The 144,179-nt window shown below is 45.4% G+C and overlaps 3 protein-coding genes across 11 annotated transcripts; 1 reads left to right on the forward strand and 2 right to left on the reverse strand.

Moving 5' to 3' along the window:
* Positions 1-40,371: 40,371 nt before the first annotated feature.
* LOC121573788 (glycerol-3-phosphate acyltransferase 4-like) lies at positions 40,372-52,925 on the reverse strand. Of its 2 annotated transcripts, none has more exons than XM_045222720.1 (13): positions 52,798-52,925; positions 51,299-51,776; positions 45,950-46,019; positions 45,541-45,835; positions 45,229-45,303; positions 45,029-45,118; positions 43,111-43,204; positions 42,791-42,906; positions 42,314-42,369; positions 42,067-42,152; positions 41,832-41,960; positions 41,562-41,641; positions 40,372-41,396 (listed from the first exon to the last, which is right to left on the reverse strand). In XM_045222720.1, the coding sequence occupies exons 2-13, from the start codon at positions 51,461-51,463 to the stop codon at positions 40,931-40,933; spliced, it is 1,722 nt and encodes a 573-aa protein (XP_045078655.1). In that variant the 5' UTR covers positions 51,464-51,776; positions 52,798-52,925; the 3' UTR covers positions 40,372-40,930. The 2 variants fall into 2 exon arrangements, with proteins under 2 accessions (XP_045078655.1, XP_045078656.1); XM_045222721.1 differs by lacking the exon at positions 52,798-52,925 and adding an exon at positions 52,121-52,542.
* A 2,118-nt stretch (positions 52,926-55,043) lies between these two features.
* On the reverse strand, positions 55,044-100,668 carry LOC121573789 (calcium-binding protein 1). Of its 8 annotated transcripts, none has more exons than XM_041886073.2 (9): positions 99,606-100,667; positions 62,336-62,500; positions 60,549-60,554; positions 59,787-59,817; positions 58,901-59,044; positions 58,245-58,354; positions 57,869-57,943; positions 57,661-57,733; positions 55,044-55,983 (listed from the first exon to the last, which is right to left on the reverse strand). In XM_041886073.2, exons 1-9 carry the CDS (start codon positions 100,290-100,292, stop codon positions 55,958-55,960), a joined length of 1,317 nt encoding a protein of 438 aa, XP_041742007.1. In that variant the 5' UTR covers positions 100,293-100,667; the 3' UTR covers positions 55,044-55,957. The 8 variants fall into 8 exon arrangements, with proteins under 8 accessions (XP_041742007.1, XP_041742014.1, XP_041742012.1 ...); XM_041886080.2 differs by lacking the exon at positions 99,606-100,667 and adding an exon at positions 67,185-67,231; XM_041886078.2 differs by lacking the exon at positions 99,606-100,667 and adding an exon at positions 66,593-67,040.
* Positions 100,669-121,488: 20,820 nt separating this feature from the next.
* Positions 121,489-130,698, forward strand: LOC121574384 (glutathione hydrolase 5 proenzyme). Its single transcript, XM_041887003.2, has 12 exons — positions 121,489-121,758; positions 125,141-125,268; positions 125,384-125,479; positions 126,165-126,360; positions 127,478-127,638; positions 127,850-127,996; positions 128,212-128,342; positions 128,430-128,614; positions 128,827-128,918; positions 129,075-129,181; positions 129,374-129,484; positions 129,730-130,698. The coding sequence occupies exons 1-12, from the start codon at positions 121,577-121,579 to the stop codon at positions 129,874-129,876; spliced, it is 1,683 nt and encodes a 560-aa protein (XP_041742937.1). The 5' UTR covers positions 121,489-121,576; the 3' UTR covers positions 129,877-130,698.
* The last annotated feature ends 13,481 nt before the right edge of the window (positions 130,699-144,179 follow it).

Below are 144,179 nucleotides of genomic sequence, written 5' to 3' on the forward strand. Positions count from 1 at the left end.
GTTAATATTATTTGCTGGTCTGTGGTGTGTAATGAGGAGCAACCAGACACTGCTCTTGACACATTTATGAAATTGCTTATTCCAGTTACTAATAAGCATGCACCCATTAAGAAAATGACTGTAACAACTGTTAAATCCCCTTGGATTGATGAGAAATTTAAAAAGTGTATGGTTGAGAGGGATGAGGCAAAAGGAATGGCAAATAAGTCTGGCTGCACAACCGATTGGCAAACATACTGCAAATTGAGAAATCATGTGACTAAACTGAATAAAAAGAAGAAGAAACTATACTATGACACAAAGATAAATGATATATATAATGACAGCACCTTAAATGACATTTTGGGCAAAAAGGCAAACTCAGCTCCATCATTAATTGAATCAGATGGCTCATTCATCACAAAACACACTGATATTGCCAACTTCTTTAATGATATTTTCATTAGCAAGATTAGCAAACTTAGGCATGACATGCCAGCAACAAACGCAGAGACTACACAACCAAGTATAACTGACCAAATTATGAAAGACAGGCATTGTAATTTTGAATTCCGTAAAGTGAGTGTGGTAGAGGTGAAAAAATTATTGTTGTCTATCAACAATGACAACTTTAATGGAAAATTACTGAGGATAATAAAGGGCGATATTGCCACTCCTATTTGCCATATCTTCAATCTAAGCCTACTAGAAAGTGTGTGCATCAGGCCTGGAGGGAGCAAAAGTCATTCCACTACCCAAGAATAGTAATGCCCCCTTTACTGGCTCAAATAGCCGACCAATCAGCCTGTTACCAACCCTTAGTAAACTTTTGTAAAAAATTGTGTTTGACCAGATACAATGCTATTTTACAGTAAACAAATTGACAACAGACTTTCAGCACGCTTATAGGGAAGGACATTCAACACGCACAGCACTTATACAAATGACTGATGATTGGCTAAGAGAAATTGATTGTGGGAGCTGTCTTGTTAGACTTCAGTGCAGCTTTTGGCATTATCAATCATAATTTTCTGCTGGAAAAACGTATGTGTTATGGCTTTACACCCCCCTGCTATATTGTGGATAAAGAGTTACCTGTCAGAATACAGAGGGTGTTCTTTAATGGAAGCCTTTCCAACATAATCCAGGTAGAATCAGGAATTCCCCAGGCCAGATGTCTAGGCGCCTTACCTTTTCAATCTTTGAGTAAAGCCAGTGTGTCTATGTATGCGGATGACAACACTGTACACATAAGCTACTACAGCGACTGAAATGACTGCAACACTTAACAAAGAGCTGCAGTTAGATTCAGAATGGGTGGCAAGGAATAAATTAGTCCTAAATATTTCAAAAACTAAAATCTTTGTATTTGGGAAACCCTAAAACCTAAACCTCAACTAAATATTGTAATGAATAATGTGGAAATTGAGCAAGTTGAGGTGACTAAACTGCTTGGAGTAACCCTGGACTGTAAACTGTCATGGTCAAAACATGTTGATACAACAGTAACTAAGATGGGGAGAAGTCTGTCTATAATAAAGCGCTGCTCTGCCTTCTAAACAACGCTATCCTATAGGCCCTAGTTTTGTCGCACCTGGACTACTGTTCAGTCGTGTGGTCAGGTATCACAAAGAGGGACCTAGGAAAATTACAATTGGTTCAGAACAGGACAGCACGGCTGGCCCTTAAATGTACACGGAGAGCTAACATTAATAATATGCATGTCAATCTCTCATGGCTCAAAGAGGAGGAGAGATTGATTTCATCACTACTTGTTTTTGTAAGAAGTGTTGACAAGCTGAATGCCCCAAGCTTTCTGTTTAAACTACTAGCACACAGCTCAGATATCCATGCATACTCCACAAGACATGCCACAAGAGGTCTCTTCACAGTCCCCAAGTCCAGAACAGACTATGGGAGGTGCACAGTACTACATAGAGCCATGACTACATGGAACTCTATTCCACATCAAGTAACTGATGCAAGCAGTAAAATTAGATTTAAAAAACAGATACAAACACACCTTCTGGAACAGTGGGGACTGTGAAGAGACACACACACACAGGTACAGACACACGTATACGCACACACACTCTAGCATGCGCACTATACACACATGTACTTTGTAATATTGTTGTATGGTGGTATTATACATTTTGTATTGTAGATATGTAGTGGTGTAATAATGTTATATGATGTACTGTTTTATCTGTTATCTTTAAGTGCCTTAATACGTTTGGACCCCAGATAGAGTAATGGCGATCCCTAATGAATACAAATACATGGGCTCAGTATGCCCGAAGGTAATGTGGCTCCTTAGGTATCTGAACATCGTTTTGGTGGGCTATAGATCATTGTTTCCCAATGGGCACAAACTGGTGTATTGTGACGTGGAATCTACATGGAAAATACATTGGATTTGAAAAAAGTCATTAAGGTAAACTGTTGTTTTGAGGATGAAATTTCAACCACAGGATTATGTCATCATGTTAACCAAATTTCAACATAGACAAACCTTGTATAAAATATGTTGCATTTGTACCTTTAAAAAAACATCAGATCGTCATATATATTTTTAAACAAATAGGCTGGGAAGCACCTCCTAACACATCCATGACCACATTTTAAGGTTACTGTATCTATAAATGTCTTCTTATGTAATCATATAAAGCGTGCATGTTCAAGATAGCATGCATAGGTCGTCTGAGGTCTGTGGATCGTTGCTGTCATAATTACTGTAATAATCTGTGCAGAATATCGAACGGCATTGATCACTTGCACTATGCACTTTAATTTCAACTGAAATCCAGGTAATTTTGTTCTGCTATTAGATGAAACACAGTGATAACACATTCATATTTTGTATAAATAAACAAAATATCAGACATTGTATTCCTATTTGAACTTAGCTGTGCCTTTAAATGGTTGAAAGCGCAGTGATAGACATTTGTGTGACAACTAAACCAAAAATCTGAAGTTTTTCCATTGGAATTTGATTGTGTGTTTAGATGGTTGAAAGCGTAGTGGTAACACAATGGACATTCAACTAACTTTTGGCTGTCTTTTTGAGTGGGTGAATATAGGTTGTAATCTTATTGTCTCAACCAAATATTAACCAATTATCCAAGTTGAAATGACGTGGTGTGCGTTGTGAGTGGATCTCTATGTATTTAAAGGGACGCTGTTGTTATTGATATGTGACTTGGGTCTCTGCTCTCTACCCAGCATTGATGTTGTCTGATATGTTTGAAATGATCTTTCCAGCTAAAATAAAATATTATAAAAAAATAAAAAAACATTAAAAAAGATATTGAACCTTGAGAAAACCTTTCAACAAAATAAGTATCGTTCTTCAAATGAAAGACCCAAGCTGGTTTATACACTGACACAGCCAGGTGAAAGTACTGTACAATGCAACAACACTTACACAGAGTCATTAATTAATGTTATACAATGGGTGGGTCTAATCCTGGATGCTGATTGATTAAAACCACATTCCAGCCGGTGTCTATCCACAAGTTACCTCCGGCTAAAACTATGACGTTTACTCTGTTCCATCTCACTGCGCAATCCACTGTCTCATCAGCCCAGCCAGACAATTTATAAACTTGATCTCTACTGTAAAAAGCATCTAGACATTATCTCCCATTTCTTTTGAGTAGCAATTGGTTTTCAAAAGCAGAGATTTGTATACACCTTGCTGTCTGTCTTTCTGACATTTGCAACATTGTTTCAGTATTGAAATTCGATCTCCAGCTGTCCCATAGTAATGAACGTGTAGGGGTCAGGAGTCGGGATGAGACAGACAGGCAGGCAGCTTTTCTCAGCTAGTCAAAATCATGAATCAGCATAATTTTTTTGGCTATATATACAAAGAAATGTCAATAGAAAACTGGTCAAACGAAACGAAGTGCAGCTAGTTTGCGATTTTTCCAGCTTCAGTTTGAAGTGATTGTGTTAGATGTGTTGTTGGCTAACTCCTCTAAACAGTGTCCGGACGAGAGAGCACATATTCTATTCCAGGTAAAATCGCGCATCATTAGCTCATTGTTATGGATGTTTCCAAATAAATGTCACTACAAAACAGCTTAAACAAATGCAAACGCAGCTACTTTGTTGTTATTCTGGCTGCACTGTTTGATGTAACTGTAAATTAGCCGTAGTTGGCTAGCTAGCAAGCAAGGGATAAGAACATTGCCAGCCAGTATGGCAACAGAACATTTAGAACGAACAACTGGGTCACGTTCATAGATACAGAACAAAAAGAATTAACGACTGGGTTGCATATCTGGCAACCGAACCGATAGAACGAACGACCAGCTGGCTTGGGTAGCAGCCCTAGATTTGTGTCGGGACTATATTTTGTGGAATAATTAAATAGTATGAATAAGTTTATCAAAATAACGTTTTTAATGAAAATATGTAAATCATTATTTGAATATGTTGGTAACCCATTGCATAAAAGTGATAATGCCCTCGAAGCCGGTGTTTGGAGGATATATTGGCATGGTTTGCCTAACAACACCCATGCCAATATATCCTCCAAACACCGGCTTCTCTGGAATTATCACTTAAATAGTAAAACGTCCGCTCAGCGTGACTGTCTGACGCAAACAACAACAGTGCCAATAGATACATCCATAAAACATCAGATTACTTTAGTGATATGAAATCATAAGTACTGATTTCCTGTATACTGAGACGGCTTTCTTTTTTTTTGTTCACCTTTATTTAACCAGGTAAGCCAGTTGAGAACAAGTTCAAGTAATGTGTCTAGGTGGGTGGGCGTGTCTGCTTGTCTGCGCACATGGACATGGTTTCAGTATGCCCGATGGTAACGTGTCTCTTACAGTGGGGAAAAAAAGTATTTAGTCAGCCACCAATTGTGCAAGTTCTCCCACTTAAAAAGATGAGAGAGGCCTGTAATTTTCATCATAGGTACACGTCAACTATGACAGACAAAATTAGAAAATAAAATCCAGGAAATCACATTGTAGGATTTTTTATGAATTTATTTGCAAATTATGGTGGAAAATAAGTATTTGGTCAATAACAAAAGTTTCTCAATACTTTGTTATATACCCTTGGTTGGCAATGACACAGGTCAAACGTTTTCTGTAAGTCTTCACAAGGTTTTCACACACTGTTGCTGGTATTTTGGCCCATTCCTCCATGCAGATCTCCTCTAGAGCAGTGATGTTTTGGGGCTGTCGCTGGGCAACACGGACTTTCAACTCCCTCCAAAGATTTTCTATGGGGTTGAGATCTGGAGACTGGCTAGGCCACTCCAGGACCTTGAAATGCTTCTTACGAAGCCACTCCTTCGTTGCCCGGGCGGTGTGTTTCGGATCATTGTCATGCTGAAAGACCCAGCCACGTTTCATCTTCAATGCCCTTGCTGATGGAAGGAGGTTTTCACTCAAAATCTCACGATACATGGCCCCATTCATTCTTTCCTTTACACGGATCAGTCGTCCTGGTCCCTTTGCAGAAAAACAGCCCCAAAGCATGATGTTTCCACCCCCAAAAAGTTCTATTTTGGTTTCATCTGACCATATGACATTCTCCCAATCCTCTTCTGGATCATCCAAATGCACTCTAGCAAACTTCAGACGGGCCTGGACATGTACTGGCTTAAGCAGGGGGACACGTCTGGCACTGCAGGATTTGAGTCCCTGGCGGCGTAGTGTGTTACTGATGGTAGGCTTTGTTACTTTGGTCCCAGCTCTCTGCAGGTCATTCACTAGGTCCCCCAGTGTGGTTCTGGGATTTTTGCTCACCGTTCTTGTGATCATTTTGACCCCACGGGGTGAGATCTTGCGTGGAGCCCCAGATCGAGGGAGATTATCAGTGGTCTTGTATGTCTTCCATTTCCTAATAATTGCTCCCGCAGTTGATTTCTTCAAACCAAGCTGCTTACCTATTGAAGATTCAGTCTTCCCAGCCTGGTGCAGGTCTACAATTTTGTTTCTGGTGTCCTTTGACAGCTCTTTGGTCTTGGCCATAGTGGAGTTTGGAGTGTGACTGTTTGAGGTTGTGGACAGGTGTCTTATATACTGATAACAAGTTCAAACAGGTGCCATTAATACAGGTAACGAGTGGAGGACAGAGGAGCCTCTTAAAGAAGAAGTTACAGGTCTGTGAGAGCCAGAAATATTGCTTGTTTGTAGGTGACCAAATACTTATTTTCCACCATAATTTGCAAATAAATTCATTACAAATCCTACAATGTGATTTTCTGGAGAAAAAAAATCTCAATTTGTCTGTCATAGTTGACGTGTACGTATGATGAAAATTACAGGCCTCTCTCATCTTTTTAAGTGGGAGAACTTGCACAATTGGTGCCTGACTAAATACTTTTTTTCCCCACTGTAGGTATCTGAACATCGTTTTGGTATAGATATATATAATTGTTTGTGGGTGGATCTCTATGTATTTGAAGGGACGCTGTTGTTATGAATACTGTATGTGACTTGGGTCTCTGCGTATAGGTCCAGGCGATGCTGTTGATTCATTGATTGTGAAGGGCGGTTTACAGAGTAGGATAGTTAGCCTACAATTATAGTTCATTTGTATTTGATTTTGAATCCTAACATTTTTTATCAAGCATTTTTTTATATTTTCATAGTTAATAAGCTGAAAATGTACCTTAAACTACAGATTATCTCACCACTGTGCGTTTCCATCTTCTCCTCTCTCTCTCCTTCATTCCTTTCTCAAGTGCACAGAGAGAGGGGCTGTCAACAGTTTAATTAAATATGTTTCGTTGTGAAAACGCACAGTAATGAATATAACTACTGTTCCCTGAAGGAGGGAATGAGGTATAACATACTATGGGGAGTCAACAACCAATCATATTCACCTGAAGCAAACTGAAACCACGGCCAACGGGCCAATGGATGCTGAGCCCGCCCTCGGAAGCCCCGCCTTCATAATACCGGGGCTTCCATCCATTTCCTCAATTCAGTACTGCTCTTCAGGGAGCCCAAATCCCCTGACGGCGTGGGGCCAGAATAGGTTATACCTCGTTCCCTCCTTCAGGGAACAGTGGTTATATTCATAACTGTACGTTTGTTTCAGTTGGTCACTCGGTATAACATACTATGGGGACATAAAATCACGCCACAAGCCGGCTCAGAGGGTACCAAACTAGGAGGCCCACGGCAGCCCATGCACACAGGTTCCACCGGCTCCAAAAAGGCCATGAGCATGGCAGTCTTGTAGGAAAGGACCTTCAGGTCCAGAGACTCCAATGGTTAAAACGGATGCTCACACAGAGCATCCAGGACCAAAGCCAGGTCCAAAGTCGGTGCCATAGGCTTAGACATTTGTCTGAGCCGACGCATGCCTTTCAGGAACCACACCACCAGAGGATGAGACCCCAGGGTAGAGCCGTCAATCCCTACATGACACTCCGAGATGGCTGCCATATCCAGTGCCTTTAGAAAGTATTCATACCACTTGACCTATTCTACATTTTGTTGTGTTACAGCCTGAATTCAAAATGGATTAAATATTTATTTTTTTCTCACCCATCTACACACAATGCCCCATAATGACAAAGTGAAAACAAGTTTAGAAATTTTTGCTAATTTATTGAAAATGAAATAAATAAATATCTCATTTACATAAGTATTCACACCCCTGAGTCAATACATATTAGAATCACCTTTGGCAGTGCTTACAGCTGTGAGTGTTTAAGTGATTTGCAGACCTGGATTGTACAATATTTGCACCTTATTATTTTTTAAATTCCTCAAGCTCTGTCAAGTTGGTTGTTGATCATTGCTAGACAGATTTTCAAGCCAATTTAAGTCAAAACTGTAACTAGGCCACTCAGGAACATTCAATGTCGTCTTGGCAAGCAACTCCAGTGTATATTTGGTGTTTTAGATTATTGTCCTGCTGAAAGGTGAATTTGTCTCCCAGCGTCAGTTGGAAAGTAGACTGAACCAGGCTTTCGTCTAGGATTTTGCCTGTGGTTAGCTCTATTTCTGGAAATCAAATTAACATAATAAAAAAATCCCCATCAAAATCCATCTGTTTAACAACTCACATAATAAGTTGCATGGACTCACTCTGTGTGCAATAATAGTGTTTAACATTATTTTTGAAAGACTACCTCATCTCTGTACCCCACACATACAATTATAAATAATAATAATAATAATAATAATATGCCATTTAGCAGACGCTTTTATCCAAAGCGACTTACAGTCATGCGTGCATACATTTTTTGTGTATGGGTGGTCCCGGGGATCGAACCCACTACCTTAGCGTTACAAGCGCCGTGCTCTACCAGCTGAGCTACAGAGGACCACCTCTGTATCTGTAAGGTCCCTCAGTCGAGCAGTGAATTTCAAACACAGATTCAACCACAAAGAGCAGGGAGGTTTCTCAATGCCTCGCAAAGAAGGGCACCTATTGGTAGATGAAAAAAAAAAGATAGATAGAGATTGACTATCCCTTTGAGCATGATGAGGTTATTTCGTTACACTTTGGATGGTGCGTCAATACACCCAGTCACTACAAAGATACACTCGTCATTCCTAACTCAGATGACGGAGAGAAAGGAAACCACTCAGGGATTTCACCATGAGGCCAATGGTGACTTTAAAACAGTTAGTTTAAGCAACTTTTTACTCCAAAACGTATTTTGCCTTCCCATAACAAAGGGGTTGAATTTTTATTGACTTAAGACATTTCAGCTTTTCATTTTTAAATAGTACAACAACAAAAAAAAACTATTTGAAATTATGGGGTATTGTGTGTAGGCCAGTGACACAACATCTTAATTTAATCCATTTTAAATTCAGTCTGTAACACAACAAAATGTGGAAAAAGTAAAGGGGTGTGAATACTTTCTGAAGGCACTGTATATTTATATTCCAGACTCTGACATCGCTCGTTCAAGAGCTAGAAACTCTTTCGCTGCACCTGCGATAACATCTGCAAAATATGTGTAAGGACCAATCAAATTTGATTTGACACACTTTCACACTCACCATATACTCTGCTGCTACTGCTCCACATACACTGCTGCTAAAGCTCAGTCTATTATCTATCCTGTTGCCTAGTCACTTTACCCCTACCTATATGTACATACTGTAGCTACCTCAATTACCTTGAACTCCTGCACATTTTATTCGTTATTCATTGTGTATTTATTCAACACGTCACTATTCCTATTTTCATTTTAACTTTATCTCTGCAATGTTGGAAAAGAACCCATAAGTAAGCATTTCACTGTTAGTCTACACCTGTTGTTTACGAAGCATGTGACAAATACAATTTGATTTGAAACCCACAAAAAATGAAATAAATATTTGTAATAAAACTTTGGTCTGAAAGCGGGGCCTTGCGAGTGGCTTGGCGATCTAAGGCACTGCATCGCAGTGCTTGAGGCGTCACTACAGACCCGGGTTTGATCCCAGGCTGTGTTACAGCCTGCCGTGTCCGGGAGACCCATGAGGCGGCGCACAATTGGCCCAGCGTCGTCCGGGTTAAGGGTGGGTTTGGCCGGCCGGGATTTCCTTGTCCCATCGTGCTCTAGCGACTCCTTGTGGCGGGCCGGGCACCTGCAAGCTGACTTCGGTCGCCAGCTGGAAGGTGTTTCCTCTGACACATTGGTGCGGCTGGCTTCCGGGTTAAGCGAGCAGTGTGTCAAGAAGCAGTGCGGCTTGGCAGGGTCGTGTTTCGGAGGATTGATGTTGCAGCGATGGGACAAGACTGTTGCTACCAATTGGGGAGAAAAAGGGGTAAAACAAAAATAATATTTGGTCTGAAAGCTAACTGAATCATTCATTAATTACTCTGTGTAAGTGTTAATGCCTTCTACAGTACAGTACCTTCACCTGGCTGTGTGTTATGTTCAGTGTGTGGCCAGCTTAGCTCTTTCATCTGAAGACTGGTCCTTATTTTGTTAAAAGGTTTACTGCAGGTTCAAGATCTGTTTTAATGTTTATTTTAGTAGGAAAGATATTACAGTTCAAACATATCAGACAACAACAATGCTGGCTAGAGAGCAGAGACCCAAGTCACATATTAATAAAAACAATGTCACTTCAAATACATAGAGATCCACTCACAACCACCTGGGCACACCACGTCATTTCAACTTGGATAATTGGATAATATTTGGTTGAGACAATGAGATTACAACCTATGTTCAACCACTCAAAATGACAGCAAAAATTCCAATGGAAAAATAATGTCTGATTTTTTGTTTAGTTGTCAAACAAATGTCTATCACTGCGCTTTCAACCATTTAAAGGCACAGCTAAGTTCAAATGAAAATACAATGTCAGATATTTTGTTTATTTGTTATCACTGTGCTTCATCTAATAGCAGAACCAAATGACCTGGATTTGTGCTTCATCTAATAGCAGAACCAAATGACCTGGATTGCAGTTGAGATTAAAGTACATAGTGCAAGTGATCAATGCCATTGGAGATTCTGCACAGATTATTAGAGAAATTATTATAGCAATTCTCCACAGACCAGTAACGACCTATGCATGCTATCTTGAACATGCACGCTTTATATGATTACATAAGAAGACATTTATAGTTACAGTAACCTCAAAATGTGGCTATGGGTGTGTTATTCGTTTTAAGGTTGAATGTTACATTAGTTTTCAAGTTAACCTTAACTTTAGGCTATTTACTGTATTACAAAACTAATATTAAATTGTGTTTGGTTGACAATGCAACCAAATATCAACATGTAAAGGAGATGTATGTACTACTTGGATAGTTAGGTCTGAGCCACTGACTTCATCCCCATTCTTTTATTTTTGGTTGAGTTGGAGACGTGAATCCAACATATAATGTGTTAACTGGTCGAGTTAATAGGCTATTTATTATATTTCTAAAGTGATATTGAATTGTGTTTGGTTGTCAACGCAACCAAATATCAACATTTGAAGGCGATGCATCCATCACTTAGTCTGACTTTAATTCCAGTTCTTCTACAAATTAATAATTGATATGTTGGATTGATATGTATGTCATGGTCATGTACCTATGGATACTGGAAAAGATGGAGACCCACACACTGTCGGAAAAATTGAATAAACTACAAAACTGAGGCTTGAATGCAAAATAAAGATGTTAATTCATGCCTCAGTTTTGGATTTATTCCTTTATTTCTCCATCACTTCCAGTATTCTTATTTTGACTTCTGCGCACCTGGAACAGACACTATTCAGTAGTAAGGACCTTAGAAGAGCGCAGATGGCCTCTTTTCATTCAGATACCTAAGGAACCCCGTTACCCTCGGGCATACTGAGCCCATGTCCGTGAGCACGGACAAGCATACACACGTCCACCCAACTAGACACATATCCGGCCCCACGCACACACCTCCACGTACACGCATATCCCAATGCATCCATATGACGCTGGAAAAGAATGTCAGGGTCCAAGACGTGCCACCGGGCAAGCCCTCCCAGCTGCCCAGCCCATGCCACAAATATATTTTGTTTTGGATACATAGTGACCACCCACTGGGGACAAACTGGTTGAATCAACATATTGTGACGTGGAATCTACGTGGAAAATACATTGGATTTGAAGAAAGTCATCAACTGTTGTTTTGAGGGTGAAATTTCAACCACAGGATTATGTCATCATGGTAAATGGTAATCAATTTTCAACATAGACAAACCGTATATAAAACATGTTGAATTTATACCTTCAAAAAAATGTCAGATCTTCAACATTACAGTTGAAGTCGGAAGTTTACATACACTTAGGTTGGAGTCATTAAAACTCGTTTTTCAACCACTCCACAAATGTCTTATTAACAAACTATAGTTTTGGCAAATCTACTTTGTGCATGACACAAGTAATTTTTCCAACAATTGTTTACAGACAGATTATTTCACTTATAATTCACAATTCCAGTGGGTCAGAAGTTTACATACACTAAATTGTCTGTGCCTTTAAACAGCTTGGAAAATTCCAGAAAATGATGTTATGGCTTTAGAAGCTTCTGATAGGCTAATTGACATAATTTGAGTCAATTGGAGGTGTACCTGTGGATGTATTTCAAGGCCTACCTTCAAACTCAGTGCCTCTTTGCTTGACATCATGGGAAAATCAAAAGAAATCAGCCAAGACCTCAGAAAAAGAATTGTAGATCTCCACAAGTCTGGTTCATCATTGGGAGCAATTTCCAAACACCTGAAGGTACCACGTTCATCTGTACAAACAATAGAACGCAAGTATAAACACCATGGGACCACGCAGCCGTCATACCCCTCAGGAAGGAGACGCGTTCTGTCTCCTAGAGATGAACGTACTTTGGTGCGAAAAGTGAAAATCAATCCCAGAACAACAGCAAAGGACCTTGTGAAGATGCTGGAGGAAACATGTACAAAAGTATCTATATCCACAGTAAAATGATTCCTATATCGATATAACCTGAAAGGCCGCTCAGCAAGGAAGAAGCCACTGCTCCAAAACTGCCATAAAAAAGCCAGACTACGGTTTGCAACTGCACATTGGGACGAAGATCATACTTTTTGGAGAAATGTCCTCTGGTCTGATGAAACAAAAATATAACTGTTTGGCCATAATGACCATCGTTATGTTTGGAGGAAAAATGGGGGGAGCTTGCAAGCCGAAGAACACAATCCCAACCGTGAAGAACAGGGGTGGCAGCATCATACTGTGGGGGTGCTTTGCTGCAGGAGGGACTGGTTCACTTCACAAAATAGATGGCATCATGAGGAAGGAAAATTATGTGGATATATTGAAGCAACATCTCAAGACATCAGTCAGGCAGTTAAAGCTTGGTCACAAATGGGTCTTCAAAATGGACAATGACCCCAAGCATACTTCCAAAGTTGTGGCAAAATGGCTTAAGTACAAGAAAGTCAAGGTATTGGAGTGGCCATCACAAAGCCCTGACCTCAATCTTATAGAAAATATGTGGGCAGAACTGAAAAAGCATGTGCGAGCAAGGAGGCCTACAAACCTGACTCAGTTACACCAGCTCTGTCAGGAGGAATGGACCAAAATTCACCCAACTTATTGTGGGAAGCTTGTGGAAGGCTACCTGAAATGTTTGACCCAAGTTAAACAATTTAAAGGCAATGCTACCAAATACTAATTGAGTGTATGTAAACTTCTGACCCACTGGGAATGTGATTAAAGAAATAAAAGCTGAAATAAATCATTAATTTGTTCTCCCATCAAGGATTTTAACCAAGCCCAGCCGTTCTTAGCTTTTATATTTGTCACTGATTACTACCAATGTGCTACCATAACAGTGATTATTAAGTGACCTCTAAATAACAAAATATATTCACTGTTGCTATCAAAGTCCAATGGGTAGGTTTAACAGAGCTAATTAAATGTAACCATACTTTATAAGTCATACAGTGCCTTGCAAAAGTATTCATCCCCCTTGGTGTTTTTCCTATTTTGTTGCATTACAACCTGAAATTTTAATTGATTTTTATTTGGATTTCATGTAATGGACATACACAAAATAGTCCAAATTGGTGAAGTGAAATGAAAAAGATAACTTGTTTCAAAAAATTCTAAAAAATGTATATAGCATTTGCGAAGTCATCAACATCTATTGTTTCAATTCCCATGGTTCAACTAAAAATAGACTACATTTAGACCTAGGGTTTCAAGGTTTGGTTGATTTCAAATGTAATTTTCATGTTGATCATTAATATGTTGGATTCACATCTCCATCTCAACCAAAAATCAAAGTAAAAAATAGGACTGAATCAAATCAAACTTTATTTAAAGTGCATTTAAAGTTTGATTCGATTCGATTTAGTACTCTGAAAGTCATCTGATGTTTTATGGATATAACTATTGGCACTGTTGTTGTTTTTGTCAGACAGTCATGCTGAGTAAATTTGAAACCGAAAGGGATGTTTGACTATAATTCATTAACAACTGTGTTGATGCCTTCTACAGGACAGTACCTTCAAATCAAACTTCATTTAAAGTGCATTTAAAGTTTGATTCGATTCGATTTACTCCTATTCTTTAACTTAGATTTTTGGTTAATATAGAGACATGAATCCAACATATAAATTATTAATTTGTAGACAAACTGGATATTGAATTGTGTTTGCTTGTCAACACAACCAATTATCAACAGTTGAAGGAGCTGTATCTTCTGCTTGGCTAGTTCCATCTATGCCACTAACTTAGTCTGGCTTTAATTCCAGTTTGTTTACAAATTAATGATTGATATGTTGGATTCATGTCTCCATCTCAACCAAATATCTAAGTTAAAGAATAGGACTAAATCATATAACACTTGAAATGCACCTTAGATAAAGTTTGATTGGATTTAGTCCTATTCTTTAACTTTGATTTTTGGTTGAGATGGAGATGTGAATGCAACATATCAATTATTCATCCAAACACAAATCAACATCACTTTTGCAATACAGCAAATAGCCTATTAACCTGTAGACAAGTTTACAAATGATATGTTGGATTCACATCTCCAACTAAACCAAAAATACAAGTTAAAGAACAGCATTAAGCCAGTGTCTCAGATGAAACTATACAAGTATTAGATATCCTTTAAATGTTGATATTTGGTTTCGTTGTCAACCAAACACAATTCAATACTCTTTTTGTAATACAGTAAATAGCCCAAAATTAAGGATATCTTACAAACTAATGCAAAAGTATTTATTCAACCTTAAAATGAGTAACACATCCATGGTCACATTTTGAGGTTAGCCTACTGTAACTATCAATGTCTTCTTATGTATTCATAGAAAGTGTGCATGTTCAAGATAGTATGCAAAGGTTGCAGGTCTGTGGAGCTCTTCACATCTTGAATCTTGAATAGCTTTGATCATTTGCACTTTGTACTTTTAAGGTGATGTCAACTGCAATCCAGGTCATTTGGTTGTGCTATTAGATGCAGCACAGTGATAACACATTAAGTTGTTGTATAAATACAAAATATCTGCCATTGTATTCCCATTTGAACTTTGTTGTGCTTTTAAAATGGTTGAAAGCATAATGATAACACATTTGGAATTCAACAATCTTCTGACTGTCTTTTTGAGTGGGTGAATAAAGGTTGAAATCTCAACCACGTCTCAACCAAATATTACCCACATTTCCACGTTAAAATGATGTGGTGTGCGTGCCCGAGCCGCCGGCACGTCCCGACCCCGAGCCAGTATAGCCAGTAACACTCACCCCAACGCTCTATTCCTTCCCACCTCTTTTTTTGTAAAAAATAAATAAAAAATGTATAGTTTCCCAAGGGGCCATGCAACAAACCAATTTCCATAGGTTCTGTAACCATTTCTGAGGATAAAATGAGTGTACGTGTGACAGACTAAATTATGTTGGGCCAATTAGCAAACATATTTACTTGAACTGAAGCCGTTTCAACTTACAGGAAATCAGTACTGATGATTTATTATCACTAAAGTCAGCTGATGTTTTATGTCTCTATCTACAATCATAAAAAACTGACACATTCTTCAGTAAAAAGGTCCCCTAACAACCCTCTGAAATGCCCTAGAGGCACCAATTCCTCCAATTTTAAAGTGTATTGCAGATCATTCCACACATAAAGTGCAAGGAAATTAAAGGCTGATCTACCTAACTCGCGGAGTCAACAAACACTGAGAAGGGGTTGATTAACTTGTCACTTTAAATCTTAACAGTAATGTTAGGTACTTCGGAAATATGTGGAGCAGGGCTTTGTAAACAAGAAGAGTGCAGTGATGTGATCGATGTGACTTCAAAGAGGTCCAGTCAACCTTTTGGTAAAGAATACAGTGATGAGTAATAAAACTGTCTCCTGCGATAAAACGAAGAGTGCTATGAAAATAAAGCCATGATTTGATTTTTGTAATGATCATAATATAATTGAAGAGCTAATTCAATTATATTGCCAGTACAAGTAATTACTGAGTTAGTTTAATCTCATATTCCACTCTTCGATCAGGAAGCGCGGTGGTCGGGAGAGGTTGTGTTTTCTCTAGCAGGAGGTAAGCTTGGCTTCTTATATGATGTTGAGTAAAGCTTAAACCATGTATTTAGATTGTAGGTAGGTATTGTAGTCAGGTATTATAGGTAGTTTACTTAGGTAGTTATTGTAGGTTATTGTAGGTAATTATTGTAGGTAAGTATTGTATTCGGCGGACCCCGGCGAAGCACGAGTGCTAGCTAACCCACTACTTGGACCAACAAAGCTAGCTAGCTAGCGGGTAGCTACTGGTAACTTTTAGCAACTGTGGTTAGTTGTTTCCAATGTTATTTCACGCTTAAGAGTACCTGTAATTGAGCCAGCTAGCTACCTACCATTCAGCTGTTTTTCTAACCTCATTATCCGAGGCATTAACGTTAGGTGGTTGGTAGCTGCTGTACTTAATTACAGCTACTGATTGCAGTCCGCCACCCAGTTAGCTGGCGTTGGGTAAGTTTGGCTTTATACATAGCTTGGGCTTTGTCGAGTAAGGCTTAAACTATGTATTTAGATTGTAGTTAGGTATTATAGGTAGGCATCGTGGGCTGTATATTATTAGGTATTATAGGTAGGCATCGTGGGCTGTTGTGGGTAGTTGTTGTATGTAGTTATTGTAGGTTACTTTTGTATTCGGCGGTGCCGGGTGTAGCACGAAGCTAGCTAGCTAACTCACCTCCTGGACTAGCTGGCTAGTAGCTATTAGCAACGGTAGCAACTAAATACAATATCTTTTTAGCCAGCTACATTCGTTCGCAGCGACGCCGCTTTTTCAAACAAAGTCAACACAGCAGCCATTGCTAGCTAGCCAACACTACCAGCTGGCTGTACTGTGGTAGCTAAATACAATATCTTTGTGCTAGCTAGCCAACGTTTAATCATTGCTGCGTTATGAAAGAACTAGACACGGACACGAATTATCTGTTTAGTGTGTTAACACACTATTGGTAGTTTGTTGTAACCAAGTATTGGTGCTAAACTGTGTGTTATTGGATGCTAGCATGCTAGTTAGCTATGGCGTCATAGTTAGCTAGCTGAATAAAGTAAGTTGAGTCTAGTCCTTGAAACATTGAACCGCTGTAGTTTACAACAATTCTAATTTCTAAAGTGGAAGTTGGGAGAGTTTTATTCGGGTGGTTCAGTGAAACAATTATAGTTTCTGAGGTGGAAGTTGGGAGAGTTATATTTTTTTGGTGAGGGAGGCCTTGCTCTCTCCTTTCCCAGATGTTTAGTTCATTTCATTCCGATCTCCTCTGCATTATTGTAGCCATCTGCTACAGCCTGTCAACTATGCCTCTGCCTATCCCTGTTCTCTCCTCTCTGCACAGGCTACACAAACGCCTCACACCGCGTGGCTGCTGCCTCTCTAACCTGGTGGTCCCTGCACGCACCACACACCTGGAGTTCCAGGTCTCAGGCAGCCTCTGGAACTGCCGTTCTGCTGCCAACAATGCTGACTTCATCCCAGCCTATGCTACCCTCCAGTCCCTTGACTTCCTGGCGCTGACGGAAACATGGATTACCACTGAAAACACTGCTACTCCTACTGCTCTCTCCTCGTCTGACCATGTGTTCTCGCATACCCCGAGAGCATCTGGTCAGAGGGGTGGTGGCACAGGAATCCTCATCTCTCCCAAGTGGTCATTCTCAATTTTTCCCCTAACCCATCTGTCTATCTCCTCATTTGAATTCCACGCTGTCACAGTCACTAGCCCATTTAAGCTTAATATCCTTGTCATCTATCGCCCTCCAGGTTCCCTTGGAGAGTTCATCAATGAGCTTGACGCCTTGATAAGTTCCTTTCCTGAGGATGGCTCACCCTTCACAGTTTTGGGGGATTTCAACCTCCCTACGTCTACATTTGACTCATTTCTCTCTGCCTCCTTCTTTCCACTCCTCTCCTCTTTTGACCTCACCCTCTCACCGTCCACCCCCTACTCACAAGGCAGGCAATACGCTTGACTTCATCTTTACTAGATGTTGCTCTTCTACTAATCTCACTGCAACTCCCCTCCATGTCTCCGACCACTACTTTGTATCCTTTTCTCTCTCGCTCTCCTCCAACACTACTCACTCTGCCCCTACACAGATGGTAACGCGCCGCCGCAACCTTCGCCTCTCTCTCTCCCACTACTCTCTCCTCTTCCATCCTATCATCTCTTCCCTCTGCTCAATCCTTCTCCCTCCAATCTCCTGATTCTGCCTCCTCAACCCTCCTCTCCTCCCTTTCTGCATCCTTTGACTCCCTGTGTCCCCTATCCTCCCGGCCGGCTCGGTCCTCCCCTCCAGCTCCGTGGCTTGACGACTCATTGCGAGCTCACAGAACAGAGCTCCGGGCAGCTGAGCGGAAATGGAAGAAAACTAAACTCCCTGCCGACCTGGCATCTTTTCCTCCCTCCTCTCTACATTTTCTTCATCTGTTTCTGCTGCTAAGGCCACTTTCTACCACTCTAAATTCCAAGCATCTGCCTCTAACCCTAGGAAGCTCTTTGCCACATTCTCCTCACTGCTGAATCCTCCCCCCACCCACCCCCTCCTCCCTCTCTGTGGATGACTTCGTCAACCACTTTGAAAAAGAAGGTTGACGACATCCGATCCTCGTTTGTTAAGTCTAATGACACTGCTGGTCCTGCTCACACTGCCCTACCCTATGCTTTGACTTCTTTCTCCCCTCTCTCTCCAGATAAAATCTTGCGACTAGTGACTGCAGGCCGCCCAACAACCTGCAACCAGACCATCTCCGGTGACCTTCTCCCCTACCTCACCTCGCTGATCAACTCATCCTTGACCGCTGGCTATGTCCCTTCCGTCTTCAAGAGAGCGAGAGTTGCACCCCTTCTCAAAAAACCAACACTCGATCCCACTGATGTCAACAACTACAGACCAGTATCCCTTCTTTCTTTTCTTTCCAAAACTATTGAGCGTGCCGTCTTTAGCCAACTCTCTTGCTATCTCTCTCAGAATGACCTTCTTGATCCAAACCAGTCAGGTTTCAGGACTGGTCATTCAACTGAGACTGCTCTTCTCTGTGTCACGGAGGCTCTCCGCACTGCTAAAGCTAACTCTCTCTCCTCTGCTCTTGTCCTTCTAGACCTGTCTGCTGCCTTTGATACTGTGAACCATCAGATCCTCCTCTCCACCCTCTCCGAGCTGGGCATCTCCGGCGCGGCTCACTCCTGGATTGCGTCCTACCTGACCGGTCGCTCCTACCAAGTGGCGTGGCGAGAAGCTGTCTCCGCACCACGTGCTCTCACCACTGGTGTCCCCCAGGGCTCAGTTCTAGGCCCTCTCCTTTTCTCCCTATACACCAAGTCACTTGGCTCTGTCAGATCCTCACATGGCCTCTCCTATCATTGCTACGCTGACGATACACAACTAATCTTCTCCTTTCCCCCTTCTGATAACCAGGTGGCGAATCGCATCTCTGCATGTCTGGCAGACATATCAGTATGGATGACGGATCACCACCTCAAGCTGAACCCTGGCAAGACGGAGCTGCTCTTCCTCCCGGGGAAGGACTGCCCGTTCCATGATCTCGCCATCACGGTTGACAACTCCGTTGTGTCCTCTTCCCAGAGTGCGAAGAGCCTTGGCGTGACCCTGGACAACACCCTGTCATTCTCCGCTAACATCAAGGCGGTGACCCGATCCTGCAGGTTCATGCTCTACAACATTCGGAGAGTACGACCCTGTCTTACACAGGAAGCGGCACAGGTCCTAATCCAGGCACTTGTCATCTCCCGTCTGGATTACTGCAACTCGCTGTTGGCTGGGCTCCCTGCCTGTGCCATTAAACCCCTACAACTCATCCAGAATGCCGCAGCCCGTCTGGTGTTCAACCTTCCCAAGTTCTCTCACGTCACCCCCCTCCTCCGCACACTCCACTGGCTTCCAGTTGAAGCTCGCATCCGTTACAAGACCATGGTGCTTGCCTATGGAGCAGTGAGGGGAACGGCACCTCCGTACCTTCAGGCTCTGATCAGTCCCTACACCCAAACGAGGGCATTGCGTTCATCCACCTCTGGCCTGCTGGCTCCCCTTCCTCTGCGGAAGCATAGTTCCCGCTCAGCCCAGTCAAAACTGTTCGCTGCTCTGGCACCCCAATGGTGGAATAAGCTCCCTCACGACGCCAGGACAGCGGAGTCACTCACCACCTTCCGGAGACATTTGAAACCCCACCTCTTTAAGGAATACCTGGGATAGGATAAAGTAATCCTTCTACCCCCCCAAAAATTTTTTATTGGAAAGTGGTTATCCCACTGGCTATAGGGTGAATGCACCAATTTGTAAGTCGCTCTGGATAAGAGCGTCTGCTAAATGACGTAAATGTGCCCTTGAGCAAGGCACTTAACCCTAATTGCTCCTGTAAGTCGCTCTGGATAAGAGCGTCTGCTAAATGACTAAAATGTAATGTAAATGTAAGATATACAGTGGGGAGAACAAGTATTTGATACACTGCCGATTTTGCAGGTTTTCCTACTTACAAAGCATGTAGAGGTCTGTAATTGTTATCATAGGTACACTTCAACTGTGAGAGACGGAATCAAAAAAAAAATCCAGAAAATCACATTGTATGATTTTTAAGTAATTAATTTGCATTTTATTGCATGACATAAGTATTTGATCACCTACCAACCAGTAAGAATTCAGGCTCTCACAGACCTGTTAGTTTTTCTTTAAGAAGCCCTCCTGTTCTCCACTCATTACCTGTATTAACTGCACCTGTTTGAACTCGTTACCTGTATAAAAGACACCTGTCCACACACTCAATCAAACAGACTCCAACCTCTCCACAATGGCCAAGACCAGAGAGCTGTGTAAGGACATCAGGGATAAAATTGTAGACCTGCACAAAGCTGGGATGGGCTACAGGACAATAGGCAAGCAGCTTGGTGAGAAGGCAACAACTGTTGGCGCAATTATTAGAAAATGGAAGAAGTTCAAGATGACGGTCAATCACCCTCGGTCTGGGGCTCCATGCAAGATCTCACCTCGTGGGGCATCAATGATCATGAGGAAGGTGAGGGATCAGTCCAGAACTACACGGCAGGACCTGGTCAATGACCTGAAGAGAGCTGGGACCACAGTCTCAAAGAAAACCATTAGTAACACACTACGCCGTCATGGATTAAAATCCTGCAGCGCACGCAAGGTCCCCCTGCTCAAGCCAGCGCATGTCCTGGCCCGTCTGAAGTTTGCCAATGACCATCTGGATGATCCAGAGGAGGAATGGGAGAAGGTCATGTGGTCTGATGAGACAAAAATTGAGCTTTGTGGTCTAAACTCCACTCGCCGTGTTTGGAGGAAGAAGAAGGATGAGTACAACCCCAAGAACACCATCCCAACCGTGAAGCATGGAGGTGGAAACATCATTCTTTGGGGATGCTTTTCTGCAAAGGGGACAGGACGACTGCACCGTATTGAGGGGAGGATGGATGGGGCCATGTATCGCGAGATCTTGGCCAACAACCTCCTTTCCTCAGTAAGAGCATTGAAGATGGGTCGTGGCTGGGTCTTCCAGCATGACAACGACCCGAAACACACAGCCAGGGCAACTAAGGAGTGGTTCCGTAAGAAGCATCTCAAGGTCCTGGAGTGGCCTAGCCAGTCTCCAGACCTGAACCCAATAGAAAATCTTTGGAGGGAGCTGAAAGTCCGTATTGCCCAGCGACAGCCCCGAAACCTGAAGGATCTGGAGAAGGTCAAGAGGAGTGGGCCAAAATCCCTGCTGCAGTGTGTGCAAACCTGGTCAAGACCTACAGGAAACGTATGATCTCTGTAATTGCAAACAAAGGTTTCTGTACCAAATATTAAGTTATGCTTTTCTGATGTATCAAATACTTATGTCATGCAATAAAATGCAAATTAATTACTTAAAAATCATACAATGTGATTTTCTGGATTTTTGTTTTAGATTCCGTCTCTCACAGTTGAAGTGTACCTATGATAAAAATTACAGACCTCTACATGCTTTGTAAGCAGCCTCCTGCTGCTTCGTCGATCACCCCGTGTGCCCCCCCCAAAAAATTGCTTGGGGTTGCCTCTCGGGTCTCCTTCGTCGTTTTGCATTTTGGAATCGCCGTCTTTTCTCCCTCGCTGCCTCTGTTTGCTCCCAAGGAAGGCGATCCATACCATCCTGGATCTCTTCCCACGTCCATGATCCTTTTCCTTCCAGTATCTCCTCCCATGTCCAGGCTTTTTGCTTTTCCTGGCCACGCTGCTTAGTCCGTTGGTGGTGGGATCTTCTGTCACGTTCGTTGAGTACAGGATTGGACCAAGGTGCAGCGTGGAATGCATACATGTTTATTAACGAAGTAAACACACGACAAAACAACAAAAGCAATGTAACGTGAAGCTCACAATGGCTACACACAAACAAGCCAAACAAGAGTCAAGATCCCACAACATAGGTAGGCAAAATGGCTACCTAAGTATGATCCCCAATCAGAGACAATGATCGACAGCTGCCTCTGATTGGGAACCACACCCGGCCAACATAGATCTAGAAAACATAGATACTCACACCCTGACCAAACCAACTAGCGAACTCTATGTCAGGGCGTGACACTAAGTGGATAGCCTAAGTGTTTTATGTGATTTTCGATTGCATTTGCATTGATGTCAGAGTGATTAGAGGGACAATATGCGCTGAGTACCAGGCCATTAACGACCTAACAGTCGTTTGAGAGTTGGGTACTACCAACCCATCAGCGCCATTCATGTACAGTACAGAGCACATAGGAGGAGATTACATGACTCAACGGTCACTTGACTCATGACTGCCAGTGTGGTGTGATATGGTCACCACAACTGCCCTAGCAATGACCAGCCTTTTAGTTTTAGTTGAAGTATTTAAGTAAACATTGGAGTAAAACAAGCTTATATTTTGGGTTCTGATGGGGTATGACAGTTAAACTAAGCTAATGAGGCATAAGTTATAATCTTCAAGAATCAATATGTCCATATCATGAATTTATAAGTCCAAAAATGGATGTAGCAACTGCTGATTGCCCCAGTTTCTTTTAACTGCAATATACTTTGTTTTAATACCAGTCCAATCAGCATACCATAAAACTAAAACATCTGTGAAATCTAAGCCTGAAAAGGCATTATTATATCAATAAAACTTTGATTGTTTGAATGGGGTGATACAGAATTTAAACAGAGATGGCGCTGCAGTGGATAGCAGCCGTCTTACGGGCTCCTGACCAATTCTGCTACGTTTTGTATTTTATTTTACGTGTATTCTTTTTTTTTACATAATATCCTATGTTTCTCAGAGTCGTGGCTGAACAAGGACATGAACAATATACATCTCGCTGGTTTCTCTATGCATCGTCAAGACCGGACGGCAGACTCAGGTAAGATGAAGGAAAGAGGGGTGTGTCTCTTTGTTAACAACAGCTGGTGCGCAACTCTAATGTTAAGGAAGTCTCAAGTTTTTGCTCGCCTGAGTTAGAATACCTTATGATAAGCTACATACCATACTGTTTATCAAGCAAGTTCATCTATATTTTTCGTAGCAGTCTATTTACCACCACAAACCGATGCTGGCACTAAGACCGCACTCAACGTGCTGTCTAGGGCCTTAAGCAAACAAAAAAATGGCTGCGTTTCTCGTGGCCGGTGATTTTAATGCAGGGAAACTGAAAACCGTTTTACCTTATTTTTAACAGCATGTCACCTGTGCAACTAGAGGTGACAAAACTCTAGATCACCTTTACTCCACACCAGTGGAGGCTCCCCAGAGGAGGAAGGGATAGACCATCCTCCTCAGTGAGTTTCATAAAAATAAAAATTGTGAAACATGAAAGAAGTTATCCTTTTTAGATAAAACTATACTAAATATATTCACGTCACCAAATAATTGATGAAAACACACTGTTTTGAAATGAAGGTCTACAGTAGCCTCAACAGCACTCTGTAGGGTATTGCCATGGTGTAGCCGGAGGACAGCTGGTTTCCGTCCTCCTCTGGGTACATTGACTTCAATACAAAACCGTAGACTTACACAGTAATTATGACAACTTCTGGAGGACGTCCTCCAAACTATCAGAGCTCTTGCAGCATGAACTGACATGTTGTCCATCCAATCAAAGGATCAAAGAATGAATCTATCTAGTACTGAAAGCATAAGCTACAGTTAGCTAGCACTGCAGTGCATAAAATGTGGTGAGTAGTTGACTCAAAGAGAGAGAAAGACAATAGTTGAACAGTTTTGAACAAATTAATTTCTGCAAAGATGAAGCTGAAGCAAGAGAGAGAGAGCTAGCTATGTTTAATATTTTTTCACTTTCACTTACTTAGCTAGCAAATGCAGCTAGCTAGTTTAGCCTACTCAAACAGAGAGGGATGCTATGTTTCCTAGCTGGCTATGGTTATCCAACACTGGAACTCTTCCAAGTCAAGGTATGCTTTTGGTTGTATTAATTTATTACTACCGGGGCCCGCCGGTGTAACTGCTGGACTGCTAACACGTTAGTTTTAGTAGCTTTGTTGACTTGACATTAGCTAATATAGTAACAACAATGTAGGCTGTGTAGTGGTTATGATATGTAGGTTTGACTCTGAAAGGTTTTTTCACCTGGTCACAGACAGCTGATGTGTTGTGCACTGAAGTCCACAAGCGAAGGGAAAAGGTGAGAGGAGGAGAGCGCATACAGTGGGGAAAAAAAGTATTTAGTCAGCCACCAATTGTGCAAGTTCTCCCACTTAAAAAGATGAGAGAGGCCTGTAATTTTCATAATTGGTACACGTCAACTATGACAGACAAAATGAGGGGAAAAAATCCAGAAAATCACATTGTATGATTTTTAATGAATTTATTTGCAAATTAAGGTGGAAAATAAGTATTTGGTCAATAACAAAAGTTTCTCAATACTTTGTTATATACCCTTTGTTGGCAATGACACAGGTCAAACGTTTTCTGTAAGTCTTCACAAGGTTTTCACACACTGTTGCTGGTATTTTGGCCCATTCCTCCATGCAGATCTCCTCTAGAGCAGTGATGTTTTGGGGCTGTCGCTGGGCAACACAGACTTTCAACTCCCTCCAAAGATTTTCTATGGGGTTGAGATCTGGAGACTGGCTAGGCCATTCCAGGACCTTGAAATGCTTCTTACGAAGCCACTCCTTCGTTGCCCGGGCGGTGTATTTGGGATCATTGTCATGCTGAAAGACCCAGCCACGTTTCATCTTCAATGCCCTTGCTGATGGAAGGAGGTTTTCACTCAAAATCTCACGATACATGGCCCCATTCATTCTTTCCTTTACACAGATCAGTCGTCCTGGTCCCTTTGCAGAAAAACAGCCCCAAAGCATGATGTTTCCACCCCCATGCTTCACAGTAGGTATGGTGTTCTTTGGATGCAACTCAGCATTCTTTGTCCTCCAAACACGACGAGTTGAGTTTTTACCAAAAGTTCTATTTTGGTTTCATCTGACCATATGACATTCTCCCAATCCTCTTCTGGATCATCCAAATGCACTCTAGCAAACTTCAGACGGGCCTGGACATGTACTGGCTTAAGCAGGGGGACACGTCTGGCACTGCAGGATTTGAGTCCCTGGCGGCGTAGTGTGTTACTGATGGTAGGCTTTGTTACTTTGGTCCCAGCTCTCTGCAGGTCATTCACTAGGTCCCCCCGTGTGGTTCTGGGATTATTGCTCACCGTTCTTGTGATCATTTTGACCCCACGGGGTGAGATCTTGCGTGGAGCCCCAGATCGAGGGAGATTATCAGTGGTCTTGTATGTCTTCCATTTCCTAATAATTGCTCCCACAGTTGATTTCTTCAAACCAAGCTGCTTACCTATTGCAGATTCAGTCTTCCCAACTTGTTTCTGGTGTCCTTTGACAGCTCTTTGGTCTTGGCCATAGTGGAGTTTGGAGTGTGACTGTTTGAGGTTGTGGACAGGTGTCTTTTATACTGATAACAAGTTCAAACAGGTGCCATTAATACAAGTAACGAGTGGAGGACAGAGGAGCCTCTTAAAGAAGAAGTTACAGGTCTGTGAGAGCCAGAAATCTTTTTTGTTTGTAGGTGACCAAATACTTATTTTCCACCATAATTTGCAAATAAATTCATAAAAAATCCTACAATGTGATTTTCTGGATTTTTTTTCTCAATTCGTCTGTCATAGTTGACGTGTACCTATGATGAAAATTACAGGCCTCTCTCATCTTTTTAAGTGGGAGAACTTGCACAATTGGTGGCTGACTGAATACTTTTTTTCCCCACTGTAGATGCGAGAAGGAATTATCCAACGATCAAAGGGATCATGCTGTTTGTGGCTGCTATGAAAGTGAACTGTGTTTATATGTGATCAGGGGTGTAGCCTATTCAGACTGCCGATTCTGTTGAAAAACATTTCGTAAACGGAAGCAAGCGGAATGAAATGGGGATAAACATACCTGAATTTGGACTAATGATTACACCCTAGATCAGTAAGATGCAGGCAAGATTGTGGAAGGTGGTATTGAATGTGTCAATGTCTGTCACCTTGATTACTCAAATTTCTCTCGACCTGTGCACCTACGTTGTAAACATTCATTCAAAGGCTAGGTTGTAGTAACCACATGATAGGTATAGGGAAAATTTGAGTATCATGTAGTAGCCTAAACCTATCGATGTTATATTGAGCTGGGTGAAGGGAATATGAATGACAATCCAATATGCTGTAATAGAAATAAGGCCATGCTTCATAAAAACAATTTTAAACGGCACCGACTGCCACTGCTCCACACACAGAAACGCATACAAGGCCTTCCCTCACTCTCCCTTTGACAAATCAGACCATACAGTGAGGGAAAAAAGTATTTGATCCCCTGCTGATTTTGTACGTTTGCCCACTGACAAAGAAATGATCAGTCTATAATTTTAATGGTATGTTTATTTGAACAGTGAGAGACAGAATAACAACAAAAAAATCCAGAAAAACGCATGTCAAAAATGATATAAATTGATTTGCATTTTAATGAGGGAAATAAGTATTTGACCCCTCTGCAAAACATGACTTAGTACTTGGTGGCAAAACCCTTGATGGCAATCACAGAAGTCAGATGTTTCTTGTAGTTGGCCACCAGGTTTGCACACATCTCAGGAGGGATTTTGTTGCACTCCTCTTTGCAGATCTTCTCCAAGTCATTAAAGTGTGTTTTTCTGGATTTTTTTGTTGTTATTCTGTCTCTCACTGTTCAAATAAACCTACCATTAAAATTATAGACTGATCATGTCTTTGTCAGTGGGCAAACGTACAAAATCAGCAGGGGATCAAATACTTTTTTCCCTCACTGTAACTCTATCCACCTGCTTTCTGCTTACAAGCATAAACTCAAACAGGAAGTACCCGCTCAATACGGAAGTGGTCCGATGAAGCGGATGCTAAGCTACAGGACTGTTTCGCTAGCCCAGACTGGAATATGTTCCGGCATTGATACAATAACATTGAGGATTTTACCACATCAGTCACCGACTTCATTAATAAGTGCATCGACGACGTCGCCCCCATAGTGACTAGAGCTTCCGCTTTCAAGGAGCGGGACACTAATCTCGACGCTTATAAGAAATCCCGCTACGACCTCCGACGAGCCATCAAGCAGGCAAAGCGTCAATACAGGACTAAGATCGAAATCCTACTACGCCGGCTCTGACTCTAGACAGATGTGGCAGGGCTTGCAAACTATCACGCATTACAAAGGGAAACCCATTCGCGAGCTGCCCAGCGACGCGAACCTACCAGATGAGCTAAATGCCTTCTATGCTCGATTCAAGGCAAGCAACACTGAAGCATGCTTGAGAGCACCAGCTGTTCCGGACGACTGTGTGATCTCGCTGTACTGGTAAAACATGAGCCTATAACAATAACAAAATGTCAAGAAAACTGTAGGTTTTAAACCATTATTTATCATAGAAAAATGGGTGGTATGAAAAATTTGCGAATGGACTTGAAAATGGGTGGTATAGCCTACGCTCCAAAATGCGATGTGGTTTGACGAGAACACTGAAATTCTGCCATGGCAGAGATGAGTGGCAGACACCAAGACACGTGCAGACAGCAGCGGACGCATGAATTCTGGCCTAATGACACTTTTAGTAATTACACGAAGTGGTTGGCGCATAGCGCGTAAAAATCGCCTGTCCTTGGTTACAACACTCAGTACCGAGTTCCAAACTGCCTCTGGAAGCAACATTAGCACAAGAACTGTTCGTCTGGAGCTTCATGAAATCACACTTCACCATCTGGCAGCCCGAGGGACGAATCTGGGTTTAGCGGATACCAGGAGAATGCTACCTGCCCAAATGCATAGTGCCAACTGTACAGTTTGGTGGAGGAGGAATAATGGTCTGGGGCTGTTTTTCATGGTTCGGGCTAGGCCCCTTAGTTCCAGTGAAGGGAAATCTTAACGCTACATCATACAATTACATTCTAGAGGATTCTGTGCATCCAACTTTGTGGCAACAGTTTGGGGAAGGCCCTTTCCTGTTTCAGCATGACAATGCCCCCATGCACAAAGTGAGGTCCATACAGAAATGGTTTGTCAAGATCGATGTGGAATAACTTGACTGGCCTGCACAGAGACCTGACCTCAACCCCATCGAACTGCTTTGGGATGAATTGGAACGCCGACTGCAAACCAGGCCTAATCGCCCAAAATCAGTGCCCGACCTCACTAATGCTCTTGTGGCTGAATGGAAGCAAGTTCCCGCAGCAATGTTCCAACATCTAGTGGAAAGCCTTCCCAGAATAGTGGAGGCTGTTATAGCAGCAAAGGGGGGACCAACTCCATATTAATGCCCATGATATTGGAATGAGATGTTCGACGAGCAGGTGTCCACATACCTTTGGTCGTGTAGTGTATATCGTGAAAAAAAATTGATATGATTTTTAGGCCATATCGCTGCACCATTGACAGCATCTTGACTGGTTGCATCACAGCTTGGATCGGCAACTGCAAGGCACCCGACCACAAGGCGCTACAGAGGATGGTGAGTATGGCCCAGTACATCACTGGGGCAGAGCTCCCTGCCATCCAGAACCTCTATACCAGGCGATGTAAGAGGCCGAAAAAAAGTGTCAGACTCCAGCCAGCCAAGCCTAAAACTGTTCTCTCTGCTACCGCATGGCAAGCGGTACCAGTGCACCAAGTCTGGAACCAAAAGGACCGTGAACAGCTTCTAACTGCTAAATAGCTAATCAAATGGCTACCCGGACTACCTGCATTTACCGTTTTTTTTGCACCAACTCTCTTGCACTGACTCTATGCACACACACTGGACTCTACCCACACACTCAAACATACTTACACCCCAAAACATGCCCACACACACAACACGTGCACACATGCATACTGACGCCACACACACACACACACACACACACACACACAGACACACTTTCACCACATATGCTGCCGCTACTGTCTATTATCTATCAGTCAGTTAACATGACCTTTATGAATGATGTAGCCTTTATGTGCTTGTTTTCATTACATAAATGCTTTAAAATTCACAAAGTGACGTTAGCTGATGAATATTCTCTCATAGAATAACAAATATAAGCTCTCCTAAGCCTTAGTTTACCACAGACCTTATTTTCTGTGTTTATCCCCCAAAAAAACATTAATTTCCCCATAGGCTTTGACCAAGGACCCATGTCGGAGTTAGTGCCTACAAAAAGATGCCATTACTATTGCTTTCAATTAGGAGTTGGCAATAGAGCAGAAACAGACTGCCACCCAGGATAGGGCAACCCCCAAAAGGAAGCCACAAATGATCTTTCTACGCCAGTTAACAATATCAAAAGAGTATGTTTTAATTATAAATACAACACATTCAATGAGCTTTGATAACATGGTAACACAGTCTTTCATGTCATGGTCTCTATAGTCTAGGACTGACACATATTGCCCTATTATCTGCATATTTGGTCTGCTGTTGCTTTGTAACCTTTCCTCCTGTTTTCACAATATGCATAAATGGATGGTTCCACGAATAGAGTGCCTTTTGTATCCTTTCGATATTTTTGTGCACCAATATTGAAAAGCCTGTTATATTAAATTAAGTGCCATTTAATATAGACCTCATGAAAAATTCATTAACATATTTTTTTATATGAATAAAGACTTGCTATAGTGCCAAAAATCTGCATTTTGACATGTCCCTCCATGATTTTCAGACTTCTAGTATGATTTTAACCCACTTAACCCAAACATTTTCTCAATCATTGTAAAGCACTAGTTATTTTATTGCTTTGACAAAGTCATTTCTGAAGATTATTATTTATTTCACGCGGTAAGTGAATAATTTACATTTGTCCCTCATTTTAGTGGCCACCCTGTTATATTAATGGAACTCTAATCTAAATATATTTTTCTAAAGCAACTATGAACATCTAATAGTCAAATCATAGTGTAAAAGCTTTTTTGGTCATTTTCTGGTGTTGTGTGGTGCAAAACTTGGTGTTTTTTTTTGTTGTTTTTTTGTGGGGGTAGATCAGCTTAATATTGCAGATAGATTGTTACTTTCCAACCCAGCCACCCTTTCCCCACTTTGAGTAAACTAGTGTACAACAACGTCTAGGCCTCTTCTTCCAGCCCATACCCACTATCTACATTTTATGGACACAGTCAATTTTACAATAATTACATTTTGTTTGTTCTTTCTCCTGAACTTCTTCTAGTCTCAACCTCTCCGATCATTTTCATGATGTCCATCCGGTTTGCTTCTATATGCCATATCTTTCTAACTGTGCTCCTTCACAAAAGCTCCCAACCTACAACCCATACACTTATTATGGACACAGCGTGCCTACATTATTAGTTATCTTGTTATTGTTAGTTGTTATTAGTCCCATCCTTCAATTCCATTCAACACCTCCCATCTATCTTTTAACAGCATCCATATAGGATTTCTATTTGCCATATATACAGTGGGGGAAAAAAGTATTTAGTCAGCCACCAATTGTGCAAGTTCTTCCACTTAAAAAGATGAGAGAGGCCTGTAATTTTCATCATAGGTACACGTCAACTATGACGGACAAATTGAGAAAAAAAATCCAGAAAAATCACATTGTATGATTTTTTATAAATTTATTTGCAAATTATGGTGGAAAATAAGTATTTGGTCACCTACAAACAAACAAGATTTCTGGCTCTCACAGACCTGTAACTTCTTCTTTAAGAGGCTCCTCTGTCCTCCACTCGTTACCTGTATTAATGGCACCTGTTTGAACTTGTTATCAGTATAAAAGACACCTGTCCACAACCTCAAACAGTCACACTCCAAACTCCACTATGGCCAAGACCAAAGAGCTGTCAAAGGACGCCAGAAACAAAATTGTAGACCTGCACCAGGCTGGGAAGACTGAATCTGCAATAGGTAAGCAGCTTGGTTTGAAGAAATCAACTGTGGGAGCAATTATTAGGAAATGGAAGACATACAAGACCACTGATAATCTCCCTCGATCTGGGGCTCCACGCAAGATCTCACCCCGTGGGGTCAAAATGATCACAAGAACGGTGAGCTAAAATCCCAGAACCACACGGGGGGACCTAGTGAATGACCTGCAGAGAGCTGGGACCAAAGTAACAAAGCCTACCATCAGTAACACACTACGCCGCCAGGGACTCAAATCCTGCAGTGCCAGACGTGTCCCCCTGCTTAAGCCAGTACATGTCCAGGCCCGTCTGAAGTTTGCTAGAGTGCATTTGGATGATCCAGAAGAGGATTGGGAGAATGTCATGTCATATGGTCAGATGAAACCAAAATAGAACTTTTTGGTAAAAACTTGTCGTGTTTGGAGGACAAAGAATGCTGAGTTGCATCCAAAGAACACCATACCTACTGTGAAGCATGGGGGTGGAAACATCATGCTTTGGGGCTGCTTTTCTGCAAAGGGACCAGGACGACTGATCTGTGTAAAGGAAAGAATGAATGGGGCCATGTATCGTGAGATTTTGAGTGAAAACCTCCTTCCATCAGCAAGGGCATTGAAGATGAAACGTGGCTGGGTCTTTCAGCATGACAATGATCCCAAACACACCACCCGGGCAACGAAGGAGTGGCTTCGTAAGAAGCATTTCAAGGTCCTGGAGTGGCCTAGCCAGTCTCCAGATCTCAACCCCATAGAAAATCTTTGGAGGGAGTTGAAAGTCTGTGTTGCCCAGCGACAGCCCCAAAACATCACTGCTCTAGAGGAGATCTGCATGGAGGAATGGGCCAAAATACCAGCAACAGTGTGTGAAAACCTTGTGAAGACTTACAGAAAACGTTTGACCTGTGTCATTGCCAACAAAGGGTATATAACAAAGTATTGAGAAACTTTTGTTATTGACCAAATACTTATTTTCCACCATAATTTGCAAATAAATTCATAAAAAATCCTACAATGTGATTTTCTGGAATTTTTTTCCTCATTTTGTCTGTCATAGTTGACGTGTACCTATGATGAACATTACAGGCCTCTCTCATCTTTTTAAGTGGGAGAACTTGCACAATTGGTGGCTGACTAAATACTTTTTTTCCCCACTGTATTTCAACTGTCCTGTGATGTCTTACAAAAGTTCTGAACCTTTCTATTCTCATTGTTTCTACAGATTTTTGCTAATAGTATTATTATGTTATTGATCAATTGACTATGACTTTTCAGATCACCCAGTAGTGCTATCTGCAGGGTTAGCTCCAGGTAAATATTGCAATCCTTTAGCCATTCCTGGACCTGTGTCCAAAAACAAGCTACAAATGGACAGTACCAAAACAAATTATCTAATGATTCTGTCTCTTCGCAGCAAAATCTGCAGAGCTGGGAAGATTGTATCCCCCATATAAATAACATTCTATTGGTAGCAAGAATTTTATATAATAATTTAAATTGAAAGATTCTAAGTTTTGAATCCGGTGTCGTTTTGCGTATCAGTTCATAAACACTATGCCATGGGATCGGTATGTCAAAAATCTCTTCCCAACTATTTTGCAATCTATATGGGACGGCTGTCAATCCTTTGGTCCTTAAATGAAACTGATATACTTTTTTATTTATCACAGTTTTCCTTAACCACTTATGTTCTTTAATGCAAGGCCGACAGACAAGTTCCTTACTTTCTCCTCCTTCCACTTTCCTCTTCCATTTTTGCGGTAAGGCTGCAATTATTTGGTTGTAATTTTGGGTAGAGCAGACATTTCCATATGTTTTTGTTAGCTGCATGTGCGACATACCTCCACCAGTCCTACCGATGATATCATTTACAAAGATTATACCTTTTTTTTAACATTTTGTCAAAAAAAAAAGTTTTTTTGTCAATTAGTATATTTGAGTTTAACCACAATATTTGTTGCATTATTTGTTCTGTAGTTTCTGGAGGATTAAATTGAAATTGCAACCAACTTTCTATGGCTTGTTTTAGAAATAGTGATATCTGGGAGATGATTTGCTTTTCAAATAACTGAAAGTGAGTGGTTGTAATCTGAGCGTTACCCATAGATAGATAGGGTAGAAATTTTTTAACAATTATGTTTTTTGGGTGAAGCTTGCATTCAATTGCCCCTCCCTATTGCACACAAGTTTCCATTCCCCCTATCACAAGGGGAGTTGTGATATCACAAAGGTCCAATGCAACAGTTTGTGTCATGAGCACTCTCTCTCCCTGGTAGCAACATTAATTGCATTCAATTATCTTCCACTCTGCTCACCTCCCTCTCTCTACTCAGCCTAACTAGCTCCACCTGCCCTGCTCTGCTCTTGTTACCTGGCCAGCTGCACTGCATTTCCCACTCACCATCCTCACCTTGCCTCACTCTGTTCTAATTACTCTGCCAGCTGAACTGCATTTCCCACTACCTCTCCCAGTATATCAAGCCCTGGTTTTCAGCCAAGCCCTGTCAGATCGTCTTCAAACCCGGACCAGTAACCTGCCTGTCTGCGCTCTGACTCCTGTGTGTGATACCGATCCTTTCTTGACTGCCTCCTTGTTCTACTGCCCCGTCTATCCCAACCTGCCTTCTGGACCTCGACTACTCTCCGATCTTCAGCCCCTCCGGTAACTCGCTTTCTGCCTTCTGTCTCTCACCACGATATTTGCCCAGCCCTGATCTGTACTTCTGCCTGCCATTCATATTGCTGTTGTGTGTGTGTGTTCCCCAGGTCTCCGACCACCAGATGAGCGTGCCCAGACGTTTCACCACCCTCAGCCCGATACGCCGCTCCATCACTGGGGAACACACACACTAAGCACTTGGACTGGACACCCCCGGACATTTGGTGACCCCCGAGCACAGGTACCCACAGGAGGACCCTGAAAGACCCCTGACACCCCTGGGACTCCTCTTCCCGCCTGTAACCTTGAATAAAGAACTCTGAATTTGAACTTGCGCTCTTGGGTCCTCTTCTGTTCGTGACAGAACGATCTGACCATCATGGACCCAGCGCACTCCCTGACCACGATGGAGGAAGAGCCAGAGAGGACTGCCCTACAGCGACTGGAACGCTCTGAGGGAGACATAAATCGGATGGCTGGCGACATCGCTTCCCTTCTCCAGCTATTCAACCAGCAGCAACAACAGTTCCAACTGCAGCAACAACAGCTAGCCCAAGCCCTGCAACTACTCTCAAGCCCGGCTACTCCACCTGCACCCCCCTGGTCCTTTTTGTTCCTGTACCACCGATACTCCTTCATCCCTCCGCTGGAGGTCCCAATGCTGCAGGCCCGGCAGTGCTGCCACCAGATCCCCACGCTCCTGAACCAAGGATTGGGAACCCGGAACGTTTTGATGGCAACCAGAAGCAAGTAAGACCATTCTTGAGCAGCTGCCGAATCCAGTTTGCACTACAGCCCAGGACTTTCTCAACAGAGGGAGCCAAGGTGGGGTATGTCATCACACATCTCACCGGTCGAGCTCGGTTGTGGGGAACGGCGGAATTCGACCGGCAAACCCCAGCCTGTGCCTCCTTCAGTGCCTTTGAGGAGGAGATGTTAAAGGTCTTTGACCTAGGCTCGCCAACAGCCGAAGCGTCACAAGCTCTGCTCACCATCCGTCAGGGCAATCGGACAGTGGCAGACTTCTCCATTGACTTTCGTACCCTGGCCAGTCACAGCTCGTTTAACCCAGAGGCACTGGTGCAAGCCTTCCTCCATAGCCTGGCGGACTATATCAAGGACGAGCTTGTTTCCATGACCCGCCCTCAACGCTTGATGCCGCCATTGACCTTGCCGTCGCATTGACCGCCGTATACAGACCCGGAGGAGGGAGAAGGGCCGTCTCAGTCAACCTGCCATCCGTACTCGGGTCGATACCGCTTCTGTCCAGCCCCTGCCTGTCAAGTCCCATAGCCAACTCAATCAGCCTGAGCCCATGGAGATTGGCCGTGCCTCTCTGACTCCCGAGGAGCGTCGGCGCCGTCTAAGCTCCAACCTTTGCCTCTACTGTGGTGGCGAGAATCACCGTGTCGCTACTTGTCCGGCAAAAGCCGCAGCTCACCAGGTGTAGGGGGAGATCCGGGTGAGCTCAACAAGCCTTCAGTCTCCCTCCATCCGAAAGACCCTGCTTCATCTCCGCCTTCAGCTTTCTGACAAGACTCATACATTGGCCGCCCTTGTGGATTCCGGAGCCGAAGCAAACATCATGGACCCTGAGCTTGCACAGCAACTGGGCGTGAACCATCATCAACTGACACAACCCATTCCTGCACGAGCCCTGGATGGGCATCATCTTGGCACTGTCACTCATATCTCCGCCCTGTGACAATCCTGCTGTCAGGAAACCACCAGGAGTCCATCCAGTTTCACCTCCTACACTCACCTGGCCAACCACTCATTCTTGGATACCCGTGGCTCCGTCAGCACAACCCCCACATCGACTGGGAGACAGGAACAGTCCGTGAGTGGGGAAGGAGTTGTCACCAGACCTGTTTAAGGGGGCCACCCTGCCCGTTCACCGGGAAGGATCTAGCGCTACCTCCGACATATCCAATGTTCCCGGCCTGTTACCACAGCCTGAAAGAGGTGTTCAACAAATCCAAGGCGACATCTCTACCCCCACACAGACCCTATGACTGCGCGATTGATCTCCTGCCTGGCACAGCACCTCCCAAGGGTCGTCTGTATTCACTGTCAGCCCCGGAAAGAAAGGCCATGGAGGACTACATTAATGACTCTCTTGCCTCCGGGATAATTAGACCGTCGTCTTCCCTCGCAGGAGCGGGATTCTTCTTTGTCGGCAAGAAGGACGGTTCTCTTCGTCCATGCATAGATTACCGGGGTCTGAACGACATCACGGTTAAGAATCGCTACCCACTGCCCTTACTTTCGTCTGCCTTCGAACTGCTGCAGGGAGCCACTGTATTCACTAAGCTGGACCTTCGCAATGCCTACCATCTGGTGCGGATGAGGGAGGGAGACGAATGGAAGACAGCGTTCAACACACCAACCGGCCACTATGAATATCTCGTCATGCCCTTCGGCCTCACCAATGCCCCAGCAGTTTTTCAAGCCCTAGTGAATGATATCCTCAGGGACATGCTAAATACGTTCGTATTTGTGTACCTTGACGATATTTTAATATTCTCAAAGACTCTGTCAGAACACACGCACCACGTCCGGTTGGTCCTGCGCCGCCTGCTGGAGAACTCTCTTTTCGTGAAGGCAGAGAAGTGCGAGTTCCATGCCAAGACCGTTTCATTCCTGGGGTATGTGGTGACCGAGGGCAGCATTCAGATGGATCTCACGAAGGTGTCGGCTGTCACTTCCTGGCCAGTTCCTGAGTCTCGGAAGAAGTTGCAACAGTTCCTGGGCTTTGCCAACTTTTATAGGAGATTCATCAGAAACTATAGCACAGTGGCTGCACCCCTCACGGCGCTAACCAGCACTAAACAACCGTACCAATGGACATCAGCTGCTGATAAGGCCTTCAATATCCTCAAGACATGTTTCACTTCTGCTCCCATCCTCCAGATGCCAGATGCAGCAAGGCAGTTTGTGGTGGAGGTAGATGCTTCCGGACGTGGGAGTGGGTGCAGTGCTTTCTCAAAGAGCAGCTGAGGATGGCAAGATGCACCCCTGTGCCTTCTACTCCCGTCGGCCAACCCCTGCCGAATGCAACTACGACATTGGGAACCGCGAGCTGTTGGCTGTCAAGCTCGCCCTTGAAGAATGGCGGCACTGGTTAGAGGGGTCAAAGGAACCATTCGTAGTGTGGACAGACCACAAGAACCTGGAGTATATCCAAACAGCCAGGAGGCTGAACTCCCGTCAACAGCGGTGGTCTCTGTTTTTTACGCGCTTCAATTTCACGCTCTCCTACCGCCCGGGATCTCGCAACATCAAACCTGATGCTCTTTCCCGGATGTTTCAGAAGGACGAGACCACCGCCATGACAGCTCCCATTCTTCCCAGCCACTTGGTCGTAGCGGCCCTCACCTGGGAGATCGAGAAGCAGGTCATGGAGGCTCTTCGGGACCAGCCAGGTCCAAGCACCAGCGCCCCCAACCGTCTGTTTGTTCCAGCAAATCTCAGGTCACCTGTGATTCAGTGGGGGGCACGAATCCCGTCTGGCCTGTCATCCCGGCATCACTCGCACCCTTCATCTGGTCCGCCAGCGGTTCTGGTGGCGGGGGATGAGACGGGATGTCCGAGAATTCATCCGAGCTTGTCCCACTTGTAACCGAAACAAGACTCCCAACCAGCCTCCTGCTGGGTTGCTGCAACCCCTACTCATACCCAAGAGGCCCTGGTCCCACGTTTCACTGGACTTTGTTACGGGCCTTCCGCCCTCTGACGGACACACAGTCATCCTTACCATTGTTGACCGCTTTAGTAAGATGACCCACTTCGTGCCCCTTCCCAAACTACCCTCTGCTAAAGAGACCTCCCAGGTGGTCCTGGAACATGTGTTTCGTATCCATGGCCTACCCCAGGATATAGTGTCAGACCGGGGCCCGCAATTCTCAGCAACCTTTTTGGAAGGAGTTCTGTCATCTCCTTGGGGCCACCGCCAGCCTATCGTCTGGATTCCACCCGCAGTCAAACGGCCAGACTGAACGCATGAACCAGGAGCTGGAGAAGGCACTGAGGTGTGTGGCTTCCCAAAATCCCCGGGCCTGGGCTCAACACCTGCTCTGGGTGGAATATGCCCATAATTCACTCACCAGTTCCTCCACCGGGCTCTCCCCCTTTCAGTGTGTCTACGGGTATCAACCTCCACTGTTTGCCAGCCAGGAGGCGGATGCCACCTGTCCGTCTGCTCTTGCGTATGCCCGCCGCTGCCGCCGCACTTGGGCCCAGGCTCGCACTGTGCTCCTGAAGTCTGGAACCAGCTCGCCGTCGGTGCCAACCGACGGAGGACCCCAGCACCTACTTACCGGGTTGGTCAGAAGGTCTGGCTGTCTGCCCGGGATCTGCCGCTGCGGGTTGTATCACGAAAGCTGGCCCCTCGCTTCATTGGTCCTTTTCCTGTGCAGAAAGTCATCAGTCCAACGGCGGTCCGTCTTCAGTTGCCCGCTTCCATGCGGGTCCACCCCACCTTCCACGTCTCCAAGGTCAAGCCGGTCCATGAAAGTCCCCTGGTCCCTGCAGCTCCGGCGCCACCTCCTCCGCGCCTCGTAGATGGCGGTCCTGTCTTCACCGTCCGGCGGCTGCTCCGCTCTAGGCGAAGGGGTAGGGGTCTCCAGTACCTCGTTGATTGGGAGGGATATGGTCCAGAGGAGAGGACCTGGATCCCGGCCAGGAGGATAGTGGACCGGACCCTTATCACTGACTTCCACCGACTACATCCTGATCAGCCTGCAATCCGTGAGGGGGGTCCAAGAGGGGGTTCCTAGCCGTCCGGCCCGCCCTGCTCCTGTCTCAGTGCCTGTCCTGTCTCCCGACCGTGACCCTCCAGCTCCTTCTGAGGATGAGGAGATTCACTGACCGCTCGGAGGAGTTCTGACCCGCCGCCTGCTCCCCTCCACCCTCCCGGCATGATGTTGTTCTTGGGACTTCTGGGGCCGTCCCTTGGAGGGGGGGTCCTGTCATGAGCACTCTCTCTCCCTGGTAGCAACATTAATTGCATTCAATTATCTTCCACTCTGCTCACCTCCCTCTCTCTACTCAGCCTAACTAGCTCCACCTGCCCTGCTCTGCTCTTGTTACCTGGCCAGCTGCACTGCATTTCCCACTCACCATCCTCACCTTGCCTCACTCTGTTCTAATTACTCTGCCAGCTGAACTGCATTTCCCCACTACCTCTCCCAGTATATCAAGCCCTGGTTTTCAGCCAAGCCCTGTCAGATCGTCTTCAAACCCGGACCAGTAACCTGCCTGTCTGCGCTCTGACTCCTGTGTGTGATACCGATCCTTTCTTGACTGCCTCCTTGTTCTACTGCCCCGTCTATCCCAACCTGCCTTCTGGACCTCGACTACTCTCCGATCTTCAGCCCCTCCGGTAACTCGTTTCTGCCTTCTGTCTCTCACCACGATATTTGCCCAGCCCTGATCTGTACTTCTGCCTGCCATTCATATTGCTGTTGTGTGTGTGTGTTCCCCCAGGTCTCCGACCACCAGATGAGCGTGCCCAGACGTTTCACCACCCTCAGCCCGATACGCCGCTCCATCACTGGGGAACACACACACTAAGCACTTGGACTGGACACCCCCGGACATTTGGTGACCCCCGGAGCACAGGTACCCACAGGAGGACCCTGAAAGACCCCTGACACCCCTGGGACTCCTCTTCCCGCCTGTAACCTTGAATAAAGAACTCTGAATTTGAACTTGCGCTCTTGGGTCCTCTTCTGTTCGTGACAAGTTTGTATCTCAATATAAAATACTTTTTGGGTAACAAGAACCTTACTGTGATTATTCTTTACCATTTTAATTGAAAACAAAGCAAGAATTTTGCTAGCATTGTCTAGGAGTAGTCTGAGTGGGGAGGGGAAAAGTGGAAATTAGCTGTTATTGGCAGAGGTTTGGCACTCTCTTTCTTATTGGTCTATTAATTTACTGTATGGTGATGTCACCGTGGAAGGCCAAAACTCCATCCCACCAAAACAGGCTGAAATTTCAGGCAGTCGTTTACATTTACATTTACATTTTTAGTCATTTAGCAGACGCTCTTATCCAGAGCGACTTACAGTTAGTGAGTGCATACATTATTTTATTTTTTTATACTGGTCCCCCGTGGGAATCAAACCCACAACCCTGGCATTGCAAACGCCATGCTCTACCAACTGAGCTACACCCCTGCCGGCCATTCCCTCCCCTACCCTGGACGACGCTGGGCCAATTGTGCGCCGCCCCATTGGTCTCCCGGTCGCGGCCGGTTACGACAGAGCCTGGATTCGAACCAGGATCTCTAGTGACACAGCTTACACTGCGCTGCAGTGCCTTAGACCACTGCGCCACTCGGGGACCCCGTTTCAAATAGCTCTTACACTAAAAGGGCATTATCTGCATTTTCACAATTTCACAGTATTATTCCAACCTCAGTGTGGAAATATATATAAAACACAGAAAAATATTTTAATTGGCACTTCATTTTTCTTAATTTAACCTCGAGATGGGAAAACATGTTTTTATTAAGTTTAACATGTACGCTTTATGATTAATTTGTTTAATTAGGTGAGATAAAGTTTTGGGGGACCTAATTACGCTACCCAAAAGGTACTCTATTGGTGGAACGACCCAAATATACTGGTCAAAATAGCATAAATACAAAGAAAATATATTAAAATATTAAAGATAAATATTTAAATACAGTATTAAAATAGTTAACATTCATAAAATGACTGTGCATAGTGCAGCACTAACTCAAAAGTATGTGGTTTGCAGCCTGTAGAAATTGATACGGTTTCAGTTGCACTACATGGTCTCAGAGTAGTTCATTGTTATTGAAATGACTTTAAGGCTTCCAGTCCAATAAGTCCTCTGGTCTAGTGCCTCACCAAGACAGTGAGTGGGGCTCCACTGACACTTAATAACCTGGTAGGAATGGAACCCCCACCCTCATTGGTCCTTCATTGGTGTCTCTGAGCCTCTCTCCTCCTCCTTCTCTTCTTGTGGTCTGAGTGTGCAGTCTTCCAGTAGTCTGTCTTCACTTTTGTCCTCCTGGTCTCTCTCCCCCTCTTCCTCTCTCTGTGGTCTAGGTGTGCAGTCTTCCTGTAGTCTCAGAGAGAAGTCTTCTAGTAGTCTGAGTGTGTAGTCTTCCAGTGGTCTGGGTGTGTAGTCTTCCAGTGGTCTGGGTGTGTAGTCTTCCAGTGGTCTGGGTGTGTAGTCTTCCAGTGGTATGTCTTCATTTTGGTCCGCCTCTTCTTCTTCTTCTTCTTCTTCTTCTTCTTCTTCTTCTTCTTCAGCTTCCTGTGGTCTGTCTTCACCTTGGTCCTCCTGGTCTCCAACCAGCACCTTGCTGTACAGCTTCTGCTGCTCCTCTTTGAAAGTGTTTTTCACCTTCCCTCGCTTCAGCCCTCCATCCCTTAGAGCAGACAGATAAACACAGGGAAGAGCAGTTTTGTACAACCCTTGTTGTGTACACTTGCAAAAATGTAGACACCATGATAAACACACAGCTAGGAATCGTGCTAGACAGAATCTGTGTGAGTGTGTGTGATGTGTGTGATGCGTATTCACTGAAACTCACCAGAGCAGGTCCACCAGTCCTCCCTGCGTGGCGATGGCTGCTTTTACTCTGTTGGCAAACTGCACCGCGTCCTCTCCCTCCTACGCAGACAACCACAGAGATGGCTCAGTCAGACAATTAACATGGAGTCTCCATACCAGGATGGAGTTGTGGACTTATCACTGTCCACATGATTTAGGTCTAGACCTTAGGGGAAACCCTTGTTTATAACTGCATTATACAAATCAATAATAACAACTTTACTGGGCTAAACCAAAAGAAAGGCCACACCTCTCTGCTCATAGGTGGCAGGTACCAGACGCTGCAGACAATGGCCCAGCTGCTCATCATCCTCAGCAGGTAGTTGACCATCCCAAACTTACTGCTGTTCCAGAACGCATCGCCAAACCTAGGGTCATACTGTCACAGAGACACAGGGAGAGGTCAAAGGGTGTGAGAGGGAGCGGGGTTAGGTGGTTGATAGATAAAGTGGCGGTAGAGAGGTAGAGCGAGAGGGAGAGACTACCTTAATGGCCACAGGGTAGACAGTGCAGCCTATCTCAAAGCTGCCCTTTTTGAACATCATCACTGAGGTATTGTTGATGCAGGTGCCTGAGTGAGAAGCACATTGTCACGCCGCGGCATTACACACTCACACAGATCCGACACAGGGTGAATCTTTAGATATCATTACAGCCTTCATTAGTTGCCTTAGCTCATCTCTATTTGAGCAGCACTCGATCCATCAGAAAAGGGTCAATTTTCATACTAACCCTCTGGGAAGATGAGGATGGGGTGTTTAGTTTTGTCTGCTACATGATTGCTAAGCCTGGAAAAATAAAATACAGAACTGTGTAAATAACATGTTAATAATTAGGACGGTTATGGATGAAGACCGTCATGAAAATAAAATAACCGTCATAACCCTGACTGAATGATCACGATGCAGCAGCATATTTCTATGGCAGCACATGCAGTCCGGAGTGGAGAAAATGTGCAACGAAAACCATCATCCAAAATTCCATGACCGTCACTGCGCTACTAATAATATAACTGTTTTCACCACATTAGAAGATTGTGCCAAAATTGATTTGCTGTTGAATCAGGTGTGCTTGTCCAGGGTTACAATAAACATGTGTACTGTTGGGGGTACTGGAGGACCAGGGTTGGGAAACACTGTCTTCGACAACAATCTGACAATGGGAAATGGAAGGAAAGTATGGTTTCTCAACATGCAGCTGCAATATTACCTTTTGGCCACAAGGTGACGGTCTTTGACTTCAGATCTCTCAAACCAGATGTGGGGGCTGGATTTCACCATCGCTCTCTGGACTACCCCGATCAGACCACCATGGATCTGGCCAACCTGAGAGAGGAAGTGAAGACTGAGTGAGAATCTTGAACTAAACATCTTGGCAAACAATGGGCTATACATCTGTCTCCCAAATGCCCCACACATTCCGTACTAGCACACATACACAGACACATACAGAAACGCACACACACAGAGACGCAGCTTTGAATAGACACACAATCCTTACTGTTACACACCAGGATTTACATACAGTACCATAGAATAGCAGCCATCATTGGCCAGGATGATGACGTCAATGGGAGTTGTGTGATTGGCCACACAGATGCCTCCATTCTTTGGTTTGTTCTCACTGTGGACAGAGCAAAGAAACGACTGAATGAGACACATTAACAAAATCGCCTTTCTCATAAAACGACCAACAACCAGTGTGTGCCACCCTAACTGACATACAGTGCCTTCAGAAAGTAGTCATACCCCTTGACTTATTCCACATATTGTGTTACAGCCTGAATTCAAACTGGATTCAATTATTTATTTTTTCTCAACCATCTACACATAATACCCCATAATGACAAAGTGAAAACTTGAAAACAGAGATTTTTGCACATTTATTGAAATTGAAATAAAGTAAAAAACTATTCACAACCCTTTGCTATGACACTCCAAATTTAGCTCAGGTGCATACAATTTCCTTTGATCATCCTTGAGATGTCTCTACAACTTGATTGGAGTCCACATGTGGCCAATTAAATTGTTTGGACATGATTTAGAAAGATACACACCTGTCTAGATAAGGTCCCACAGTTGACAGTGCATGTCAGAGCAGAAACTATACCATGAAGTCCAAGGAACTGTCTGTAGATCTCAGAGATAGAATTGTGATGAGGCATATATCTGGGGAAGGGTATAACGTTTTTGAAAATACATTGAAAAAATATGGAACTACCCAGACTCTGCCTAGAGCTGGCTGTCCAATCAAACTGAGCAACCGGGCAAGAAGGACCTTGGTCAGGGAGGTGACCAAGAACCCAATGACCACTCTGACAGAACTACAGAGTTCCTTGGCTGAGATGGGAGAACATGCCAGAAGGACAGCAGTGTCTACAGCACTTCACCAATCTGGGCTTTATGGGAGAGTGGCCAGACGGAAGCCACTCCTGGAAAAAAAGGCACATGACAGCACGCCTGGAGTTTGCAAAAAGGCACGTGAAAGACTCAGAGCATAAGGCAAAAGATGATGTGGTCTGATGAGACAAAAACAGAACTCTTTGGCCTGAATGCAAAGTGCTATGTCTGGAGAAAACCAGGCACAGTTCATCACCCGTCTAACACTATCCCTACCATGAAGCATGGTGGTGGCAGCATCATGCTATGGGGATGCATTTCAGCAGCAGGGACTGGGAGACTGTTAAGGATAGAGGGAACAATGAATGGAGCCAAATACAGGCAAATCCTTGATGAAAACCTGCTTCAGAGTGCAAAAGACTTTAGACTGGGGTGAAGATTTACTTTCCAACAGGACAATGACCCCAAGCATACAGCCAAGGTAAGGCTGGAATGGCTTTAGAACAAGAATGTGAAAGTCCTTGAGTGGCCCAGCTAAAGTCCAGACCTGAATCCCATTGAAAATCTGTGGAAAGACTTGAAGATTGCTGTTCACCGCCACTCTCCATCTAACTTAACAGAGCTTGAGAAAATCAGCAAGAAAGAATGGGATAAAATCCCCAAATCCAGATGTGCAAAGCTGATACAGACATACCCAAGACAACTCAAAGCTGAAATCGCCGCCAAACGTGCTTCTACAAAGTATTGACTCAGGGTTGTGAATACTTATGTAAATTAAATATTTATTTATTTCACGTTCAATAAATTTGCTAACATTTCTAAAAACATGTTTTCACTTTGTCATTATCGGGTATTGTGTGTAGATGAGTGAGAGAAAAAAATCTATTTAATCCATTTTGAATTCAGGCTGTAACGCAAACTGTGGAATAAGTCAAGGGGTATGAATACTTTCTGAAGGCACTGTAAGACTGTCTTTGAGCTCAGTACAAACTAGGGTGGCGAGTCATTAAATGGGCAGAAAGCTGTGACACAATACAGTAGGTTTGTGTCTCTGTCTGAGCTGATGTTGTGGATACTAGCCAGTGAGTATTTGGTTGGTCTACAGTACCTGTTGTGGTAGGTGATGATGGCAGTGAGGGATCGGACACAGATGCGATAAGACATCAGATGAATCTTCTCACTGAGGTACGTCCTTAACCTGAGGAGATCAACACACTGACAATAAGCCTTTCACCAATACAGAATCTTCTTGTAGATGAGGTACTGTAAGTTTGTGTGTATTCTGAGGGTATGTTGGTGGAAACGTACCAGCCACTTGGTAAGAAGCCCACTATGGTAGTCAAGACCACAAGCAGACCAATACCAGACGCTGCCAGAGTAACCCTGTAGAACACAAAACAGAACTTCAGTCAGTCCACCACACATCAATTTAGTTGACAACATATGTTGTAATGTCCAAAAACCACATAAAACCGGTCTTTCATGCTAAATAACCAAAATTCTCATAAATCCAATTTGTAGCCTTCTTGACGCCCACAACAGCTCCTTGTTGGCGTATAACTCGCAAATAGGTTTCCTGCCTTAGATGGTGACCCTGACCCCTGACTCTTGACCTCTGACCTGAGTGGCAGCAGGAAGCCATAGCGGATGAAGAGACCCAGTCCCCAGAGCACGCTGAGCCGCAGGCTGATGTGGCGGAAGTTGTAGTTGCTGCGTGTCAGCAGGTTCCAGGACTCCAGCTCCTGAGCAGAGAAGCGCTTGGTCACCTCATCATCCACGATGCTCTCCACCCCCCGCCGGCAGAAATACATGATGTCCGCCATCTCAAACTCAGGCTCAGAGCTCAGAGTGGTGCCGTTGGCACGGAGCTCCTGGATCTCCTGCTCCAGAGAAGACAGCTCTTTAGCTATGATACCTGAGACAGAGAGGGAGGGAGGGAGGGAGGGAGATAGAAAGAGAGACAGAGTTAATGCAACAACAGAGACATTGCCATTCCCATAAGTGAGAGATGTACATCAAAAGGTCGTACCATTGCTATAGGGTTTATAAAGATGTTGATTCTTCTCCTTTGCGCCTCTCTCCATCCGCACAGTAGCCCACTAAAAAGAGGGGGGTATCATACATTAATCATACATGAACTTTCTTTAAGCCATGAATTCTATCCCTAAGGTATTTTAAGCCGTATTGTAAAGCTTATGACATTTATATTCATAATTCTTATAATTTGATGAGAAGCAATCATTCCTCTGTGCCATGATATCATCATTCATAAGCTTGAAGTTGCATCACAGATAGTCTTGGGACCAGACTGTATCTCATAAATGATTATGTTAGCCTGGCCTAGCAAGACTACATCACATGGTACAACTGACAGGGAGTCAAGAGCTGAGTAAGCAGGTCCACAGAGAATAGGAACACAACAGCTATCTTAGACAGGGCCATAAGCATGAAACAGGCAGCCTGGAGTATTTGGAGGCATGTGGTTTCCCCTGAGGGTGAGACTGTAGTGAAAACAGTCCACAGCACTGTATGACCACAAAAGATGTTCACTGTGTCTTTTATGGGTCAGCAATTAGCAATCAACATAATAACAGTAGCTGCTTCAAGTTGGCCAACTCCACTATTTGTGGCTCCCTTAATGTAAACAGTGCTACCTGCAAAGACCACTTCACTGCATGTTATATACATAACCACAGACCATATATTACAGAGCAGTGTACCTACATTTACATTACATTTTAGTCATTTAGCAGACGCTCTTATCCAGAGCGACTTACAGGAGCAATTAGGGTTAAGTGCCTTGCTCAAGGGCACATTTACGTCATTTAGCAGACGCTCTTATCCAGAACGACTCACAAATTGGTGCATTCACCCTATAGCCAGTGGGAAAACCACTTTACAAATTTTTTTTGGGGGGTAGAAGGATTACTTTATCCTATCCCAGGTAATCCTTAAAGAGGTGGGGTTTCAAATGTCTCCGGAAGGTGGTGAGTGACTCCGCTGTCCTGGCGTCGTGAGGGAGCTTGTTCCACCATTGGGGTGCCAGAGCAGCGAACAGTTTTGACTGGGCTGAGCGGGAACTATGCTTCCGCAGAGGAAGGGAGCCAGCAGGCCAGAGGTGGATGAACGCAATGCCCTCGTTTGGGTGTAGGGACTGATCAGAGCCCGAAGGTACAGAGGTGCCGTTCCCCTCACTGCTCCATAGGCAAGCACCATGGTCTTGTAACGGATGCGAGCTTCAACTGGAAGCCAGTGGAGTGTGCGGAGGAGGGGGGTGACGTGAGAGAACTTGGGAAGGTTGAACACCAGACGGGCTGCGGCATTCTGGATGAGTTGTAGGGGTTTAATGGCACAGGCAGGGAGGCCAGCCAACAGCGAGTTGCAGTAGTCCAGACGGGACTAGTTATAATTAGTTACCTCTTCATGTTATTGTATATTAGAGGTATGGACCCGGATAGAGGAGGACCCGAACGGACCCAAGAACAATCAGACCCAAACCAGAAGTGGTCGGGTCCATTCGGGTCTATCAGCTGTGGCTACATAGAAGTTGGACCTGCTCGGGTCCTGGGTCGGGTATTCAGGTTCGGGTGGACCCGTGAAGACCTCTACTGTATATCCCTTTCTAAACCATTTCCTCCACAATTCCTGTGGCTGCCCCACACCTAGGCCTAATTCACTCATGATTTTCTAGAAAAGAACATCAACCCTTTGTTTGAATGTGTAGGAGATTTTAATAATATTGTAGATATGAAATCTCTAGTAATTTGAAAGGCAATGCAGCTAGGCTAATTTAGCACTGTGACATGCCCCTGACAGATGCATGCGGTAGGGGAGAAGCAAAGACCACACACACTGCCACCAGAGGAAAAATTTGACAAATCCACTGAGAGTAGTGGTCTCTCTCGTGTGCTCACTTTTAGTGAATGGCAAAGAAAATTATATGAATTGGTCCATAGAACAATGTCCATAGTGCCATTTATTCTCAGTGAAGTTGACTGACCACATTAGAAAAAAAAACAGCCAAGCTGAGGTGACTTCTCTCTCCACAAAGCAGATCAGACACAGCCTGGGGTGGAATAAGGGCAGCTATTCTAAATTGAGCCTGGCCTTAGATGAACGCCCCTTACTGCTAAGCTAATTCAAAATAGAGGCATAGTTCAAGTTCATACATAAACATGAAGAAATTGTGTCATACCTTTTTCAGTTCTAGAGTATGCAAGTCGCCTATCAAAATAAGCGTGTTTTTCTCGAAGCAGGCATTCACTAAGGGCCCGATTCTGACTTAGGAATTTACGCCCTTTCCTACGCACTTCTCAGTATTCGGTATTGAGACTTACAGTGCCCTGCAAAAGTATTCATCCCCCTTGGCGTTTTTCCTATTTTGTTGCATTACAACCTGTAATTTAAATGGATTTTTATTTGGATTTCATGTTATGGACATACACAAAATAGTCCAAATTGGTGAAGTGAAATGAAAAAAATAACTTGTTTCAAAAAATTCTAAAAAACGTATATAGCATTTGCGAAGTCATCAACATCTATTGTTTCAATTCAAGTGGTGCGTGCATATGTATTCACCCCCTTTGCTATGAAGCCCCTAAATAAGATCTGGTGCAACCAATTACCTTCAGAAGTCACATAATTAGTTAAATAAAGTCCACCTGTGTGCAATCTAAGTGTCACATGATCTGTCACATGATCTCAGTATATATACACACCTGTTCTGAAAGGCCCCAGAGTCTGCAACACCACTAAGCAAGGGGCACTACCAAGCAAGCGGCACCATGAAGACCAAGGAGCTCTCCAAACAGGTCAGGTACAAAGTTGTGGAGAAGTACAGATCAGGATTGGGTTATAAAAAAATATCAGAAACTTTGAACATCCCACAGAGCACCATTAAATCCATTATTAAAAAATTGAAAGAATATGGCACCACAACAAACCTGCCAAGAGAGGGCCGCCCACCAAAATTAATGGACTAGGCAAGGAGGGCATTAATCAGAGAGGCAACAAAGACACCAAAGATAACCCTGAAGGAGCTGCAAAGCTCCACAGCGGAGATTGGAGTATCTGTCCATAGGACCCCTTTAAGCCGTACATTCCACAGAGCTGGGCTTTACTGAAGAGTGGCTAGAAAAAAGCCATTGCTTAAAATAAACAAATAAACAAACACGTTTGGTGTTCGCCAAAAGCCATGTGGGAGACTCCCCAAACATATGGAAGAAGGTACTCTGGTCAGATGAGACTAAAATTGAGCTTTTTTGCCATCAAGGAAAACGCTATGTCTGGCGCAAACCCAACACCTCTCATCACCCCGAGAACACCATCCCCACAGTGAAGCATGGTGGTGGAAGCATCATGCTGTGGGGATATTTTTCCATCGGCAGGGACTGGGAAACTGGTCAGAATTGAAGGAATTATGGATGGCGCTAAATACAGGGAAATTCTTGAGGGAAACCTGTTTCAGTCTTCCAGAGATTTGAGACTGGGATGGAGGTTCACCTTACAGCAGGACAATGACCCTAAGCATACTGCTAAAGCAACACTTGAGTGGTTTAAGGGGAAACATTTAAATGTCTTGGAATGGCCTAGTCAAAGCCCAGACCTCAATCCAATTGAGAATCTGTGGTATGACTTAAAGATTGCTGTACACCAGCGGAACCCATCCAACTTGAAGGAGCTGGAGCAGTTTTGCCTTGAAGAATGGGCAAAAATTCCAGTGTGCCAAGCTTATAGAGATATACCCCAAGAGACTTGCAGCTGTAATTGCTGCAAAAGGCAGCTCTACGAAGTATTGACTTTGGGGGGGTGAATAGTTCTGCACGCTCAAGTTCTGTTTTTTTGTCATTTCTTGTTTGTTTCACAATAAAAAATATTTAGCATCTACAAAGTGGTAGGCATGTTGTGTAAATCAAATGATACAAACCCCCAAAAAATCAATTTTAATTCCAGGTTGTAAGGCAACAAAATAGGAATAATGCCAAGGGGGGTGAATACTTTTGCACGCCACTGTACCTTATTCAGTCACGTAACGCTCTCTTGCTCGCTCTGAATACATTTCAGTCAACTACTGAAAACCCTCCCACTTGCTGGCCAACAGATTTTCTCGTGGACTTTTCATTCAATAGGGTTTTCAGTGCTTTTATCTTAAGCCATCCCTTTAAATACGGTGTACCTTTTAGTTAGAATTTTGTCTACAGACTCACTAGAATATGTTGAGAGAACGGGTTCTGAATATTAGGGATCAATGAAAGAAAGCTATCTAAATATATGCATATTCGTCTCCGTTTCAGCACCAATTGGTAGATTTAAAAATACACTGATCTTGTAGATTGTGTAGGTTTAGGAAAGTATTTATTAATCATTAAAAAAACAGGTTTGGAGATCCTTTACGTACGAAAGAAAACTGTGGTTTGATTCATTCAGAAAATTGCCACATTCAGTTCTTCAACCCATGGTAATGTTGGAAAATTAGTGTAGAATAATTATAATATGGAGAATAGTGTACAATAGTAGCCTATACCCTTGTCTATTGCCTGCACTAACCATGTAACTGTGTGATGACACGGCCAAGTATTGCGCCGTGCTTCAGGTTGAAACTGTTACGGCTTGGTCTGCGCACCGCTCCATAACTATTTAATTAGCCTATATTTCTTTTCTTTTTATATGATCAACTGTTACTAATGATCCTCAGCAATAACCACAGGGTCGTGCCGTCGTTTACAGAGGAAACAAATGCAGGTAAACAAAACAATGTATTTAAATGGAATGATAATGTAACCTATACCAACTGAAGGGAACTAACAGTAAATTGGTAGTTGAATATGTGTGGTTATTAGGCCTACTGACGGTCGATACTGATAGTGGCTAATATTTAACATGATTGAAATAGGAAACATTACTGTGGGAAAGTTTATATGTTGCTATGCTTCAGTTTTCTGCCATATGACTGGTTTCACAAGTCTCCAGCGATTATAAGGTAAAATAGATCTAAAACAAGTGTAATATATATTTACAATTCCCTTATCCAAACTGATTACTCATTTACCTAGCTCTTATCAATAGCTCTTATCAAGTTCTAAATTATAGTGCATGAAGAATGGTGTTATTTCTATCAGAAAAAATTAAGTAGATGCTTTTTCCACTTGGAACTGGTAGGTTCGCTAGACCTTATTCGCGCATAAAGGTGGTGGAATTATTAGGGAATTAAGTCAAGGTCAGAATATGGTGTATCTGTAGACACACCTATTCTCATGCTTAAGTTCAAGGTCAGAATACGTATATAGAGAAAAGTCCATAAAAAAGGGAATTACATTCCACTTACACACTCTTAGCTTGTCAGAATCGGACCCATTGTGACAGTGTGAAGCAAACTCACCTCAAAGACCTTGAGAAGGCTCTTCATGTACAGTCTGCGGATCCCAATGGACACTCCAAGGATGGCCGGCACGACCATGACTAGCAGCGAGCTGAATCCCACAGTGAAGGATATGCCAAGGACCATACACAGCAGGTTATCAAAGGGGAGGAGGAACCAGCCCATGTTGGCAGCAGGTGAGGACAGGGCTGTGATGCAGTGGAGTGTGAGGGGATATGGCAGGGAACAGGGAGGACTGGTGAAGGGTTGAAGAGGAGAGGTCCAGGAACAGGACTAAGGCTGTAGTCTAGTCCTCTAGTCCCTTTATAGCCTCAGCTTCTGAAGCATGCGCTGAAAGAAGGGCGTCATGGGCACATCAGGCCTGGGACAGCACGTGTCAATGTCTAGGAGAGCAGACTGGTCTCATCATGAAGACTATAATAAAGGATCCAGCAATGTCAGAGCATCCAAAACTTCACAGTCCTCAACTTGTTCCATCCTTCAAAAGAAAAAGGTACACTGTAAACCATCAGTCTGTCTGTATAAGTTGTTGTTTATGGTTCCTTTGCAAAAGGGATGAGACTGCCCTGGAAAAATACAGTTATTGGTGTAGCCATCCTTTATAATGAAGGCTGGTTAAATAGTTAGATGTGGGACATAACTGACGTTCAATTGCCATGTTAACTGAACAGTTAGCTCAGTGTTATGTTTTTACACAGAGTTATTAAACGTCAGTAGCTACAGTACATAACTAATAGAGGTCCTATAGGGTGCTGTTGGAAACTAAACAACACAGCAACAGCTGGTTAGCAGCCTGCTAAATTGATAGCTAAGTAGCGTTACCTAGCAACTACCAGGGTGGCTGATCTTTCCCATTTGGACGATAGATGCAGAACACACAGAACTAGTTCAAACTCATATAATTCATTGTTACAAAGTTGTTTAACTTGTTAACATTTAGATAGCTATTTTTCAGATAATGTTAGCTATCTAGCTAGCTAACGCCATAACAAGCTTGAAGCTAGCTAGCAAGCAAGCTGTCATAAATTAGAGTTAACGTTAGCTAACTAAGCTGTTTACTAGCTCTCGAAAACCTTATCCGTATGTAGCTAGGGTTTTCAGCCATTCTCTTCGGCCAGAGCGTCTACTGTGCTCTGTGAACGCTCCGAATTTACAAAGAGACAATAATTATTCTTCTTCTGTGGGTTTTATGGCGGACTACATCACCAAACAGACAATCTGACAACGCTCTGAATTTACGAACGACCCAGAGCTCACTCTGACACACTGAAGGCAATTTACGAACGCACCCTCATACGAGCGCGCTCTGGAACCCGGAGTAGATAGCCAGAGTGAATTGTGAACGCACACTTAATAAACTCAACTCCACGGAATCTAAACTAGAACTACTAGCTATCAAGTCATTGACAAATGTGTCGTTTAGCAAACAGTAATGATGTCCAAACCCTATTGCGATTATACTCACAAAATGTCAATGACCTCAGAGTGTGTTTACTCACTTCTTTTTAATTTGGCGAGCTCCAGCAAGGAAAACGTCTATGAGAAACTCATCATCAATCATTAGCATGACTCCCTCCCTGTCTGTAATCATCGACCTCTTACTGCGAGCTAATCCTCTCTCCTTGAGCCTGCGTCTAGTCTGCAGTGCATGGCGGGGGGGGGGGGGTTTGCAGAAATTCGAGGAGTGGCCCTTGCTCAACATTCCATCATCTCTGGTTCCATTTATTTTTGTTACATTGTACCCTCTGTCGCTAGTAGCCTAGGCCAGGGGTTTGCAGGGCCGCGATTATTTGTGTGTTTTTTTTATGAGTATCGCTATCTACAACAGAATAACATCGTGGATACCATTTTTATGTTTTGTGAGCCAATGCTAACTAGCGTTAGTGCAATGCATGGAAGTCTACAGGAACAGTTAGTATCCTAGCTGTTCCAGTTCATCCGACTCTGGGGGAAGTAGATAAATGGCTTTATTGCCAAAATCTCGAACTATTCCTTTAATATGGAGGAAATTACAGTCATTGGAGCTAATTACAAGGGTTTTTCGGTATAGAAAAAAATCTTCTAAATGGCAATTTTCGGGATGAAAAAGCAGTTTCAGTGTCAACTTAAATGACCAAAACCAGATAGAAAGCATGCAGAAAAGAAATTGAGCTATACATATTTTTTAATAATACCATATTTGAGAACTAACATTCAAATAAAAGCTAGACAGTCTGGGAGAATCAAAAACTGGGCATTCAGGGCACATGCCCATTGGTTTTGTTATAATGTTTGACCAGAGGAACATAGCATTAGCCATGTCAAAATCCATAGAATTGCAGGAATTAAAACTGTAAAATTGTCTCTCAGCCCCATGCCAAACTGTGTAGAATGGCTGGAAATGTGCTTAAAATCTGCAAAATGTTTTCTCCACCCGACAAAATTCCTTTACCTTTCTAGCTAATAGCAGAGAGGAAGCGGTGGTGAGAGGGTTTATTTCGTACCAAATCTGCCCACGTTAAGCAGATCATTAATTATTAAGCAAGTGAGGGAGTTTTTTTATGGGGGGCATTGAGTGTCGAAATTAGTTAAGATAAAAATGAATTGCTATTTTGATATGTGAGGCTTATTTTATCTAATATAAGTTTTGTAATGCTTAGGTTGTTACGAGTGTACAGATATAAGTGTGATGCACGTGACATCCCGGCAACTTTTAGAAAAAACACTTTATATTGGAGTTGTCCCTGTTGAAATTCGAGTTGGTCTATGCATATTCATGAGGCTAGCAAAGCAACTCACTCTCCATTTATTACAGGTGGTTGACGTCAACACCCCTCATCCAATACTCAAAAAAGTATTCGAATAAGGAGATGTATCCACCAATCCAAAGCGAGGCCATAGGCTTCTTTCTCTCTCTCTCTCTCTCTCTCTCTCTCTCTCTCTCTCTCTCTCTCTCTCTCTCTTCTCTCTCTCTCTCTCTTTCTGTAGTTGTAACTTTCAATATGCAATTTTACTTCTCTAAATATTTTGTCATCAATGATATTATTTCTGATCCGACAGGTTTTTGCAACCTATAGGCTAATGGATGTTTATCCAGCTAGTTCAGGTCCAGTCTGACTGTTTTCTGCTCTGAATGCAGATAGAGGTCACGCACACAAACACACACACACACAGTGTTTATTGCAACAAAACTCTTTATTCTCATCTACTCTGCTACAAATTGTTTGAGTATTTGGCATGCATAGAATCACAACAAATAAGACTGCCTAAGGGAGACTCGCACAAAAACCACACAAGCACTCAAACATAAACACTATCATCAGTACATAAATACACACTGATCTTTCACACACACACACACACACACACACACACATTTATTTTACATTTCAGTCATTTAGCAGACGCTCTTATCCAGAGCGACTTACAGTTAGTGAGTGCATTTTTTTTTTTTCATACACACACACGCACGCACACACACACACACACACACACACACACACACACTCTCTCTCTCTCACACAGGTTTCAGTGTTATGTTGATCACCACAATAAATTACAGTGTGTATGTTTGTGGGGCACATTGTTTATTTGCATGCGGAGTGACAGTGTGTCTGGTGGAGCTGCATTCTCAGTATTCATGCAAAACAATGTGAAAATGTTTACATTTTAGTCATTTAGCAGACGCTCTTATCCAGAGTGACTTACATGAGCAATTAGGGTTAAGTGCCTTGCTCAAGGGCACATCGACAGATTTTTCACCTAGTCGGCTCAGGAATTAGAACCAGCGACCTTTCGGTTACTAGCACAACGCTCTTAACCACTAAGCTACCTGCCGTGTATTGGGTATTGGGTTCTCATGAAACTGATCTTCCTTTTATCAAAACAGTTACCCATCTATGTTCAAAACTCATATAATGTAACTTGATATGTGTTTGATAATGATAAAATCTAAAAAAGTGCATCCGTGATAATACATGGCATGTAATTCAAGATAGAGACAGTTGGCCAGCATATGCCATGGGTTTGACACTAACTCTACAGTAGCTTAAGACATATGGAATCTTACAGTAAAGGAGAATTGAGGTGCACAAACACCACGAACGAACGCACACACAAACAATACATATTTTGACAGTAGGTACACTGATATAATATTGCCATTAAAAAGTTTAGCTTAGGAGTTCAAAGCCCCGGAGGGGAATATGCTGCTTTAGGCTAGGTATAGGAGACGCTGGCATAAGTAAGAAAGTGCTAAAAATGTCAATGTGTCTCCTTTACTTTGCTACAGCATTAACCAACCATGGCAATGAGTGTAAGTAGCTCAAACATCACATTGCTCTTCAGACCCTGTAAACACCTAGAAATGTTTTCTCTAATATCTGAAATGTACAATGTAAAACTGTGGGAGGCTGGCTGTTGTTCTGTTTTGCTCTTAGAGACAGCAGTATACAGCATCATCATGATCACTGATGTTGTTCCTTCAGCTTCTATGCTTGTCTTCGAATGTGGCAGTAGCAGAGCGGGGTTGATATGTCGTTTTCTCCTTCTGTAGTTCAGAAGTCTGAGGTAAGAGGTCCGTGGTTAAGGGCTCAGCCATCTCTGCCTCTCCTTCACTTCCTCTTCTCCTTCTCTTCCTCTCTCACCAGGAAAGGAACCAGTCGGTATCATGACCTACACTCAGCGAGACATCATACGCACAAACTCTGAGGGAGATTCATAAAAGAGAGAGATTAATAAAACAGAGGGAGATTAATACAACAACTTGATTCACATAAAGTGATCCCCAACTGGCAAATTTGGCCCACGGGTGATTTTATTTGCCCCCCTCCCATAAAAGACTGTAAAAACACCAGCAGAACAGCTCCAAGTGATTTTAATTTTGGAAATCTGTTCCAAAGTATTCCCACGCATAACAGAGAGATACTGTATATGTGATCGTAAACAAATGTAAGCAATGTTTGAATAGCCTTCCTGCGGTCAATTTGCAGTCTTCAAATTATTTGTAATTATGTTCTGGCCCCCTGACCATCCGCTCAGGAATAAATCGTCCGGCGGCTGAATCTAGTTGATGATCCCTGCCCTAAAGTGTAGGGAATACATGGTACTGAAGGTCACAGTGCTTTTAAGAACTGTATGTCCTGCTATCAACCAATAAAAATAAATACATTTTCATAGGAACGATTCTATTTCTAAATGAGCACTGTGGATTATAAATATGAATGTATTTAGAGCGTAAAACACGTGGGCGAAGCTAACGTTTGGAGAAAGCAGAACGTACGGATGGCTCTAGTAAGAATAGCAGCACATTGCTATTTTTGTCCCACTGGTAGTATGCTTCCCTTGTTCTCTTGGTAATCTATGAGGTGAAATAATCCTTTGGTGTGGGGATAATCTGACAGACAGCCCGACTCCCTTCATCCTCCCACCTCACTCTCAGGATGGTGCTAGAGTATCAGCCTGCCTCAAACTGTATGTGTGGGGATCGGCACTGACAGAGCGTGTATATGCATGTGCTTGGGTATGTGTGTGTGTGACGGATATTATTGGCATAGCCGCTGGAAGTAGGGGTGCTGAGGGTGCTGCAGCACCTCCTGAAAAATTGGAATAAAAAATATATATATATTAGCGGCCCAATATATCCGTCTGCACCGCCAGCGCTGGCAAAAAGATTTGTTTCATGTGTTTCATACCATTCCATTTATTCCATTCCAGCCATTACAATGAGCCTGTCCTCATATAGCTCCTCCAACAGCCTCCTCTGGACTGTATATATGAATGGACAAAGCCATCAATCATGTGACACCATTCATTCCTATGTGAAGACTCAATAGCGCATTGAAGCCAAATGAAGTCGGTTTAGATGGCATCTCATGGAGACATAACATGCACAGTTTGAGCTACTCCAGGAAGTGACGTTGCAGGCTAGCTCAGTGCTGCCCCCTCTCATTGAGTAACTCAAATTGAAGGCTGACCGGGTACTGCAGGCTGCCATTAGCAACTAAGTGATCCTTATAACTTCTTCTGTGTGCGATTTTTAAATAATTGGTTCAAGGACCTACATCTGGTGTATTAGAAGCAATTATTGGTACCATGATTGTCTTAGAATTTCTTTTTTATTTACACAAAGTTTGACCACGAAGATTGTCATTTTTCCATATACCATAATGGGGCATCCTGTTTTCTGCAATACCACAGTCGGCGTTGAACTTCTGTGGCTTCAATGACAGGGGGCTGTGTCTCCCCTGATATGAACAGTGGACCATGACAGGGTTTTGTCAAGCGCTGCAATATCATTCAACGAAATAATAACGAAGATAATACCTGTCAAATAATATCCTACAAGGAGGTGTCTTAGAACCCACTGAGATACTGTAGCTCACCTTCAAAGTCTACATGGCCATCTCCATTCAGGTCAATGTCCCGAAGGATGTCCTCTAGGTCTCTATGACCAACCTAGCAAAATAGGTTAAAGAACCGAGAAATATCACTACTCAGATGTAGGCTACAGTGAGGCAGGATCAGACAGATGCGTGGACAGGTTGAGTGAAAGATGGAGAAACTCACAAACAGAAAGACTACTTTTCTTACCTGTTGACCTAGAAGTTTCTTCATCGCTTCTCTGAGTTCCGATGTGCTGATCTGGCCATCACCATTGGTGTCAAACTGAGAGAGAAGGAGAGAATAGAATAATTAATAATGAACTAGTTCATCATGCAGTATTGTATTCTGCTCTTTCCCCAATACCGTCGTCTCTCCTAATGAGTTCCCCATGCACATGAATGCTTCTCCTCACTTAATCAAATATATTTTAGCTTAAATCTTTCTAGCTTTCTTTCATCCCCTTTGGATTTTGTTCTTTCTTTCTCTATTATCTAATTTATGTGTAAAAAAATAATTTATATCTCTCTCTGTCTTATTTTTCCATTCTATACCACCCCTCTCTCTCTCCATCTCTTATCCTCACCTCTTTGAAAGCATCCCTCAGCTCCTTGACCCCGATCATATCTGCTGTTTCAGCCAGAAGTTTGGGCCCCATCAACTCCACAAAGTCCTCAAAGTCAACATGTCCTCCCACTGTGTGATGAAGAGTAAACGTGGGTTGAAGGATGTCAGAAATAAATTCACAAAACATGTCGTAAGAATACATCTACAGGGGCGTTTGTACAATGACAGAAATATGCAGCCTTGAAAGAGGTGAGTGAGAGAAAAGACTGGCAAGATTTAAGCTACTGTCGTGTCTACAGCACCATATTCAGTCATAATTTTTCTCCAAGCCCAGATAGTATTTATAGAACGGGATGTTATGTTCTTTTCAGGGTTAATTGTTAAAAGGGATCTACATCAGGGGTATTGAATGTTCAGAGGCCCCGTGTGTAATGGTGTGTGCAAGTGTCTTTTAGTGTGTGTTAGTGGAAGGGGACGGGCGGAGGACAGTGGGGGAGAGAGAGAGCATGAATTAGAGATAGAGAGAAAGAAGGAAGAAAGGTCATAATATGAGAGCGTAACAAAAGAGAAAAGGATAGAGAAAAATGCAAGAGCAGTATCATAGAAAAAAGGAACGCAGGAACTCCCATAATGCTCCCTTTTATAGACACACATACCATACGTACGGTTACTCACAGTTCATGTTGATCTGCTGGCTCAGTTCTATCAGCTCCATCTCAGTAGGCATGTAGCCCATAGTTCTCATGCAGTTGCCCAGGTCTTTACAGCCGATGAAGCCATCTTTGTCTTTGTCAAACTCCTTAAAAGCCTCGCGCAACTCTGAGAGAGGAAAGCACAGATGGAGAAGATCAATTGTGCTTTTTAAACACATTATAAAAACCATCAGTTGGCTTATTGTTTTAAGTACTACAATGAGTGTGGTGTTATAATAAGCAGTGTGGTGTTATAATAAGCAGTGTGGTGTTATAATTAGCACGAGAGTGAGGGAGAGGGAGGGTGAGAGGTAATACCGTCGTAACCTTGAAACAGTCCATAGGCTCAATTATAATTTTTGGTAGAAAATATTCCAATCAAAGGCACTCAACATGAGAATGACATTTTACCAAAGTCAGGCAGATCCTTTGTTGTATGGCTCTAAACCAGTGAAGACTGCTCAATGACTGTATATATGAATGTACAAAGCCATCGATCGAGCAACGCAATTGAAGGCCGACCGGGGTACTGCAGGCTGCCATTAGCAACTAAATTATCCTTATAACTTCTGTGTGCGATTTTAAATAATTGATTCAAGGACATACATCTGGTGTATTATAAGTAATTATTGCTACCATGATTGCCTTCAAATGTTTGTTTTTTTACACGAAGATTGCCATTTTTCCATTCACTATAATGGGGGACCTTGTTTTCTGCTAACAATGCCTGCAGTACCACGGTCAGCCTTGGACTTCCGTGGCTTCAATGAGAGGGGGCAGTTGTTCTCCTCTGGGACTGCTATAGTCCAATATGCAATATGAAGGCTGATTGTAATTCATACTGTTTGCTCCTGTATAATGAGACTTACCATCCATCTCCTCCGGCCTCAGCTCTCTATCCTGTAAAGAATCACAAGGCAGGGTTACGATCCTGCAAGTGGCATTCTACAAGTGATGACTCATGACACTACAAAACTCTTGTGTGAGATATCATCAACGTAACAATCGTAATACATCATAGAGTACTTTTGTTATGTGTGCAACCACTGTTTTTGGTGTTAAATCATGTAATGATGAACCCAAATGCAACTTAGTTTAGAGCATTTGTTTGATGGTTGAGTAGCCTATCTATTTAGCTGAGAGGTGCATGCCACCTTTGAGGGTTGGTGGTGAGTCCTGGGGGAACATAGAATGAAGGAGTTCCTTTTGGTCTCTCTCACGTTTAACGTCTAGCCTTTGAATTAGCTCGACCCCACCTCCAACCCTGCATCCCCTAATAGCATCACAGAACAGAACACATCATCATGACAGGCTATGAACGGTGCCAGTCTACCAAGGAGAGGTCAGTGCACATCTTCCCTTAATGACAAGGCCTTGCTACTGACTCTACTGATCACAGTGAGGCTGAGACATATGAAGACAGATGACCCTGTTGCTGCTCCACACAGACTTTAGCAATCAGTCTAACATTCCGTCAAGGTAATACTACATCGAACACAACGACTTACATTCTATCAGAGTGGCACAAATGGCAGTGAGAGCTAACACTCACACAGTCGCACACGCTTATCTTCACACCAACTGACAGGCATTCTATATGTAGGTTACTGCAGATATTATGAGTCCATTACCTTCTTCTTTGAGTCCATAAGGAGTGTATTGGTCAACATGGGTGAAAAAGAAGCAGACAAAGACAGAATGTCTGTATGATTGTGTGTAAGTTTGTATGAAAATTTCTGTTTTCTTATGTGTAGCTACAAACTGTAAATGTGTCTCTGCATGCATAATGGGCATACAGTGGGGAAAAAAAGTATTTAGTCAGCCACCAATTGTGCAAGTTCTCCCACTTAAAAAGATGAGAGAGGCCTGTAATTTTCATCATAGGTACACGTCAACTATGACAGACAAAATGAGAAATAAAATCCAGAAAATCACATTGTAGGATTTTATATGAATTTATTTGCAAATTATGGTGGAAAATAAGTATTTGGTCAATAACAAAAGTTTTTCAATACTTTGTTATATACCCTTTGTTGGCAATGACACAGGTCAAATGTTTTCTGTAAGTCTTCACAAGGTTTTCACACACTGTTGCTGGTATTTTGGCCCATTCGTCCATGCAGATCTCCTCTAGAGCAGTGATGTTTTGGGGCTGTCGCTGGGCAACACGGACTTTCAACTCCCTCCAAAGATTTTCTATGGGGTTGAGATCTGGAGACTGGCTAGGCCACTCCAGGACCTTGAAATGCTTCTTACGAAGCCACTCCTTCGTTGCCCGGGCGGTGTGTTTGGGATCATTGTCATGCTGAAAGACCCAGCCACGTTTCATCTTCAATGCCCTTGCTGATGGAAGGAGGTTTTCACTAAAAATCTCACGATACATGGCCCCATTCATTCTTTCCTTTACACGGATCAGTCGTCCTGGTCCCTTTGCAGAAAAACAGCCCCAAAGCATGATGTTTCCACCCCCATGCTTCACAGTAGGTATGGTGTTCTTTGGATGCAACTCAGCATTCTTTGTCCTCCAAACACGACGAGTTGAGTTTTTACCAAAAAGTTATATTTTGGTTTCATCTGACATTCTCCCAATCCTCTTCTGGATCATCCAAATGCACTCTAGCAAACTTCAGACGGGCCTGGACATGTACTGGCTTAAGCAGGGGGACACGTCTGGCACTGCAGGATTTGAGTCCCTGGCGGCGTAGTGTGTTACTGATGGTAGGCTTTGTTACTTTGGTCCCAGCTCTCTGCAGGTCATTCACTAAGTCCCCCCGTGTGGTTCTGGGATTTTAGCTCACCGTTTTTGTGATCATTTTGACCCCACGGGGTGAGATCTTGCGTGGAGCCCCAGATCGAGGGAGATTATTAGTGGTCTTGTATGTCTTCCATTTCCTAATAATTGCTCCCACAGTTGATTTCTTCAAACCAAGCTGCTTACCTATTGCAGATTCAGTCTTCCCAGCCTGGTGCAGGTATACAATTTTGTTTCTGGTGTCCTTTGACAGCTCTTTGTTCTTGGCCATAGTGGAGTTTGGAGTGTGACTGTTTGAGGTTGTGGACAGGTGTCTTTTATACTGATAACAAGTTCAAACAGGTGCCATTAATACAGGTAACGAGTGGAGGACAGAGGAGCCTCTTAAAGAAGAAGTTACAGGTCTGTGAGAGCCAGAAATCTTGCTTGTTTGTAGATGACCAAATACTTATTTTCCACCATAATTTGCAAATAAATTCATTAAAAATCCTTCAATGTGATTTTCTGGATTTTTTTTTCTCAATTTGTCTGTCATAGTTGACGTGTACCTATGATGAAAATTACAGGCCTCTCTCATCTTTTTAAGTGGGAGAACTTGCACAATTGGTGGCTGACTAAATACTTTTTTTCCCCACTGTATGTCTGTTTGTGTCTGGACTTACGTACAGCCTGCCGGCTCTCAGCGAAGCCCTTGCGTAGAAAGATACAGGCAGGCCCCAGTATGTTGTGCATGTTGCCTCCGTTCTGAGCCATAGCCACTAGTGGCTCAAGATAGGCACCCCCAGTCCCCTCCTCACAGGACTGCACTGCTCTGTAGTTCTTCTTCTGGTCCTGGGGTCACAGATATCCATGGTGTGGGGCCATGAGATAGAGGCGCAAGGGCAGAGACATGGATACAGACTGTGACTCAGCTTGTGGATGGACAACATGGAATCAGTCAACAACAAGGGGCTAGCTGGTATGAGGGTGGGTGGATGGAAGTGGAGGTGGTGGTGGAGAGGCTGAGAACATGTCTGTTAGTCCCTGTGAGTAAGGTCAGAGGTCAGGATAGTAATGGGGCTAGTCAAGGTGTCAGTCATGTGGAAGGAACACAGTCAGGGGTTGGGTTCAGTGAACGGGGCAATGAATGCCACCCATCCATCCATCCATCCATCCATCCATTCATCTCATCCATCCATCCATCCATCCCAAAGATGCTCTCCATACAGCTGAGGACACTTATTTGACTCAGCACACTGCTAGGGTTAGATAATCAAAGAGACACAACAGCTAACTAAGACAATCAGCCCAATCCAAGAGAAGGCACGCAGGAAGACCCAAACAAATATCTGCAAGCCATTCTGCTTTTGACATAGGCACAGTGTAATAGTGGTAGAATGATCGCTGTGCAAGGTACCCAGACAATGGTCACACTAATTATTGGTTAAAAATTTAGGGTTGTCAATACATAATTTTGTCTAAACACACAGTCCAGTTATCCTTTAAATACAGGGTTTTATTCATGACAGAAAAGCCACACGCATATAAAAGAGACAGATGGCTTTGTGCTCATTCCAATTAGCCTTTGTCCCAATGATGGAAAGAATGAAATCCATCCAGCCATTACATTATAATGACTAATTAGTCTGTGGACCCGGGGGCAGTGACAGGCCACACAATGCACAGACCCAATTACAGACAGAGCCACAGGTTAATTAAATAGGAAGGGAACATCGGCCACTATTAGAAACCTTTAAAAGTAAAAAATAAGGGCCAACCTTTCTGTAGTGTAATGACAGACAAACAGGAAAGTGGCATCAGTGGACAGAGAGGAGCTGTGGTAAGAGACTGGAATGCTGTCTGGCTTATGACAGAAAGTGTCACTATACATGGAACACTGAGCAGTCAACTTAAAGTGGAACTGACAGCATTGTTGGCAGAACAGATGGATGCAGTTCAATGTATGATTAATATAATTCACCAATACATTTCTTGGTAGTCCAAAAAATATTGCTATCAGGTTGGTACATTGTTTGCTGCCTCCATTCGGGATGCACTGTTTCAGTTTCAATGACTCAATATTTTGATAAAAACTGACAAATGTAACGAAGGCTGGGAATGTCAATACAATCAGACTAGCAAGGGCAATGATCACAAGTCAGACATAACGTGGCTAACAGGCTAGCTTATCTATTTATGTAGCAAGCTAAAAACACGGAGCCTAACGTTAGCTAGATAGCTAGCTAGCTAGCTGCTAGGAGGATGTCATGTCATGTCATTGGAGGAGTGGGTAACTGACTGACTTTTTCCCCTCATATCATTTTTCGGTGGCTATTCACAGCTAGAGATGCAGGTGTCATTTGGTTAGCTAGCACGAACTTGAACAACTGTTATCCAGTTAGCATATCTCTTGCGTTCGCAAATTCAATCTGGCTATCTACTCCGATTTCATAGCCCTCTCGTCTGAGTGCCAGAGCCCAGAATAACTGATGAATTTACGAACGCGCAACACCAGCTGAATATGATCGGTATCAGTAAACATAGGCAAAAAAAGTAATAGTTAGTCACGAACACTCTAGATAACATGTAAACAGCCTAACCAACTCTGCTAGGGCGAGTAAAATGGTCAGAGTGAGGTGTTCTCTCATTTGTGTCTGTAAGTAGCTAGCTAGCAAGCTAGCCAACTTCAGCCAGTTAGCTTGGGTACTTGGTTGTGACAAGCATGCATTGGCAGACATGCTGCAGAAGGACGAGTAGGCTACAATTCCCCATCGTTTATCAGTGCAATTTTGACAGCCATCTAGCTGAAAAGGTTTGAGAGGGTTTATCTAATGTTCCTTCATTAGATTTTAGCTGATCTTGCTCTGGCTAGCATTAGTTGTGGTTGTTGTTGTTGTTGTTGTGCGTAACTGAGGGAGAGCGAGCCTACCTTTTCATGTTGTTTGATCAATAGGACTGTAAAGTTCCCAAATGTAAGAGGACTCCCGTGGTATTTAGATATTTGCAGAAATCCATTCAGGTGTATTTTGTGACATTTGGTGAATGCGTTCTAATGATCTAAAGTTGTGATGTTTTTACTGCCTGTAAACACACACTCCAGTTCAAAGTGAATGATGGCAGGCCTGTGTGGCAAATGGCTTGCTTGCAGTATGAATAATAATAATAATAATAATAATGTAAATGACATTTTTTAAATAAAGGTCTACTGTAGCTCTGATTGGCTATGGCGCACTGGTCTACGTAGACTCTGGTCCTGGACAAGACAGATGTTTTTATTAGGTTTTATTTCCTGCAGTGTCTATTAATTGTCCAAATACACGGCCGCTTTCCCACTCATTTGTGAAAATTTTATGGCAATATAGAGTGGGAAAGCGGTGTACGTAATTCCCAAACATCCTAAGAATGTATGAAAATGTGAAAATGACCATATCTAAGGGGTCGCTTGTCAGAAAATGTAAAAAAATAAAAGTGTAATATTCTTCCTGGGGTGTATATGAACAGATTGTAATGTTTTCATGTCGCTAAAATGCTGTCAGTTCCACTAAGGACAAATGTGAAAAGAGATATATCTATATGGCATGCCTCTGTTTCCCTACATTGTTTGTTTTCCCCCAAAATAGCCTTTCTCTTCAGCTAGAGAGCTCTCTATGGGAGAATCTCAATTGCATTCTCCTCACGTCCTCTCTCCTCGACCTCCTTCTCAAAAACCATTGGAAGGGAAGGTCAGAGAGGAGGAACCTCTGGCTTTCTCATCCAACGGGTTTTGAGAATGAGGCGAGGAGGCGAGGAGGCAAGGAGAGAGGAGTGAGGACACGAGGAGTATGCAATTGAGATTCTCCCCCTCTATCCCTGCACACTTTCCTTCCTTCCTTCCCTCCCTCCCTTGGTGGGATTTTAATTAGCATACAGAGTCCCACTGTTAAGAGAAAGGACAGGGGCGACTGAGAGATAGCATAACCCCCCCACACACACACACACACACACACACACACTGCATTTGACCTCCAATGTGCATGACCTTCACACTCCATCTGTTACAGTGGCATTTCCAGTGCCAGCCCCTGCCCTGCTACAGTGCACCACACCACATTGCCCACTTGGTAATCTCAGCAAGTGATGCACGAAGCGGTGCTGATTATCTGAAGGTCCAGTGTGTCACCAAAATCACTACTAATGTGGAGACATATACTACGGGCAGATACTGTAAAAATCATTTCAAGATAAGTCCAATATATCCATTCTGTAGTCCATTTATAGAACAATGAACATCAACTGGTTGGAAACACAACCTGCGTAGTGCGAACACAAGGCGTCTGTTAAGATCAGGTAAAGAGCCATCATGCTCCTGCAGGCAGGGTTCAAGACTATAGCGCCACCTGTTGGTTTGTCTGCGCCACTGAATCCCCTCTGAAGAGGTGAAGTGGTGATGCTTTGACTTGTGTGGTTGATCGTGACATGAGCCTGCTCATTGACACCACTCATCCCAGCTAGTGGGTTCAAGAACAACACTTGACACTGTCTACTACACTGTTATATTTACATCTATGACAAATAAATATGTATAAACAATCACAATATAGTCCTAATGTGTGGTAAAGTGCATATAGTCCATGTAAAACTATACTGTTGTCGTCCAGTCCACAAAATATTTCAAGCTTCACAGTCAGTATTCTACACTGGTCAGCGGACTATTTTAGTCCCTGAGGTTCAGTGGGGTGGATGAGACAATAGCATGAGACACTAGGTTGTCCTGTCTCCTCTAATATTCACAACTAGACCAGAAGACTGACAGAGATGCCCCACAGTCAATAAAAAAAAGGTCCATGTCCAGTGTGGTCCAATAGCCTCCAGTCAAGTTAAGGACAGATAGTGAGACAGACGTGCACTACAGACAGGCAGGGGTTCAGGTGGTCCACAGCCAGAACACAGTACACAAAACCTTACCTTCTTGGAGAAGTGAGATTTGACTGAGTTCCCCATGGTTAAGTCCCTCTCGGTGTGTGTTGTGTCTCTAACCGTGTCTGTGTGGTGTGTGTGCATGTGCATGTGTTTCTATGCATGCATGGGATAAAGAGAAAGGGGTTAAAGGAAAGGGGGTTGAGTGGGTCACAAACTAAGACAAGAGGGAATTTAGGGAGAGAGAGAGACACACACAGAGAGAGAAAAAGCGGGAGAGTGAGGTTGCACAAGATCCACAGAAGACCTGGATGGAAAGACACTGGGAGTCACGGTGAGAGAGGTAGAGCGGGAAGAGGGGAGGTAAACTGAAAGAAATACAACAAAGAATGAAAGATCAGAGAGACAAATGCATGAGAGGGAGAGGAGGCAGGCATGCGTGTCTTAGTGAGATGCAAGCGCTCAAAGCAGAAAATGCAAGATTGCTTATTCATTAGCGCACCATCCTCTCTCTCCCTCAACCTCTCTCTCTTTTTCTCCCTCCCTCTCTCGTCTCTCTCCCTCACTCTGTTGCACAGTTTCAAACCATCTCTGCAAAGAGAGAGAGTGACAAAGAAGCTTGTTCGGACAAGCATATTACCTTCCCCCGAGCAAGACACTGGAGACACTAATCCAAACACACACGTGCGCATACACTCGATTAAACACACACACGGATGTGGGGCTGTGGAGCTAAAAATATAACACAAACTCTCTCTTCCCCCTCTCTTTTTCCCTCCCTCTTTCCCCTATTTCCCATCTCTCTCCCCCCTCTCTCTCCCCCCTCTCTCTCCCCTCCTCTTTCTCTCCCCCTCTCTCTTACACACACATGCACACACACACAGAAGAGTACATTCATCACAAAGTAATTTTAAGCTAGAAGGGACAGTATTGAGATCAAAGCCAAAGCTCTAAAAAATATACAAGAATTGAACATAAAAGGTATGTGGATAATGGACCACAAATACACACACACACTTACACATACATGCATACATGTACAACACACACCACAAATCACTGCATACTTGCTATATATTTACAGGGGTCTGAGCATTTAGGCAGTAAGCACCACATGTATCCTGATAGCGATCCCTGCAATCACCTGCAGTGGCTGCCACTGGTCAATCATTTCCGGTAGTTACACACACCAAGGTCCTTTCTCTCATCTGTCCTCTACCTCTTTTATTCATGTATTCCCTGTCTGCCTCTCTGTTCTACTCCTGATGATTCATCCATCCTCTCACCGGAGGCTCATTGTGAACATCAGAACACATCAGAAATCAGACACAGGAGCCGTTGGCTCTCATAATGTCAGCCCAGTGTGTGCACAGCACAACACACACACACACACACCTGTTTATGTGCCAATTCACAATAATGCTCACTGTGTTCACACACCTCCTGATATACACTCATCCATACAAACATCCCTCTATATGTTCCTTTCATAACAAGTCACAGTCAGCACATAAAGTAAAGCATGCATTAGTATTTCCATACACACATTCACACACATGCAGACACGCATAGTTTGCCACGGGAGAGACATGCCGCTAATTCCATGAGGAAATGTTATGTTAATAATTGCTTTTGCAGTTTAATTAAGATTTGAGGTCAAAAATAATCCCATTTGATCCAGTGCCATCTAGTGAGCTAAATGAGCTGGGAGAGGAGGGAGAGGAGACTGGACTGGGAAGGCTGGTAGCATCATCTCTCGTGATTCTGCCATGGCATGTCTTTTTTCTCATTCCATGTATGTACTGTACTATGTGAGTGTGGGCTCATTCTGTATCCTCCATATGATGATGAAGATAGCTGTGTTACAGTCCATTTTTAGTGCCTATAATTATTACCGTATTATAATGCTACCTTGCCTTACATCAATATTCACATTTGAGATACAGACGTTCTTCTGAGAAATTACATGAATAATGTACTTTATACCTTGTATTTTAGTTTCCTCTGGGGTAGATATTGAAGAATGGATAACCCTTATGTCTGTATCCTTATAGAGTAGAGCAGAGCCTGAGAAACAAGTTGATTTGGGATGATGACCTTGTAGCATCTGTATGTGAAAATCACCCGAGGAGGATTCAGTATGTGACCTGTAAACACCTCAGGTAGAGAGAGACAATGGTAACCTTCATGGTGACGACACAACAGGTTAACCCCTGAGTTGAAATAACAGCCTTTTTGATTAAAGTCTGAAAAATTGATTAGGTTGAATAGGTTGTTATTTTTATGGCAATGAAAGTGTAATCTTTCATTGAAACTAATTTATTCCATGATAGGAATAGTTAAGTGAGAAGCTCATGAAAAGATTTCTCCCTTTTTTAAAGGTGAATGGAGGGGGAGTAGTTTGCTGTCAAGATTTCAAATAGCATAGCACATAGTATTTTATACAACCTTGGCCAATATTACACTTCTCTTGTTCTGCCTCTCACCTGCTCTAACCTCTGTGTCCCCTTTCACTCTCTCTCCTTTCCCTGTCTCCCTGTCTCTCCGTCTCCCTGTCTCTCTGTCTCAGTGTCTCCCTCTCTCCCTGTCTCTCTGTCTCCATGTCTCCCTCTCTCCCTGTCTCTCCGTCTCCCTGTCTCTCTGTCTCCCTGTCTCTCTGTCTCCCTGTCTCTCTGCCTCCCTGTCTCTCTTTCCGTCTCCCTTTCTTCCTGTCTCACTGTCTCTCTGTCTCTCTGTCTCTCTCTCTCCCTGTCTCCCTGTCTCTCTGTCTCCCTGTCTCTCTCTCTCCCTGTCTTCGTGTCTCTCTGTCTCTCTGTCTCCCTGTCTCTCTGTCTCTCTGTCTCCCTGTCTCTCTGTCTCCCTGTCTCTCTGTCTCCCTTTCTATCTGTCTCCCTATCTCTCTCTCTTCCTGACTCCCTGTCTCCCTGTCTCTCTGTCTCCCTCTCTATCTCCCTGTCTCCCTGTCTCTCTGTCTCGCTGTCTCTCTCTCTGTCCCTGTCTCCCTGTCTCTTTGTCTCCCTGTCTCTCTGTCTCCCTGTCTCTCTGTCTCCCTGTCTCTCTGTCTCCCTGTCTCTCTGTCTCCATGTCTCTCTCTCTCCCTGTCTCTTTGTCTCCCTGTCTCCCTGTCTCCCTGTCTCTCTGTCTCCCTGTCTCTCTCTCCCCCTGTCTCCCTGTCTCCCTGTCTCTCTGTCTCCCTCTCTGTCTCCCTGTCTCCGTGTCTCTCTGTCTCACTGTCTCTCTCTCTGTCCCTGTCTCCCTGTCTCTTTGTCTCCCTGTCTCTCTGTCTCCCTGTCTCTCTGTCTCCCTGTCTCTCTGTCTCCCTGTCTATCTGTCTCCCTGTCTCTCTGTCTCCCTCTCTATCTCCCTGTCTCCCTGTCTCTCTGTCTCCCTGTCTCTCTCTCTCCCTGTCTCCCTGTCTCCCTGTCTCTCTGTCACTCTGTCTCCCTGTCTCCCTGTCTCTCTGTCTCCATGTCTCTCTGTCTCCCTGTCTCTCTGTTACCCTGTCTCTCTCTCATCCTGTCTCCCTGTCTCTCTGTCTCCCTGTCTCCCTGTCTCCCTGTCTCTCTGTCTCCCTGTCTCCCTCTCTCTCTCCCTGTCTCTCTGTCTCTCTTTCTCCCAGTCTCTCTCACTCCCTGTTTCTCTGTCTCCCTGTCTCTTTGTCTCCCTCTCTCCCTGTTTGTCTGTCTCCCTGTCTCTCTGTCTCCCTGTCTCTCTCTCCCCTTGTCTCCCTGTCTCCCTGTCTCCCTGTCTCTCTGTCTCTCTGTCTCTCTGTCCCCCTGTCTCCCTGACTCTCTGTCTCCCTGTCTCCCTGTCTCTCCGTCTCCCTGTCTCTCTGTCTCCCTGTCTCTCTGTTTCCCTGTCTCTCTGTCTCCCTGTCTCTCTTTATTCATGTCTCCGTGTCTCCCTGTCTCTCTGCCTCCCTGTCTCCATGTCTCTCTGGCTCCCTGTCTCTCTGTCTCTCCGTCTCCCTGTCTCTCTGTCTCCCTGTCTCTCTGTCTCCCTGTCTCTCTGTCTCCCTTTCTCTCTGTCTCCCTGTCTCTCTCTCTTCCTGTCTCCCTGTCCACCCGTCTCCCTGTCTCCCTGTCTCGCTGTCTCCCTCTCTATCTCCCTGTCTCCCTGTCTCTCTGTCTCCTTGTCTCTCTCTCTCCCTGTCTCGCTGTCTCCCTGTCTCTCTGTCTCCCTGTCTCCCTGTCTCCCTGTCTATCTCTCTTCCTATCTCCCTGTTTCTCTGTCTCCCTGTCTCTCTGTCTCCCTGTCTCTCTGTTACCCTGTCTCTCTCTCTTCCTGTCTCCCTTTCTCCCTGTATCTCTGTCTCCCTGTCTCCCTGTCTCTCTATCTCCCTGTCTCCCTGTCTCTCTCTCTCTCTCTCTCTCTCTCTCTCTCTCTCTCTCTCTCTCTCTCTCTCTCTCTCTCTCTCTCTCTCCCTGTCTCTCTGTCTCCTTGTCTCTCTCTCTCCCTGTCTCCCTGTCTCTCTGTCACTCTGTCTCCCTGTCTCTCTGTCACTCTGTCTCCCTGTCTCTCTGTCTCCCTGTCTCTCTGTCTCCCTTTCTCTCTATCTCCCTGTCTATCTCTCTTCCTGTCTCCCTGTCCACCAGTCTCTCTCTCTCCCTGTCTCTCAGTCTCTCTTTCTCCCTGTCTCTCTCACTCCCTGTTTCTCTGTCTCCCTGTCTCTTTGTCTCCCTCTCTCCCTGTTTGTCTGTCTCCCTGTCTCTCTGTCTCCCTGTCTCTCTCTCCCCTTGTCTCCCTGTCTCCCTGTCTCCCTGTCTCTCTGTCTCTCTGTCTCTCTGTCTCCCTGTCTCCCTGTCTCTCTGTCTCACTGTCTCCCTGTCTCTCTGTCTCCCTGTCTCTCTGTCTCCCTGTCTCTCAGTTTCCCTGTCTCTCTGTCTCCCTGTCTCTCTTTATTCATGTCTCCGTGTCTCCCTGTCTCTCTGCCTCCCTGTCTCCATGTCTCTCTGGCTCCCTGTCTCTCTGTCTCTCCGTCTCCTTGTCTCTCTGACTCCCTGTCTCTCTGTCTCCCTTTCTCTCTGTCTCCCTGTCTCTCTCTCTTCCTGTCTCCCTGTCCACCCGTCTCCCTGTCTCCCTGTCTCGCTGTCTCCCACTCTATCTCCCTGTCTCCCTGTCTCTCTGTTTCCTTGTCTCTCTCTCTCCCTGTCTTGCTGTCTCCCTGTCTCCCTGTCACTCTTTCTCCCTGTTTCTCTGTCTCCCTGTCTCTCTGTCTCCCTGTCTCTCTGTTACCCTGTCTCTCTCTCTTCCTGTCTCCCTGTATCTCTGTCTCCCTGCCTCCCTGTCTCTCTATCTCCCTGTCTCTCTCTCTCTCTCTCTCTCTCTCTCTCTCTCTCTCTCTCTCTCTCTCTCTCTCTCTCTCTCTCTCTCTCTCTCTCTCTCTCTCTCTCTCTCTCTCCCTGTCTCTCTGTCTCCTTGTCTCTCTGTCTCCCTTTCTCCCTGTCTCTCTGTTACTCTGTCTCCCTGTCTCTCTGTCTCCCTGTCTCTATGTCTCCCTTTCTCTCTATCTCCCTGTCTCTCTCTCTTCCAATCTCCCTGTCCACCCATCTCCCTGTCTCCCTGTGTCTCTGTCTCCCTCTCTATCTCCCTGTCTCCCTGTCTCTCTGTCTCCATGTCTCTCTCTCTCCCTGTCTCCCTGTCTCCCTGTCTCTCTGTCACTCTGTCTCCCTGTCTCTCTGTCTCCATGTCTCTCTGTCTCCCTGTTTCTCTGTCTCCCTGTCTCTCTGTCTCCCTGTCTCTCTGTTACCCTGTCTCTCTCTCTTCCTGTCTCCCTGTCTCCCTGTCTCCCTGTCTCCCTGTCTCCCTGTCTCTGTGTCTCCCTGTCTCCCTCTCTCTCTCCCTGTCTCTCTGTCTCTCTTTCTCTCTCTCCCCTTGTCTCCCTGTCTCCCTGTCTCTCTGTCCCCCTGTCTCCCTGTCTCTCTGTCTCCCTGTCTCTCTCTCCCCTTGTCTCCCTGTCTCCCTGTCTTTCTGTCCCCCTGTCTCCCTGTCTCTCTGTCTCCCTGTCTCCCTGTCTCTCCGTCTCCCTGTCTCTCTGTCTCCCTGTCTCTCTGTTTCCCTATCTTTCTGTCTCCCTGTCTCTCTTTATTCATGTCTCCGTGTCTCTCTGCCTCCCTGTCTCCATGTCTCTCTGGCTCCCTGTCTCTCTGTCTCTCCGTCTCCTTGTCTCTCTGTCTCCCTGTCTCTCTGTCTCCCTGTCTATCTGTCTCCCTGTCTCTCTCTCTTCCTGTCTCCCTGTCCACCCGTCTCCCTATCTCCCTGTCTCACTGTCTCCCTCTCTATCTCTTTGTCTCCCTGTCTCTCCTTCTCCTTGTCTCTCTCTCTCCCTGTCTCGCTGTCTCCCTGTCTCCCTGTCACTCTGTCTCCCTGTCTCTCTGTCTCCCTGTCTCTCTGTCTCCATGTCTCTCTCTCTTCCTATCTCCCTGTTTCTCTGTCTCCCTGTCTCTCTGGCTCCCTGTCTCTCTGTTACCCTGTCTCTCTCTCTTCCTGTCTCCCTGTCTCCCTGTATCTCTGTCTCCCTGTCTCCCTGTCTCTCTATCTCCCTGTCTCCCTGTCTCTCTCTCTCTCTCTCTCTCTCTCTCTCTCTCTCTCTCTCTCTCCCTGTCTCTCTGCCTCCTTGTCTCTCTCTCTCCCTGTCTCCCTGTCTCCCTGTCACTCTGTCTCCCTGTCTCTATCTCCCTGTCTCTCTGTCTCCCTGTCTCTCTGTCTCCCTGTCTCTCTCTCTTCCTATCTCCCTGTTTCTCTGTCTCCCTGTCTCTCTGTCTCCCTGTCTCTCTGTTACCCTGTCTCTCTCTCTTCCTGTCTCCCTGTCTCCCTGTCTCCCTGTATCTCTGTCTCCCTGTCTCACTGACTCTCTATCTCCCTGTCTCTATGTCTCCCTGTCTCTCTCACTCCCTGTCTCTCTGTCTACCTGTCTCTTTGTCTCCCTCTCTCCCTGTTTGTCTGTCTCCCTGTCTCTCTGTCTCTCTGTCTCTCTCCCCCCTTGTCTCCCTGTCTCTGTGTCTCTCTGTCTCCCTGTCTCCCTGTCTCTCTGTCTCCCTGTCTCCCTGTCTCTCCGTCTCCCTGTCTCTCTCTCTTCCTGTCTCCCTGTCTCCCTGTCTCCCTGTATCTCTGTCTCCCTGTCTCCCTGTCTCTCTATCTCCCTGTCTCTATGTCTCCCTGTCTCTCTCACTCCCTGTCTCTCTGTCTACCTGTCTCTTTGTCTCCCTCTCCCCCTGTTTGTCTGTCTCCATGTCTCTCTGTCTCTCTCTCCCCTTGGCTCCCTGTCTCTGTGTCTCTCTGTCTCCCTGTCTCCCTGTCTCCCTGTCTCTCTGTCTCCCTGTCTCCCTGGTTCTCCGTCTCCCTGTCTCTCTGTCTCCCTGTCTCCCTGTCTCCCTGTCTCTCTGTCTCCATGTCTCTCTTTATTCATGTCCCCGTGTCTCCCTGTCTCTCTGCCTCCCTGTCTCTCAGTCTCCCTGTTTCCGTGTCTCTCCGTCTCCCTGTCTCTCTGTCTCCCTGTCTCTCTCTTTCCCTGTCTCCCTGTATCTCTGTCTCTCTGTCTCCCTGTCCTCTGTCTCCCTGTCTTTCTGTCCTTCTGTCTCCCTGTCTCTCCGTCTCCCTGTCTCTCTGTCTCTCTGTCTCTCTGTCTCTCTCTCTCTGTCTCTCTGTCTCCCTGTTTGTCTGTCTCCCTGTCTCTCTGTCTACCCATCTCTCTGGCTCCCTGTCTCTCTTTCTCCCTATCTCTCTGTCTCTCTATCTCCCTGTTTCTCTGTCTCCCTGTCTCTCAGTCTCTCTGTCTCCCCATCTCTCTGTCTCTCTGTCTCCCTATCTCTCTGTCTCCCTATCTCTCTGTCTCTCTGCCTCCCTGTTTCTCTATCTCCCTGTCTCTCTTTCTCTCTTTCTCCCTATCTCTCTGTCTCTCTGTCTCTCTCTCTCCCTGTCTCGCTGTCTCCCTGTCTACCCTGTCACTCTTTCTCCCTGTCTCTCTGACTCCCTGTCTCTCTGTCTCCATGTCTCTCTCTCTTCCTATCTCCCTGTTTCTCTGTCTCCCTGTCTCTCTGTCTCCCTGTCTCTCTGTTACCCTGTCTCTCTCTCTTCCTGTCTCCCTGTCTCCCTGTATCTCTGTCTCCCTGCCTCCCTGTCTCTCTATCTCCCTGTCTCCCTCTCTCTCTCTCTCTCTCTCTCTCTCTCTCTCTCTCTCTCTCTCTCTCTCTCTCTCTCTCTCTCTCTCTCTCTGTCTCCTTGTCTCTCTCTCTCCCTGTCTCCCTGTCTCTCTGTCACTCTGTCTCCCTGTTTCTCTGTCTCCCTGTCTCTCTGTCTCCCTTTCTCTCTATCTCCCTGTCTCTCTCTCTTCCTGTCTCCCTGTCCACCCGTCTCCCTGTCTCCCTGTGTCTCTGTCTCCCTCTCTATCTCCCTGTCTCCCTGTCTCTCTGTCTCCCTGTCTCTCTCTCTCCCTGTCTCCCTGTCTCCCTGTCTCTCTGTCTCTCTGTCTCCCTGTCTCTCTGTCTCCCTGTCTCTTTCTCTTCCTGTCTCCCTGTTTCTCTGTCTCCCTGTCTCTCTGTCTCCCTGTCTCTCTGTTACCCTCTCTCTCTCTCTTCCTGTCTCCCTGTCTCCCTGTCTCCCTCTCTCTCTCTCCCTGTTTGTCTGTCTCCCTGTCTCTCTGTCTCCCTGTCTCTCTCTCCCCTTGTCTCCCTGTCTCCCTGTCTCTCTGTCTCTCTGTCCCCCTGTCTCCCTGTCTCTCTTTCTCCCTGTCTCCCTGTCTCTCCGTCTCCCTGTCTCTCTGTCTCCCTGTCTCTCTGTTTCCCTATCTCTCTGTCTCCCTGTCTCTCTTTATTCATGTCTCCGTGTCTCCCTGTCTCTCTGCCTCCCTGTCTCCATGTCTCTCTGGCTCCCTGTCTCTCTGTCTCTCCGTCTCCTTGTCTCTCTGTCTCCCTGTCTCTCTGTCTCCCTGTCTCTCTGTCTCCCTGTCTCTCTCTCTTCCTGTCTCCCTGTCCACCCGTCTCCCTATCTCCCTGTCTCGCTGTCTCCCTCTCTATCTCCCTGTCTCCCTGTCTCTCTGTCTCCTTGTCTCTCTCTCTCCCTGTCTCGCTGTCTCCCTGTCTCCCTGTCACTCTGTCTCCCTGTCTCTCTGTCTCCCTGTCTCTCTGTCTCCATGTCTCTCTCTCTTCCTATCTCCCTGTTTCTCTGTCTCCCTGTCTCTCTGTCTCCCTGTCTCTCTGTTACACTGTCTCTCTCTCTTCCTGTCTCCCTGTCTCCCTGTATCTCTGTCTCCCTGTCTCCCTGTCTCTCTATCTCCCTGTCTCTCTGTCTCTCTCTCTCTCTCTCTCTCTCTCTCCCTGTCTCTCTGTCTCCTTGTCTCTCTCTCTCCCTGTCTCCCTGTCTCCCTGTCTCTCTGTCTCTCTGTCTCCCTGTCTCTCTATCTCACTGTCTCTCTGTCTCCCTGTCTCTCTGTCTCCCTGTCTCTCTGTCTCCCTGTCTCTCTCTCTTCCTATCTCCCTGTTTCTCTGTCTCCCTGTCTCTCTGTCTCCCTGTCTCTCTGTTACCCTGTCTCTCTCTCTTCCTGTCTCCCTGTCTCCCTGTATCTCTGTCTACCTGTCTCCCTGTCTCTCTATCTCCCTGTCTCTATGTCTCCCTGTCTCTCTCACTCCCTGTCTCTCTGTCTACCTGTCTCTTTGTCTCCCTCTCTCCCTGTTTGTCTGTCTCCCTGTCTCTCTGTCTCTCTGTCTCTCTTTCCCCTTGTCTCCCTGTCTCTGTGTCTCTCTGTCTCCCTGTCTCCCTGTCTCTCTATCTCCCTGTCTCCCTGTCTCTCCGTCTCCCTGTCTCTCTCTCTTCCTGTCTCCCTGTCTCCCTGTATCTCTGTCTCCCTGTCTCCCTGTCTCTATGTCTCCCTGTCTCTCTCACTCCCTGTCTCTCTGTCTACCTGTCTCTTTGTCTCCCTCTCCCCCTGTTTGTCTGTTTCCCTGTCTCTCTGTCTCTCTCTCTCCCCTTGGCTCCCTGTCTCTGTGTCTCTCTGTCTCCCTGTCTCCCTGTCTCCTATCTCTCTGTCTCCCTGTCTCCCTGTCTCTCTGTCTCCCTGTCTCTCTGTTTCCCTGTCTCTCTGTCTCCCTGTCTCTCTTTATTCATGTCCCCGTGTCTCCCTGTCTCTCTGCCTCCCTGTCTCTCAGTCTCCCTGTCTCCGTGTCTCTCCGTCTCCCTGTCTCTCTGTCTCCCTGTCTCTCTCTCTCCCTGTCTCCCTGTATCTCTGTCTCTCTGTCTCCCTGTCCTCTGTCTCCCTGTCTTTCTGTCCTTCTGTCTCCCTGTCTCTCCGTCTCCCTGTCTCTCTGTCTCTCTGTCTCTCTGTCTCTCTCTCTCTCTGTCTCACTGTCTCCCTGTTTGTCTGTCTCCCTGTCTCTCTGTCTACCCATCTCTCTGTCTCCCTGTCTCTCTGTCTCCCTATCTCTCTGTCTCTCTGTCTCCTGTTTTCTGTAGTCTGCTCTCTCTGTCTCTCTGTCTCCCTATTTCTCTGTCTCCCTATCTCTCTGTCTCTCTGCCTCCCTGTTTCTCTGTCTCCCTGTCTCTCTGTCTCCCTGTCTCCCTGTCTCTCTTTCTCTCTTTCTCCCTATCTCTCTGTCTCTCTGTCTCTTTGTCTACCTGTCTCTCTGTCTCTCTGTATCTCTGTCTATCTTACTCCCTTTCTCTCTGTCTCACTGATTTCCTCTTTCAGTGGCTATGGACATATTCCATGAATATTCATCATTATCACTCACACACATAAACACACACGTGCACGCACATGCGCACAGACACACACGTCATTACACACAGTCTCTTGAATTTTACGGTCTAATCCTTCACATTTCAATGGGGATTTAACTGAATAGTGAAAAGGTCTACCTCCTTCACAACCATCCATTAGTGGTCTGTATAAATACCCATCTGTGGCTATAAATAGTATTTGGGCTATAAACATATTGAAGACAGAAATGACGGTTGATACGACAATACTTATACATGTATCATGGCAGTTTATCCACATCTCCTTTTCTCTTCCCTTTACCACCCAGTCCTTTCATTTTTCTCTCTCTTTTCCATCATCCATGCTCTCACTTTCTCAATTTTCTCTGCCCCCTCTTTCCTCTTTCCCTTTTAGACCTCATCAAGGTCAGTATGACCCTGGCAGGAGAGAGGGAGGGAGAGAGGGATGGGGAGGAAGACAGGGAATGATGGAGGAGGGTCAGAGAACTAATAAAAAAGGGAAAGGGGGGGGTCCATAGAGTGAAAGAGGAAATTATTGAGTGATAGAGTGATAAGGGAAGGTAGGGAGGAGGGAGTGAGACCAACAGCAGCAAAAGGAAGCCTCAACTGTGCTTTTACCAGACAGGTTTCCTTGCATTGTCTCCAGAGCTGTCAGATGCTGTGTGGCCAGGGAGCTGACGAGGAAAAATATAGTCCTGTGTTTTCCTTACATAACCTAGGTCTGTTAGCATGCCTGACTACCCACCTAGCTCAGATTCTTCCTCCTATTTATCAAATTCCTTCACTCTTTAAATCCCTGTCACCCCTGTGGCTGCTCATATGACACATGGAGGTTGGGTTTGCGAACTGTGGATTTGTTCATGTGTGATTGGCAGTATTATTACCCTAACACACACACATCATTAACACACACACAGTTTATTAATGCGTGCAATTTATCTCAAGCTGGGTAAACTGGATAAGGACCGACACAGCCTGTTATCAAATTAAGAGTTTTTTTCCAGAACGCTACAGCCACCAACTTTTCACATTTGTGTTTTTTCATCAGAAATGATTGCTTATGGGTACTTTCATGTGTGTGTAAAATATGACTGTTCTCAGATTTTGTATTCATAGAATTTTAGATGTGTATGGAAATGTTAATTTTTTTGCAAAACACTATACTGTATATAAATTGTTTCGCTGGAATGGAATGTTCGTATCCAGTCAAGTTCTTCCACATCGATCTCGACAAACCATTTCTGTATGGACCTAGCTTTGTGCACAGGGGCATTGTCATGCTGAAACAGGAAAGGGCCTTCCCCAAACTGTTGCCACAAAGTTGGAAGCACAGAATTGTCTAGAATGGTATTGTATGCTGTAGTGTTAGGATTCACTGGAACCATGAAAAACAGCCCCAGACCATTATTCCTCCTCCACCAAACTTTACAGTTGGCACTATGCATTGGGACAGGTAGCGTTCTCCTGGCATCCGCCAAACCCATATTCGTCCGTCGGACTGCCAGATGGTGAGGCATGAAGCATCACTCCAGAGAACGCGTTTCCACTGCTCCAGAGTCCAATGGCGGCAAGCTTTACACCACTCCAGCCGACGCTTGGCATAGTGCATGGTGATCTTAGGCTTGTGTGCGGCTGCTCGGCCATGGAAACCCATTTCATGAAGCTCCCGACGAACAGTTCTTGTGCTGACGTTGCTTCCAACGGGTGTGGCTAAAATAGCCGAATCCACTAATTTGAAGGGGTGTCCACATACTTTTGTATATATAGTGCACATGTCTGTCATTGAAGAACCCCATGCCATGATTAGATAGTGTGTGTGTTTTTTTTTACCAACATTTCTCTTTTCTTTCATTTGATTCAATTGCTACCATGCACCTGCAACAAAGATAGCGCAGATGATCCAATGCCTTTTAAATTTTGTACCAACATTTCTGAAAATGGATGTATAGCGTTTTGGAATGAAACTCTTTAAATACACCACTTTTAATACATTGAATAAGCTGTGTGTTTTAGGGTTGATAGTTATAGTTGATAATAATACAAATCTTTGACACACACTGAATCTTACAAACAGACACACACTCTCTGACTTATAGCACATACTGTGAGCAGCCACCTCCATCTGGTGGTGTCATCTGAGAGGTGATTTAGCATTGGTGAAAAACAATCATCCATTTACTTCACTTCCCAGACTTCCAAATAATATTTTTCTTTCCTCAGAAGTGGTAGCTTAAGGTCAAATAAAGTACTCAATACAACGGTGAAAGCTGTGAATAGGCTGAAAAAAAAACGTTTGATCTAATAGTGGTTGAGAAACAAGGCAGAAGGTCACTGGTGATAATTCCAGGTGGGACGCAGACCCACTGCTGTTCTGTCCTTGACCAAGGTGCTGCTGTAACCAGGATTGGAAAATGTAGCCTACATGCAATAATTAAGGTATGACTACATTGACATGCGCAGACTGCTAAGTACAACACAGGTTAATTGAAAATATGAAGTTGCCCATGAATTCCCTACGACCCACTGGGCATAGACATCAATTCAACGTCTATTCCACGTTTGTTCAACGTAGTTTCATTGAAATGACGTGGAAACAACGTTGATTCAACCAGTGTGTGCCCAGTGGGGAGTGTAATGATGAGTATGGAGAGTATAGTGTAATGATGTTGTTATTATTCATAACTGACCAAAATTAGTGTTGTTTTATTTATATCTGTGCAGAATTCATACGTCTAGACAGGGATATTGTATTTATATCAAGAGTTTCCTTTATTGATAGGAATCATTAATCATTAAACACTAATTATTCTCATGACCCCTTCGCACAATGCCCCCTCCTCATCCCTTTCCTCATAACGCCCCCCTCCTCATCCCTTTCCTCATAACGCCCCCCTCCTCATCCCTTTCCTCATAACGCCCCCCTCCTCATCCCTTTCCTCATAGCGCCCCCCTCCTCATCCCTTTCCTCATAACGCCCCTTCCTCATCCCTTTCCCCATAATGCCCCCCTCCTCATCCCTTTCCTCATAATGCCCCCCTCCTCATCTCTTTCCTCATAATGTCCCCATCCTCATCCCTTTCCTCATAACACCCCCTCCTCATCCCTTTCCTCATAACGCCCCCCTCCTCATCCCTTCCCTTATAATGCCCCCCTCCTCATCCCTTTCCTTATAATGCCCCCCTCCTCATCCCTTTCCTCATAACGCCCCCTCCTCATCCCTTTCCTCATAATGCCCCCTTCCTCATCCCTTTCCTCATAATGCCCCCTCCTCATCCCTTTCCTCATAACGCCCCCTTCCTCATCCCTTTCCTCATAACCCCCCCTCCTCATCCCTTTCCTCATAATGCCCCCTCCTCATCCCTTTCCTCATAATGCCCCCCTCCTCATCTCTTTCCTCATAATGTCCCCCTCCTCATCCCTTTCCTCATAACACCCCCTCCTCATCCCTTTCCTCATAATGCCCCCCTCCTCATCCCTTTCCTCATAATTTCCCCCTCCTCATCCCTTTCCTCATTACGCCCCCCTCCTCATCCCTTTCCTCACAACTCCCCCTCCTCATCCCTTTCCTCATAACGCCCCCTCCTCATCCCTTTCCTCATAACGCCCCCCTCCTCATCCCTTTCCTCAGCAGTTCCTTCTGATGAAAATGAAAGTGAAAGTGTAGGCTCTGCCCTAATTTATGTGCTCTATCATCTCTGGGTCCGCATGGCAAATGGCCCAAGACAATGCCCAAGGACCAGTCAGCCCTTCCCCCGTCAAGGGGCCAAAATCTTTCTCTACAGTATCCAGAGGACGGACTATTGAATGTGTGATACAATAATACTATAGTATCCATGTTTGGTATCTATCAATAGAACTCTAAAGCTAGCTACAGTATATGGATGTATGATCTCTGTGGTTCCTTTAGGTTGTTCAGAGTAAACTCTGAAGACACTGTATGCAATTGACCTACTCAGCCCACCCCCTCAGGTCATCACACATAGATGTGACCCCCTTCCTAGAGGATGTTGGCTGGTTTGATCTGATTGGATATCTTTGTTTTACTACCTTTCGTTTGGTCTGTGGATTGGTCAACAATTGATTTTGAATACAAACAAGTCATATCTGGTATAAATGAAATGAATGTCTGTTGTTCTCTCTCTTATCTTTATATTTTCTCATTTCCTAGGCTTCTATGCCTCTGGCCTCGTAGGCATCTCTTTGTTCATGCTTTGTCTTGTATGTTAACCTTAGAATCTATATGCCTAGAATTATGTTTTGTTAATAATGTCAGTAATACATTGTAACTTAAGCTTTATGCCTTGTATGTGAATCCATTCAATGTACAAAGTTATTAAATAATACTTGAATTTTGCGTTCGCTTCTCATGACCATTCCTTGATCTTAGTCAGCTAAACGCCTAATGCTTGCTTGCATATTTTAATTATCTTTATGGAGTCAGATATACTTTTAATAGACTTTGTCCAGTAATTGCATAGTCTTATTACAGGTCGCATGTGAGGTACATATAATGTACACATATCAAATATTACCCCACTACAAAAGCATGGTATTATATGGATGCTTGAGAAAATATGTTTGCTTATGCAGGAATCCCTGCTTTAGTCACCAATTTGTAAACTGGCTTTGTCAGGTTAGCCAAAGGATTTGAATATTTTTACCACCACACAAAAGGCTGTTCTCCTCCACTCTCTCATAATCAGGTCTTGGGAGTGTTATATTTAGCTTCCACTGGCAGATAATAAGTTCTGTAGGGATTATATGCAGACCTTGCCATATCAAAATATTTATTTGAAGTATACTTGTGCCAGTGCCAATAAAAATATATGATAAGATAGATATGATATGACATGTAAATGTGAAAGGCAATGTCACCTAATAGATTATCACAACCAAAGATCCAAACACGCACATGCACCTTTGTGCACACACACACACACACACACACACACACACACACACACACACACACACACACACACACACACACACACACACACATACACACACACCTTTGTATCAGACAAACAGAACATCTTGCAATATCTACGGTCCTCTGTAGCTCAGCTGGTAGAGCACGGCGCTTGTAACGCTAAGGTAGTGGGTTCGATCCCCGGGACCACCCATACACAAAAAAAATTATGCACGCATGACTGTAAGTCGCTTTGGATAAAAGCGTCTGCTAAATGGCATATTATTATTATCTAGGCACCACCACACAACTCTCAGTTGCATTGAAACTTTGCTATTACTTAATTGGACACAAACATACTGCATATCCCGTTATAGATCTAATACTACTGAAAAAGTCTGAGAGCTTTCTAACAAGTCTCTGACTTACAGTAACTAGCATCAAGTGACAGTCACCTTGCATACTTTTTCTGCTCGAAAACTCCTCCAGCTGAGCAATTTCACAGCCAAGTGAGCGATAATTAGACAGATATTGTCATTAAAGGTCCTTCAATATTCCAATTTCAAAGCACAATGACTGGATAGAGTGATAGTGGGCTACTGCATGGTGTGTCACTGTGGAGCAGATTGAGATAGGCACTATAGAACACAGCAGTGCTGCATAGATTGGGGTTTGCTGCCTGGAACTCCTGTGACTGATTGAAGCTCTGGCCTGCTTTGAGTGAAGTTATTTCTGGCACACATTAATACATGGGGAACATGTTGTCTCCTTCTGAGCTTTCTATCTCCCTTAGCACTGAAACAAATATATCAGCGCCACAGGAAGAAAATAACAGAAAGCCTGCTAATTGAGAGCAACAGAGGCACAATAGGAATGGGGTTATTTGATGAGGACTTTGAGGAGGACCTTTGTATTAGTAGAGGGTAGAGGAGATGGGATGCAGGAATGAAAAGATGGAGAAGCACCCTTCTTTTACCATCCACCCTCACCTATCCATCTGCTGGTCTAGCATACATTATACATTTTACTTAAGCAAATTATTACAGTGTGATAGCTATTCAATCTCACATATAAAAAACAAAACTTGATGTGAGTGTGACTTACCACAAATACAGTGGCTTGTGAAAAGATTCACCCCCCTTGGCATTTTTCCTATTTTGTTGCCTTACAACCTGGAATGAAAATTGATTTTTTGGGGGGTTGTATCATTTGATTTACACAACATGCCTACCACTTTGAAGATGCAAGTCTCTTGGGGTATGTCTCTATTAGCTTGGCACATCTAGCCACTGGGATTTTTGCCCATTCTTCAAGGCAAACCTGCTCCAGCTCTTTCAAGTTGGATGGGTTCCGCTGGTGTACAGCAATCTTTAAGTCATACCACAGATTCTCAATTGGATTGAGGTCTGGGCTTTGACTAGGCCATTCCAAGACATTTAAATGTTTCCCCTTAAACCACTAGAGTGTTGCTTTAGTAGTATGCTTAGGGTCATTGTCCTGCTGGAAGGTGAACCTCCGTCCCAGTCTCAAATCTCTGGAAGACTGAAACAGGTTTCCCTCAAGAATTTCCCTGTATTTAGCGCCATCCATCATTCCTTCAATTCTGACCAGTTTCCCAGTCCCTGCCGATGAAAAACATCCCCACAGCATGATGCTGCCACCACCATGTTTCACTGTGGGGATGGTGTTCTCGGGGTGATGAGAGGTGTTGGGTTTGCGCCAGACATAGCGTTTTCTTTGATGGCCAAAAAGCTCAATTTTAGTCTCATCTGACCAGAGTAAAGCCCAGCTCTGTGGAGTGTACGGCTTAAAGTGGTCCTATGGACAGATACTCCAATCTCCACTGTGGAGCTTTGCAGCTCCTTCAGAGTTAACTTTGGTGTCTTTGTTGCCTCTCTGATGAATGCCCTCCTTGCCTGGTCCACTTCACCATTCCACTTCACCAATTTGGACTATTTTGTGTATGTCCATTACATGAAATCCAAATAAAATCCATTTAAATTACAGGTTGTAATGTAACAAAATAGGAAAAATGCCAAGGGGGATGAATACTTTTGCAAGGCACTGTAGCTGTGTGTGCGTGCCTGTGTGCGTATGTGTGTGTGTTCAGCACAGCTACAATTTCCACAGGATTGGAAAGTTGATCCACCTGCCATTGCTCAGGTGTCAGACATGATGAGAGTATCCTTATTCATATCGCCACCCCCTCCATCAAACTAATTAGCAGATACACAGATAAGTGAAATTTGGACTCAAAACGCATATACATTTTTTATATGGTCAGCTGGGATGAATGGGTGTCAGGTCACATTTGGCTTGGGTTCCTGCTCTACCTGTCCCTCACATTTGACCCAACCATATCAACCTGACACTGTGCAGCATTCAAATCAAATCAAATCAAATCAAATTTTATTGGCCACATGCGCCGAATACAACAGGTGTAGACATTACAGTGAAATGCTTACTTACAGCCCTTAACCAACAATGCATTTATTTTTTAATAAAAAAGTAAAATAAAACAACAACAAAAAAGTGTTGAGAAAAAAGAGCAGTTGAGGTAATATGTACATGTGGGTAGGAGTTAAAGTGACTATGCATAAATGATTAACAGAGTAGCAGCAGCGTAAAAAGATGGGGTGGGGGTGGGGGTGGCGGGGCAGTGCAAATAGTCCGGGTAGCCATGATTAGCTGTTCAGGAGTCTTATGGCTTGGGGGTAGAAGCTGTTGAGAATTCTTTTGGACCTAGACTTGGCACTCCGGTACCGCTTGCCGTGCGGTAGCAGAGAGAACAGTCTATGACTAGGGTGGCTGGAGTCTTTGACAATTTTGAGGGCCTTCCTCTGACACCGCCTGGTATAGAGGTCCTGGATGGCAGGAAGCTTGGCCCCAGTGATGTACTGGGCCGTACGCACTACCCTCTGTAGTGCCTTGCGGTCGGAGGCCGAGCAGTTGCCATACCAGGCGGTGATGCAACCAGTCAGGATGCTCTCGATGGTGCAGCTGTATAATTTTTTGAGGATCTGAGGACCCATGCCAAATCTTTTCAGTCTCCTGAGGGGGAATAGGCTTTGTCGTGCCCTCTTCACAACTGTCTTGGTGTGTTTGGACCATGATAGTTCATTGGTGATGTGGACACCAAGGAACTTGAAGCTCTCAACCTGTTCCACTACAGCCCTGTCGATGAGAATAGGGGCGTGCTCAGTCCTCTTTTTTTCCTGTAGTCCACAATCATCTTCTTTGTCTTGGTCACGTTAAGGGAGAGGTTGTTATCCTGGCAACACACGGCCAGGTCTCTGACCTCCTCCCTATAGGCTGTCTCATCGTTGTCGGTGATCAGGCCTACCACTGTTGTGTCGTCAGCAAACTTAACGATGGTGTTGGAGTCGTGCCTGGCCATGCAGTCATGGGTGAACAGTGAGTACAGGAGGGGACTGAGCACGCACCTCTGAGGGGCCCCTGTGTTGAGGATCAGTGTGGCAGATGTGTTGTTACCTACCCTTACCACCTGGGGGCAGCCCGTCAGGAAGTCCAGGATCCAGTTGCAGAGGGAGGTGTTTAGTCCCAGGATCCTTAGCTTAGTGATGAGCTTTGAGGGCACTATGGTGTTGAATGCTGAGCTGTAGTCAATGAATAGCATTCTCACGTAGGTGTTCCTCTTGTCCAGGTGGGAAAGGGCAGTGTGGAGTGCAATAGAGATTGCATCATCTGTGGATCTGTTGGGGCGGTATGCAAATTGGAGTGGGTCTAGGGTTTCTGGGATAATGGTGTTGATGTGAGCCATGACCAGCCTTTCAAAGCACTTCATGGCTACAGACGTCAGTGCTACGGGTCGGTAGTCATTTAGGCAGGTTATCTTAGTGTTCTTAGGCACAGGGACTATGGTGGTCTGCTTGAAACATGTTGGTATTACAGACTCAGTCAGGGACATGTTGAAAAAGCTCTACCCTTTAGCTCAGTGCGGATGTAACAGTGTTGCTTCCATCCCTCTCCTCGCCCCTACCTGGGCTTGAACCAGGGACCCTCTGCACACATCGACAACAGTCACCCTCGAAGCACCGTTACCCGTCGCTCCACAAATGCCGCGGCCCTTGCAGAGCAAGGGAAACAACTACTTCAAGGTCTCAGAGCGAGTGACGTCACTGATTGAAATGATACTAGTGCGCACCGCTAACTAGCTAGCCATTTCACACCGGTTACACTCACCCCCCTTTTGACCTCCTCCTTTTCCGCAGCAACCAGTGATCCGGGTCAACAGCATCAATGTAACAGTGTTGCTTCCGTCCCTCTCCTCGCACCTACCTGGGCTTGAACCAGGGACCCTCTGCACACATCGACAACAGTCATCCTCGAAGCACCGTTACTCGTCGCTCCACAAAAGCCGCGGCCCTTGCAGAGCAAGGGAAACAACTACTTCAAGGTCTCCGAGCGAGTGACGTCACCGATTGGAATGCTACTAGTGCGCACCGCTAACTAGCTAGCCATTTCACACCGGTTACACGGATATTGCCTGTAATCCATGGCTTCTGGTTGGGGTATGTACATACGGTCACTGTGGGGACTGTCATGAACCCTGCATCCTGAGTCGGTTCCTGCCTGTGTTGCCATTTTTCTGCTCGGAATCTCCAGTTTCCTGAGGGTTCGTGAACGCTCCCGGCCTGGTTGCCAGGCGACGTTGCTAGGCGGGAGATCTCCTGATTAACCGCACCTGCATCTCATCAGCGGTCTGCACACCTGGTCCTGATCATCACCCTTCTTAAGCCCTGACCTGACATCCATTCCCTGCCGGATCGTTAGCCATGAACAGTATGTTTGTCAGTGTATCAGCCTTGGAGTTTCTAGCGTTAGTTTTGTTGTTTTGCACCTTGTTGGCTTGACGTGTACTTACCTCCGTTTTTTTTCTATCTGCAGTCAATCTCCCGGAACCTTCACCCAACCCCTGCCTGGTTGTCGGCGGCTGCCGAGCCATTCTTGGATCTACCACTGCACCTCCACCAACTCATCTCCGCCGTCCGCTCTGTCCCCTGGATTATTCTACATCGTTTTTTGAATCTGTTAAATAAATACTCACCTTCGTTTCAACTCACCTTGTCCTGGTCTGCTTCTGGGTTCTGGCTTAGTAAACCGTGACAGAACGATCTGGCCAGAAATGAACCCAGCGGACCTGGACTCTGTTCGCCATGCCATTACCCATCAGGAGAAGATGTTGGGACAACATAGCACGGCGCTACAGGAGATAGCTTTGTCCGTTCGAACTTTTCTACCAGTCTGACGAAGATCCAGGCTCAGCTCAGTTTGCCGGTGGAGAATCCACGACCGGTTTCACCCATCTCGCCTGCCGCTTCTGGAGCTGTGCCCTTCCGTGAGCCCAAGGTTCCGACGCCTGATAAATATGAGGGGGAGTTGGGAAGATGCCGTTCTTTCCTTATGCAGTGTGGATTAGTGTTCGATCTACAGCCCCACTCTTATGCCACAGACAAGGCTAGGATAGCCTTTGTCATTGAGTTGCTGCGTGGTCGAGCTCTGGAGTGGGCTTCAGCCGTTTGGGAACAACAGGACACCTGCATGGCCTCATACCAGGAGTTCACGGCCGAGATGAGGAAGCTATTTGACCATTCCGTCCGAGGTATGGGACGCAGCTAGGCGCCTGTTTTCGCTTCGCCAAGGAACTCGCAGCGTTGCCGACTTCGTGATCGAGTTCAGGACTTTGGCTGTGGAGAGTGGGTGGAATGAGGAGTCTCTGCAAGCGGCCTTTTACCAGGGGCTGTCGGAGCAGCTCAAGGATGAGTTGATCTCCTATCCGGAGCCTAGTGACCTGGACAGCTTGGTAGCCTTGTCTATTCGGGTGGATAACCGAGTTCGAGAGAGAAGGAGGGAGAAGCAATGGGGCCCGTCCACTTGTTCCCGGCGGTCGTCAAACTGCTCGGCTCGCTAAAGTTGGGAGGACTTTTAGCGAGCCAGTTTCAACCTCTCAATACCTCTGTCAGACCCCGTTTCCGGCTACCCTCATGAACAGGAATCAGAGTCTAGCGATTAACGCTTTCGTCGATTCAGGTGCCGATGGAGGCTTTATTGATGCCGAAGTGGTGGAACAGCTGGGGCTTTCCAAGGAGCGATTACCGGAAGCCATTGAAGCTACCACTCTGAACGGCAGTAGTCTGGCACGTATCACGATGAGGACTGAACCGGTTAAGATGCTGTTGTCAGGGAATCATTCTGAGGTGATCTCATTCTTCATTCTGCCTTCTTCCCATGTTCCTCTGGTCCTTGGATACCCCTGGCTGAAGGAACACAATCCCACGTTCGATTGGGTGACTGGCAAGGTAACTAGTTGGAGCCTTGAGTGTCATGCTAACTGCCTCAAGACTGCCTGTTCCCATTCTGTTCCCAGTCAGGTGATTGAGGCTAGACCCCCAGATTTGTCCCTGGTTCCCGAGATATCACGATTTGGGGGAAGTGTTCAGTAAGCAGAGGGCTCTGTCACTCCCTCCCCACCGACCATATGACTGTGCCATAAACCTGTTCCCTGGAGCTGTCTATCCCAAGGGACGGTTATACAGCATCTCCCGACCTGAACGTGAGGCTTTGGAGACCTACATCAAGGAGTCCCTAGCGGCTGGTCTCATTCGTCCCTCATCATCACCCCTGGGGGCAGGATTCTTCTTTGTGGGTAAGAAGGATGGCTCTCTTCGACCGTGTATTGATTATCGGGGGTTGAATGATATCACGGTCAAGAACAAGTATCCCCTGCCCTTGATGAGCTCTGCCTTCGACTCCTTACAGGGTGCTACTGTGTTCACCAAGCTAGACCTACGCAATGCGTATCACCTGGTCCGGATCAGAGAGGGGGACGAGTGTTTGACGGGTTTCAATACACCGATGGGTCACTTCGAGTATCAGGTGATGCCGTTTGGACTGACCAATGCTCCAGCAGTGTTCCAGAGTATGGTGAATGACGTCCTGAGAGATATGATCGGTCTCTTTGTGTTTGTTTACCTGGATGACATTCTTATCTTCTCGAAGGAACCTTCCAGCCACGTCCAGCAGGTCAGGCAGGTTCTGCAGCGATTGTTGGAGAATCGCCTGTTCGTGAAGGCCGAGAAGTGCGAATTTCACGCCCACACGACATCCTTCCTCGGGTACATCATCTCCAGGGGAGAGATCAGGATGGACCAGGAGAAGGTTAGGGCGGTTCTGGAATGGGCCCAGCCCGGTACGAGATTGCAGCTCCAGAGGTTTCTGGGGTTTGCGAATTTCTATCGCAGATTCATCCGGGATTACAGCCGTGTGGCCGCTCCTTTAACTGCCCTGACTTCCAGTACCAGGACCTTCAGTTGGAACCCTGAGGCGGACCGAGCGTTCCTGGATTTGAAGAGGCGATTCACCAACGCACCGATTCTCTCTCAACCTGACACGGCCCGTCAGTTCGTCGTGGAAGTGGATGCGTCTGATGTGGGGGTTGGCGCCATCCTGTCCCAGCGATGCTCCACTGACGGGAAACTCCATCCCTGCGCCTACTACTCTCGTCGTCTTTCGTCTGCGGAGAGGAACTACGATGTGGGTAACCGGGAGCTTCTCGCGGTGAAGCTTGCCTTGGAGGAGTGGCGCCACTGGTTGGAGGGGGCGGAGCAACCGTTTATTGTCTGGACCGACCACAAGAATCTTGCTTACGTGCAATCGGCTAGACGTCTCAACTCCCCGTCAGGCCAGGTGGGCTTTGTTTTTCGGACGCTTTAATTTTTTCCCTGACGTTCCGACCTGGGTCTAAGAACGGCAAGGCGGACGCCTTGTCCCGGATGTTTTCCAAGACGGAGGAGAGTGGGGCCAAGACCGAGACGATTCTTCCCCGGAACTGTGTCGTGGGAGCAGTTATGTGGAGGATTGAGGAGGAGGTTATGGCGGCCCTTCGGACGCAGCCCGGTCCCGGTAACGGTCCACCCGGTCGTTTGTTTGTGCCTGAGTCGGTTCGTTCTGCTGTCCTCCAATGGTCCCACGCCAGCAAGATGGCTTGTCACCCTGGCGTGGCCCGGACGATGGCGTTACTTCGCAGACGATTTTGGTGGCCGGCCATGGGAGAAGATACTCGGAGGTTTGTTGCTGCCTGTCCAGTGTGTGCGCAGAATAAGAGTGCCAACCGGCCCAGCTCTGGACTACTTCACCCCCTCCCTATTCCCCGCGACCATGGTCGCATCTGGCCCTGGACTTTGTCACTGGGTTGCCCTCTTCTGAGGGGAACACGGTCATTCTGACTATCGTGGACAGATTCAGCAAGTTCGCCCACTTTGTGCCCATTTCCAAGCTTCCCTCGGCCTCTGAGACGTCCGAGATCCTGGTTAGGGAGGTTTTCAGGGTCCACGGGTTGCCCAGTGACATAGTTTCCGACCGTGGCCCTCAGTTTACCTCTGCTGTCTGGAAGTCTTTCTGTTTGGCCATTGGAGCTACAGTCAGTCTCACATCTGGTTTTCACCCCCAATCTAATGGTCAGGCGGAGAGAGCCAACCAGAAGATGGAATCCACGCTACGCTGCCTTGTCTCCTCCAACCCCACCTCCTGGATCTCTCAGTTGCCTTGGGTTGAGTATGCCCACAATACTCTCCCTACATCTGCCACTGGGATGTCTCCCTTCCAGTGCCTGTATGGCTACCAACCTCCCTTGTTTCCTTCTCAGGAGAAGGATCTCTCAGTGCCCTCTGTTCAGGTCCACATTCGTCGTTGCCACCGGACGTGGCATCGGGCCAGAAAGGCCCTCCTTAGAGTTTCTGACCGGTATCAGCTCCAGGCGAATCGTCGCCGGATTCCCGCCCCCACCTATACCATCGGAGATAGGGTCTGGTTGGCCACACGGGATCTTCCTCTGCGGACTGAGTCTAAGAAACTGTCACCGAAGTTCATTGGTCCGTTTGTGGTGGAGAAGGTGATCAATCCTGTGGCGGTTCGACTCAAGTTACCTAGAACGCTCAGAGTCCATCCCACCTTTCATGTCTCCTGCCTCAAGCCTGTTCTCCTCAGTCCTCTGTTACCCCCTCCGCCTCCTCCTCCTCCCCCTCGGATGATCGGAGGTGGTCCTGCCTACACGGTGCGCCGCATTATGGATTCCAGACGGCGGGGCCGGGGTTTCCAGTATCTCGTGGACTGGGAGGGGTATGGTCCTGAAGAGAGGAGTTGGATTCCTCGGCGCCAGATCCTGGATGCTGACCTCCTTCGTGACTTCTACCGCCTCCATCCTGGCGCTCCGGGTAGTCCGCCCGGTGGCTTTCGTCGGAGGGGGGGTACTGTCATGAACCCTGCATCCTGAGTCGGTTCCTGCCTGTGTTGCCATTTTTCTGCTCGGAATCTCCAGTTTCCTGAGGGTTCGTGAACGCTCCCGGCCTGGTTGCCAGGCGACGTTGCTAGGCGGGAGATCTCCTGATTAACCGCACCTGCATCTCATCAGCGGTCTGCACACCTGGTCCTGATCATCACCCTTCTTAAGCCCTGACCTGACATCCATTCCCTGCCGGATCGTTAGCCATGAACAGTATGTGTCATGAGCCCTCTCACTCCACCGGGTTACCACCTTAATTGGTTTCCACTATCTTCCACTCTGCTCACCTCCCTCTCTCTACTCAGCCTAACTAGCTCCACCTGTCCCTGCTCTGCTCGGCTCTAATTACTCTGCCAGCTGCGCTGCATTACCCACTAACCTCTCCCAGTATTTAAGGCCCTGTCTTTCAGCTCTCCGGTGTCAGATCGTCTGCAAAGCTCACACCCGGAACCTGTTTGCTCGCGCTTCTGGCTCACCCTGGTTTTGTGACCCCCGACCTGCCTGTTTATTGGATACTCTTCTGCCTTAGGAGATCCAGACCTGCTTCTGCCATTTCGACTCCTGACTACTCTTCAATCCCGGTAACTCTGACCAGCCTTCTGCCTTGCTACTACGTATTTTGGATTCCCTTGAACTGTACTGCTGCCTGGTTTCATTCCGCCCTGTTGTGTCTGTGTCTCCCCCCAGGACTTCTGGACCACCCACCACCGGCTTCATAGGACGCATCGCTGCCACTGGGGGGACACAGACCCAGCGCATTGGACGGGATCCCTGTTACCCCTGGAGCCTTCATTCACTCCCCTACTTCCCTTTTCCCTTAAGTTTAATAAACTTTCTGGTGTGACGCAATTGTGGTCCTCTGGTCGTCTGTCTGAATCGTGACAGTACGATCTGACCATTATGGACTCAGCGCACACTTTCCCCGACATGGAAACCGATGAGCATGAGCAGCAGTTCCAGCAGCAGCAACAACAACTCGCCATGCTCATTCAACTCCTCACCAACCTTACCCCAGCCAGTCTGCCCACCAGCCCAGCCCCCGAGTTACCTGCCCCGGTCATTGCAGCCGCTGCTCCGGGAACCCAAGATTGGAAACCCCGAGCGGTTCAACGGCGATTCAACCCAGGTCCGGCCATTCCTGACTAGCTGCCGACTTCAGTTCTCCTTGCAGCCAAGGACCTTCGCCACGGAGGGGGCTAAAGTTGGGTATGCCATCACTCACCTGACGGGCCGAGCTCGACTCTGGGGAACAGCAGAGTTCGAACGTCAAACCCCCGCATGTGCAACCTTCGACCTGTTTGCTGAGGAGATGCTGAAGGTGTTTGACCTGGATTCACCCACCGCAGAGGCGTCTCGTGAACTGTTCAGTATTCGACAAGGCAGACGTACAGTCGCAGACCATTCCATCGACTTCCGAACCCTGGCTAGACGAAGTTCTTGGAACACACCACCGTTGGTGGACGCGTTCTTCCATAGTTTGGCTGACTATATCAAGGACGAAGTTGGTCTCCCATGAACTGCCTTCCACTCTTGATGAAGCCATCGCACTGACTGTCAGGATCGACAGAAGGATACAGACCCGTCGTCGTGAGAGGGGGGCGCCAAGGTCCACCTACTACCGGCATTCGGAGAGATCCGACTGGGCTCCTGTCATCTACTGCCACTCACCCAGGTCAGCTTGATCAGTCTGAGCCTATGGAGATTGGGCGAGCCTCCCTCACTCCTGCAGAGCGCCAGCGCCGCTTCACCTCAAACCTCTGCCTCTATTGTGGAGGTGATGGACATCGTGTGGTAACCTGCCCTTTAAAGGGCCGAAGCTCACCGGGCGTAGGGGGAGTCCGGTCGAGTTCAATGACCATCCAGTCCTCCGACCGCAAACCCCTGCTGCAAGTTCACCTCCGCCTCTCTGACTCAACTCACACCCTGGCTGCTCTGGTGGATTCTGGCGCCGAGCCAACATAATGGACGTCAAGCTGGCACGCCAACTGGGACTGGAGAACCTCCGTTTGACACCTCCTATTCCTGCCCGGGCACTGGACGGACACTTACTCGGATCGGTCACTCATGTCACGGCCCCGGTCTCGATGGGTCTGTCCGGAAACCATCAAGAAACTATCCAGTTTCACCTGCTCCCCTCTCCAGGCCAACCCCTCATCCTGGGTTACCCATGGCTCCGCCGGCACAACCCTCAGCTCGACTGGGTGACCGGGGTGATCAGGGAGTGGGGAGAGGACTGCCACCGAACCTGCCTGCTTGCTGCCGCACTACCCCCTCGGCCAGTACCTACTAACTCCGCTCCGGACCTCTCCAATGTCCCAGAATGCTACCATGGTCTCAGAGAGGTGTTTAACAAAGCAAGAGCCACATCTCTGCCCCCTCACCGACCGTACGACTGTGCCATCGACCTCCTCCCTGGAACAGCTCCTCCAAGGGGGTCGTCTTTATTCGTTGTCTGCTCCTGAAAGAAAGTCCATGGAGGACTACATCAATGGCTCTCTGTCCGCAGGATTAATCCGTTCATCTTCATCTCCTGCTGGTGCTGGCTTCTTCTTTGTGGGGAAGAAGGACGGATCTCTTCGCCCCTGCATCGACTACAGGGGACTCAACGACATCACAGTGAAAAACCGTTACCCTCTGCCTCTGCTCACCTCTGCTTTTGAGTTGCTCCAGGGAGCCACTGTTTTTACCAAGTTGGATCTCAGAAACGCTTACCACCTAGTGCGGATCCGGGAGGGAGATGAATGGAAAACCGCATTCAATACACCAACAGGCCACTACGAGTATCTGGTTATGCCTTTTGGCCTCACCAATGCTCCTGCTGTGTTCCAGGCTCTAGTGAATGATGTACTGCGGGACATGTTAAACAAGTTTGTCTTCGTTTACCTGGATGACATCTTAATTTACTCCAGAAACCTGTCTGAACACACCCGCCATGTCCAGCAAGTCCTTCATCGTCTTCTGGAGAATTCCCTCTACGCCAAGGCAGAGAAATGTGAGTTTCACGTCAAGACAGTGGCCTTCCTGGGGTACATAGTGGCAGAAGGAAGTATCCAAATGGATCCTGCCAAAGTATCAGCAGTCACTTCGTGGCCAGTTCCGGAGAACAGAAAGAAGCTGCAACAGTTTCTGGGGTTTGCTAACTTCTATAGGAAGTTTATCCGGAACTACAGTACCGTTGCTGCCCCTCTCACTGCTCTAACCAGCACCAAGCAACCCTTCACCTGGACCCCAGCAGCCGACAAAGCCTTCAGTACCCTCAAGGTGAGGTTCACCTCCGCTCCCATCCTCCAGATGCCTGATGTGGACCGGCAATTCATTGTGGAGGTGGACGCCTCGGATGTGGGAGTTGGTGCTGTGATTTCTCAGTGGGCTGCGGAGGATAGGAAGCTCCATCCCTGTGCCTTTTTCTCACGTCGGTTGTCCCCCTCTGAGTGCAATTACGACATAGGGAACCGTGAGCTGCTGGCTGTGAAGCTTGCCTTGGAGGAGTGGCGTCACTGGCTGGAGGGGTCCACCATTCCATTTCTCGTTTGGACCGATCATAAGAACTTGGAGTACATCCGCACGGCCAAACGGTTGAACTCCAGGCAGTCCCGCTGGGCCCTGTTCTTCACCAGGTTTAATTTCACTCTGTCATACCGGCCTGGATCACGCAACACCAAGCCAGACGCCCTCTCCCGTCAATTCCAGAAGGATGACACCCCCTCCAAGGACCCTGTGTCGATTCTGCCAAGTCCCTGCATCGTTGCAGCTCTGACCTGGGCTGTTGAGGAACAGGTGCTGGAGGCTCTCCGTAACCAGCCAGGTCCCAGCACTTGCCCAGCTGACCGCCTTTTTGTCCCCGAAGACCTGAGGTCCCAGGTCATTCAGTGGGGACATGACTCCCGCCTAGCTTGTCACCCTGGCTCCACCCGCACTTACAACCTGCTCGCCCAGAGGTTCTGGTGGCCCTCTCTGAGGAAGGATGTACGGGAATTCGTCCAAGCCTGCCCCATCTGCAACCAACACAAGTCGTCCTGCCAGCCCCCAGCCGGATTGCTGCAGCCCCTGCCTGTGCCCAGACGTCCCTGGTCTCACATCGCCCTTGACTTTGTCACGGGGCTGCCCCCTTCAAGTGGCATGACCGTCATTCTCACCATCGTTGACCGTTTCAGCAAGATGGCACACTTCATTCCCCTCCCCAAGCTCCCAACCGCCAAGGAGACCGCCCAGGTGGTCCTGGAACACGTCTTCCGGATCCACGGACTGCCAAGGGATGTTGTTTCTGACCGTGGTCCACAATTCTCCTCCGCTTTTTGGAAGGAGTTCTGTCACCTGCTGGGAGCCACAGTCAGTCTGACTTCCGGATTCCATCCCCAATCCAATGGGCAGTCAGAGCGGGCTAATCAGGAGCTCGAGAAGGCACTGCGATGCATGACTTCACGCAACCCCCACTCCTGGTCGCAGCAATTGACATGGGTGGAGTACGCACACAATTCTCTGACCTGCTCTGCCATCGGTATGTCCCCTTTCCAATGTGTTTATGGATACCAGCCTCCTCTATTTGCCAGCCAGGAGGAGGAGGTTACTTGCCCATCTGCACTTGCTTTTGCCCGTCGATGTCGCCGCACCTGGTCACAAGCCCGAGCCACACTCCTCAGGTCCGTTGCCAGCTACACTACCGGGGCCAACCGTCGGAGAATTCCTGCTCCCACCTACCATGTTGGTCAAAGGGGTGTGGTTGTCATCGAAGAACCTGCCACTCAGGGTGGAGTCGCAGAAGCTGGCACCTCGGTTCATTGGCCCATTCCCTATCATAAGAGTGATTAGCCCAACTGCTGTCCGGCTCCAACTGCCTAATTCCCTGAGGGTGCACCCCACTTTCCATGTGTCTAAGATTAAGCCCATCCATGAGAGTCCGCTGGTCCCTGCTGCGCCTGGTCCTCCTCCTCCACGGCTCGTCGATGGTGGTCTGGTTTACACCGTCCGCCGCCTGCTTCGGTCCAGACGGAGGGGTAGGGGTCTCCAGTACCTCATTGACTGGGAGGGCTATGGACCTGAGGAAAGGACCTGGGTGCCAGCTAGTCGGATTGTGGATAGGACTCTCATCACCGCTTTCCACCAACGGCATCCTGATCAACCTGCAATCCGTAGGGGCCGCCCCAGAGGGGTCCCTAACCGTCCGGCCCGCTCGGCTTCCTGTCCTGTGCCTGATCCTGTCTCGGGACCTGTCCCATCTCCCCGACCACGGCCCTCCGGCTTCCTCCGAGGATGAGGACGTTCACTCGGACCGTTCGGAGGAGTTCTAGCCCTCCTCCGGCTCCCCTCCTCCCGCCCGGCGTGGTGTTGCTCTTGGGACTTCTGGGGCCGTCCCTTGGGGGGTTCTGTCATGAGCCCTCTCACTCCACCGGGTTACCACCTTAATTGGTTTCCACTATCTTCCACTCTGCTCACCTCCCTCTCTCTACTCAGCCTAACTAGCTCCACCTGTCCCTGCTCTGCTCGGCTCTAATTACTCTGCCAGCTGCGCTGCATTACCCACTAACCTCTCCCAGTATTTAAGGCCCTGTCTTTCAGCTCTCCGGTGTCAGATCGTCTGCAAAGCTCACACCCGGAACCTGTTTGCTCGCGCTTCTGGCTCACCCTGGTTTTGTGACCCCGGACCTGCCTGTTTATTGGATACTCTTCTGCCTTAGGAGATCCAGACCTGCTTCTGCCATTTCGACTCCTGACTACTCTTCAATCCCGGTAACTCTGACCAGCCTTCTGCCTTGCTACTACGTATTTTGGATTCCCTTGAACTGTACTGCTGCCTGGTTTCATTCCGCCCTGTTGTGTCTGTGTCTCCCCCCCCCCCAGGACTTCTGGACCACCCACCACCGGCTTCATAGGACGCATCGCTGCCACTGGGGGGGGACACAGACCCAGCGCATTGGACGGGATCCCTGTTACCCCTGGAGCCTTCATTCACTCCCTACTTCCCTTTTCCCTTAAGTTTAATAAACTTTCTGGTGTGACGCAATTGTGGTCCTCTGGTCGTCTGTCTGAATCGTGACAGTATGTTTGTCAGTGTATCAGCCTTGGAGTTTCTAGCGTTAGTTTTGTTGTTTTGCACCTTGTTGGCTTGACGTGTACTTACCTCCGTTTTGTTTCTATCTGCAGTCAATCTCCCGGAACCTTCACCCAACCCCTGCCTGGTTGTCGGCGGCTGCCGAGCCATTCTTGGATCTACCACTGCACCTCCACCAACTCATCTCCGCCGTCCGCTCTGTCCCCTGGATTATTCTACATCGTTTTTTGAATCTGTTAAATAAATACTCACCTTCGTTTCAACTCACCTTGTCCTGGTCTGCTTCTGGGTTCTGGCTTAGTAAACCGTGACAGGGACGACGTCATCGAAGCACTTATTGATGAAGCCAGTGACTGATGTGGTGTACTCTTCAATGCTATCTGAAGAATCCCGGAACATGTTCCAGTCTGCTAGCAAAACAGTCCTGTAGCTTAGCATCTGCGTCATCTGACCACTTTTGTATTAACCAAGTCACTGGTGCTTCCTGCTTTAGTTTTTGCTTATAAGCAGGAATCAGGAGGATAGAGTTATGGTCAGATTTGCCAAATGGAGGGCGAGGGAGAGCTTTGTATGCGTCTCTGTGTATGGAGTAAAGGTGGTCTAGAGTTTTTTTTTCCTCTGGTTGCACATTTAACATGCTGGTAGAAATTAGGTAGAACTGATTTAAGTTTCCCTGCATTAAAGTCCCCGGCCACTAGGAGCGCTGCCTCTGGATGAGTGTTTTCCTGTTCACTTATGGCCTTATACAGCTCATTCAGTGCAATCTTAATGCCAGCATTGGTTTGTGGTGGTAAATAGACAGCTATGAAAAATATAGATGAAAACTCTCTTGGTAAATAGTGTGGTCTACAGCTTATCATGAGATACTCTACCTCAGGCGAGCAAAACCTTGAGACTTCCTTGGTATTTGATTTTGTGCACCAGCTGTTGTTTACAAATATACACAGACCGCCACCACTTGTCTTACTGGAGTCAGCCGTTCTATCCGGCCGATGTAGCGTATAGCCCGCTAGCTGTATGTTGTCCATGTCGTCGTTCAGCCACGACTCGGTGAAACATAATATATTACAGTTTTTAATGTCCTGTTGGTAGGATAACCGTAATCTTAGGTAATCTATTTCATTCTCAAATGATTGAACATTGGCTAATAGGATTGATGGAAGAGGCAGTTTACTCGCTCGCCGTCGGATCCGTACAAGTCACCCCGTCCTACGTCCACGATACCTCTGTCTCTTTCTCATGCGAATGACGGGGATTTGGGCCCTGTAGGATATCCTTCGCGTCCGACTTGTTGAAGAAAGAATCTTCATCCGATACGAGGTGAGTAATCGCTGTCCTGATATCCAGAAGCTCTTTTTGGTTATAAGAGACGATGGCAGAAACATTATGTACAGAATAAATTACAAATAACACGAAAAAACACACATAGTAGTACAATTGGTTAGAGGGCTGTGTATATCAATCATGCTTGAGCTGTCTGAGCTATCTCATCTGACCTATAGTCTACTATTCATGTCTATCCAACAGTCTTGTTTCAAATACATTAAGGCATTTGAATATTTTGGGAAAAATCTTTGGGAAATGTTATAGTGCACTGTGCAGTTGGAAAAATCCATAATCCCAGCCTTCTGTTGTCATGCATCCTATAGCTATTGTCCATACCTGCTCTGAACAAAAGGTTCACCCTTCATTTCTGTGTTATGAATTACTGTTAAATGGTGTTACACAACAAAACACCTAGGCGTTTATTCGTTCATAAGAGAGCCGTTTAAGCCTAAATGCATTAAATGGTCAATTGTGTAAATTAAGCTGAATCTTTTTGCATTTTGTTAGAGACAGTCAGTTTCACAGCAGCCTACTGTAGCCTAGAAAGGTAGTCTAAAATTATAGTTCGAATTGACCCTTGAATAAAAAGGGAGCTTCTGTCGCGCGCCGTTTTTTGCCAAATGCACATAAATGAATTGCCTATAGTGACTAATAATCCCCAGTCTACTTGTTGAATCCTTGAGCTGACTTTTAATGTTTGTTCGAGAGTAGGCAGGCTAATCAATGTGTTGTAGTTCTGTTTAGACACGGATTTACCTACCTGCCCGAAGACTGATTTCACTATCGGATGCAGATTGGAGTCATGTTCAGATGGAGCTGTGCTGCGTCTTTTGGCGGTGCGGGTGGTAAGGGGACCGGCCACTGGCGTGGACGTTGCCGGTGGGTCAGAGTTTAAACTCGTGGACGACCCAGTATTTATTCTGTCCTTTGATTCAAAAAAGTATGCAGTGTCGTCGGATTGTTTTGTATAGGATGGAGTTGGCGAGGACCTCCGGTCTGGACGTGCGTTCCCGTGGAGATGCGCCGGCGGCAGGTCACCTTTGGAGGTGTTGTGATGGTGGTGGTGTGGGTGTCTGGACGACTTACTGCGGTCTTTCCCACTGCGATCCATCCGCTCTCTCATTTCTTCCTGGCTGTTGCCGTCATCGTAGTGGCTGCTGTGTTGGTGGGAATGGTGGGAATGTCCCCGTTTATCACCTCCATTCCTGTCTGTCCTGCCACCGGCATGCCTCGGTTGACAAAGCGGTCTGCGCGCGCTTGCCTCGCACTCATCGCTCCAAAACAGATCGTCAGGTACACCGCTACCTCCATCGGGTTGATGATGGTGACTGCGGTGGCTGCGCAACTCATGATGCTCAGAATGATGTGCGGACCTGCGACTCACCAGTACCGCTGAAGATCTCAGCAGAGAGGTGGTAGATTCGCTCTTGGGAAGAGAGGAGCTCATTGCCGTATGCCGTTCCCTTTACCTTAATTTATTATTGTGTGCAGATACCAGGACTAGACTGAAGGTCGTGTGAAGACAGTTGCAGGTGCTGAGCATTTAGCCGGTGTACTGTGTAGTCAGGGCAATCTGTTGGATCCCTTCTCAGTAGCCTATTCGCGCGTCTCTATAGCCTAGGCTACAATGCAAACTAAGAACACCCACCCACTGTGAAATGATAAAGTTCTGAATGCCACCTGCTCGCTCTATTGTAAAGATGCGAGACTACGTGTCATGCGAGGTGACGAATCAGTCGCTTCTATACAAGCGCAGAACGCATCAGTGAATTTGGGTGGCTTTGGAGGGGGATTTTATAGTTGCCTGCTATGTGGCGTGCCGCACACTGTCCTCGCGCAATATTCGCTAGGTCCCACGTCACCACAGATTATAATGAACCGTGAAAGAGACGTATATCGTCATAATTAGTCACTGCTTTACTCATTCATCCCGACCCCAGGGGGTCGTGAGGTTGACCATCACATGATGTGAGGCAAGATAATAGGTGAGAGGGTTACGAAATTGGTTTTACTTCACTGCCTTGCCAGAGCAATTGTCAGTCAGAGGTTTTTTGTTCAGATATTGATTATGCTACCTAAGTGGGACTGCATCTCTTGGACAAATATTCCTATATTCATGTCAAAGTTAAGTACATTAATATCAGCATGATATTCTCAATTTCATCAATGAATCATATTGCAGGGAAGGAACTGTTTTCCTCTTTTCCTCTCCTCTCATCTCTCCGAGGACCATTGGGAATTGCCAATCTACCAGAGTAGAAAGCAATAGCCTGCATGGAATTCCGATTCGAACTCCCCATCCCCAGACCTATCTAACCTTCTCCCAACTTTCCATCCATCCTATAGCCTACTCTAAACATTTTCAAAATATCTATCGGGTGAAACCCTATTGCTCAATGGCCTCAAAACAAAAATCAATATATATTTATTTTCCACCACAATGTCTAAGTAGGCTATTACCACTCCTGTTGGCAGTTGGCTCTTTCTCAAGTGGCCTCTGTCCTCTGCCCAGTGTTCTCCCTCCCTCCCTCCATCCTCTCTAACCACAACTCTCTCTCTAGGGTAAACAGATGCTCTTAAGCTGAAAGTGGAGCTTATGTAACATTGTACCTTCACCTTTCAACCCCATCTCCATACAGTCCTAATGGTCAAATTACATGTACAATCACTTAGCACTTCACCTTTTATGAAGGGTTTGTAAAGGAGGTATAATTGTTTGTAATTGTGTGATTGTTTGTGCTTGCTAAATAATTTAGTTATATGTGGCTGTTATAATTCAATCAATTAGTTATTACTGTTTATTACCAATTAAAAAATGCTCTTTAAACAAACTGTTTCTACAACTTTTGCAAAGCCTTTATAAAGGGCACTTTAATGTAAAGGGTATTTTGAACAGCATCATTTACTCATATGAGTGTGTCAAATGTATTTGTCTCAATGGAAATTACAAAAAAATTATAATATTCACTATACATTCTTGACCATACATATTTGGGTCATTCCATCAATTTGGTCAAAGAAAACGTTTGATTTCACCTCATTTTTACATTCTGTCATACACTGTAATTCCCAAGGCATTTTAAACTAAAATACTTATAGTAATTTGTACTCAAAGTCAATGAAAAGTCATTATTACTTAAAATGTTTAAGCGGTAACTTTTTTCCAAGCATGCTCTACTGCAGGTTGATTTTTTGGAATTGTTTTTAATATCTGTGTTTTTGCATGTACATTGAGGGATTGATTGATTAAATATTATGCTACACCCAGAAAAATAAAACAATTCTAACTAATCCAATCATTCAATTTTTGCACCCGTTACTGAAATGGTTGTTCCAGTTTAAATGGCTTAGGTAGTTTCCTCCTACTGTTCTTAACCCTGGCAGTCATTATGAATGCAGGTTGCTGGTGAATACAAATTTCAACTCTTGGATAGCTTAACGCTGGTTAAATTCCAATAGGAATTACACACCACTTTGCAAGCCAGGATAATGTGATTTACAGTTAGGGTTGCAAAATTCAGGTACATTTCCCAGGTTTTCCAAAAATCCTGGTTGGAAGATTACTGGGGGGGGAAATGATAAAGATTGTGGAATTTTGCAACCCTACTTGCAGGCCTGAAGTGGCCTGTAAACTATGAGTTTTAGGCCACTGTATAAGGCCATATGATATATGTAATGGTTTAATTATAATGATAATATTCGCCTAGGAACTCACTTGGTGAAGGCCACAGGACTGAAAATGAACTAATTCAACAACCATGTTTCTGGCACTAACAAATACAGTCATGGGTGGTAACTCTACAATTCAATCGAAAAGGCAAGGTACACTACCGGTCAAAAGTTTTAGAACACCTACTCATTCAAGGCTTTTTCTTTATTTGTACTATTTTCTACATTGTAGAATAATAGTGAAGACATCCAAACTATGAAATAACACATATGGAATCATGTAGTAACCAAAAAAGTTTTAAACAAATCAAAATATATTTTATATTTGAGAATCTTCAAATAGCCACCCTTTGCCTTGATGACAGCTTTGCACACTCTTGGCATTCTCTCAACCAGCTTCACCTGGAAAGCTTTTCCAACAGTGTTGAAGGAGTTCCCACATATGCTGAGAACTTGTTGGTGTCACACGCTGATCTGTTTCACCTGTCTTTGTGATTGTCTCCACCCCCCTCCAGGTGTTGCCCATCTTCCCCATTATCCCCAGTGTATTTATACCTGTGTTCTCTGTTTGGCTGTTGCCAGTTCGTTTTGTTTCGTCAAGCCTACAAGCGTTTTTCCCCTTGCTCCTGTCTTTTCTAAAGTTCCTGTTTTCTAGTTTTCCCAGTTTTGACCATTCTGCCTGCCCTGACCCTGAGCCTGCCTGCCGTCCTGTACCTTGTCCCACCAGACTGGATTATTGGCCTCTGCCTGCCCTGACCATGAGACTGCTTGCCGTTCTGTACCTTTTGGACTCTGATCTGCATTACTGACCTCTGCCTGCCCTTGACCTGTCATTTTGCCTGACGCCTGTTCCAGTAATACACTTTTGTTACTTTGTCACTGTCTGCATCTGGGTCTTCCCTAAAACGTGATAGTACGAACTGGTCATGACCAACACAGCAGACAGACCAGCTCCACAATAGCTGTCTCCCTGCAAGAAGCCACCGTTGGACGACATGAGGAGTTACTGCAATGTCTTATGGAGGGATTCCATACCCTGGCAGAACGCCATGACCAAGCGTTCGAGACCTTGCTGGAGCAATTCCGCGGATTCCTCACTGGGAAGCAGGTGACACACATAAACTCCCAGCCTACCCCAGTGTCCAGAGAACCCCACTTACCTCCTCCGGAGCACTACGCTGGAGACTCCGGAACCTGTCAGGCTTTTCTCTCCCAGTGCTCCCTCATTTTCGAGCTGCAGCCTTCTTCCTTCCCCTCGGACCGCTCGAGGATAGCGTACATCATAACGCTGATGTCCAGGAGGGCACTCGCCTGGGCTACGGCGGTGTGGGAGCAACAGTCCGCCGTCTGCCTCAGTCTAGAGGAGTTTGTGGCTGAAGTTCGGAAGGTGTTTGATTCTCCGTTTTCCTGGTAAAGAGGCTGCTCGTAAGCTGCTCCAGCTACTTCAAGACTCCCGTAGTGTGGCAGGTGGATTTTCGTACATTGGTGGCTGAGAGTGCCTGGAACCCGGAAGCATTGTTCAACATGTTCCTTCACAGATTATCGGAGGTGGTCAAAGATGAGATTGCAGCCCGGGAGCTGCCCATGGACCTTGACTCCCTCATTGACTTGACCATCCGGATCGATGGGCGGCTTCGAGAACGTAGGAGGGAGAGGGAATCTGTGCCCTTTCGCCCTTGTTCGCCCTCGATTCCCACCTCGCCTCCGAAGAATCCCCGGAGACCCCCGAAGTCTACATGTCCAAGTGAACCCGACGTCAACCAAGTTCTCTCGGGAATCACCGACGGCTGCCGACTCGCCTCCTTCGGAGTCCAGGCACCTGGGCACGGCTAGGTTGACTCCGGCTGAGCGCTTACGCCGACTCCACACCCAGAGCTGTCTATATTGTGGCGCTATGGGACATTTCGTATCTACCTGCCCATTAAAAAACCAGGCCCATCAGGAAGGGGCGAGTATGTTGTTAGGGAGAATATAGGATGAACCACAATAATTGTTTGCTAAAATAATAATTGCTTGTCAAAAATGTAATGTAATACAATGGCAATCCGGGTTATAGGTTCAAATCCTACGCATGAACTGCCAACATTATTACACATATTAATTGATAATGATGGAAAAGAAGATATGCAAGATATTTGAATAGATATATATTTTTAAATAGCTATATATATATATTGAGGTGAGAGCATTGGAAAAGCTTTTGGCGGTTGACCTGCTTCTGTTTTGTGGGTGGCACTGTGTACTGTTTTCAATGGATGGGTCCTGGCCTCTCGGGGCCCTAGGTATCCGGAGGGATGGGGGTGGTATGCCGATCACTGGGATGACGGCCCAATTTGGGATGGGGAGGGGCTTTAGCGGGGGAATTAGTGGAGAACAATTGGAGGGTTACTTAGTAGCAATGCAAATATCATGGTACAGCTACAGTGAGGGAAAAAACTATCTGATCCCCTGCTGATTTTGTACATTTGCCCACTGACAAAGACATGATCAGTCTATAATTTTAATGGTGGGTTTATTTGAACAGTGAGAGACAGAATAACAACAAAAAAATCCAGAAAAACGCATGTCAAAAATGTTATAAATTGATTTACATTTTAATGAGGGAAATAAGTATTTGACCCCTCTGCAAAACATGACTTAGTATTTGGTGGCAAAACCCTTATTGGCAATCACAGAGGTTAGACGTTTCTTGTAGTTGGCCACCAGGTTTGCACACATCTCACGAGGGATTTTGTCCCATTCCTCTTTGCAGATCTTCTCCAAGTCATTAAGGTTTCGAGGCTGACGTTTGGCAACTCGAACCTTCAGCTCCCTCCACAGATTTTCTATGGGATTATGGTCTGGAGACTGGCTAGGCCACTCCAGGACCTTAATGTGCTTCTTCTTGAGCCACTCCTTTGTTGCCTTGGCCGTGTGTTTTGGGTCATTGTCATACTGGAATACCCATCCACGACCCATTTTCAATGCCCTTGCTGAGGGAAGGAGGTTCTCACCCACGATTTGACGGTACATGGCCCTGTCCATCGTCCCTTTGATGCATTGAAGTTGTCCTGTCCCCTTAGCAGAAAAACACCCCCAAAGCATAATGTTTCCACTTCCATGTTTGATGGTGGGGATGGTGTTCTTGGGGTCATAGGCAGCATTCCTCCTCCTCCAAACACGGTGAGTTGAGTTGATGCCAAAGAGCTCCATTTTGTTCTCATCTGACCACAACACTTTCACCCAGTTCTCATCTGAATCATTCAGATGTTCATTGGCAAACTTCAGACGGGCAATTTATAACATTTTTGACATGCGTTTTTCTGGATTTTTTTGTTGTTATTCTGTCTCTCACTGTTCAAATAAACCTACCATTAAAATTATAGACTGATCATTTCTTTGTCAGTGGGCAAACGTAAAAAATCAGCAGGGGATCAAATACTTTTTTCCCTCACTGTATATGGACACTCAATCACTATGGTATTTTTTATTGGTAAATTTACAAACATATATAATGATAAATAGATTTGAAACTTGTATCTCATTATGGTATATGGTGAAATAAGTATAGCCAGTTATAATTGTAATGGTTTAGCAGATAATAACAAATGAACAATATTTACATGGCTCAAAGAGAAGGAATATAATATCTATTGTTTACAGGAAACTCATTCAACAATTCTAGATGAAGTTGCTTGGAAAAAGGAATGGGGGGGCGAAATATACTTCTCCCATGGGCAAAGAAACTCAAAAGAGGTGATGATATTAATTAACAGTAATTTCGATCCGAATGTGCAAATTGTCCAAACAGATACGCAAGGTAGATGGATTATTTTAAATATATTATTGGACCATAAACAGATATGGCTCATTAACCTTTACGGACCAAATGATGATGATCCACACTTCTTTGACAATATATATAATAAATTATCAACCCTGCAAGCAATTCAAGACTCTATTATTATGGTGGGAGATTATAATACCGTTTTAAATAGCTCAATGGACCATAAAGGAAATCACACTACGAACTATCACCCTCATGCTCTTAAGGAAATCGTGAATGTCATGGATACATTAGAACTAGTAGATATATGGAGGCTTAAATATCCTGATCTAGTGAGATATACATGCGGAGACTCAATCAAGCTAGTCGTCTTGACTTCTTTCTTATGTCATTCTTGTTGGCACCAAAAGTTTAAACAGTGTTGATAGGGGACAGAATGCGGTCGGACCATCATATAATTGGCATATAAAGTGGGGAAAAAAAGTATTTAGACAGCCACCAATTGTGCAAGTTCACCCACTTAAAAAGATGAGAGAGGCCTGTAATTTTCATCATAGGTACACATCAACTATGACAGACAAATTGAGGAAAAAAAATCCAGAAAATCACATTGTAGGATTTTTTATGAATTTATTTGCAAATTATGGTGGAAAATAAGTATTTGGTCACCTACAAACAAGCAAGATTTCTGGCTCTCACATACCTGTAACTTCTTCTTTAAGAGGCTCCTCTGTCCTCCACTCGTTACCTGTATTAAAGGCACCTGTTTGAACTTGTTATCAGTATAAAAGACACCTGTCCACAACCTCAAACAGTCACACTCCAAACTCCACTATGGCCAAGACCAAAGAGCTGTCAAAGGACACCAGAAACAAAATTGTAGACCTGCACCAGGCTGGGAAGACTGAATCTGCAATAGGTAAGCAGCTTGGTTTGAAGAAATCAACTGTGGGAGCAATTATTAGGAAATGGAAGACATACAAGACCACTGATAATCTCCCTCGATCTGGGGCTCCACGCAAGATCTCACCCCGTGGGGTCAAAATGATCACAAGAACGGTGAGCAAAAATTCCAGAACCACACGGGGGGGACCTAGTGAATGACCTGCAGAGAGCTGGGACCAAAGTAACAAAGCCTACCATCAGTAACACACTACGCCGCCAGGGACTCAAATCCTGCAGTGCCAGACGTGTCCCCCTGCTTAAGCCAGTACATGTCCAGGCCCGTCTGAAGTTTGATAGAGTGCATTTGGATGATCCAGAAGAGGATTGGGAGAATGTCATATGTTCAGATGAAACCAAAATAGAACTTTTTGGTAAAAACTCAACTCGTCGTGTTTGGAGGACAAAGAATGCTGAGTTGCATCCAAAGAACACCATACCTACTGTGAAGCATGGGGGTGGAAACATCATGCTTTGGGGCTGTTTTTCTGCAAAGGGACCAGGACAACTGATCCGTGTAAAGGAAAGAATGAATGGGGCCATGTATCGTGAGATTTTGAGTGAAAACCTCCTTCCGTCAGCAAGGCCATTGAAGATGAAACGTGGCTGGGTCTTTTAGCATGACAATGATCCCAAACACACCGCCCGGGCAACGAAGGAGTGGCTTCGTAAGAAGCATTTCAAGGTCTTGGAGTGGCCTAGCCAGTCTCCAGATCTCAACCCCATAGAAAATCTTTGGAGGGAGTTGAAAGTCTGTGTTGCCCAGCGACAGCCCCAAAACATCACTGCTCTAGAGGACAATCTGCATGGAGGAATGGGCCAAAATACCAGCAACAGTGTGTGAAAACCTTGTGAAGACTTACAGAAAACGTTTGACCTGTGTCACTGCCAACAAAGGGTATATAACAAAGTATTGAGAAACTTTTGTTATTGACCAAATACTTATTTTCCACCATAATTTGCAAATAAATTCATTAAAAATCCTACAATGTGATTTTCTGGAGAAAAAAAATCTCATTTTGTCTGTCATAGTTGACGTGTACCTATGATGAAAATTACAGGCCTCTCTCATCTTTTTAAGTGGGAGAACTTGCACAATTGGTGGCTGACTAAATACTTTTTTTCCCCACTGTACATTACTCTTACTGAATTTCCACGTGGGCGAGGACATTTGAAATGTAATCAAAGCCTATTGGATGATACCTTGTTTTTAACTAGGACAGAGGAATTTATAACTGATTTTTTCTGACATAACATAGATACAGCAAATCCCCCTATTGTATGGGACACCTTTAAATGTGCCTTTAGAGGCCATGCAATTCAGTACTCATCTCGAAAACAAAAGCAATTTAGGTCAAAAGAGTCCATACTAACAAAGGAAATAGAAGGTCTAACAGAACAGATAGATAGCAATAAAAACTGTAACATAGAGGCTCGGAAAAAATTAGAGGAAAAACTAAAAGAAATGGAGAAACTTATTCAAGAAAGATCAAGTGTAAAAAATAAAGCAAACCGGATGGAATATTGGGGAAAATGCACCAAATAATGTTTTAATCTTCAACATAGGAATGCTACCAAAAATAATTTACTGAAACTGGTTACAAATGACAGAGTCACCCATGATTCACCAAATTATATTTTGAAGGAGAAAACAAAGTACTTTATGTTTTCGTTTCAGTCGCCTCCATCTCCTCTAACTGAAACTAATTGTAGAGATTTTTTTGCTATTGATAATGTCAAATTAACAGCCATACAGAAAGACTCATGTGAAGGTGACATTACAGAGGAGGAACTTCTGGATGCAATTAAATACTTTAAGTCTGGGAAAACTCCAGGGTTGGATGGCACACCAGTCGAGGTATGGTATACCAAACCTTTTTTGATATACTCGGAGGACCGTTATTAGCATGTTTTAACCACTCCTATGTAAATGGTAGATTATCAGACACTCAAGAAGAAGGTCTGATTGAATTATTACTGAAACAGGATACAAGTGGAAAATATAAAAATCCAGTCCATTAAAAAAATTGGAGGCCCCTTACACTTCAGTGTTGTGATGCAAAGATTCTAGCAAAATGTATAGTGCATAGAATTAAAAAGGTATTGTCTGACATTATTCATTGTAATCAGACAGGTTTTTTACATGGAAGATACATTGGAGATAATATAAGGTAAGTACTGGAAACAATAGAACACTATGAACAATCTGGGAAACCAGGCCTGCTATTCATAGCAGACTTTGAAAAGGCATTTGATAAAGTACGACTGGGGTTTATATATAAATGCCTGGAGCATTTCAATTTTGGAGAATCTCTTATAAAATGGGTTAAAATCATGTATAGTAACCCTAGGTGTAAAATAGTAAATAATGGCTATTTCTCAGAAAGTTTTAAACTGTCAAGAGGAGTGAAATAAGGTTGTCCACTATCAGCATATCTATTTATTATGGCCATCGAGATGTTAGCTATTAAAATCAGATCCAACAATAATATCAAGGGATTAGAAATCCAGGGCTTAAAAACAAAGGTGTCATTGTACGCTGATGATGGTCCTCTGTAGCTCAGCTGGTAGAGCACGGCGCTTGTAACGCCAAGGTAGTGGGTTCGATCCCCGGGACCACCCATACACTAAAATGTATGCACGCATGACTGTAAGTCGCTTTGGATAAAAGCGTCTGCTAAATGGCATATTATTTATTTATTATTTATGATTCATGTTTTCTTTTAAATCCAAAACTTGAATCCCTCCACAGCCTCATAGAGGATCTAGATACATGTTCTAACCACTCTGGATTACAACCAAATTATGATAAATGTACTATATTACGTATTCGATCACTAAAAAATACAATTTTTACATTACCATGTAGTTTACCAATAAAATGGTCTGATGGTGATGTGGATATACTCGGAATACATATCCCAAATGAAATAAATGATCTTCCTCCAATACATTTTAATAGAAAGTTAGCAAAAATAGATAAGATCTTGCTACCATGGAAAGGTAAATACCTGTAAATTTGTGGAAAAATCACCCTGATTAACTCTTTAGTATTATCCCAGTTTACCTATTTGCTTATGGTCTTGCCTACGCCTAGCGAACAGTTTTTAAAATTATATGAGAAAAAAATATTCCATTTTATTTGGAACGGCAAGCCAGACAAAATTAAACGGGCCTATTTATATAATGAATATGAATTCGGAGGACAGAAATTATTAAATATTAAAGCATTAGACCTATCACTAAACGCTTCAGTCATACAAAAGTTATACTTAAATCTGAACTGGTTCTCTAGCAAATTAGTAAGATTGTCTCACCCAATGTTCAAGAATGGCCTTTTCCCTTTATTCAGATTACAACCTCTCACTTTCAGTTATTTGAAAAGGAAATCATCTCCCAAATATCACTATTTCTAAAACAAGCCATAGAAAGTTGGTTGCAATTTCAATTTAATCCTACAGAAACGACAGAACAAATAATGCACCAAATATTGTGGTTAAACTCAAATATACAAATTAATAAAAAACCGTTTAAAAAAAAAAAAAAAGGTATAATCTTTGTAAATTATATCATCGGTAGGACTGGTGCAGCTAACAAACACATATGGAAATGTCTGCTCTACCCAAAATTACAACCAAATAATTGCAGCATTACCGCAAAGATGGAAGAGGAAAGTGGAAGGGGGAAAAAGTAAGGAACTTGTCTGTCGGCCTTGCATTAAAGAACATACTTGGTTAAAGAAAACTGTGATAAATTAAAAGGTATACCAGTTTCATTTAAGGACCAAAGGATTGACAGCCATCCCATATAGATTGCAAAATAGTTGGGAAGAGATTTTTGACGTACCGATCCCATGGCACAGATAATACATAATTTTTCAATTTAAATTATTATATAAAATTCTTGCTACCAATAGAATGTTATTTATATGGGGGATACAATCATTAGACAGAATCATTAGATCATTTGTTTTGGTACTGTCCATTTGTAGCTTATTTCTGGACACAGGTCCAGGAATGGCTAAAGGATTGTAATATTTACCTGGAGCTAACCCTGCAGATAGCACTACTGGGTGATCTGAAAAGTCATAGTCAATCAATCAATAATATAATAAAACTTTTAGCAAAAATGTTTGTTTTCAATTTACAATCTGTAGAAACAATGTGAATAGAAAGGTTCAGAACTTTTGTAAAACATCACAGTACAGTTGAAAAATATATGGCAAATTGAAATCCAATATGGCTGGTGTTAAGAGATAGATGGGTGGTGTTGAATGGAGTTTAAGGATGGGACTAATAACAACTAACAACAACTAATAACAACAAGATAACTAATAATGCATACTGTGTCCATAATAAGTATATAGGTTATAGGTTGAGAGCTTTTGTGAAAGAGCATAGTTAGAAAGATATATAGAAGCAAACCGGATGGACATCATGAAAATGATCGGAGAGGTTGAGGGTAGAGGAAGTTCAGGAGTAAAAACAAACAAAATATAATTATTGTAAAATTGACTGTGTCCAAAGAATGTATATAGTATGTATAAGCTGGAAGTAGAGGCCTAAGCATTGTTGTTCACTAGTTTACTCCAATTAGGGAAGGGGTGTTAGGGTTGGAAAGTAATAAAGGGGAATATATATTTTTAAAGGATATGTATGTGTATATATGTATGTATGTATGTATGTATGTATGTATGCGAAACATCTGTTCATTGTGTGGACCGACCACAAGAACCTGGAATATCTCCGCACCGCCAAGCGTCTCAATTCCAGGCAAGCTAGGTGGGCCCTGCTCTTCACCCGGTTCAACTTCTCCCTCTCCTACCGACCAGGATCCAAGAACATCAAGCCGGATGCGCTGTCACGGCGCTATAGCCCCGTGGCTACACCCTCGGACCCCGAGATCATCCTTCCCACCTCGTGTCTGGCGATGGCACTCAGTTGGAGAATAGGGAAGCAGGTCCGTAAGGCACAGCATTCCCAGCCGAACCCTGGGGGGGTCCAGATAACTGGATGTTTGTGCCTGATGCTGTCCGCTCCTCGGTCCTGGAGTGGGCCCACTCCTCCAGGCTTGCCTGCCACTCGGGCTCCCGTCAGACCCTGTCCTTTGTGCGACAACGCTTTTGGTGGCCTACCATGGTCCCGGACGTCTCTGTGTTCGTGGCTGGTCTTCTTCAACCACTGCCTGTCCCTCACCATCCCTGGTCTCACATATCCCTGGACTTCATCACTGGTCTTCCCCCGTCTGATGGCAACACCACAATCCTGACAGTTGTGAACTGGTTTTCCAAAGTCGCACACTTCATTCCTCTCCCCAAGCTACCCTCTGCCAAAGAGACGCCCCAGCTCATTGTGCAGCACGTCTTCCGGACCCATGGACTCCCGGTGGACATGGTCTCCGATTGGGGTCCTCAGTTCTCGTTCCAATTCAGGAAGGCGTTCTGCACGCTCATTGGGACATCGGCAAGCCTGTCCTCCGGGTTCCACACCCAGTACAACGGCCTATCGGAGCAAGCCAACCAAGACTTGGAAACTACTTTTCCCTGAGCAAAGGAAGAGGTCGGCATACCTTCGGCCCAGATATTTGTCCGTCTGTCGTGGTACCTGGAAGAGAGCCTGGTCTGCCCTTCTCAAGACCACCTCCAGGTCTCCCTGGTATCATCTCGGGCAGAAGGTATGGCTGTCCACCCAGGATCTGCCCCTCTGGGTGGAGTCCCACAAACTTTCCCCTGGTTTATCGTCCCTTTCCCCATCTCCAAGGTCATTAGACCCTCTTCTGTTCATCTTCTGTTGCTCTTATCCAGAGCGACTTACAGTTAGTGAGTGCATACATTTTTCATACTGGCCCCCCGTGGGAAACGAACCCACAACCCTGGCGTTGCAAGCACCATGCTCTACCAACTGAGCTACAGGGGACTATCAAGGCAAAGGGTGACTATTTGAAGAATCTCAAATATAAAACATATTTTGATTTGTTTAACGTTTTTGTGGTTACTACATCATTCCATATGTGTTATTTTATAGTTTTGATGTTTATTGTTTTGATGACTATTATTCTACAATGTAGAACATTTAAAAAATAAAGAAAAACCCTGGAATGAGTAGGTGTTCTAAAACCTTTGACCGGTAGTGTACACTGGGAATTTTTTGGAGGTGTGGCTCAGTGGGGGTGTTAAATTTAAGTACAGTGCCTTGCAAAAGTATTCATTCCCCTTGGCGTTTGTCCTATTTTGTTGCATTACAACCTGTCATTTAAATTGATTTTTATTTGGATTTCATGTAATGGACATACACAAAATAGTCCAAATTGGTGAAGTGAAATGAAAGAAATGACTTGATTAAAAAAATTCTACAAAATAAATAACGGAAAGGTGGTGCGTGCATATGTATTCACCCCCTTTGCTATTAAGCCCCTAAATAAGATCTGGTGCAACCAATTACCTTCAGAAGTCACATAATTATTTAAATAAAGTCCACCTGTGTGCAATCTAAGTGTTACATGATCTGTCACATGATCTCAGTATATATACACCTGTTCTGAAAGGCCCCAGAGTCTGCAACACCACTAAGCAAGGGGCACCACTAAGCAAGGGGCACCACCAAGCAAGCGGCACCATGAAGACCAAGGAGCTCTCCAAACAGGTCAGGGACATCGTTGTGGAGAAGTACAGATCAAGGTTGGGTTATAAAAAATATATCCGAAACTTTGAACATCCCACGGAGCACCATTAAATCCATTATAAAAAAAATTGAAAGCTCCACAGCGGAGATTGGAGTATCTGTCCATAGGACCACTTTAAGCCACACACTCCACGCTCAAGTTTTCTGTTTTTTTGTTTTATTTCTTGTTTGTGAAAAAATATTTTGCATCTTCAAAGTGGTAGGCATGTTGTGTAAATCAAATGACACAACCCCCCCCAAAATCTACTTTAATTCCAGGTTGTAAGGCAACAAAATAGGAAAAATGCCATGGGGGGTGAATACTTTTTGCTTTGTCATTATGGGGTATTGTGTGTAGATTGATGAGGGGGAAAAAAACAATTTAATCAATTTTAGAATAATGCTGTAACCCAAAAAAATGTGGAAAAAGTCAAGGGATCTGAATACTTTCCGAAGGCACTGTAAATAAATTAATACATTGTGCCCCTGGCCTGAGAGGATTGAAGTTCAATATGTAGCGAGATGTAGAAGGCTAACTAGATAACATTACCCATGAAAGGAAGTTAGGCTAGCGAGCAAGCATTTTAGCCAGGTAGCTTAGCATTACAAAAAAGTCAAGCGTGTACTGTGACAGAGTTAGAGACTGTTTCGTCAACATGAAAGAGAGGAGGATGGTATAGGCTTTTTCCTACAAGTATGGTGAGTCAACATTTTTTTTTCTACTTGCAAGAACACACACACACAGAAATCAGAACCATGGCCAACCACATCATATGTAGCTTATGTTGATTGGACTGAATTGTTTTTGGTATCTTTTAGTTGTCACTGTATTAGACTAAGCATAGGTGATTTGATGATGTTGAAATGTTGAAGTCGAAATGGTGTTCGAATGGTAGCTCCTGTTTTCTTTGCGACTTGCGGTAACTCTGTGGTTCTAAATCAATAGTTGTTTAGTGGTCTGAAAATCTCTGAAAAATGAACTTCCTTGACCATGCTGTAGGTCATGTAACTGTTTGTTACATGCAATATGCTTTGCGGACAGAGGTTGCTCTCCGGTTTTGTGATGAAACAAAGGTGTGGTTGAATTTATTCTGCCACTGTGTCTTCTAATTGTCTCGGCTTTAGGCATATATATCACAGCTGCAAGGCATATGAACGAACAGGTTATAGAGAAAACAACGCAATGATTCACTTTTTTCTGGCTTTTTTTTCTGGCTTGATTTTACCCACGCACCGCTACTACAACATTGCACAGGCCACAATCAACAGCCTGATCAACTCTATGCAAAGGAGATGTGTCTCGCTGCATGAGGCAAATAGTGGTCACACCAGATACTGACTGGTTTTCTGATCCACGCCCCTACCTTTTTTTAAAGGTATCTGTGACCAACAGATTCATATCTGTAATCCCACTCATGTGAAATCCATAGATTAGGGCCTAATGAATTCATTTCAATTGACTGATTGCCTTATATGAACTGTAAAATCTTTGAAATTGTTGCATGTTGCGTTTATATTGTTGTTCACTGTATATTAGATTACATTGGTAGGGAATGTGGCATATTATTTTTATAAATGTGGTCCTCTGTAGCTCAGCTGGTAGAGCATGGCGCTTGTAACGCTAAGGTAGTGGGTTCGATCCCCGGGACCACCCATACACAAAAAACGAATAATGTATGCACGCATGACTGTAAGTCGCTTTGGATAAAAGTGTCTGCTAAATGGCATATTATTATTATTATAAAAAGAGTCTATGCATATTATACATTTAATAGGCTTATCATCAACCATGTTTTAAACATGTTGATCTAGGCCTACTTCAAATCCTTTTAGAAAAAACGTTTGAAAATAAAAAAAGAACAATTATTTTGCAATTTATTCATTGGTTGCTGAGTGCAACACGTGCTCTCCATTTGCTGGCTACATGTGTATTATGTTATTTCTACTCAGTTTGTAAACTTTATTTTATTTTTTATTACAGGAAACAGTGAATACTGTGTGTGTGTAATCTGAACACACACAGTGCCACCCCTGTCACGTTAATCACTTTAATGTCACTCTTATGCTGACCCTTGATGCCCTTATCCTGTCATTTGTCACGGTAACATCAAATGCACAGGATGCATAAACAACAGTTATTAGTTTCCTTGACAGAGTACAGTTTTAGAGCAGTCTTTATGTTGAGGATATCCAGAAGCTTCTCAGAATATTGCCCCTCTGTTGGCTACTTTGTTCTATCAGCAATATACTATGTATAAAAAGCAGCACTCTGTTCTGGCCCCAGCTTTCTGTCAATGTTAAGTGCAGCAAGGTGGCAAAAGTTCCTTCCTGTCCAATACGCAACCCACAGCTCAGGGTAATTGAAACGGTTAGTCATTGCAATGGCTAAGACTACCACATCTGTGTGGACAGTCCTGATCAGCGCACTTGAACTACTCCTGTTTGAAAGACTGGTCATGGCTCACATCAACAGCATAATCCCAGAAACCCTAGACCCACTCCAATTTGCATACCGCCCCAACAGATCCACAGATGATGCAATCTCTATCGCACTCCACACTGCCCTTTCCCACCTGGACAAGAGGAACACCTACGTGAGAATGCTATTCATTGACTACAGCTCAGCATTCAACACCATAGTGCCCTCTAAGCTCATCACTAAGCTAAGGATCCTGGGACTAAACACCTCCCTCTGCAACTGGATCCTGGACTTCCTGACGGGCCGCCCCCAGGTGGTAAGGGTAGGTAACAACACATCTGCCACACTGATCCTCAACACGGGGGGCCCCTCAGGGGTGCGTGCTCAGTCCCCTCCTGTACTCTCTGTTCACCCATGACTGCATGGCCAGGCACGACTCCAACACCATCATTAAGTTTGCCGACGACACAACAGTGGTAGGCCTGATCACCGACAACGATGAGACAGCCTATAGGGAGGAGGTCAGAGATCTGGCCGTGTGGTGCCAGGACAACAACCTCTCCCTCAACGTGACCAAGACAAAGGAGATGATTGTGGACTACAGGAAAAAAAAGAGGACTGAGCACGCCCCCATTCTCTTCGACAGGGCTGTAGTGGAACAGGTTGAGAGCTTCAAGTTCCTTGGTGTCCACATCACCAATGAACTATCATGGTCCAAACACACCAAGACAGTCGTGAAGAGGGCACGACAAAGCCTATTCCCCCTCAGGAGACTAAAAAGATTTGGCATGGGTCCTCAGATCCTCAAAAAATTCTACAGCTGCACCATCGAGAGCATCCTGACTGGTTGCATCACCGCCTGGTATGGCAACTGCTTGGCCTCTGACCGCAAGGCACTACAGAGGGTAGTGCGTACGGCCCAGTACATCACTGGGGCAAAGCTCCCTGCCATCCAGGACCTCTATACCAGGCGGTGTCAGAGGAAGGCCCTCAAAATTGTCAAAGACTCCAGTCACCCTAGTCATAGACTGTTCTCTCTGCTACCGCGACGGCAAGCGGTACCGGAGTGCCAAGTCTAGGTCCCAAAAGACTTCTCAACAGCTTCTACCCCCAAGCCATAAGACACCTGAACAGCTAATCATGGCTACCCGGACTATTTGCACTGCCCCCCCACCCCATCCTTTTACGCTGCTGCTACTCTGTTAAGTATTTATGCATAGTCACTTTAACTCTACCCACATGTACATATTACCTCAACTACCTCAACTAGTCGGGTGCCCCCGCACATTGACTATGCAATGGTACCCCCCTGTATATATAGCCTCCCTACTGTCACTTTATTTTATTGTATATATAGCCTCCCTACTGTCACTTTATTTTACTTCTGCTCTTTTTTTCTCAACACTTTTTTGTTGTTGTTTTATTCTTACTTTTTTGTTTAAAATAAATGCACTGTTGGTTAAGGGCTGTAAGTAAGCATTTCACTGTAATGTCTGCACCTGTTGTATTCGGCGCATGTGACCAATAAAATTTGATTTGATTTGTTTCATTGCATCCTCGACATGTAGCATGACCTGTGTATCCGCTTACATTTTAGTAATTTAGCAGACGCTGTTATCCAGAGCGACTTACAGGAGCAATTAGGGTTAAGTGCCATGCTCAAGGGGCACATCAACAGATTTTTGACCTAGTTTGCTCATGGATTCGAAACCAGCGACGTATTGGTTACTGGCTGAGAGAATTTGTTCTCCTCCTGCTGCTGAGAACTATTTTTGTCCCTCATACATGAGTAATAAAGGCCCAGTGCATAATTTTTTTTTCAGAAATATTTGTAATTCTGATTTATCAGGGGGTGCTGCAGCACGCTCAGACATGCCTTAGCTGTGTGTGAATATCCAGTGCCTCTATCACAAAAGAAACAGTAAGTCTGCAAGTTATTGTATTTCAAACTCATTCAGGTTTCCGAATCATAGAACCAATGTAGAGCTACTACTGGCTGCTAATCTCTAAGGCTTCGTGTGGACAGATTAATAGAGAGGCGATGAACTCCCAGCCTGGATGGGTTTTCAGACGAACAGGCATGAGTCAATGACTTTGCAAACCTCTTATGATGTATTAAATAGTAGAAAGTAGCATACACAGTACTATGTAGCCTACTTCTCTGTTGGACTACTGTTAATGGGATCTGGACACCAGGGGGAAATTGTGTGTAGATTTTCAATTGGCACATCCACAGCTGGAATGAGTCACCACAGCATGCTGATCCATGTTGATCCATGGATGCAGAGAGTCAGTGATTTAGTTCTTCAGTTACACTTAAGCATTTACTATTGTTCAAATTTAACAGTGGACCCCTGTTAGCATGCTTTAAATAGCAAGCCTAAATCAGTGTCCATTGACTTCTTTCTAGATTTCTATAAGATGGTGTAAATTTGTATTTTGGGTGAACTTGAACTACACCTCACAATCTAAGGCTGAACATTTTACAGAGTGATTGTAAGATTCAATTAAACAAAAATCACTCAATTGAACTAAATAGTTGTATTAATCCCCATATAATAGTATACAGTAATTACAAAGTGCACCATCCTTGAATTGCCCCAGTGTTAACCCAGTATCATTAACACCAACTACATCTACAAGCCCCATTCCACACTATCACAGACTATGCATACACAACATCTCATCACCAAAATATGATAGGATAGAAGTCTTTGTATGACCAGTCTGTAGAAGATCCCTGTTCTCATGTTAATTAGCAGAATATAGTCATTACAACCTCATTAGTCAGTTCATACAGGAAGTCCTGGTAACATTTACATAAGGTGTCTTGCTTTAGGTAAAACACTGGGCTAGAAATATGCACAAACAAACTTATCAAGTAATTAATGTAGGGTCATGTGCTATATTTCACATCCTGCATTCATATGACCTGAATTGTTGACATACTATAAGGGTTTCTATTGTACCTCATGATGAATTGTGTTTGATAGCAAGGATTAATTCATCCAAATACAGCAGGTGCCTGAAAGAAAGCACCTCATTTGAATGGGATTTTAAATATGCTATTGTGCAGCTTAGTATAGGTGTTTTACCATTGTCATAACCTGAAGCAGTACCTACTGTAAAATGTTATGCTGATGATATAATGACTGTTGTTATACAAATTGTGTAATTGAAAAGTAGAACACCCAGAGACGGGGTAGGCGTATGTGTTTAAGCAGAGAGACAAAGGTCTTTATAATTCTATACATAGCATTAGCTAGTTATTATTCTGCACTCTTTGCGTCATTCCAACCCCCCACCAAATCCCCTCTTCCACACCCACCTCCCCTGCATCCCGTCCTTTAGTTTTTGGGGCTATGAAGCTACTCATGAAGTCATTTTTGCCATTTCTGTCTCCTTTATTTTCTTCCATAAATCATTATTCCCAAATAATATGCTACTTTATCCTCTCTTCAACACTTAAAAATGTTCTTTGCTCTTTTGTTTTTCTGTGCATTTTGGTTATTTTTGTAACGAGATGCCAACAAGCATTACTGTATAGTGTACTTGGAAGCTGATAGACAGCCAAACAGATGAATGAGCAAAAATCTGCCTTTATTCCATTGAGGCGGAAATATAGTTCCGAAATAATATTTGTCCAACTGAGTCACTCCTGGAAAGAAAGAGAGCTAGGGGGAAAGATTAAACACGGGGTAGTGGAGAAACCGAGTACACAAAACAGTGTGAGAGCAATACCAAACTATTGGAGAACAAAAATGTATTGTAAATAGTAGTAAAAGTGAATGGTTCATTAAATTATAAATCATGATATTCTACAATAGCAACTAAAATCCTGTATGCAACAAGCTGCTGTGTATGTTAATTATTAAAGCAATTGATTAATTTTTCAGGGTTACCAAACTGTGCCAGGGGACCGGGTTAATGGGGGTGCAAGATTTGGTCGGAGATAGAGACAGACAGACAGCAGGGAGAGGGCTGCATGGACAACAACACACCATCCACCACACATGTTCAAGAATACACATACAGTAAATGGGCCATATTGAAGCCTGCAGCTCATGTCCCCTGCTGCTGGAGCCCAACGTTTTCTAAAAAGAAAGAAAGAAAGAAAGAAAGAAAGAAAGAAAGAAAGAAAGAAAGAAAGAAAGAAAGAAAGAGGGGGGAGGCAGAGGAAGCTGAGAGAGAGAAAAAGAGAGAGGGGGGGGGCAGCTTTGATGAAAATTACAATGTGTAAATCAGTGGAGGCTCCTCAGAGGAGAAAGGGGAGGACCATCCTACTCAGAGAATTTCATAAATATAAAAATAGTGAAACATTTAAAAAAGTTATCCTTTGTAGATAAAACTATACTAAATATATTCACTTCACCATATAACTGATTAAAACACACAGTTTTGCAATGAAGGTCTCTAGTAGCCTCAACGGCATTCTGTAGGGAAGCACCATGGTGTAGTCGAAGGACAGCTATTTTCCGTCCTCCTCTGGGTACATTGACTTTAATACAAAACCTAGGTGGCTCATGGTTCTCACCCCCTTCCATAAACGTACACAGTAATTATGACGACTTCAGGAGGACGTCCTCCAACCTATCAGAGCTCTTGCAGCATCAACTGACATTTTGTCAATCCAGTCAAAGGATCAGAGAATGAATCTAATACTGAAAGCATAAGATACAGCTAGCTAGCACTGCAGTGCATAAAACGTGGTGAGTAGTTGACTCAACGAGAGAGAAAGAAAATAGTTGAACAGTTTGAACAAATTAATTTCTTCAAAAAGTAAGGAGAAGCAGCAGAGAGAGAGATTTCTCCCCACTCTGCTGACAAATATTTTTTGAGTGCCCTTTTATTGTCCCCAGCACAAGGTGCACCTGTGTAATGATCATGTTGTTTAATCAGCTTCTTCATATGCCACACCTGTCAGGTGGATGGATTATCTGTGCAAAGGAGAAATGCTCACTAACAGGGATTTAAAATAATTTGTGCACAACATTAGAGAGTAATAAGCGTTTTGTGCATATGGAACATTTCTGGGATTCTTTATTTCAGCTCATGAAACCAACACTTTACATGTTGCGTTTATGTTTTTGTTCAGTATATATCTGGCATGGCTCAAGGGAAAACAACGTTCACTTTCACTTCAGAAGTGCTCAAATTTGATTGAGTGGAGGAGGAGAATAAGGGCTCATTGATTACTGAGCCGTGAGCTCTTGAACGGGACGATATTATTCTCTGCAGGGCAGAAAGTGTTCTTGAAAAAGTTTTCTCTTGAAAGCATGGCCAAATATAAGCCATGGCGGGTTGGTTGCTGTCTCTGTATCGTATTATTAGGTTCTATAATATCCATCTGTCTCTGCATACTAGCCTTCGGCGTATTTATCCACAGAAGATGCTCCGAGGACACGTTCAAGCACGCTGCGGTTTCTGCGGACTCGAAACTTTGCTCGGACATTGGCAGGTAAAGTAGAATATGGTCGCCTAGATCATACAGCTAGTTATAATAAATTATCATTTATTTAAAACATGTTATCTAAAGTTGTACTGCTCTAATGGGCTACCAATGATACATGGATTTGGTAGTCTGGTTAAACCGGTGTTGTTTGATGTTAATTTACCAAAATGGCCAAGTTCAACTGGGTTCAAGCTGCGTGCCATATCATGGACAATATAATTGTCATTTTAGTAGGGCAAGAACGCTCTTTACTGCAGTGATTACATAGTGTAGGCTATTCATTTTCAACTGATAGCCAAGGTGCAGTTAGGTATAAGCTGTTGGTAGCATAGACTACTAAATAGTAAGCAGTTTAAGAGATTTGAGGGGCTATCATGGAGATTATACAGAACTATTCATTGTATTGAACCCAAGTGACTTGATTCAACTGTGACTGATCAGATCTATAGCTTTACTTTTATTTTTTAAATGAAGTGTGCCAGTCAAGGGCAATGTCTGTAAATTCAGCACATTTACGCCTACAATAAGCATTTGTTATATTTTTTTATCAGTGACTTTTCCCATGTATTTTAAGCACATTCTGACACTTTTGCATATACTCAGTTGGTTTGGCCTTTCCATTCCTTTGATATAACCCCTAGCTTGGCATCAACGTTGTGTTAATGTGAGGGCTACTGTACCATGACCCTAAAATAGGTAGAATTAAATCAAGCATGGCCAATAGTCAGCTCCCCCAGCAAAAACATGTACCTCAACAGAAACTCTTCAGCTGAGGAGATCAGCTTGCTTCTCTGTGTTATAGGTCATACCATTTCCCCTATCGCCTGCCAAGAGTTTCCACTCATGAGCAATGCATTTACTTGTTCAGTCGTGTGAAGTCATGTGAAAATCTCATAATTCTTTTGCAATAAATGAGGCATGAAGACACTCTACACTCTTATAAAAAAGGGTTCCAAAAGGGTTCTTCAATTGTTCCCATTCGAGAACCTTTCATGGTTCCAGATAGAACCCTTTGTGGAAAGGGTTCTACATAGAACCCAAAAGGGTTCTACCTGGAACCAAAAAGGGTTCTTCAAAGTGTTCTCCTATGGTGACAGCCGAAGAACCCTTTTAGGTTCTAGATAGCACCTTTTATTCTAAGAGTGTAGATGTCCAGATGACCCAACATGCATGCACCACCTGACTGGAGGAGAGAGGATGTAAGCACAATTAAAGTTGGACCTACTTTTATGTGGTGGGACATTTCCGCAGGGTGTACAAACTAAACAAGCTTTGTGTTGACACCATGGCCTCTCAGATCCCCCTACTGTCTCCTCTGTTGTTGTTTAACAAATAGAGGGAAGGAGAAAGGACAAGGCTTTTAATACTTTTGTCATCATATTTTAATATATATATTTTTTGACCCTATCCTTGGAAAGCCCTTTATTAGCACTTGAAGGGAAGTTATTATTTTGGGATTGTGTATAGTAGGCAGAATCTACCGCACATCCAGAGCTGATAGGTGAAGGTGCTGGAGGCAAAAGGCTAAACTGGAGAAATAGGAAGAAGTCTCTGCACACTTCCATTCAGATACGCATTTCTTTAATTGTAGCTGAGCTTTCGCTTTTCTACACCGATGATCATACACAATTATTGCCTGATGATCTTCTGAACTTCCCAATACCTTTCTGATGCATTTTAATCACTTCAAACCATACAGTGCCTTACAAAAGTATTCATCCCCCTTTGTGTTTTTCCTGTTTTGTTGCATTACAACCTTTAATTTAAATTGATTTTTATTTGGATTTCATGTAATGGACATACACAAAATAGTCCAAATTGGTGAAGTGAAATGAAAAAAATAACTTGTTTCAAACAATTCTAATAAATAAATAACGGAAAAGTGGTGCGTGCATATGTATTCACCCCCTTTGCTATGAAGCCCCTAAATAAGATCTGGTGCAACCAATTACCTTCAGAAGTCACATAATTATTTAAATAAAGTCCACCTGTCTGCAACACCACTAAGCAAGGGGCACCACCAAGCAAGCGGCACCATGAAGACCAAGGAGCTCTCCAAACAGGTCAGGGACAAAGTTGTGGAGAAGTACACATCAGGGTTGGGTTATAAAAAAATATCCAACACTTTGAACATCCCACGGAGCACCATTAAATCCATTAATAATAAATGGAAAGAATATGGCACCACAACGGACCAGACAAGGAGGGCATTAATCAGAGAGGCAACAAAGACAACAAAGATAACCCTGAAGGAGCTGCAAAGCTCCACAGCGGAGATTGGAGTATCTGTCCATAGGACTACTTTAAGCCGTACACTCCACAGAGCTGGGCTTTACGGAAGAGTGGCCAGAAAAAAAGTAATTGCTTAAAGAAAATAATAAGCAAACACGTTTGGTGTTCGCCAAAAGGCATGTGGGAGACTCCCCAAAAATATGGAAGAAGCTACTCTGGTCAGATGAGACTAAAATTGAGCTTTTTTGCCATCAAGGAAAACTCTATGTCTGGCGCAAACGCAACACTTCTCATCACGCCGTTTTTCATCGGCAGGGACTGGGAAACAGGTCAGAATTGAAGGAATGATGGATGGTGTTAAATACAGGGAAATTCTTGAGGGAAACCTGTTTCAGTCTTCCAGAGATTTGAGACCGGGACGGAGGTTCACCTTCCAGCAGGACAATGACCCTAAGCATACTGCTAAAGCAACAGTCAAGTGGTTTAAGGGGAAACATTTAAATGTCTTGGAATGGCCTAGTCAAAGCCCAGACCTCAATTCAATTGAGAATCTGTGGTATGACTTAAAGATTGCTGTACACCAGCGGAACCCATCCAACCTGAAGGAGCTGGAGCAGTTTTACCTTGAAGAATGGGCAAAAACCCCAGTAGCTAGATGTGCCAAGCTTATAGAGACATACCCCAAAAGACTTGCAGCTGTAATTGTTGCAAAAGGTGGCTCTACAAAGTATTGACTGGGGGGGGTGAATAGTTATGCACGCTAAAGTCTTCTGTTTTTTTGTTTTATTTCTTGTTTGTTTCACAATAAAAAATATTTTGTATTTTCAAAGTGGTAGGCATGTTGTGTAAATCAAATTATACAAACCCCCCAAAAATCTATTTTAATTCCAGGTTGTAAGGCAACAAAATAGGAAAAATGCCAAGGGGTGTTAATACTTTCACAAGCCACTGTACTTACATTTACATTTTACTTCCTTCAGCTTGAAATACTTTCAAAGTACTGTCAGGGACCCAAATAAAAAAGTAAACATTGGCTGTTGATTACATTAAGTTTTTTACATGGTTGGGTCGCAAAACATTTTTTTATATCCAAATGGGGTCAAGGGCCAACAAAAAAGTTTGGGAACCCCTGCTGTATTGTGGGCTGTGTTTCCAGAGATATACTGCTACAAGGAGGATCGGCAGTAGATGGCGCCATTGCAGCTCTGTTGTGCACCTCACTGGTCAACCCTCAGAGCATGGGCCTGGGAGGAGGCTCCATATTCACTGTTAGGGACAAAACTGGTGAGTCTGTTCTTTACTGATCTTTGCATTTGTGGTACTTTACTGTGGGGTTTACCCAATAAGGTTTGTTGTGGAATTGTATAACCTCTGCATTTCTTTATCTATCTATTCTCAGGCAAGGTGAAAACCTTCAGTTCGAGAGAAACTGTCCCACAGTCATTCAAAGCTGATCTGCTGAAGGGCTGTCCCACATCTGTCACATTTATCACAGGTAGGTAGACCTGCCAATAAATAAATGAATGAATGGATGGATGGATCAATACACAGTATGAATGTGTATACATTGCATGACAACAGTTAACTGATTTTTACTTTTAAATTCAAATAACTCCCAGACCAGTAAAGGAGTAATGCATTTTAGCCATTCTAACATCAAATGTGAGCAAACTACAACACCATTTCTATACCCCTTCCATGTCTAGTCTTGCTCTCTGTCCTGGAATGTGGCAGGATGTCACACCTCTCTTTTTGCTTGTGTGTTAGGGCTCAGACACTCCAATTGCGTTTGCTGACCGGGAGTACTTAGCACCTCTGAACAGAGTGCCAGCGGTCATTTGTTTACCGAGTGTGCACAGATTTTACATCAAAAAACAAACAAAAAAATTGTCATTTAGCAGACGCTCTTATCCAGAGCGACTTACAGTTAGTGAGTGCATACATTTTCATACTGGCCCCCCGTGGGAATCGAACCCACAACCCTGGCGTTGCAAGCGCAATGCTCTACCAACTGAGCTACACGGGGTAGCATCGTGTGAAAATGTCGGCAGTAAGACGTTTACAGCGGGTGGTTCCTAAAACACAGCGCGCTGAACGATCAGCAGACAAACACTAAATCCACATTCAGTGCGGTGTGTGCAAGCTTTAACATCTCTTTTTGCTTGTGTGGACCCTGGCAGGTAGTCAGTGGATTGGCGTTCCTGGAGAGTTGCGTGGGTATGAGGTGGTTCACAGACTGTATGGGAAGCTGCCCTGGGCCAAGCTGTTTGAGCCCACCATTAGACTGGCCAGAGAGGGATTCCCTCTGCCACCCTTCCTGGGATACCTCCTTAACATCACACTCATAGGACACCGGGTGAAAGAAACATCACTCTGGTAGTAAGACATCTCACACTTACAGACAGGAACTCAAATATGTACATTTGTTTTCATTCTAACCATACTCTAAGGACTCTGGTGTTAAATGAAGTCATTGAGGATTGCACTTGTTTCGATTGATTGTAATGGTGTATGTGTTGAAATTGTAGTATTGTACCTTGTAGTTTTTTTCTTGTTTAATTTGGAATGTAAATTTGATTGATTGTGAAAATGTTTGTATTCAGGGCACCATTATAAATGAGACCTTGGTCTCAATTGGGCTCCATTGAATAAATACAAGTAAGATACGCTTAAATTGCATTTATCCAAATGTCAGGTCAATAAAGTAGTTTCATAGTGCATAAAGTACATGTATCTGAGGACTTTTCAGTCAGAAAAGTTCAGATATCCAGTCCTATTACCCTAGCAATGAAGCTAATAAACTTGTTTAGAGTTTGACACCTTCACTGTAGTCTTGATCTGTGGGCTCAGACCAAGTTCTCATCCGTATGGTTATGCGGTACTATACACAGACAGATTGCAGAGGCTTTCCTGAGTACAGACTGTAGACCAGTGGAGGTTGCTGAGGGGAGGACGGCTCATAATAATGGCGGGAACGGAGCAAATGGAATGGCATCAAACACCTGGAAACCATGTGTTTGATGTATTTGATACCATTCCACTGATTCCCCTCCCCAATTAAGGTGCCACCAACCTCCTGTGCTGCAGACACAGACAGACTGCAGAGGCTTTCCTGAATACAAACTGCAGATACAGACAGACTGCAGAGGCGTTTCCTCGTCTCGGCTCCTCTCCTCTCCTCTCTCCTCTTCCTTTTACAGAACAGACGTGTGAGCAGTAGCACAGGAGCTGTGTGGGGAATGTGCCCTTGGCACCCCAGCAGATGGAGAGGGGGATTCACATATACTCAGGGATAATATGAGAATGGAGATATTAATGAAATTACAGAGATCTAATGTTTGACAGTTGCAAATATTCTGTTCTATCACTGTAATCCAATAAAGTCTCATAACATCCGGATACCACTGTATAATAATGCATGTTTATGTTTGTTCTCTGGTCTTTTCTCTGTTTATGGTTGGTATGGTATATTAAAGGCATTCCCCTCTTCCAGTGAGGTGTTCTGCCACAAGAACAAGACGGTGCTGGGCATAGGAGACACATTGAAGTTCCCTAAACTGGCGGAAACCATGGAAACCATTGCAGAACAAGGGGCAGATGCCTTTTACACTGGCCAAATTGGACTTGACTTGATCCAAGACGTAAAAGCAGCAGGTGGGCGAGATTTATATGTCTAAATGAGAAAGTGAGAGAGAGAGAGCGAGAGAGAGAGGGAGGGAGGGAGGGAGAGAAAGGGGGAGAAATGTAGAGGGAAAAGCAGTATCCAAAAAAACATTTTCATGAAAACTCCAGATTGTTATATTTTCTTGTCCGTGCAAGGATTGCTAACATGGATGGACATACTTTGCTCCTCATTATATTTTAGGTGGGACCCTTACCATGAAGGATCTGAAGTCATTCCGAGTCAGAGTGGAGGATGCCTGGACTGTTCCTCTGGGAGATTACCAGATGCACATCCCTCCACCTCCTGCAGGGGGAGCCATGCTCGCCTTCATCCTCAACCTCGTTAAAGGTACCTAATGTGGTATAACACTTTCACAAATCTTTCAACTCAAGTCAGGCAACAGCTACAGCTATATCCAAAATTGTGAAATATTGCTTTGTAACCATTATGTTTAAAGTGTGTTGATGGTGTGGCATTGTGGTAGCTCACAATCATTGAACAGTTCCAAAATTTACCTTCACCAGGTAGTAGAGATTTGACTGGCTGTTTGTGACCTTTCCCAGGGTTCCATTTCACCCCCAGGTCGATGGAGGGGGACCAGAAGGTCCTGACCTATCACCACTACATAGAGGCAGCTAAATTTGCTAACGGACAGAGGAGGAGCATTCACGATCCTGTTTTCAACACTAAAAAAGTAAGGATCTAAGAGAACTGCCTCTCTATAAGTGTACTCTGTACTTTTACACACTAATATGTGAAATCATAATTTTTTTAAATGTAGGATGCATCGTATATGGTGGACTCTGACTTTGCTGATCGGATCAGGCTATTGATCAGTGAAGACCGTACCTACAACGACTCCTACTACAACATAACACCTTCCCCTGATCGCTTTGGGACCACACACGTGTCAGTCCTGGCTGAAGATGAATCTGCAGTCTCTGTCACAAGCACCATCAACCAAATGTGAGCCTCTACCCTCACTGAGATAGAGAACATTGCAGAACAGTACATCCCTCTAAATAGAACACTGTCTACTGTATTAGAACACAATCTCCTTCTAAATAGTAATATAACCGATGTCTCGACGGAAAATAAACCAGCTAACACTGTAGCTTTTGGAGTTGTGTACTCATTTCTCCCGGCTAATAAAGCAGTCTTTCTTTCTCTCCCTCCAGTTTTGGTGCAGGGATTTACTCTCGTAGAACAGGCATCATTCTCAACAACGAGCTGGCTGACTTCTGTTTTAGAGCAGAGAGAGTCAGTGCAGGTACATAGATAACATCTTCAATTTAGTAACCTTTTTAAATGAATGTATCACTTAGGACTACCTGTATAACCTTTAACTGGTCTTCATGGGGTGATATCTTATTATATTAGTCTATGGGTGATATCTGTGTATATAACTTTGTCTCATTCCTCACAGGTGAACAGCCTCCCTCTTCAATGGCTCCAGCTATACTCAGCTCTGGGAAAAATACCCTTGTAATTGGGGGATCAGGGGGTAGCATGATCACGACCGCCATGGCCCTGGTGAGTCTATTGAGTCAGGTGTCTTAACCAATTTCTACCACATGTCACAAGTCTGACTGTTCCTTTTCAACCCAGCACCTTTCTTTTTTTTAGAAAGGGATTCATAGAGCCTCATCAACTCTCTCTCTCTCTCTCTCTCTCTCTCTCTCTCTCTCTCTCTCTCTCTCTCTCTCTCTCTCTCTCTCTCTCCAGTCCATAATGAACCACCTTTGGTTGGGGATGAGTTTGAAAGATGCCATTGCTTCTCCTGTAGTGTTTGTCGATGGCAACAACAATGTGATGTTTGAGCGTGGCTTTGATAAGGTAATATCCTTTCATTAAATCAATGACAAATGACAGCCAAGGTCACTGCAATTGGCTGTCGAGTGATGACAAAGTGATGTCTATTTTTTTTATAGCTAATATCTGCTTGATTGTAATAGCTGCCTGAGAGCAGTGACCATTTGAGAGACATACAGTCAAATCATGATTTTGAAGTGGAATGAGTAAGGGACTGTGAGTGGTGTTTTTTTGTTGTTGCCTAACTGTCTGTCTGTCTGTGCTCTCAGTCAGTGATAGAGGCCCTAAAGGTCATTGGACACAGAGTGACTGACTACCCATACTTCTTCAACGTGGTCAATGCTGTGGCCAAGGAGGACGAATGCATCACAGCCGTGTCAGACGTCAGGAAGCAGGGCAAAGCTGCTGGCTACTGACCAATAGGACACCAGGACACTAAGAGTTTACCAAGACCAGGTGTGTCCTTACTAAGGCATACAGCCAATTAATTGGCCTCAGAACACTGTAGAGTAGGTCCAAGAGGACTATCATTTTTGTGAGATTTATTTTTGTAGTTCAATTATCTTTATATATGAAATATGTTTTCTAAACCAACAGTCCAAGATCCTTAAGAAGAATCAAATGGTCCTCTTGATGAATGACCAAGTACATAAAATTAAATGCTTGTTTTTAATGACTAACTGTGCAGTACACATACAGTATAGCACAAGGGAGGTCCTGAAGGAATTCAAATGGGAAGAGAAGGTCAGTACAGCCTGTCAGCCTGTACTAACATGGGACTCATACTGTGACCACAAGGACTTGTCAGATTCAGGACAGGACATGTTACAACTCAATCCTCCAAGTAAATGTATTAGTCCCTCTCTGGAGGGTTGCAGCAATACTCTCAGAGACTCACACTTTGAGATAAAACAGGCTTTTTACAGCCCCCTTCACAGTGTCAGAAAGGAATTCCACGGCCTAAAAATAGTAAAGCACCCTTTGCTGCCCAATCAGTTTGCTGCCTGATCTTAGTAAACTGGTGAAGATAATTGTGTTTGACCAAATAGAACAAGCTAACTACTGACTTTCAGCATGCGTATAGAGAAGAGCACTGAACTTGTACTGCACTGACTCAGATGACAGATGATTGGTTAAAATAAATGGATAATAAAATGATAGTTGAAGCTGTATTGTTAGATTTCAGTGCAGCCTTTGATGTTATTGATAATAAATTGTTATTGAAGAAACTCACTTTGGCTTTACATCACTTGCCATCACATGGTTGTAGAGTTATTTATCCAATAGAACCCAGAGAGTGTTCTTCAATGGAAACTTCATTAACATCAGATATGTACAGTACGGTGTCCCTCAGGGCAGTTGCCTTGGGCCGTTACTCTTCTCTTTTTACAAATGATTTGCCACTGGTCTTACACAAAGCTAGAATAACTATGTATGCGGATGATTCCACACTCTACATGTCAGCACCCAAAGCCAGTGGGCTCACTGGAATTCTAAAAAAGGAGTTAGAGTCAGTTTTAGAATGGGTGAATAATAATAAACTGGTCTTAAATACATCTAAAACTAAAAGCATTGTATTTGGTTCAAAACATTCTCTAAGTTAAGCAGGCGGGTGTTAAGAAGCGTGGTTTGGCGGGTCATGTTTCAGAGGACATAAAGGGTTGTGCATAAAGGGTGTGACCGTTGAGCAAGTTGAGGAAGCTAAACTCCTAGGTATAACACTGAATGGTCAATTATCATGGTCAAGTCATATTGACAAAGTTCTTGTGAAGATGGGAGAGTATGTCTTCTATAAAAAGAGGTTCTACGTTTTTGACACATCAACTTGCCATATATAACAAGGCAATTACAAATGCCAGACGGGCTCATTTTTCTAACTTGATCACTAATAATCCGAATAATTTGAGAGTGCTCTTCTCGACCATTGATGGACTGATAAATCCTAACCCCGCAAACCTATGTGAACTTTCCTCCACATCTAAATGTGAATAGTTTGCGGCATATTTCAGAGATAAGATAACAAACATTAGGCTGGGTATCAGTCAAGCAAGACCTGATGAGAAGTTTGATATGTGCCCTAGCCTACCTCGCAAAGGCACTATGGATTTATTTTCCCTGGTTGACACAGACATGCTCAGAAAAGTGATATCACAACTTAAGCCTTCTACCTGCCTTCTCGATCCTATCCCCACCACTTTCTTCAAAACAGTTTTTAATTGTATATCTGAAGAAGTGCAAGCTATTGTTAATCACTCCCTGTTCACAGGCACTTTCTGCGCTGCACTAAAAACTACTATGCTGAAACCCATTCTGAATAACAGTAATCTAGATTCTTCAGCTCTTAGCAATTTTCCGCCCATCTCCAACTTTCCATTCTGAAGCAAAATTCTGGAGAATTTTTTTTAAACTGCCAACTGTATTTTTGAAAAATTCCAATCTGGTTTTTGTGCCCACCACAGCACAGAGACAGCCTTAGTTAAAGTGGTAAATGATCTTAGAGCCAACACAGATGCCAAACAGCTCTCCGTCCTTAGATTTAGGTGCTGCATTTGACACTGTTGACCATGATGTCCTTCTGGACAGACTCGAGAGATGGGTTGGCCTCTCTGGTCCAGTTCTAAATTGGTTCAGGACCTATTTAACTGGTCAAGAGTTTTTTTGTGACCCTTGGTGTAACGATCCCGGCAGTCTGAGTCGGGTCCTGTCTGTGGACTAGTTTTTCTGCTCGTGATCTCCAGTTTCCCGAGGGTTCTGGAACGCTCCGGGGAGCTCTCTTGATTTCCGCACCTGCATCCCATCAGCAATCTGCACACCTGGTCCTGATCATCACCCTTCTTAGGCTCTGGCCTAACATCCATTCCCTGCCGGATCGTTAGCCATGAACAGTAGGTTTACCAGAGTATCAGTCTTAGAGCTTCTAGCGTTAGTTTTGTTGTTTTGCACCTTGTTGGTTTGTTGTTTACTTACCTCCGTTTTGTTCCATCTGCAGTCACTCGTCCGGAACCTTCATCCAACCTCTGCCTGGTGGTCGGCGGCTGCCGAGCCATGATTGGATCAACCACTGCACCCCCAACAACTAATCAACGCCGCCCGCTCTGTTCCCTGGATTATTCAGCATCACTCTTGACTTTGTAAATAAACACTCACCTTCGTTTCAACTTACCTTGTCCTGGTCTGCTTCTGGGTTCTGGCTTTGTAACTTCGTGACAGAACGATCCGGCCAGTAATGAACCCAGCGGACCTGGACTCTGTTCGCCATGCCATTACCCATCAGGAGAAGATGTTGGGCCATCATAGCACGGAGCTACAGGAGATCGCGTTGGCAGTTCGGAACCTTTCTACCGGTCTGACGGAGGTCCAGAACCAGCGCAAGTTTCCGGTGGAGGAGCCACTACCGGTTTCACCCATCTCGCCTGCCGCGTCTGGAGCTGTGTCCTTCCGTGAGCCCAAGGTTCCGACGCCGGATAAATATGAGGGGGAGCTGGGAAGATGCCGTTCTTTCCTTATGCAGTGTGGGTTAGTGTTCGATCTACAGCCCTACTCTTATGCCACAGACAAGGCTAGGATAGCCTTTGTGATTGAGTTGCTGCGTGGTCGAGCGCTGGAGTGGGCTTCAGCCGTTTGGGAACGACAAGACCCCTGCATGGCTTCATACCAGGGGTTCACGGCCGAGATGAGGAAGCTCTTCGACCATTCCGTCCGAGGGAGGGACGCAGCTAGGCGCCTGTTTTCGCTTCACCAAGGAACTCGCAGCGTGGCCGACTTCGTGATCGAGTTCAAGACGTTGGCTGTGGAGAGTGGGTGGAATGAGGAGTCTCTGCAAGCGGCCTTTTACCAGGGTCTGTCGGAGCAGCTCAAGGATGAGTTGATCTCCTATCCGGAGCCTAGTGACCTGGACAGCTTGGTAGCCTTGTCTATTCGGGTGGATAATCGAGTCCGAGAGCGAAGGAGGGAGAAGCAATGGGGTCCGTCCAATCGATCAGCTTCTCAGGTTCCAGTCGGGTCGGGATTGGACCAGAATACGTCGATCATCGTCCACCACACAGGATTAGTGGAGAGGTCCTGTCTCCCGATTCTGAACCAATGCAAGTAGGGCGGCACGGGTTAACCAAGGAGGAACGCCAACTCAGACGTAGGACTAACTGTTGCCTCTACTGTGGTGGTTCGGGACATTACCTCGCCACCTGTTCCCGGCGGTCGTCAAACTGCGCGGCTCGCTAAAGTTGGGAGGACTTTTAGCGAGCCAGTTTCGACCTCTCAATACCTCTGTCAGACCCCGTTTCCCGGCTACCCTTGTGAACAGGAATCAGAGCTTAGCGATTAACGCTTTATCGATTCAGGTGCCGATGGAAGCTTTCTTGATGCCGAGTTGGTGGAACAGCTGGGGCTTTCCAAGGAGCAATTGCCGGAAGCCATTGAAGCGACCACTCTGAACGGCAGTAGTCTGGCACGTATCACGATGAGGACTGAACCGGTTAAGATGCTGTTGTCGGGGAATCATTCGGAGATGATTTCATTCTTCATTCTGCCGTCTTCCCATGTTCCTCTGGTCCTTGGATACCCCTGGCTGAAGGAACACAATCCCACGTTCGATTGGGTGACGGGCAAGGTAACGAGTTGGAGCCTTGATTGTCATGCTAACTGTCTCAAGACTGCCTGTCCCCATTCGGTTCCCAGTCAGGTGATTGAGGCTAAACCCCCAGATTTGTCCCAGGTTCCCGAGACATATCACGATTTGGGGAAAGTGTTCAGTAAGCAGAAGGCTCTGTCACTCCCTCCCCACCGACCATATGATTGTGCCATCAACCTGTTCCCTGGAGCTGTCTACCCCAAGGGAAGGTTATACAGTATCTCCCGCCCTGAACGTGAGGCTTTGGAGACCTACATCAAGGAGTCCCTAGCTGCTGGTCTCGTTCGTCCCTCGTCATCACCCCTGGGGGCAGGATTCTTCTTTGTGGGTAAGAAGGATGGCTCTCTTCGACCGTGTATTGATTATCGGGGTTGAATGACATCACGGTCAAGAACAAGTATCCCCTGCCCTTGATGAGTTCTGCCTTCGACTCCTTACAGGGTGCTACGGTGTTCACCAAGCTAGACCTACGCAATGCGTATCACATGGTCCGGATCAGAGAGGGAGACGAGTGGTTGACGGGTTTCAATACACCGATGGGTCACTTCGAGTATCAGGTGATGCCGTTTGGACTGACCAATGCTCCAGCGGTATTCCAGAGTATGGTGAACGACGTCCTGAGAGATATGATCGGTCTCTTTGTGTTTGTTTACCTGGATGACATTCTGATCTTCTCGAAGGAACCTTCCGACCACGTCCAGCATGTCCGGCAGGTTCTGCAGCGATTGTTGGAGAATCGCCTGTTCGTGAAGGCCGAGAAGTGCGAGTTTCACGCCCACCACGACATCCTTTCTCGGGTACATCATCTCCAGGGGAGAGATTAGGATGGACCAGGAGAAGGTTAGAGCGGTTCTGGAATGGGCCCAGCCCGGTACGAGATTGCAGCTCCAGAGATTTTTGGGGTTTGCGAATTTCTACCGCAGATTCATCCGGGATTACAGCCGTGTGGCCGCTCCGTTAACTGCCTTGACTTCCAGTATCAGGAGCTTCAAGTGGAATCCGGAGGCGGATCGAGCGTTTCTGGATTTGAAGAGGCGATTCACCAACGCACCGATTCTCTCTCAACCGGACACGGCCCGTCAGTTCGTCGTTGAAGTGGACGCGTCTGATGTGGGAGTTGGCGCCATCCTGTCGCAGCGATGCTCCACGGACAGTAAACTCCATCCCTGCGCCTACTACTCGTCGCCTTTCGCCTGCGGAGAGGAATTACGATGTGGGTAACCGGGAGCTTCTCGCGGTGAAACTTGCCTTGGAGGAGTGGCGCCACTGGTTGGAGGGGCGGAGCAACCGTTTATTGTCTGGACTGACCACAAGAATCTTGCTTACGTGCAATCGGCTAGAGCGTCTCAACTCCCGTCCAGGCCAGGTGGTCGTTGTTTTTCGGACGATTCAATTTTTTCCCTGACGTTCCGACCTGGATCTAAGAACGGCAAGGCGGACGCCTTGTCTCGGATGTTCTCCAAGACGGAGGAGAGTGGGTCCAAGACCGAGACAATTCTCCCCGGAACTGCGTCGTGGGAGCTGTTAGGTGGAAGATTGAGGAGGAGGTGATGGCGGCCCTTCGGACGCAGCCCGGTCCCGGTAACGGTCCACCCGGTCGGTTGTTTGTGCCTGAGTCGGTTCGTCCTGCGGTCCTCAAATGGTCCCACGCCAGCAAGATGGCTTGTCACCCTGGCGTGGCTCGGACGATGGCGTTTCTTCGCAGACGTTTTTGGTGGCCTGCCATGGCCGAGGATACTCGGGGTTATGTTGCTGCCTGTCCAGTGTGTGCGCAGAATAAGAGTACCAATCGGCCCAGCTCTGGACTACTTCACCCCCTTCCTATTCCCCGGCGACCATGGTCGCATCTGGCCCTGGACTTTGTCACTGGGTTGCCCGCTTCTGAGGGGAACACGGTCGTTCTGACTATCGTGGACAGATTCAGCAAGTTCGCCCACTTTGTGCCAATTGCCAAGCTTCCCTCTGCCTCGGAGACGTCCGAGATCCTGGTTAGGGAGGTTTTCAGGGTCCACGGTTTGCCCAGTGATATCGTTTCCGACCGTGGCCCTCAGTTTACCTCTGCTGTCTGGAAGTCCTTCTGTTTGGCCATTGGAGCTACAGTCAGTCTCACATCTGGTTTTCACCCCCAATCCAATGGTCAGGCGGAGAGAGCCAACCAGAAGATGGAATCCACGCTACGCTGCCTGGTCTCTTCCAACCCCACCTCCTGGGTCTCTCAGTTGCCTTGGGTTGAGTATGCCCACAATACTCTCCCTACATCTGCCACTGGGATGTCTCCCTTCCAGTGCCTGTATGGCTACCAACCTCCCTTGTTCCCTTCTCAGGAGAAGGAGCTCTCAGTGCCCTCTGTTCAGGCCCAGATTCGTCGTTGCCACCGGACCTGGCATCGGGCCAGAAAGGCACTCCTTAGAGTTTCGGACCGGTATCAGCTCCAGGCGAATCGTCGCCGGATCCCCGCTCCCACCTATACCATCGGAGATAGGGTCTGGTTGGCCACACGGGATCTTCCGTTACGGACTGAGTCTAGGAAGTTTTTACCGAAGTTCATTGGTCCGTTTGTGGTGGAGAAGGTGATCAATCCAGTGGCAGTTCGACTCAAACTACCGAGGACGCTCAGAGTCCATCCCACCTTTCATGTCTCCTGCCTCAAGCCTGTTTTCCTCAGTCCTCTGTTGCCTCCTCCGCCTCCTCCTCCTCCTCCTCGGATGATCGGAGGTGGTCCTGCCTACACGGTGCGACGCATCATGGATTCCAGACGGCGGGGCCGGGGTTTCCAGTATCTCGTGGACTGGGAGGGGTATGGTCCTGAAGAGAGGAGTTGGATTCCGCGGCGACAGATCCTAGATGCTGACCTCATCCGTGACTTCTACCGCCTCCATCCTGGCGCTCGGGGAGTCCGCCCGGTGGCGTTCGTCGGAGGGGGGTACTGTAACGATCCCGGCAGTCTGAGTCGGGTCCTGTCTGTGGACTAGTTTTTCTGCTCGTGATCTCCAGTTTCCCGAGGGTTCTGGAACGCTCCGGGGAGCTCTCTTGATTTCCGCACCTGCATCCCATCAGCAATCTGCACACCTGGTCCTGATCATCACCCTTCTTAGGCTCTGGCCTAACATCCATTCCCTGCCGGATCGTTAGCCATGAACAGTAGGTTTACCAGAGTATCAGTCTTAGAGCTTCTAGCGTTAGTTTTGTTGTTTTGCACCTTGTTGGTTTGTTGTTTACTTACCTCCGTTTTGTTCCATCTGCAGTCACTCGTCCGGAACCTTCATCCAACCTCTGCCTGGTGGTCGGCGGCTGCCGAGCCATGATTGGATCAACCACTGCACCCCCAACAACTAATCAACGCCGCCCGCTCTGTTCCCTGGATTATTCAGCATCACTCTTGACTTTGTAAATAAACACTCACCTTCGTTTCAACTTACCTTGTCCTGGTCTGCTTCTGGGTTCTGGCTTTGTAACTCGTGACACTTGGTGAACATAACTCAGAGAAAACACGTATCACATGTGGCGTTCCATAAGGTTTGATTTTGGGTCCGGTTCTGTTCAGTTTATATGTTACACCTTGGTTGCGGTATCAGACAGCATAGCATTGATTTTCACTGCCACGCAGACGATACACAACTTTACATTTCTGTGTCACCAGAGAGTTTTAGCACCACAGATAAATTATTAGACTGTATTAAATACTTGGATTTCTCACAACTTCCTCCAGCTAAATCAAGACAAGACCGATGTACTTATTTTTGGAGCCAAAGCACTTAGAGAGAAAATGGCTGCACATTTTAATTCACGGGGGAAAAAAATTAAACACCAGGTAAAAAACCTAGGTGTTTATTTTAGATTCTGAACTCAATTCGAATCACACATTAGGAATGTGACCAAAATAGCTTTTTACCACCTGAGGAACATTGCCAAGGCGCGGCCATTTCTCTCTCCGGCTGGTACAGAGAGACTCGTCCATGGTTTTATTACCAGCAGGCTTGACTACTGTAATGCTCTCCTGTCTGGTCTACGCAAGAAAGCCATTGGTCAAATGCAAAACATACAGAATGTTGCAGCACGGGTACTGACCAAGACCAGAGCACACATTACACTGGTTTAAGGTCTCTGCATGTGAGTTTTAGAATTCATTTTAAGATTCTTCTATTGGTTTTTAAATCAATCCACAATTGTGCACCCCAATACATGTCAGACATGTTTTTAAGTTATGTACCTAGTAGGTCCCTCAGGCCCTCTGGCACTGGCCTTTTAACTATCCCAAAGTCTAGGACCAAGAGGCATGCCCCCAGTGTCACGGTTTCGGCCGAGGCGGCTCCTCCTCCTTGTTCGGGCAGGTTTCGCCGGTCGTCGTCTCCGGAGTTCTAGCTGCCACCGCTCTATGTTTCTTGTTTGTTTGGTTTTGTCTGTTAGTCACACCTGTTTTGTGTTAGGTCTCATTTAGCACCCTATTTAGTTTCCTTGTTGTTAGGTTAGTGTTGTGTGTAATTGTTCGTGTCGTGGTTGCGCTACCCGTGTCGGTACGCGATTTTCCTTAGCTTCCTCCTTGTTGTGTTAGGAGAGTTTACGCACCTGTGTGTGCGCTTGCATTTACGCCTGTGTGCGTCTTTTTGCCTCCGGGCTGTTTTGGATTAATTTTGTGCTTAAGTAAAGTCTTGTTGGACTTACCCTCTGCTGCCTGCGCCTGATTCTACACCACACCTATACACAGCATCGTGACAGAATTACACACCTTTTAATGGAATCAGCAGGAGCACCCGTCGACACCATGGAGGAGCGTCTCCTTGGTCAAGAGCACCGGATCAACCGAATCGGGCACGCCTTGGAGGGCGTCATGGACACCCTTCGTCGATGGGAGACCAGCGGGGTTCCCACAGCCCCACCTATCGCACCATCACCACCGGACAGCCAGCCCGTCCATCGACCGGAACCCAGTGGGATTCGGCTCTCGCTCCCGAGGGCGTACGACGGCACCGCTGCCGGGTGTCAGGGGTTCCTCTTACAAGTGGAGCTCTACATTGCCACCATACACCCGGCGCCCTCGGGATACGAGAGCGTTTCCGCCCTCATCTCCTGTCTCACCGGCAAGGCGTTGGAGTGGGCCAACGCCGAATGGAGGGGAATAGACGCCGCCACAGTCACCTATGCGGAGTTCTCCCGTCGCTTCCGTGCGGTCTTCGACCATCCACCAGAGGGGAGAGCGGCGGGGGAACGTCTATTCCACCTCCGACAGGGGATGAGGAGCGCTCAGGCGTTTGCGCTGGAGTTCCGGACTCTAGCGGCTGATGCGGGGTGGAATGAGAGGGCCCTCATAGACCACTTCAGATGTAGCCTTCGGGAGGACGTCCGCAGGGAGTTAGCCTGCAGGGACACTACACTAACATTTGACCAGCTGGTGGACATGGCCATTCGACTGGACAACCTGCTGGCGACCCGCGGACGTCCCAGGTGAAGGCCCCCCATTCCACCCTCCAGCGCCTCCGAGCAGTGTCCGATGGAGCTTGGAGGTGCTGGCGCTAGAGGGAGAAGAGGTAGGAGCCCGAGGGGGGCAGTCTCCTGCACCAAGTGTGGGCGCGGAGGGCACACCGCGGCTAGGTGCTGGGGAGGGTCCCCTGGTGAGGGAGAGAGCAGGTCATACAGTGGGGAGTCCACCCAGGTGAGTAGGCACCCTACTTACCCAGAGCTTTCTGTCGTACACATTACCTTACCTGTTTGTTTCCCACAGGTTGCACCTCGGTCCCAGCATAAGGCGCTAGTCGATTCAGGCGCAGCTGGGAATTTTGTAGACCGGAGATTCTGTGTTAAGTTAGGGATTCCCCTCCTTCCAGTCGAAAAACCCTTTCCTGTACATGCCCTAGATAGTCGTCCGTTAGGATCTGGGTTGATTGGGGAGGTCACAGCGCCACTTAGGATGATGACGCAGGGGGTCATGAGGAGACGATTCAACTCTATCTGATCGACTCTCCTGCGTATCCGGTGGTACTGGGGCTTCCCTGGTTGATGACCCATGATCCTACTATTTCGTGGCGAGAGAAGGCTCTTAAATCGTGGTCTGCTCAGTGTGAGGGGTTATGTCTGGGTGTTTCCGTAGGGGCGACCTCGGTGGAGAGTCCGAACCAGATGCCAGCACTGCACATTCCTCCTGAGTATGAGGATTTGGCGCTCGTGTTCAGTAAGACCAGAGCGGCACAGTTGCCACCTCATAGACAAGGGGATTGTGCGATAGACCTCCAGACAGGAGCAGCGCTTCCGCGGAGCCATGTGTATCCTTTGTCACAGGAGGAGAAAAGGGCAATGGAGACTTACATTGCCGAGTCTCTGAGACAGGGATACATACGGGCCTCCACTTCTCCCGCGTCCTCAAGCTTCTTTTTTGTGAAGAAAAAGGATGGAGGTTTGCGTCCGTGTATTGATTACCGCGGTCTCAATCAGGTGACGGTGAAGTACAGCTATCCACTTCCTCTGATTGGGACCATGACGGAGTCCTTACACGGGGCAAGGTTCTTCACAAAATTGGATCTCAGGAGCGCATATAACTTGGTGCGCATTAGGGAGGGCGATGAGTGGAAGACAGCATTTAGTACTACCTCCGGCCATTACGAGTATCTCGTCATGCCATATGGGTTAATGAATGCTCCATCAGTCTTCCAATCGTTTGTAGACGAACTTTTCCGGGACATGCAGGCGCAGGGAGTAGTGGTGTACATAGATGATATTCTTGTGTACAGTGCTACTCGGGCCGAGCATGTAGCCCTGGTGCGCAGGGTATTGAGGAGACTGTTGGAGCATGACCTGTATGTCAAAGCTGAGAAATGTCTGTTCTTCCAGGAGTCAGTTTCCTTTTTGGGTTACCAGTTGTCTGCGTCAGGGGTGAGAATGGAGGTGGACCGAGTGTCCGCCGTGCGTAATTGGCAAACCCCAACTACGGTTAAAGAGGTGCAGCGGTTCTTGGGTTTTGCGAATTACTACCGGAGGTTTATCCGGGGTTTTGGACAGGTGGCAGCTCCCATAACGTCTCTTCTGAAGGGGGGTCCGTGCGCTTGCAGTGGTCAGCTGAGGCGGACAGGGCCTTTGGGAGACTGAAGGACCTGTTTACCTCGGCTCCGGTGTTGGCGCACCCGGATCCCACTTTACCCTTCCAAGTTGAGGTGGACGCGTCTGAGGCCGGTATCGGGGCAGTTCTTTCTCAACGATCCGGTACACCACCTAAGCTCCGCCCCTGTGCTTTTTATTCTAAGAAGCTCAGTCCGGCGGAGCGGAATTATGACGTAGGGGACAGGGAGCTGTTAGCCGTAGTACAGGCCCTAAAGGTGTGGAGGCATTGGCTTGAGGGGGCTCAGCACCCTTTCCTCATTCTGACCGACCATCGTAACATGGAATACATTCGGGCAGCTAGGAGACTGAATCCTCGCCAGGCTCGATGGACTATGTTTCGCCCGGTTTGTGTTCAAGATCACTTACATCCCTGGGTCCCAGAACGGGAAGGCAGATGCTCTGTCCCGTCGGTATGACACGGAGGAGAGGTGCGTGGAGTCCATTCCCATACTACCGGAGTCTTGTCTGGTGGCACCGGTGGTGTGGGAGGTCGATGCGGAGATCGAGCGGGCGTTACGCACCAAGCCTAGTCCTCCACAGTGTCCGGTGGGTCGGGTGTACGTCCCGCTCGAGGTCCGGGATCGGCTGATTTATCGGGCTCACACGTCCCCCTCCTCTGGACATCCGGGTATTGGCCGGACAGTGCACTGCCTTAGTACGAAGTACTGGTGGCCAACGTTAGCCAGGGATGTGAGGGTTTATGTCTTCTCCTGCTCAGTGTGTGCCCAGTGTAAGGCGCCCAGACACTTGCCCAGGGGTAAATTACAGCCCCTGCCCGTTCCACAACGACCCTGGTCTCACCTCTCGGTGGATTTTGTTACCGATCTTCCCTCCTCACAGGGGAATACCACCATCCTGGTCGTTGTGGATCGGTTCTCGAAGGCCTGTCGTCTCCTTCCCATGCCGGGTCTTCCTACGGCCCTACAGACCGCTGAGGCTCTATTTACTCACGTCTTCCGGCATTACGGGGTGCCCGAGGATATAGTGTCCGATCGAGGCCCCCAGTTTACCTCCAGAGTCTGGAGAGCATTTATGGAACGTTTGGGGGTCTCGGTGAGCCTTACCTCGGGTTACCACCCGGAGAGTAATGGGCAGGTTGAACGAGTCAACCAGGATGTGGGTAGGTTTCTGAGGTCATATTGTCAGGGCCGGCCGGAGGAGTGGGTGAGATATGTGCCCTGGGCCGAGATGGCACAGAACTCTCTCCGCCACTCCTCCACCCAACTAACCCCTTTTCAGTGTGTATTAGGGTACCAGCCGGTTCTGGCACCATGGCATGAGAGCCAGATCGAGGCCCCCGCTGTGGATGAGTGGGTGCGGCGCTCGGAGGAGACGTGGGACGCTGCACACGTCCATCTGCAGCGTGCCATACGTCGACAGAAGACGAGCGCCGACCTACACCGCAGTGAGGGGCCAGTGTACGCACCTGGAGATCGAGTCTGGCTCTCAACCAGAAACCTGCCCCTCCGCCTGCCCTGCCGGAAGCTGGGTCGGCGGTTTGTGGGGCCTTTTAAAGTCCTGAGGAGATTGAACGAGGTGAGTTACAGGTTAGAACTACCTATTGATTACAAGAATATTAACCCCTCGTTCCATGTGTCTCTCCTCAGGCCGGTGGTAGCTGGTCCACTCCAGGACTTTGAGATTGAGGAGACTCCTCCGCCCCGTTGGACATCGAGGGGGCTCCGGCGTACACGGTTCGGACCATCCTGGATTCGAGACGCCGGATGGGGGTCTCCAATATCTCGTGGAGTGGGAGGGGTACGGTCCGGAGGAGCGGTGCTGGGTGCCAAGGAGGGACATTCTGGATCCGTCCCTGATGACCGAATTCCATCGTGGTCACCCTACGCGCCCTGCTCCGCGTCCCCCTGGTCGTCCCCGAGGCCGGAGGCGGCGCACGGCTGGAGCCGCGCGTCAAGGGGGGGGGGGGTACTGTCACGGTTTCGGCCGAGGCGGCTCCTCCTCCTTGTTCGGGCAGGTTTCGCCGGTCGTCGTCTCCGGAGTTCTAGCTGCCACCGCTCTATGTTTCTTGTTTGTTTGGTTTTGTCTGTTAGTCACACCTGTTTTGTGTTAGGTCTCATTTAGCACCCTATTTAGTTTCCTTGTTGTTAGGTTAGTGTTGTGTGTAATTGTTCGTGTCGTGGTTGCGCTACCCGTGTCGGTACGCGATTTTCCTGAGCTTCCTCCTTGTTGTGTTAGGAGAGTTTACGCACCTGTGTGTGCGCTTGCATTTACGCCTGTGTGCGTCTTTTTGCCTCCGGGCTGTTTTGGATTAATTTTGTGCTTAAGTAAAGTCTTGTTGGACTTACCCTCTGCTGCCTGCGCCTGATTCTACACCACACCTATACACAGCATCGTGACACCCAGCCTCTGGAATAGCCTGCCAGAGAACCTCGGGGGGCCGAAACTGTGGACATATTTAAAATAAATCTCAAAACTCACCTTTTTAGCCTTGCTTTTCCTTAGGGTGCTTTTTAGTCGTTCAGTTTTTGTTATTATTTTGTTTTTTATCCTTGTGTAGTAAATATTTCAGTTTTTATTTTCATTGTTTTTATAATTTTTTTCCTGTGAAGCACGTTGCATTCCATGTCTGAAATGTGCTGTATAAATAAAGTTTGATTCGATTTGTACTAGTTGTTCAGGCTCTGGTCTTGTCCCATCTTGATTACTGTCCGGTAATGGTCAAGTGCAGCAAAGAATGACCTAGAAAAGCTGCAGCTGGCTCAAAACAGAGCAGCACACCTTGCCCTTAACTGCACATACAGAGCTAACATCAACAACATGCATGGCAGTATTTCCTGGTTGAAGGTCGACGAGAGATTAACTGATTCTCTTCTAGTTTTTATGAGAAATATTACTGTGTAGAAAATTCCGGATTGTCTGCATAATCAAATAACATTCAGCTCAGACACCCATACATAACCCACAAGACATGCCACCAAGGGTCTCTTCACAGTCCCCAAGTTCAAAACAAATTCACGGTAATGCACTGTATTATACAGA

The sequence above is a fragment of the Coregonus clupeaformis genome, chromosome 9, assembly GCF_020615455.1.
Source record: "Coregonus clupeaformis isolate EN_2021a chromosome 9, ASM2061545v1, whole genome shotgun sequence".
In the NCBI taxonomy this organism is placed as follows: domain Eukaryota; kingdom Metazoa; phylum Chordata; class Actinopteri; order Salmoniformes; family Salmonidae; genus Coregonus; species Coregonus clupeaformis.

What these genes read in the sequence shown, in the direction of transcription:
- LOC121573788 (XM_045222720.1), bottom strand. Translation starts at nt 51,463, where the DNA reads ATGGGCTGGTTCCTCCTCCCCTTTGATAACCTGCTGTGTATGGTCCTT. An exon ending in GCCTTCTCAAGGTCTTTGAG is followed by an intron (nt 46,020 to 51,298) that starts GTGAGTTTGCTT and finishes CCCTCTTTTTAG; the next exon opens with TGGGCTACTGTGCGGATGGA. An exon ending in GGACTGGTGGACCTGCTCTG is followed by an intron (nt 41,397 to 41,561) that starts GTGAGTTTCAGT and finishes GTCTGCTCTAAG; the next exon opens with GGATGGAGGGCTGAAGCGAG.
- LOC121573789 (XM_041886073.2), bottom strand. Translation starts at nt 100,292, where the DNA reads ATGAGCTCCTCTCTTCCCAAGAGCGAATCTACCACCTCTCTGCTGAGA. An exon ending in TGAAATCAGTCTTCGGGCAG is followed by an intron (nt 62,501 to 99,605) that starts GTAGGTAAATCC and finishes CTGTGACCCCAG; the next exon opens with GACCAGAAGAAGAACTACAG. An exon ending in GAGGCCGGAGGAGATGGATG is followed by an intron (nt 59,045 to 59,786) that starts GTAAGTCTCATT and finishes TTCCTCTCTCAG; the next exon opens with AGTTGCGCGAGGCTTTTAAG.
- LOC121574384 (XM_041887003.2), top strand. Translation starts at nt 121,577, where the DNA reads ATGGCCAAATATAAGCCATGGCGGGTTGGTTGCTGTCTCTGTATCGTA. An exon ending in CTTTGCTCGGACATTGGCAG is followed by an intron (nt 121,759 to 125,140) that starts GTAAAGTAGAAT and finishes CTGTGTTTCCAG; the next exon opens with AGATATACTGCTACAAGGAG. An exon ending in ACAAGCACCATCAACCAAAT is followed by an intron (nt 128,615 to 128,826) that starts GTGAGCCTCTAC and finishes CTCTCCCTCCAG; the next exon opens with TTTTGGTGCAGGGATTTACT.